Here is a 139,367-nt window from a genome sequence, read left to right on the forward strand (position 1 = left end):
CAAAAGGTATGCTTTTTTAAATAACGTTGCATAATATTACAATTTGCGAGCAAATAGGGAAAAAAAATAAATGATTTTTTTTTTCTAGAAAAGAAATTGTTCTGTTTTCTATATGCTTTTTGCTTTTAATTGTCTTTTGCCTAAAGGGTCACTATATTTTCATATATGAAAAAAGGGACAATATTTTTAAGTGCTTTTTTTTTTTTTCTTTCTTATAGTAATATTTTTAAGTCCTCGCTATTCATTATCTTTTGGTACATTTCGCATTTGCAATTGTTTGGTTTTATTTGATTTTTTTCATTCCAATATATCATGCTTTTGTTTACAACATTTATAAGTTTTTCTATTTTCATTCAAACATGAATATTTATAATTCGCATGGCATTTTCTAGTGTTGTTGATTATTTTTGCAAATTTGTGGAGGTGATTACCATTGGATAAACTTTGACAAACTCTGATGTATAACACAATCGTACTCGGTAGGTTTAGCATATGCTTGGAAGAGAGAGAAATTAGTTTTTTTTTTTTTTTTTTTTTTTTTTTGGTATACAAGAGAGAAATTACGATGAATGCATTTTTTTGGCTTTGAAAATGAAGGACTTGAACTTAAATTCTCTATCCCAAGGGACATGTTTGATAAATTGTTAATTGTCATTTAAACTCAAATCTAAATCGGATATAAAAATCTTTAGAATTCTTTTTTCCGGTAATAAGAAAATCCCTATAATTCGTAAATGAGCATATCCCTGATTTAATATAGCAGATTTTTCAGATCAAAAAAAAAATATAAATAAAAAAAGGGATTATCTAACTACAGGAAAATCACCTATTCAATAATTTAAATCCCACGTAAGCATCACAAGTAGAATATTACTTTTTAATATTTTTTAATTTATCATTGATAAAGATTATTTCATTTGAAATTCCCCATGATCATTACCAATCAAATTCAACATAGAAGTATTCGCATATACATTTCTATTAATTCCAAAATTTACCTTGTATAATCGAGGTTATAGTTGAACTGAGCTGATAAATGCTATATTTTTTTATATTTTCATATATATGTTTGATTATGTGATAAAATGGTAATATTGATAATTATAAATAAAATAAAATAAAAAACATTGGATCTCAATATTAAAAAAAAAAAAATCATAAAATATTCACCTTGGTATAAATATGAAAATAAATGAAATATCAAGTTTGTGCACTTTCTAATCAGAGTGCCATGTATAAAGTCCGTAGCAATTCCACATTGGTTCTTCGTAAAAACAAATTTCAAAACTTAATTTTTTAAAGTGCTAACTAAGTATCAATGTTTTAATGTCTATTTGATGATATTGCAGTTGTAGATCTTTTTCAGTAACAAAATAGAAAATAGAAAATCTTGAGGTTTGTAATATTCCAGAATGTGATTTACTCCATGAACTAAATTACTTCACTTAATTAGTACACCCAGTGAATATTTGCATGAATGCTTCTCAATATATATATATATATATATATATTGCATGAATACGCTAAATACTACAAACATTTAAGACAACAGATACAAATGTATATCTATTAACAAAAAAGAACAAAAAATGTATATCAGTGACACTTACACTCTTTGAAGTTTTTTGGATTTTATGCTTTTGTTTCAGAAGGTATGTAAAAGTGAAAGTTATTTCCAAAAAAAAAAAATATATATATATATATATATATATTCCAAGTAAAAGTTATATATGAGAAAAATTATATACACTTTCAAAGTTCAATAAAAATTCATTAATACCTTTAAAGTTTAAAAAATTATTATTTACCCCTATAATGTTAAGATACTTATCATTTATGATCCTAAAAGTTAGATTTTGATCAAACTAATGCAGGAAAAGCTTATTTTACCGTTATGTATCAACAAAAATATTACATATTATCATCTCTTTTACATTATAACAGTGTAAATTTTTAAAAAAATCATTTACATAATAGTAAACAATGTAATTAAAAAATTCTACATAAATTACAAGTTTTAACTTTTATTATATAAAAATATCATAAAATAAAGTGTTGATATTTATTTTAAAATTAAGGATAAAGCAACATTTTTATAAATGAATTTACTCATAAATCAACTCCAAATATAGTAAATGATGATTTTTTCAAATTTTGGGAACGTAATAATGATTTTTTAAATAATAAAAGTATCAATGAATTTTCATTAACCAATTTTTTTTTTTATGAGGGATGACATTGAGCAGAGAAAGCCACAGAGGAGTGCCCTATCTTCGTCCGTTTCCCCACTTCGTTTGAAACGGAGTTGGGTAGATAGGGATTCCTATCTATAATATTTATAAACCATAATATGATTAATATCATAAAAATATAAATAAATATATATATATATATATATATTTAAATAAAAGAAAAAGAATTATATATTTAAATAAATATGCATATGTATATATATATATGTATAGATAAACAATGTAGGATCTCTGTCCCCGAATGGAGGCAAGCTTCCTTGCCTTGATTCCGATCTTGTTCTTTGTTTAATTGAAAATTCCTAATTTCATTAGGGTAGATTTCTGCAAAAATCGAATTATGCGGATTATATTGTCATTCCTATTTTATATATATGTACACATAAAAAAACAACTTAATGAAATGAGATCATGTTATCTTTTCTTTGGTTTTTCGTTAAGATTATTGTGATGTGATTTGTAGTATAATATTTCATCGAATGGAAAGGCAGTTAAAAATCTATTACTATTTTCATTTTCAATCATACTATAAATAGAATAGAAAGAAAAACGGAAAAGCCAAAGATAGAAAGGCTTGGAAAGATTGTAGATAAAGAAACAACACCTCTTCTTCTTCTTCTTTTTTTTTTTCTGTTTTTTTTTCTTCTCTAGTGGAGAAAACTCAATATTGCTTTTCTTGTTTTCTTCCTTTTCACCATAGGAATGGGACAGGATAAAAATAAATTGCAATATAAACTAAATATTTTATTGACTCAACAAACTAATCCCCTTTCTTAGAACTGCTTGAAAGCTAGAAGAAAAAAAAAAAAATGAACAAGGAGTTAATGGGGTGCCATTGTAGTACTGGTCTATAGCTTTCAAATGTTCCAAGTTAGATCGTTCAATTCTTGAAACATATGAGCGAAGAAGAAAAGTTGTTCAAGATGCGTCCTTAATATGAAGTCATCACCATCTATTTATAGCGCTTTGCATGAGAAAATTGTGATACTGTCATGTGTCTAGGTTTTTTAAAAACCTAGCTCGTAGCTTTTTCCTCCACAGCTTATTGAGGTGAAATATATGATTAAGAGAGAAAAGGTTCAATTAGACTGCACCAATGTGCATATGTATGATCGGACTACATTGTGCATTCAGAACTTTCTCATAGAATGATTATGTATATCTTAGATTCCATTTAGAGTATCGTTAAAGCTAAGTTTTGTTAGCTTATGATGATGGTGTCCGATTCTTTTTGCAACATTCCTTTGTTGGGAATTCTTTTATGAAATTTTCAGCTTGTCGTTCGGACAATTTTATGGGTTTTACAAATAATGGTTCATATTGGATTTCATATGATTTACGACAACAAATAATCAAATGTTCCATATTTTTCCTATTCCCAAATGTTTGAAGCATAATTTCTTATACGAAAAAAAAGCACCCATACAACGCTATCGACGAAAAACGTTTACGTATTAATGAATTTATGGCGGGATAACAATAATAATAATAATGTGATTTATTTTTTATTTTTTATTTTTTATTTTTTAGTGAAGAATAATGTGAAAATTTAAATGTATAAAAAGGTGAGCAAACAAAATGTTAAAAAATAATAAAAAAAAAAACTCCCGCCAAATTGTAATCCCTGATTCCCTCCTCACCGACAACTGGTTACTGCCGGTAACCACAAAAGCCCATTTTCACACTCACGCATTTATTTAAACCCCCAATTTTCACAAAAGCAAATTCCACGCAATCCAAAATTTTTCCCTCTTTTTTTTTTCTTTCATCTCTGTCTTTGTTGCTTCAACCCCTTGTAGCTTCCGCTTTCGACCTTTTATCGGTTCCCGGTATCTGGTGTCTCTCACCCCCCCGAAATCCGGTCTAGGGTTTGCTTTTTCTTTCCTTTTTTTTTTTTTTCGATCGTCGATGAGGGATATCCAATCTAGGGTTAAGATTGGTTTATTCGTGGTGCCAAAAGATTACTATTCCGTTACGTCTCCGAGATTATGAGTGCCGTAAACATAACAAACGTCGCCGTTTTGGATAACCCGGCTGCGTTTCTAAACCCTTTCCAGTTCGAAATATCCTACGAGTGCTTGACTCCGCTTAAAGATGGTAAAATCTCTCATAAAACCTCTCAAGCTCCCAAACCCACTTTTTTATTTATTCATTTTTATTTTTATTATATGTCATTTAAATGTGGAGATGTATATTTAGATTTATTGCAACATGCTTGATTTGTCTCAACGGCGTCGTATATTTAATGGGGTTTTGGCGTTCAAGCAGTCTAGGCTCCAAATTTGACTGTATTTCAGTGGATTAAGTGAACATAAATTGAAAATTTTAGGCTAATTTGTAATTAATTACGTCAAAATTTTAATTATTTTTGTGTTGCTTACTTGTTACTATAATATATCCTTAATGATATTTAGAAATATATTGTTGGGCCGAGTTCTTTAGAACATCAATACAAATGTATGACTAAAATTTGAGTCTCCTAGTCTTGTTTAATTAATTAAGAAACAGAGTAAATGGGTATTAATATATATATATATATATATGGGAAAGAAAGGGAAAAAAAAGTTTGCTTTTTGTTGCGCTTCAGACTTTATAGGCATATTGACATTGATTATCTTCTCTAATTTTGTTCCAAAAGTGCTTGAAATCAATAAATAACGAACGGTTTCAAAATTAATGGTTCCTGCAAGATTTTAGGCCTTTTTTTTTTGGAGGGTATTTTTTTTTTTTTTTCCTGCAACATTTATGTTATGTTTTTGGTTTGGTAAAGAGGAGTTGATAGATATTTAACACACTGTGACCATATTAACAGACAGTTGTACTTTTGATGCCAATTTTGGGCATTAGAATGGTTTAGTATGTTTTGATATCTTTTAGATAACTGAATCTATCAATGGTTAGATGTGGAAGCTTATCTTCATTTTACTGTGTTATCTTCTGGCCGTTGGGAGTGTATTTATGTATAAGAATTAATTTTGATCCAATAAGTTTCCTAGACATAGATGGTGGCACCTACACATTGTATGTGTACGTTTGCTTGTTGGCGTACACATGGTTGGAACCTTGAGTGGGTATTGTTTTGTTGGTTTCTACAGTGGACACGTATGTTATTGCTGGGTTTCATATTGTTCTAATCAGTTTAACTACAGAAACTATTGTTGTATGATTTTTATAGCTTGTTATTAAAGCTACTTTGGATGAATATAGATGAAACATTGTGCAATTGGTGAAGAATTTGGATACTGGAATTTCATGTGACAGCTGCAATGGAACCACTTTTAAGATAGTTTTTCTAAATTCCAATTGCTATTTCTGTTGCTTACTTAGTCATGTCATTTCATCTTTAAGTAGTTTGAAGCTGTGCTTACCCGGCAAGTGTGGATTACTTCTAGAGTAGTGAGGCACGCTTATTTAGCTGGGGGAACTAGGAAATGAGAATATATCAAAGGAGCTACTACTGTTAATCACCTTACCAGAAGCACATTAAGATTGTTGAATTGGATATGTTTTGAGTTAAAATCTGGAAAGCATGTAGAATCTTAGTTAGTCATGTTATAATAGAAGGCTCATCTGTGCAAGTCTAAGTCCATGCAGAGTTAAAGAGATCCAGAATATGAAACATGATAAACGTTTACTATGATAGTATAGCTGAAGAATCAAGGATTTAAGGAAAATCACTGTTGGCCATGTGATGATTTAATGTGTTCTATGTAACCTGAAAACCAGGAATTCACTTGCTTATATTTGTACATCTGCCCAAGAGCACATCAAATTTGGACTGAGATGAAATAACTATCTGGATGAAGCAGTCTAATTTATTGTCTGGAGTAATTGATTGTTTGATTCCACTTTGAATTTTGTTCATCTGTAATTTTCTTGTTTGTTTTTTTTGTAATCTCTTCATTCAATCTGTTTACTCGAATACAGCTGCATTAATGACTTTGACTTGATATGATCTTCAAACAATTACAGACTTGGAGTGGAAACTTATTTATGTGGGTTCTGCTGAGGATGAGACTTATGACCAACTCCTAGAAAGTGTGCTTGTTGGTCCTGTCAATGTTGGCAACTATAGGTTTGTACTTCAGGTAATTCTTTTAATCTTATACTTAGTCTGTAGTTGGATTTTGAACGCCCCTTGCATGTGAAATGTAGACCGAGTTATTTCTTTCTTAACTCTTGGCAGGCAGACCCACCAGACCCATCAAAAATCCGTGAGGAGGATATCATCGGTGTCACAGTGCTGCTATTGACATGTTCTTATCTGGGACAGGAATTTATTAGAGTGGGATACTATGTGAACAATGATTATGATGATGAACAGCTGAGAGAGGAACCTCCCCCGAAGGTGTTGATTGATAGGGTCCAAAGGAACATTTTAGCTGACAAACCAAGAGTCACCAAGTTTCCAATCAATTTTCATCCTGAGAACAATGAACAAGGGGAGCAGGCACCCTCTTCACCTGATCGTGCCACTGAAATCAATGCTAATGGAGAAGAACCACCTGCTGTACCTGTATAATCTTCATGAGAAATGCTATGTTGAGATTAAAGTGGCTGTGTAACAGAATCCAAATTTCTGTCAGTTTTGGCATGCAGATCATTCAGGTGACTTTGTTTTTTTGGATGTCAAATATCCCTATTCTTGGAAGAATGGCTTGTCGTCCAATATAGAGCTTCAAATGGGATTTTGCTGTGCCATCAATGTTCCCAATTGTTTAAAGAATTTTGGATGTCCCATATGATTGTTTCCAATTTAAAGTTGTTTTTAGGCACATTTTTAAAGACTTGTCAGTGTATCAGTCTTGTTGGAATTTTGAGTTGGTTGCAGGCAGTCGGGGTTTCCACAAGATTTTGGATGGGAAGTGAGTGCAATTATAACATGTGAGAGGCCAATACATGTGTTTGTTTATTATTTTATGAAAATAATTGCAAAATCAAATTGAAATTTTCAAGAACATTCTTTAGAAAAGTAGAGCTGTTATAAGTTGGAGTTACGAAAAATTATTTGAAAACTAATTCGTTGAACACCCCTTATTTTTATAAAACTATTTTGCACACCCTTTGTTTTTATAAAATGGAAAGTTTTAAAAATGGATTTTTTATTTTATTTTTGTTATCAACTAACAAAAGCCAAGCTCATGCGTTAGAAAAAAATAGATTTGAGCAAAAGAACATTATACCATAACGAAACAATAAACAAAACATATTTTATTACAAAGTATTAACTCAAAGTATCTGGTAGTATAAAAGGATGGACATCCTAAAGTTTAGTGACAGCCATGTATGGCTTTAATGCCGAACCTAACCACAGTCTTCCATCATGTTCCTCAATTTCACTAACCGAACTAAGCTCGGTACCACCATGGCCGTCCAGCACCTCCACCTCCTTTCCTTCCCCATCAACTTTGATCCCAACTGGATCTAACTTCTCTATGGGAGTATGAAACAAATCTCTACCAGTGTTCATCGCGATCCAAAATTCTCCGTCAGTGTTTCTTTTGATGTTATCAGGGGATCTTTCTAGCTGTGCAAAAAGTTCAGAGGTATGGACTTTGTGTCCTATAAGCCAAAACTTTAGGATTCGGTAGGTGGTAGATTCAGCTACTAGGAGGAATGAGTTGTCTTTACTAAGAGCTACGCCATTTGCAAAGGCCAAGCCTCTCAGCAACACAGTCACTCTCTTTGTTTGTGGATCATATTGCATTAATCTTCCGGTGTGTTCTCTTGAATTGGTTGACCCTATATATGCCCTATTAGAAAAAGAAAGAGGCAAAAAAGGTTAGACAAGTTTAAATATAATGTTTTAGAGGAATTTATGCAAACTGAGAAACATAAACATGAACATAATGCATGTAAAATACCTTCTTTGGAAGATCATGCTGGTGTCTGTAAAGTAAACCATTCCTGTTCGGCTATCGATGTCCAAACCATTTGTGAAGCGAAAAGGAATGCCTTCAGCAGAAGTTGCAAGTTGTTGGGCCACACCACCATTGGGCCCTACCTTTTGGAGCCCAAAGTAAGCATCAGCAATGTAGAGCTCGCAAGTTATTGGGTTGAATTTGAGACCCAACGGCCTTCCACATATGGGTTCCAAGTTTGGGTTGGTTGAACCGTCACATAAAAACCTCGGCCTGAAAAAAGTTTAAAATTCAATTTAGAATTTTATTTGCTAGTTAGACACATTCAAAATAAAAGATATACTAGGTCACAACGAAAAATAATAATAATAATAATAATAAAAATAAAAAACTAATACTTCTGTATGAAAGATTTCATGTCTTAATATAAATACACACCCACAAGCATCCAATATATTACATATATATATATATATATATGATTTTCTTTTTTTAGGTCATGTTAGTACACAATCACACAAACACATGTATTGTGAAATATCATATGTTACGTATATATTGTTATATGAAACTCTTACCTGTATGGTGAGGCAACGGCGAACTCAGTCCAACCCAAATGTGAACCTTGCCATTTGAGAATTCTACCATCTGAAACCCCAGTGTACGGTCCTTCTCCACGACAATCGAAGGCTATGCTTTCTGGGCCAACTACCTTCGGAAGCTCAAGTAATTCAGGCTGGTTTTGATCAACAGAGCATAGAACGAAAGTTGGAACTACAAATAATGATAAAATCACCAACAAGAACAGAGATGGACGAAATAGAAATAAAGGCTTCATCTTGACGTCTTCTTGCTTGCAGCGCAAGTAAGTCATGCAGACATATATTGTAGCTATTAAGCTGTAGTATTTATAAAGCCTCTGATATCTATATACATATATATATATATATATATATATATTTATTTATTTATTTTTTTGGGTGAATCTCTGATATGTATATCTATATATATAGAGAAGGTTATCCTAATATCAATTGGATTAGGTATTACATATCTAATACGATTTGGATTATATCGTACATTAGTTTTTTACTAACCCCCAAAAAAAAGAAAAAAAAAAAGAAGGTTTATTGTTATTGGCTCTCTCTATATATATTTTAATTTTTTTAAAGAAGAATCCGGATCTTAGTACAATTGTGTGGCACTGCCGTTTGAATAGTTTGTTATTTGGAATGGAGTCTATGTTACTACCCTTATAATGTTCCGTTTTGCCTGGCTGGCGTTTTTGCTGCTTGTCTTTTGGTTTATAAACTTTTTCTTCATAAAGAAAAAAAAAAGAAGAAGAAAAAACCCTTATATTGTGTAATAAAAATAAAAATAAATAATGTTACCTTTATAAGATATTTAGAATACAATAATAACGGAATACATAATATGGTATTTAAAAGATACTGATCAATCGTTGACATACAATGATCTCTTCTCATCTGTATGGTGTTGTACTTTATATCTAAAAATGATGAATTGTTTTGCAAGTAAATGGGAATATAAGAGTCTGTTTGGCCATTAGGTTTTAAAACAGTTTTTTGTTCTATAAAATAGAAAATTGTTTTAAAAAATCACTGGCCAAATACCCTCTTTTTTAAAAAACAAATGAAAAGAATTTATTTTTTTATTATTTTTAAAATAATGTTTTGAAAACTGAAAATATAAAACATGGCCAAACAGGGCCAAGCTTTTATGCTGTCTTGAGCCCCTTTTATGCTGTCTTGAGCATCCCAGTCTTGTGACATTTTTTAAGGCAAAATAAAAAGTAAAATTTTGATTTTTAAAGTAATTGAAAGCTAGAACTTTTTTTTTTTTAAAAGTGTAGTAAAAGTAAAAAAAAAAAAATTTGCAAAATAACTTATCTGCAATTAAACCAAAAATTAATTAATTATGATATAAATATTTTTTATTATTAACTAATTGTATTAAATTACACTTGTAGAGAAATATTATATTAAAAAAACTATTATTTAAGTATATATTGTTAAACTATTATATTATGTTGTATAAAATGTTATATTATATTCCCTCCGAAGCCAAGAGTGGTGAGGGAGCTTCAGGTGTTCATCAATTTCGTGAGTGTAGGAAAATTGGTGGGTACTAAGAGCCCAGTGGAGGCGAAGGGTAGCTGGAAGTACATTGGGGATAAAGAGCGGCTGCTGATAACCGTAGCTGATGGGAAGGTAGGAGAAGGTTTTAGAGAAAATTAGATTATCGATCAATGTAATTGTATTCTGTATGTTGAAATTATTAGTGAAAGCAATTAATTTGTCATAACTAGTTGTATTCCAAATTTTAAAATAACAATTTTGGTCTTAGACTCCCAAGTACTTGGTTATTCAATATGGATTCTATTTGAGGACAACAAAAGCAAATGGTAAAATATCATAGACAAGAATACATCTTTTAACTCCGAAACCGTTTGTTATACATTTTGAACTCTTTTTCCCTTTAACTCTTAGTTTGCGAGCAAGAAAGGCAAGAAAACAGGATATTTGATGGAAGAGCTTCAGTAGATGATTGATTTACTTCACAGATAACTCTTCAAAGAAAGGCCAATGAAAATCACGGTAACCTAATCTTGTTAGATTAGGCTTGTATAAAAGGGGATAACTCTTCAAGATTTGCAGATAATGTTTCCTTTGACATCAACTCATTAGATATAGGCTTGTTTCGTCCCCATACTGTCCCAACATTTTAATGAATTTTTTTTTTTTGTATCAATGTGCTACTATATTTAACTTGACACACAATAAAAAGTGTAACAGGATATGACATGTATGGGACGTACTTTGAGCTTACATTCCCGTCATTGTGTTCTATTTTTGTCTTGGCAAATTTCATTGCTACTTGATCATTATTTAGGGGATTGTTAGCTTCCCATTCCCATCGGTTAAATTTGGTTAATACTCTTGAAGCTAAATTAAACTTCAACAATGCTTTTCATCCTCAAACGGACTGGCAATTGGAAAGGTCGATTTAGATTTTGTAGGACATGTTGAGATCTTGCATTCCATAATTCAGAGGGAAGTGGAAAGAGCATTTACTGTTGGTAGAATTCGTCTATAATAACAATTATCAATCGAGTATTGGGATATCTTTGTACGATACATTGTATGGAAAATATTGCAGGACCCGCTATGTTGGAATGATATGGGTGAAGTAAAGCCTATTAAATTTGAAAATTTGGTTATGACCTAGTTCCTCTATGAAGTCTCGTGTCATATATTGGATCTAAGAAATTTTATAATCTCGTAATGTTCCTATAGCAAAAACATCTTTGAGAATGTATATTTATATTAACTAAGACCATTTAGCTAATAAAGGAAAGTAGAAGCTGAAAGTGAAATATTTACTTCGAATATATGGAAACCTAAGTGATTGCAAAAAACTATCGATCCACTTCATAGATTGACGACCTAATCCTGAGGTTTGTACTACCATTTCTTTACCGAAGCCTTCTTTGTCCACATAGTTAACTAGTTTTTAGTTTCTCAAATCTTCTCAATATTGTCTCAACTTATTGTTCTCCTATATGTGAAGTTAGTTAATCATGTTCTTATATCATAAAGAAATATAACTATTGTGACATAAATAAAGTAGCATTAGGGAGATGTCAATAATATTTACTGGCAAATTATAAAGTATAACAAGTACTTGCACTATGAATATTGAATCTAAACTGTTAGACCTACACAACAAATTTAGCTGTGAAAATATGTAAATCACTTGTGAAATCATCAAAATCAAATTGTCAAAATTTTATACTTGGTTTCAAATAAGAAGGTCATTCAAAAGTGTTGTTAACATTTAAAATATGTTTGTTGCCATAGGATAAATTTGATACTCAAATGTTTGAACTTAAAAGTTAATGTGAATTTCAAATCCATGTGAAGAAAATAAATAAACCGGACAACAATATACTATTTTTCTCACCTTAAGATCAACAATGATATTTTTCTCATTTTCAGATTGCATGGTTCTAGGAAGTCATCAAAGAACAAGCAAACTTTGAGCTTCAACATTTTTAGTTTATGATTGTTGAAGCCAATAGTCAACATTAAATACATTCTTTAGTCGATCCATGAAATCTACCCCATCTTCATTACTAATGTTATTGTTGCCGTCGTAAACAATTAGTGGGCTGTTGCCTAGTTTAGTCAATTAAAGTACATCTACAAGTTTTTTAACAACCTTATGACCACATAAAAGTATAAGTATTAAATATAAACTAAGATTATACCTCTTAATCGAAAAGAAAAGTTAGCTCTTGAAAGTTGGAGGTATGTGAATATGGTCAACTCAACAATAGAGGAAGTGGAAGATTCTAAAAATTCTTCAAAAACTTCTACAATTAGATGATCAACATATAATATATCCATTTGCGTAAAAACGTAGGTATCAAATTAACAAATCTTATGACACATACATATATAAAATTTATATTGCATTCAAAATTATACCATATTTCTAGTAACTCTTAAAGAGATGATACTTTTCCATTTTACTCTCTATGTTATGCATTAAAACTTAGTTTATAAGTTATTTATTCATTTAAATCGAGGATTATAGATATTGATAGACAAACTAGATTTAACATAGTATTTTTTCTGCTATGCTATTGTTTAGATTCTTACTTTTGCATTTCACTCTAAAGATTGGTGCTCGATAAAAGATAAATTGGGGGAGGTTTTATGCTCTTGTTTAGTTTTTTACTTTTGCATTTCACTACTAACTAAGTTTTCATAGATGGTTGGATTTTGTTTATGTTTTCTATTACAAAATATGGCGTGATTTGCAATGGGCATTTTTCGGACCTCAAGCTCTTATTAACATCTCTACTTCATAAAGATGGGTTATAAGAGACTTATATCATGATTCTTCATCACATGTCCTTTCAATACGCTCTCTTTTGTTTGCCTCTATGCAGGGAAGGCTCTGAATCAGAGCTTGCTGCGATTTAACTAGTTATTCACATCGATGCCATAACATACTCGACAAAGTATGATGGAGTTGTCAGTGTTTTAGATGCTATAGAAGCTATTGACACTCTAAAAAAGGTTTTAAGCTTTCCTAATTGATGTTTATTTTGTGTTTGATCTCCAGCTTTAGGAATTACACATGTATATTCTTTGAACTACTATGAACATTTCTTGGATCATTGGTATTTTTTATTTTGACTGCTATAACACTCTTAAAAAAAATAACACTCTTAAAAAAAATTGGAAATACGTGTCCTTTCAACATGCTCTCTTTTGTTTACCTCTATGCAGGGAAGGCTCTAAACCAGAGCTTGATGCGGTTGAACCAAGTTCTCACATTGATGCCATAACATGCTCTGTGAAGTATGATGGAGTTGTCAGTGTTTTAGGTGCTATAGAAGCTATTGACACTCTAAAAAAGGTTTGAAGCTTTCCTAACTGATGTTTATTTTGTATTTGATCTCAAGCTTTAGGATTACATATGCATATCTTTCGAACTAATATGAAAATTTCTTGGATCATTGGTATTTTTTATTTTGACTGCTATAACACCCTAACAAAATTTGAAACTTTCCTCACTGACGTTTATCTGTGTTTGATCTCAAACTTTAGGAATTACAAATGTAACTCTTTCTCAATAATGTGAACATTCCTGAATCATTGGCATTTTCTATTTTAATTGCTATAGAAGCTATTAACACTAAAAATGTTTGAAACTATCCCGATCAATGTTTATTATGCTTGATCTCAAACTTTAAGAATTAAAAATGTAATTGTATTCGAGTATTTTGAACTTTCGTGGATTATTGGCAATTTAAATTTTGACACTAGAAAATTTTATCCCTAAACAACAAATTCAAAAATGGCATGGCTATACATAGTGATGGAGATCACATAGAATTATAATTACTAAGATTTTATGATTTTTAGGATTATTACGTTATTTGATATTTAGGGTTTTAATATTATTATGCTTATTACGTTTTTATTATTATTATTATTTTAGTTTTCTTAAGTTTTTAGTTATTATTTGGTTTCTTTATTTAACTAGATTTCTTATTATTTTAATATTCTAATGTTATTAGTTGGTTTTGTTATAAATAGGAATTTTTGTAATTCTTTTAGTGAAGTTGATTAATAAGATAAGTTATTTTCTGAGAGTTATTTATCTAGTTTTGTGTGATGCAAAACAAACTTAGGTGTGATGCCTAGGGATTTTAAGAGTGATTCTTAAAATTGTTCTAGTGTGATACTAGAATATATTTTTTAATTTTCATTCTTTTTTCCTTCCTCACCTGTTCTACATCACATAGTTTTCAATGTCAGTTTTTCTATCACGTTTGAATTTAAAAACAAAAGCTCTTATTCAACTCAAAAGAACTTACACACGTTGGAACTAGCTGCCTAGGAAGGTTAGAACCATTATCTAATTTCATCACTCATCACTTAGTAGATTGATTATTTTGTACTTTAAATTCTTGCATAACTACTTCAAAAATTCAATGCACACATAGCATTTGCTATTCTCCACTAAAAATTGGTTTTAGTTCAATACAATAATGTCAATGTAAATGAGCACAAAGAATTTCAAAAAGTCCTATGTTAAATCTACTTTGTCTACTAATATATTTATTTCTCGATTTGAATGAAAAAATAACTTACAAACTAAGTTTTAATGCAGAACACAAAAAGTAAAATAGAAAAGCATAATATCTTTAAGGGTTACAAAAAATATGGTAAATTTTGAATGCAATATAATTTTAATATATGCATATGTTATAAGATCTGTTAATTTGATACTTACCTTTTTATTCGAATGAATATATTAAATGTTGATAGTCTAATTGTGAAGGTTTCAAAAGAATTTTAGAATATCCCATTTGCTCTATTCTTGAGTTGACCACATCCACACACTTCCAATTCTTGGGATCTAACTTCTCACTTCAATTAAAAGGTATAATCTTAGTTTATATTTAATACTTTTATGTGATCATAAGATTTTTGCAAACTTGTAGATGTAAGTATTTCACTTTCAGTTCCTTGAAGTGAAGCTTATTAATAGTTCCTTGCAATCACTTAGGTTGCCACACAGAGAGTAAGTATTTCACTTTCAGCTTCAACTTTCCTTTAAGAAATAAAGTATTTTACCTTTATTAGCTAAATGGAGTAAGTTGCTATAAATATACATTCTCAAATATGCTTTTGCTACAGGAAGATTACAAAATTATAAAATTTATCAGATCTAGTATATGACATAAGACTTCAAAAAGGAATTGATTAGCAAAGTTCATAGAGGATGGGAATGAGAAGCTAACAATCCCCTAAATAGCAATGAAGTTTGCCAAGACAAAAACCAGAACACAAAACAACTGGAATGTAAGTGCAAAGTATCTCCCACACATGTCATATCCTATTACATACAACAATTGACATTTTATGTCTCTCAGACTGAAATTAATAGAACATTGATAGAAAAAAAAAATCAAAATGTTGGGATAGTTTAGGAACGGTACAAACCTATATCTAATAGTTTAGTTGATGCCAAAGCAAGGCCAAAGAGAACATTATCTCCATGGCTCCCTAATGCTTCAGTGAGGAAGATAGAATAATATTAGATTAGGATAGGAAAAGTTCCAGAACATGATGATATAACCAAAACTGTAAATTTTAAAAAATGTTACAATAGTGGATTTCAAACTAGGAACCAAATGAAGTTTAATATATATATATATATATAAGAATTTTTTTAACAATTGAATGTAATCTTAGAAGGGACAGATGTAAACGTTATTATTAGATATAGCTAAAATTGTTTATGCATTTATACATGAAATTTACCTCTTTTTCTAGATCCTTTCAAGACCATTGGGGAACCTCTGTAGGTTTTCTTTTTCCAGATCCCTTTTAAGACCATCGTGAAACTTTCTATAAGCTGAGGAACAAAGATAAGGTCAAAAAGGGGGAAAAAAAAATGACCAAACACAAATAGCTAGGAGAACTAAAAGCAATGGCTTAATTTGTTTTTTTGTTTTTTTTTTTTCTATATATCTAGAAATATATACAAACATATATATATATATATATATATATATAGAGGATATTCTATGGTGCGGATCGTCCGCATGCGGACGGCACCAAAAGCCGATGCTTTTTGAAAAAAAAAAGTGTTAGTTTTACTGTGTACGCTATGTATGTTAAGCCGACGTTTTTTTCCAAAAAATGTTGACTTTTGATGCGGTCCGCATGTGGATGGTTCGTATCGTAAAACTACTATATATATATATGAATGTGTATATTTACTATATATATATATATATATATGAATGTGTATATATAAATATATAGCTATAGACATTCATATTCTATTGAAAGTTTATTTACAAGTAATAAATCGTCCACTATAAAAGCAAAAAAGAAAATAAAAATAAAAAATCCTTCAAAAAAGCATATCAACAATTCATTAACATTAAAATAGAACAAAACAATTATTTTCTTTCAAACTAAAGAACATGAAATCCGCCATAAACACAATTTAAAATTTTAATTTTTAAACAAAACAAAAAACAAAAAAAATAATAATATAGAAAATACATAAAGCTATTAATAAAGATTAAGGGGTGTATTTAATTTAGAGTTTGATGGATTTAAAATGAATTATAGATTTTAAAGAATTTGATAAATTATTATGGAATTCCATAAATTTTATAAAGAATTTACAAGAATCTAATGAAAGCTTTGAGATAAAAGCTAAATTTTGTATTGATAGTTTTCTCCACAATTTAACTTTTAAAATTCTTTTAAATCCATTAAAATTTAATATTTTTAAAAATATTTTAAAAGTAATAATTTTTTGAATATTTATAAATTTTAAAAGAATTTTATAAAAGACCAAACTAAATATATCTGGATTTTAATAGACTTTTATAAAATTCATTAAAATTTGAATTAAATATCATTAAACTTGTATAGACTCTTTTAAAATCTAAATTGAATATTTTTAAACTTTTAAAATTTTTCAAATTCTAAATTGAATATATCCTTAAAACTTTACTTTTGATTCTGAAAAAAAAAAAAAAAAATCGAGAGAGGAAGGAAAGAAAGTCAGATCTTAGAGAAAGATCGAAGAATATAAAAAATAAGTGATTTAATAAAATTGGACGAACCTGAATACAATTTCAATTTCATCAACAACAAAGTTATCGATCGGCAGAGGCATCAAATCTCTAGGATTTTCTCTTTCCTTTTTTTATTTTTTATTTTTTTTGGATTTGGTGTTCATAATCTCTTTCTGAGTTTCGAACTGAACTGAAGGGAGATAGGCACGGCACACGGCATTGGTATTTCAGATTAACTAAGCCACGTGTGATAGTGTGATTGGTTACTTTTCTTTTACGTAAAATTACTTAAAATACCCACCCCTTCCAAACATCAAGCAACTCTCCATTTAGACAGAAAGTCTTCAGTTGGTGAAATCGCCGAATGATGAACTGACATCTGTGAGCATCTCTCTATTGTACGAACAGAAAACAAAAGACAAAAAAATAAAAAAAAATGACAACGATAAAAAATTCTTTTATTTAAATTTTATCTAAATTTCTTTATATGTTTAAAATTCTAAGGATTCGGTATAGACCTCCTTCTCCTCTGTTTTACTTTCTTTTATTTAAATTTGAATCATGTAATGGACAAACAATATAGAGACGGGAATAAATGGAACTGCATCGATTTGGTTTTTTACCTTTAACCAGTATGATTTAGTTTGAACAATTTTCAATCCTAATTAAATTGAAGAAAATCTATATAAATAATTTTTTTAACTATTTTTATTATTTTAGTTAAATATTTTAATTTGTTAAAATTAAATATTAAAATTATAAAGCTATATTGAGTACAAATTATTAAATATATATATATATATATATATAGAGAGATTCTATGGTCAAGACCGACCGGATGAAAGTTTCATACGGACCAGGAGTAAAATTGATGCAAAATCGGCTTTTTTAAAAAAGCTGACGTTTTTTTTTTTGTGTAGCGTTTGCTTTTCTCCTAAAAAAAATTGATATTTTTTTTTTGTAGCATCTGCTTTTCGCAAATCCGTATATAACTTCGTCCGGATGGTCATGAATGTAGAAGGACTGTGTATATATATATATATATGTTTTTTAAGGCCCATAAAATTGGGCAATGAGCTCAAGCACAAACCAAATATTGTATTCTGGTGTAATTCTATTGTTCTAGTGATCCTAATCCTCATCCCGACGTCGTTCACATATTTTGGTGGTGTTCAGGTGATTCCAATCTTAGGGTCTTCATCTAAAACGAAGATCTGGATTAATTCAACATTTTACGATATGAACTAGTGTAGATTTAATTTGTAAAATATTCAAAGAAATACAAAATATCAAAAAAAAAAAAAAACTATTAACAAACAATTTTTAATCATAAAAAAAGTATAATTGTTTTTATTTTTTATTTTTTATCTTATTTTTTAAATAGAGAATGTGTTAGCAAATGACACCCTTAGCCCACCAATTAATTTATTAGTCAGCTTGTATTGTGAACGTCAAATGGTCTTGTCCAACTTTATAAATCATAAATAATAAACCAAATTTAAAATTGGATAATTTTTATGGTTAACCCTGTAAATATTTTATCATACAATTATATCCAAGTTAACTATATCCATCACTGCTCAAATGAATGTTACTTTCAGTTTTTCCTCAATCCTGATCACAGTTCGTCAACCATCTTAGCACTATACAAAACCAGGAGCACTTGGAGCAGCTGGAAGGTTTATTTCCAAAGCAAATAGGCATATGAAAGTGTCCATAATCATAACTCAAAATTTATATTGTTAATCTTCACAATTTTCCATTTTGGTGCATATGCAGAACTCAAGTTTCACCTAGGCCAGGAAACCGAGAAGTAGCTCGAGTAGCCATTGCTGCTTTGATGTTTCTCACAATTTCAGAAGCAATTTTGGTAGGCTCTTACTCCATATGCAGGAAGATATGCTTTCGGTTTCATTTTAAGTCACCACCTTGGCTCCTCTGGTTTCTCTAGCTGTCATATTTGACAGCTTACATGGGGTTCCTTTATGGTTCATTCTTTCTCCAAAATCTCTTCTTGAGGAACTTCAGGGCCTAGTGAATTTAGGTTTCGGTTTGATTTAAGAGTAAAGGGTCTTATGGATTGGAATCCAAGCTAGGCGTTTGTGCTCTGTCATAACCAGTTGTAGTGTTGTACAGACTAGGAGAAGAAGGTTCTCCCTAAACTATTTCGACTCTTTTAACAGGTTTGTTTTAGGAGCGTTGGTTAGGACTTTCATTAAGAAACTTGGCTCCCAAATCTCAAAATAACCATTTCGGTCTACAAAACTTGGTTATTAAAAATGGATCCTAATCGAGGACAAGGTAGCAGTACCAAAAGCAAATGGTAAAAAAATTATGGACAAGAATACATCTAGGAACTTCGGAACCTGATTGTTATATATGTTGAACTCCTTTGAATTTTGCTACCTCATACTAGAAGTATTTCAGCAGATATTAAACACCAGATCGTTTGCTTTACTCTTTGTATGATTACAAACATAAGGGAAAATTGACCTTATGATGAAGAACTCACAAAGGCAAAGTTTAATCATTACAAAACATTTCCAAGTCCTTATATCAGGTAAACTTACGGAGTATGGTAGGCGCAACCTTGTCCACTGTACTTCAATTTCACTACTTTCAATACATTAATAAATGGACAGGATATGATTAGTAATCCCAAATATCACATCGGCAACAAAAAAAGACAAACGATAACCAGTATGGACATGATATAATCTCAAAGATCACATCATAAACAAAAATAGAGCAAATATAACCTACGTATCACATGTAATCTGCATCGTGAATGAGTCAACAAACTTGTAAATCCTCTTGCTTGCAGACTTGTAAATCCTTTTGTTCACATACTTGTAAATCCTCTTGCTTGCAGACTTGTAGATCCTCCTGTTCACATATTCGTAAATCCTCCAGAGATTTAACAATGTCTTTCATGCTTGGCCGACACTCCATCTCAAGGTCAATACAGCGCATCCCGAGTTCTGTTATTGCAATACCATCATCAGCATGACAACCAGAGTCTTTCACAAGACTTGGATGCACAAGAGAACATTTAGGCTTGTACTCCTTCCTTGCCCATTCATGTGCAATAAAATCCATCATAAAATCATCATAAATGTCGGTAACTTGTTTAGATATTAACCCCAGAAGTATGTTACCATACGAGAAGACATCATGGTAGATTAATGATTGATCATCTGTCAAGTACCACATAATGTTTTAGCGATATAACAATATTACATGAGCCAATTATACAAAATTATTGGATACCAACTAATGTGTAGAATATTACTTGTTCAAAAATAAAAGTGTCAGCAGCCCAGCATGTAAAGGTTAGTAAATGGGACCCTAAGAAAGTCAATGACATCCTGCCACACTAGTTGTTGAAATTCAAAAGCTTTAGCGAACAGATTAATGTCCACAGTATTATTAGAGAAAAAGAGATTTTTATAGTCAAAAAAATCCAGATATCCATTTTCCAAAGTACTGATGTTATGGCATTAGGGCAAAAACGATTAATAGGAATTCACAGTAAAAACAACCAATGAAAACCAAAACTTAAGAAAACTGGCACAATTTAAACAAAACTGTAAAGTAACATTACAGCATACCTACTGCTTCAGGCTTTATATCCTCATAGCCAAGACAAAACCCAAGAACTCTGTTCCCATAAGTAATTTTACCAAGAACTCCCCCACTCATTTGACAGAAGTCAAATATTTTTGGGCTGTAATTCTAAATACAAAAGAAAAATATATATGTATATACAGCGAAAATAAAGGGGGATATGAAAGATGAGAAGTGCAATAAACTAACACATAAGGAAGTCTACATTATCCAACCTTATCAACTATTATATGAGCTGGAATAAGGTTGCGAACAAAATAAGGCTTTTCTGCACCATGTAAACATTGAAGCGCACGAGCAAGCTCCAGGGCTACTTTAATCCTTTGAGGCCATGAAAAATCATCTAGACATACAAATAGAAGCAACTCAAGGAACTTTATTAGAAATTAATGTACACAATTTCTGATTGAAAATTAAAACGTTAGTAAACCCACTGCAAGATTTAAGGAAGTCAGTAACTTTAAAATGAAAACAAGCCTAGGCTCAACAAGATTGAATATTTAACATATAAGAAATAATTCACCAATTATAATCATATTACTGCCAACATTCCATTTGAAGTTTCAACCATATGCTTTACTTTTTAGCTGAATTACGCAAACAAGAAAGCCAATTATGGATGGAAGTTCATTCCAACCACAAAATCTTAACATATTTATATGTATTCTTCATGTATGGATTTACCCTAATCCATCACCTTGTCCATAATCCATAACCCATATTCCCTGCCTCCTAACAGGGGAACACTACCCCACCGCCCATCCTGAGCTTATAGCACTCCATTTCTTCAACAAAACCCATGCTTCCAGTCCCACTCTAAAGGACAACAGAGCTTGTTTGCTGTACCAAAAAACCCCCACAGCAGTCTCTGCTTCAAATAACCATGAGACATCATTGAGGTGCAAGCGTCTAGAAACCCCTGACCCGTTCTTCACAATCTCTCTCCCTCAAAATCAATGGGCATTATCAAGCCCAATAATCACTCTTTCTTCACATCATACCTTATACAAGATACTAAAGTGGGAATCCTCCTTAACACATTTCTTCGTTTTCTCTTTTATTTTCATCCTTTTCCTTAATGGTGCTTGTCATGAATTATAAGCAAATGGGGATAAAAATATAAAAATCCCTGGTTCTAACTACTTCTGGGTGTAAAAAAGGAAGGGGGATGAAGAGGGCACGAAAGCAAAGAATGCTGTCACTCTTCTTTTCTTTCTTTCTACTCTTTATTTTATATTTTATTTTTTTACACATATATACATCTATTTTTGTTTATTAACTGTTCGCTACCACATAGTGGCATGGCATTCATAATAATGATGATGACAATGATGATAACTAAGTATACATGCTCATAATTCTTCTCAAACCAAACCAGTTCCAATATATAGATTCACAATTCCTGAATTTCTTTAAAAATTCAAGCACTGAAGGAGTCAAGTTTAGAAAAGAATACAGCAATATGACATGGCACCGTACCTTTTTTAATCAAGTTATGGACTGTATCCAGTGGTTCGAAGTTATATACAGTGCCTTGTATATGAAATTCTTAGCAAAATCCAATCAACTTCAAAAAATTTGGATGCCCTCTCACACTCGGATGTGTAAGAAACAGTTTTTCTTCCTGACATATATATAAATATTTAAATCACGTATTGAATATTATGGGGGGAACTGAGTTAATGACCAGAAAGTCATGAAGTCAAAGGAATGTGCAAAACTTTTTAAATTTAAAAAAAAAAAAAAAAAGAGTAAAAAATGAAGACACATCAACAGCTTCTTCACAGCTAATACATCTCGGCGTCCTATAACAATTTTCCCAAATCTTCACCATCACTTGCCGAGGTTTCATTCGATCCCAGTTTTCAACAATTGTTCCACGGCAAACTTTGCCAAATTGAGTTATTCCAATGAAATTCTTTTGGCTGAAATTATCAGTAATAGCACTTAACTCTTCTGCTGACACCATACCTGGCTCAGAATATCCCGCTGCATCAATCCAATCAAAAAACAAAGAAGAAAGTATATCCGTTATCTTAATCATGCAAAAAAAAGAAAAAGAAAAAAAAAAACACATAATTTCAACTCAATTACAAGTTAGATACAATTCAAAAAAGGGGTTATTGATTATGAAATACCTATACCAAAACGTGGAACCCTTAGAAACGAAACAACACCAGGGAAGCCAATGCGGTGAAGAATAGGGTTGGTTCGAAATTGTTTGGGTAACTTCCTAGAATATCTTCTTTCTACGGGATCGAAATCAAATTCTTCCGCTATATTTTTGAAAAAATCCGGACCATACTCGGGAAGTTTTACATTTACCTTCCAATCAGCTGCTATTACCATTGACGGTTCTTTATCCTGACAGTACTTGGCCTTCGCTTCCCTTGACCCCATAACCCAAACTCTTCCACAACCCATCACAATCCCTTTTTCTTTTACTTTTCAATTTCTGTCTCTTGGCTGAAACCCTTTACAGAAGAAGACCCCCCGCGGAGTTGTTATGCGGAATATTTGTTCTCCCCAAAAACCAACCAAAAATAATAATAATAAAAAATAAAAAATAAAAACTTAATTTTGACCCTTCTTTTCAAAAGTCAAATAAAATAAATAAATTGTTTAGGCCCAATAATCGATAACAATTTTTGAAAAAGGAAACTATTTTTATTTAGAGCTTTTGTTTTATCATAATCAGATTTAACACTTTACATATTTTAAAAATTATAATTTACTTCTATTTAATTTTTTATATTTATTAAAAAATATTATTTATTAAATAATGATTATTAAAATTTATTGTTAAATAATAATTTAAATTAAAAATATATTTTAAAAAATTTAATATATAAATTGATAAAATTAAATATATCAATTAAAAATTTACCTTATAATTATCACCATCATTAATAATAAATAACACTCCAAAAAATTAAAAATAAGTATTTTATTTTAAGTGATATAACAACGCCTATATTCTCTCCTACTTAGGATATTTACAGCCCAAAAATATCTGACTTTAACATTGGCAGTTCTAGTGTAAGACCCGGGGGCAAGTGCCCCTTCAATATATTTTTTCTTTTATGAAAACATATACATATTTACAATTTTGTAAGGATAATAGGTACTGGCCCTCTCATAAAATTAAATAGTGTACGTTTTGTTTTCTTTTTAGAAATATGTATTATTTTCTTTATATTTATAAAATATTTTTTAAAAATTACTTTTTTCCTTGTAAACTACTTTTTGATAAGAAATAATTGAAATTAATTTATATCATTATTCATCCTAAGTTTTTCTATCTTTTCTAATAATTATTGGTTTCTATGTGATTAGAACCTCTTCTTTATCATTAAAAAAACCCCATTTTTTTATTAATTCATTTTTTTTTTCTCCTTAAACTTTTTCTTTGAAGATAACGGTTCTTGTATGTTTAAAAAAAAAGTCCATTTCAATGTTACTCCAAATTATAGCAAATAAACTGTAATTTAAAATTTAAAATTCATTTAGATGAAAATTTTTCTTTCATAATTATTAAGCTAATGCAACAACTTACAGTAACATTGCTTTAAATAATATCTTTCATTGTACAATGGTGCTTCCTCTAAATTAATTTTTTGGACCTGCCACTATAGTCAAATAGTCAAATGAATGGGGGAATTCTTGGTAACATTACTAAGGAATAAAGAAAACCTGGGTTTTGTTATGGCCATGAGGATAGAAAGCCTGAAGCAGTAGGTACGCTATAATGTTGCTTTGCAATTTTGTCTAAATTGTGCCAGTTCCCTTGTTGTTTTTACTGTGTATTGCTATTCACAAAATCGGTAATATTGGCATTTAGCATAGAAACAAACTCTCCCCTTTCTTTCCTCTCGAGTAGGAATGGCAATCAGGGTAGATTTTCAAAGATTTAAATAAATCCAATCCGATTTGATAATGATCTGCCCTAATTAAAATTTGATTCGGCTATTTTATAAAGCAGGTTTTATCTGACTCGACACAGGAGGTTTTTTGGTTTGAACCAACTTGACCTAGTATATTTTTTCAAAAAATTCAAATTTCATTACATTTTTCCCCCAAAATAAAATAAAAAAAAAAAGGTAGCCGAACCTAAAAATAGTCATAACATTAAAAAATCCAAAACTCATTTAGATTGTCTCATACCCGACATGATTAGGTTTGGCTTTGAGGTAGAGACCCAATCCAATTCTATTGTCATTCCTACTTTCGAACCTCTCTTTTATACCTTGTCACACCGTCGCCATTAGCTTGCTTATACTCGCTCTCTCTATTTCATTTGAAGTTGGGACCCATGGCATTCTCTCTGCTCTTTATATATATATATATATATATATATATATATAGAGAAAAACTATGGTACGGTCCATCCGTATATGGATCCATATCAAAGTCAATGCTTTTTTAAAAAAAATATCGGTTTTACTGTGTACAGCTTGTGTACACAAATACAGCAAAACCAATACTTTTTTTTAAAAGCATCGGTTTTGGTACGGATCCGCATGCGAACGGACCGCATCGTAATCTTATCCTATAAATATATATATATATATATATTATAATATTTATTACAAATAAAAAAGTCTCTTAGTAATACTATAAATAGACTTCAAATCCATAACTTGCAACATGCAGCACCACAACATAAGAATTTTGAGACAAAAATGGAGCTCAAATTATAATTCCTAATTCTACATATGTGATGCTTTGATTGTTTGTTTGTGTTTTTTTTTTTTTTTTTTTTTTTTTTTTCCTCCACTAAGTTATCACCTCTAGTGTAACATCCCATTTCGAAAAAATGCATGAAATTTTGATCGAATTTGATCACTTAGATTGTTTGTGGATCTTAAATTTAGTTTTTTTTATATGGTCAATACTTTGATTTGATCAGTATACTATTGTATAAAGTACATTAATATGAGTTTATAGACTGGTTGCATGCCAATTTCTAAATTGCAAATGAAAAATTATGATTTTAAAAAATTTTAAATATTAATATAATATTAGTATGCAAACTAGTCCTGAATTTTTGTTTATATGTATATGAGGAACAGCATCTTCATTTAAACAATTGTAAAAATATCCAAAAAGTTCCCAAAAGCGACCGACTTGTGAAATCACCATTGTATGGCTATTTTTCGGGCAAAATTGATCTGCATGTGCCTGACTACCAACGAGGCCACCTCCAGGCAACCAAGGTGGCCAAATCTTCGACCAAATCATCGATCGACATGTTGGAATCGATTGTTTGAAGCTAGCAGCATTCGTTTGGTGTTTTCTAACCCATAGGCCATTTTAGGCGACCCATACATCTTTCCCCAATTCTTGGACCCTCTAAATCGATTCTTATACTTCGTTTGTCAAAATTTTTCACGATTAAGAGATCTATCAACATGAAATTTTGCCAAGTTTCACAATGAATTTTTCGACCACTGATGACATTTTTAAACCAAGGTAAACTTAGATTTGTGTTACCCGTTTCACAAAGTTTTACAATGCTTTAAAATTTGTAGATTTTTTATTTAATTTTTCCATTTTCGGTCGTCAATCACCCACTTTGGTAAAGGAATGTTTGTTCGATGTCTTGAAATTGTAATCTTCCTATTAATGATTCTAACGGTTTTTACAAGATACATATTATCTTTGGATCAAATAAGCTTTTAAAAAGAGTTAAAAGAGGATAAAGGGAAAAAAAAAATGATATCTATCAGAATTGCCACAATTGCCATTATCAGTGGAACCTAAATCGGATGAGATTGACGATTCAACAAATAAAAGTTCATTTTCTTTTTCAAATTAGTTTTCATAAAAAAAAAAGTTAAAACATGTAAAGAAAACACTATCTACGAACTCACTTATGTACCAATCATTAATAGGCTTATTTTAAGGGTTCATATTCTTATTTAGGATTTTACAATGCTATTTGTCACCATTGATGACATACTAATGAGATCTATGTTTATATGTGTCAATTACTAACAAGCTTACTTATTTTAATGGTTCACATTCTCATATAGGATTTTAGTTTTTAAAAGTCAAACTGAAAATACGTCCAACTACTAATTGAAATATAAATATGGTTAAGTCATCAATAATCACAAGTACCAATACTCAGAAGGATAATATATAAAATACAATTATAAAGCGCAATTAGCATCCAATATAGGAGAATATTCTATCACCATTTTTCTGTTCTCATTTTCATCGAATCAATAAGCAATTATTATTATTATTTTTTACGTTTTTTCACTTGAAGAGAAAGGGGGAAAAAAAGAGACCAAAAAAAAAAAAAAAGTTTTCCGATATACTAAAAAAGAAAAAAAAAAAAAAAAAAAAAAGAAGAAGATATTGTAAAAATAATTGCATAAAAAATGGCATAATTTTCCCTTACATATTTATGACATCAGTTTAGTACTTAAGAAAATACAGCATACGAATGCCAAAAAAATTAACCCGAAACCCCTTTGCCGATAAAATTTTGTAAAGGGTTTAAAATTTCTGCTAACACTCCCTTTACCGAGGAACAGAGAGAGAATTGTTCCACATTTTACCGGAGAAGAGGGAGGCGAGTAGGAAAAACTGGCTTGGATCTTACAATTTCTTCCCTTGGCCTAAATCTCGGGTAAAATGATTTGATAGATGCTAATTGCGAGAAATTCTATGCTACTGTTTGTGTTCTTACTATTGCATTTCACGGCTGTTAAATAAATTTGGTAATGAAAGTTATATATAAAATTGTCATTCATCCTCCATAGATGATGATTGGGTGAATTGCTATGCTCATGTTTAGATTTTTGCTTTTTTGCATTTCAATCTATAGACTGGTGCTCAATAAATGATGAATTGGGAGAAATGCTATGCTGTTGTTTGGATTCTTACTTCTTGTTTGGATTCTTACTTTTACATTGCACTCTATAGACTGGTGCTCGATAAATGATAGATAAATGTGAATCTAAATGAGCACAAAGAATTTCAAAAACTCCTATGTTAGGTCTAGTTTGTCTACCATGTCTTTATTCCTTGATTCAAATGAAGAAATAACTAACAAACAAAGTTTTAATGCAGCACACAGAGTAAAGTGGGAGAGCATCAGCTCTTCTAAGAGTTACCAAAAATATGGTATAATTTTGAGTGCAATATAATTTTTATATATGCATGTGTTAATTTATTAATTTGATATTTACCTTTTTACTCAAATGACTACATGGGTTGATAGTCTAATTGTGGACGTTTCAGAAGAATTTTTAGAATCTCCCACTTCCTCTATTCTTGATTTGACCACATTCACACATCTCCAACTCTCAGGAGTTAACTTCTCTCTTCGCTTAACAGGTATAATCCTAATTTATTTTTAATACTTTTATGTGGTCATAAGCTTGTTAGAAACTTTCAAATGTACTCTAATTTTCTAAACTAATAATTAGGCAACAACCCACTAACTGTTCACTACGGCAACAATAACATTAGTAATGAAAATGGAGTAGATTTCATGGGTCAACTAAAGAATGTATTTGACATTGACTATTGGCTTCAACAATCACAAGCTTAAGATGTTGAAGCCCTAAGTTTCAACTGGCTTCCTAGAGCCATCCAGTCTGAAAATGAGGAAAATATCATTGTTGATCCTAAGGTGACAAAAATAACATTCTACTGTTCAGTTTATTTATTTTCTTCACATGGACTTGAAATTCACATTAGCTTCAAATGTTTGTGGATCAGGTTTATCCTATGGCAACAAACATATTCCAAATGTTAACAACATTTTTGAATGACCAACCCTTCCTATTTGGAACCAGGTATAAAATTTTGAAAATTTGATTATGATGATTTCACAAGTGATTTCCATATTCTCGCAGCTAAATTTGTTGTTTGTTGTGCAGGCCTAGTAGCTTAGATTCAATATTCATAGGGCAAGCACTTGTTATACTTTATGACTTGCCGGTAAATATTATTGACATGTCCTCTATATTGCTTTATTTATACAGCAATAGATATATTTCTTGCTCATTTAAGTACATGATGATTTCACATACAGGAGAACAGTAGGTTGAAGACAACACTGAAAACATTTGAGAAGCTAGTTAACTACGCGTAGAAAGAAGGCTTAGGCAATGAAATAGTGGTACAAACCTTAGGATCTGGTCGTCGATCTCTAAAGTGGATTGATAGTTCTTTGCAATCACTTATGTTGCAACCTACACAAAGTAAGTATTTCACTTTTGCAATCACTTATGTTGCAACCTACACAAAGTAAGTATTTCACTTTCAGCTTCTACTTTCCTTTAAGAAATAAATTATTTTACCTTTATTAGCTAAATGGAATGAGTTGCTATAAATATACACTCTCAAAAATGTTTTTGCTATAGGAGCATTACGAGATTATAAAATTTATCAGATCCAGTATCTGACACGAGACTTCAGAGAGGAACTAAGTCATGGTTTGTTTGGCAAAGTTTACAGAGGATGGGAATGGGAAGCTGACAATCCCCTGAATAATGGTCAAGTAGCAGTGAAGTTTGCAAAGAATAAAAAAAGAACAGTAGAAGATTGGAATGTAAGTACAAAGTACCTCCCATACATGTCATATCCTATTACATACATGAATTGACTTTTTATTTGTGTCTCAGATTGAAGTTAAATATGGCAGCACATTGATACAAGAAAATTTCATCAAAATGTTAGGACAGTATGGGGACAAAACAAGCCTATATCTAATAAGTGAATTGATGCCAAAGGGAACATTATCTGCAAATCTTGAAGGTATTTCAGTTTGTAACTACACATAAATGTCATAGAAACTCAGTAGAGCCACCTTTTTCCATGTACATTTAGACCATCACATTTGAAACTGTCAAATTAACAATTTATTTTAATTTTAACAGATCTTAATTGGTCCAACACCTTAAAAGTAGCCAAAGGGATATGCAAAGCAGTAGAATACATGCATGACAAAGATCCACCCCTCGTCAATCCAGACTTGAAACACAATAATATTCGTTTGGACAATGTAAGTAAAATGACCCAGTGTGAGTAATTTAATCATAATAATGTTGCTCATTGCATTTTTATGTAAGTTAATGTTTATTGCTAATTCTTTATTGTTAGGATTTTAACACAAAAGTCATTGACTTTGGTTCAATTCGAGAAGAACACAAGAAATCTGTGGGTACACCATATGTCACTGACCCAACAATATTTAGAGGAGGTAAACAACTCCAAAAAAGGGGAAGAGGACAAAAATAAGTCCACTTGGAAACCGAATAAAATTCCAACAATTAAAATACAATTTTATTACATTTCATCTTATCTTGAGACTAACACTATTTTGGTACAGCTGATGCAACAAGGGAAACGGACATGCACAATGTTGGACTAATTCTACTACAACTTCTAACTAAACAGCATCAGCCAATTAAAACATTTAAAACCATGACAGAGGTTCAAGAAAATATTGCAAAAGGAAATATTACTGCCCCACAAGAATTGGTAAATGAAGGGTGCACAGAGGACATCATACAATGGATGTCAAACATTTCCTTGAATTGTGTTCATGAAGACCTAGCAGCTCGACCCACCATAAAACAAGTAATCAGATTGTTCGAGGACAAAGGATTATGGCATTGACATGGTATGTCACTTGTAAAGAGTTGCCTTTTTTGAAATTAACAAATCCATTCCCTTTTTACGTGAGAGCATGAACCTATGTTTCATTTGTATTCTTTTTTTTTTTAACCCCCCAAAAAAATAAAAATAAAGTTTGAAGGAGAAAAGGGAAATGCAAAACACTGAGCGAAAGAATGTTAAATAGCTATTTCCAAGTATGAATTTAGAGATGAAACCTAGAGGTTCAATAATCCTTAATAAGATAGTGAAAGGTTTTTGTGGCTTCTACTAAGTTGGAAACTCTTAGGTCAACATCATTTATGAAGATCTATGGTTTTGGAATAAACTATTTTATAAGAAAGAGTATGCTGCATGGTGAACATGTTTTGTAGGAAAATTAGAGTTGGGGTGGCTAGTAAGAGAAGGGTCATCAAGCATGTTATGAGGACAGAACACCCAAGTATTTTACTTTACAGGAAGCTAAAATGTCTTTAGCATTTTCAGAAATGAATGTAAGCTTAAAGGTCTCACAAATGAGATCAAAACTACTTAGAGAAGTGACATTCTCTAGAAATATTAATGCATTTTCAATTTAGTTTATATGTCAAAGTATTTGTATACCAAGACATGACATTTACCTCTTTTCCAGGCTCCTTGCAAGACAGATGTGAAATGCTCTTATAGTTGAGAAACTGATGCGGTAGCTTGTGTGGAACAAAGGAGCAGAGTATGCTGGAGAAGATCACACTAGCTGTCATGTAGAGAAGAAGAGATTGTCATTTAACCAAGTGAACATTGTTCAGCTTTCTTTTAAATATTAAGTAGGACAGCATCATTTTTGTTTGGACTGAATTAGTTGAAATTGTCAGAATTAGTTACTTAATATGATGCGCTTTATTATTTTCCTAAGCAGTATTGAGCTATGTCTTCTCCAAAGAGAAGCTCAATTTCAGACAGAAATGTACTTCTTTGTAAAGCTTTTGAAGCCTGGATTTCTACTCAACATAGTGATTATCGAGATAATCAGGATCATCTTCTGATTATTCTAGTATTAGTTTTCTTCATCTCAGGACTTAATGACCAAACACAAAACAATGGGCAAAGGAGATTCAAAGCAATCGGTCTATTTCTTTTTTCATAGCAACTCCATATAATTTTTGCATCCTATCATAAAAAACAGAGCATAGTTTTTCAGAAGTTCATGAAGATGCAATAAACCATTCATTTCTGTTTTCTTTCAAAATGAGTCAAATGGAAGTATAGTTTAGAGTAAAGAAAAGATTAGCAAGTAATGGTATTATGTTCAATAACCAACTTTTGAGAGAATAGATAGTGACAACAACTTACTAAATTAAATCATAAAGAAAGTAGAGGAATTCAGTTAAAAATCCAACTTCCAAGAGAAGAGATAGAACATACAATTGTAGTTGCCATTCTTTAGTATCTGTAGCATTCATAACCATCACTCTCTACTCATCATATGTAAAACCCAACACAAATTAACATAAGATATCATTTATTCAAATAACAGGAACGGATCCATGAACCAGTAACTTAACATATGACCTAACAGTGGAACAAGGACAAGAATGCCTTCAAAATAAGACCACTAACATATGGTTGAAATCTATTCTATAATTCATTAAGCACCTTTGTCAGAGGTAAAATGAAGATTAGAATGAATAAGTTCAGAATGAATAAGGTTTCTTATATTCAGGTGCAGATAGCAAGGTCTTAGAAGACAGGCAAGATAAACCAGAATACAAGATAGCAAGTAGTACTTACGGAATGTGAAATAAAATTGTGTTAGTTAGTAGGGATGAACATTTTTGAGAAGATGTATCAGACTCTTCTCATTCCAACTAGAAAAAGCCATTCTACTTTGCCATATCATTGATAAATAGATTGGGAGATTGCATGAAATGCTTTATGGGCCTCCTCATGGTAAACAAGGAAAGATGGAATCCGGTGAAGTCCGAAATAGCTCATCAGTTTAGTGCTCTGATAGCGGTTAAATTGCATTAGACTTCCGTATTGCATGCGAACGAAACAGTTTAAGAAAAATAGGCCATATCTCTGGAGAATTATAAGAGATCAATAATAAAACTCTAGTTCATCTAACATGCTCTAGAATACAATACAAGTTATCTGCCTTGATAGTGGTCCTATTCCTTCTTTATTAAATTTAGATGTTTATGGAAGCAAAATGAAGATTATTAAGATTTACAGTCTAATAGGCAGGAAAGATAGTAATTATTAGAACTCTATTAAAGTTGTAGGCAGTGGCCATTATAATGTTACTCAGAAGATGGAGGAGGAAGATGATGATGTAGACCTTTTCGAAAAGGTGAGGTAGGTAGACCTAATCTCAATATTTTTACCTGGAAGTGTAAAGGTTATAGATGGGAGAAAGTTCGTATCTTGAACAAGGAGAAGAGCCAATATATCAAAGAGGAGCTTAAGTTTCAAACTAACTGGAATCACCAGGCTAACAGTGAAGAGGAAAGGTATATTGAACAATCTGACTGAAAGAGAATGAAGAGGAGACAACTTTGGGGCTTATTCAAACTCCATTAATTAATTTTAAATAATAATAATAGTAATAATAACAACCATCCTAAAAGGTGTCATAAACGATATCGATTAAAAAACAAAAAAGCAGAGAGAAGTAACACAAACAATTTGCAATCATATTAATGCACATTATACTAATAGCAAAAAGTATTTGTGAACGAAGACATCACATTTACCTCTTTTTCTGGTTCCCTTCAATGCAATTGTGAAACTTGCTGCAGGGAGAAAAACAAAGACAAAGGTGAAAAGAGAAAACCCAACAATGACCAAACACAGTATGATAGACAAAGGATATTGAAAGCAGTGGCTCTATTTTGTTTTTCCATATGAACAAGGTAAAATTTTCATATCCTATTACCATTTAAGCAGAAAATATTTCATTAACAAGTAATAAACAATTCAATTTTTGAAAAAGAGAAAAAGATTTTAAACGATGAAGAATATAAAGGAAATTATGTTCAAGATCCAACTTTTAAGAGGAGATAGAAAAGAAAAGTTTAGTAAATAGGAAATCATTAAGAAAATACATTCTGCTCGAGATCCGACCTTTGAGAGGAGATAGAAGGTTTGATTCTAGAGCAACATCAAAGAAGAAAGATAACAGAATTTCCAGAGCCATCTTTACATACAGTTAAAAATCACTCAACAAAATTTCTAACTAAGAGACTAAAGTCTCACATGAAGAAAATTTTGAATATACTAGTAAAAATATATTTTTTTTTGCAATTTTCCTTCATACAAGGAATGCAATTAAGTTGAAGGATTATTAGTATATTTTTTTTATTGCAATTTTCCTTTATATAGGAGTGCAATTAAGTTGAAGGATTTCAGTGCAACAATTTTAAGTTGAAAGGTAAAGGATCAAAATCATAAAAAACCACAAGAGGCAATAATGCTAATAACCCTTTCATCAAAATATGTGAAAGAATCAAATAGTTTGGATCAGTTTTGGGAAAAAGAGGGGGGGGGGGGGGGGGGGGGGGGGCCGCGGGCAGCACGCAGAAAGAAGTTACTTGAGCCATCTTGCTCCACCAAACAGTTCCTAAAACATATTGGAGGAGGCAATTCTAACGTGTGCCAACCTTAGTAATAGGCTGCCATCATGGGTCGTTGATTTCCATGGACCATAAGATGTCCTCACCCAATTCTTTTCTAGCTTTCATGCAGATTAACAGTGTTCCCTAAAGCCTTGGGTTTTCTCTTTTCACATAAACAAAAGAACCTACATGTGTTTTCATTGGATATTCTTCCAACAAAAAGGGCTACAAGTGTTATCATACACCTTCAAAAAATATTTAAATGCTACGCATGTACCATTTGTCGAGCAATAGTCCCACTAAACTGACCTTATTGAGAGGAATAACAAGAGGATAAGGAAGAGTCTTCTTCAATTTTTTGCAAGTGTCCTTGTATGCCCACAACATTATATCGGTACATCTCAACTTCCTCACATCGGAGTAACAGATAGTGGTGGTGTTCAACCTACAGAGGAGAATCAGGAGCCGGGCAACATTTTCCATTCAATTTTACGATTATTGTTATCTTCTCAGTTTCATTATTCCAAGGCTCCCTAATGCTTCAAGGTTCCAGAACATGATGATAAAGCAAAAAGTATTTACATTTACAATAGCAAATTTCAAACTAAGAAGCAAATGAAGTTTAACATATATATATATATATATATATGAATTTTTTTTAACACTTGGATGTAGGACAGGTGTAACCCTTATTATTAGGTATACCTAATATTGTTTATGCACCTAATACATGAAATCTACCTCTTTTTCCAGATCACAGATCCCTTCAAGACCATTGGGACCTCGCCGTAAGTTGCTTTTTCCAGATCCCTTTAAAACCATCGTGAAACTCTCTGTAAGTTGAGGAACAAAGATAAGATCAAAAAGAAAAAAAAAAGAAAAAAAAGACCAAACACGAAGGAGAACTGAATGCAATGGCTTTATTCTGCATATCCAGAAATATATACAAACATATATATATATATATATTACATATATACAATAAATAAAACTTTCGAGAGAGGACGGAACGAAAGTTAGATCGTAGAGAGAGATCCAAATAAATGATTTAATAAATCTGGACGAACCTGAATACAATTTCACAATTTTATCAATACCAAGGTATCGATTGGCAGCCATATCAAATCTCTAGGGTTTTCTGGTTCTCAGCTATTTATGTGATTGCTTACTATTCTTTACGTAAAATTACTTATAAACCCCCATAACATTAAGCCACTCCACTTGGATAGAAAGTCTTCATTGATGCAACTGCCCAATGGTACATTTGTTGAAGTGAGCCTTTCTTTATTATACGAACAAAAAAAAAAAAAAAAATGGAAAATGAAAACTGTAAAAAAAAACTCTTTTATTTAAATTTTATCTAAATTTCTTTTATGTTTAAAATTTTAAATGCTTTGTCAAAAATTATTATTTGTTTCCGGATTTGGTAGCGACCTCCTTCCCTGCTGTTTTACTTTCTTTTATTTAAATTTGAATCCTGTAACGGACAAACAATATAGAGATGGACATAAATGGAACTGTATCGATTTGTTTTTTGACCTTTAATCAGTATGGTTTGGTTTGAACAATTTTCAATCCTAATTAAATTGAAGAAAACCTATATATATATATATATACATATAATTTTTCAACTATTTTTATTATATTAGTTAAACATTCTAATTTTTTAAAATTAAATAATTAAAATTATAAAACAATATTAAGTACAAATTATTGAAAATATATACATATATATACATATGTTTTTAGGCCCCAAAAAATTGGAAAAAAACCGTATGCGTCCTCGATAGAAAGAGACGCGGGAGAATTAGAAAATTTTCCTATGTGGTTTCTCCCCGTATAGTATTTTCTCCCGTAAAGTGTCAATGAAAACATACGCGGAGAATTAGAGATTTTATGTTTGTTGACTTTCAGCGCAAAGTACTGCTAGTGATGGTTAAATCTGGATTCCAGACTAAATAAATTCTGAGTCACAGTTTAGTTTGGAATCAGAATTTAACCACCACCACACCACCAGTTTGGAATCAGGATTTAACCACCACTCCTGATTCCACCACCACACCACCAGTTTGGAATCAGGATTTAACCACCACTCCTGATTCCAAACTAAACTGTGACTCAGAATTTATTTAGTCTGGAATCCAGATTTAACTATCACTAGCAGTACTTTGCGCTGAAAGTCAACAAACATAAAATCTCTAATTCTCCGGTGAGCTGAGCCAATATATATACATAATATTTTTCCATTTCCACAGCAACCCAATCAACAGTTTATAAAGTAGCGAAAGAGTTCAGCGAATCTGATTAATCCATTACCTCTATGTCCAACAAGATTTTTGGGATTTTGATGGCCACTTTGCTAGCTTTGCTGCAATTGATGTACGGAGGAAAGAATGTCTCACCATTTGATACGCATTATACCACCATGGTATTATTTTTTGTTTCTCTGTTTGTCTATATCATTGCAGCAACCGCAGATATAGAATTATCTCAATCTCAAGATCAAAGTAACACTGGAATCATGTCTAAAACTAAGCTCTTTTCTGGGTATTTTGCGTTGAATATGCTCGTACTTATCCTCTTTCCCACTTTTGGCTGGATCATCTTGGCCTTGTGTACTGCTTACTTTGCGAAGGTGATTTACAAATCATTATATGATTTGCTAAAACAATTGTCATTTCGTGAAGTTATTCAAGTCTTCCTGACATGGGCAAGGGGAATGTATGGCCATAATCATCCCGGTCCGAACGGAGAAGACAATAATCGGCCTCCTGTCTAGTCTGGCCTCGTTGAAGTTAGATATGAAATGTAATAAAACTATAGTTCTTTTAGGTTTTTTCGTTTTATCTTTGCTGTTGAGTATAATGGGCCTTCTATCTATGTACACGTGTGAACTAGTTCTTATATTGGATGAGCAGTTGGATGAAATACTATGAAGAAAAATTCAAATTGTGTTATTTTTGTTTAATTGATTATCTATTAAAAAGTAGCAGCAAATAAATGAATTGTTAATATCTATATATATAATATTTTTTTGTTAAATGAATTCGTTCATATTTGCTAAAAGTAGGATTCCATATATATATATATATATATATATAATATATGAGTGGTTCTAGGATAGGGACCGACCGCATGCCTTCTGTGAGGACTAAAAAACATGTCAAAATTTTATATCCGTTGGATTGTCTACCATGGACACGGACGGCTGAGATTGAATTGCAAAAAAATCCCCAAAATTACTTTTCGTTTCGCTCACACAGACCCGTTCCAAAATTTCTAAATCCTCTTCTCCTCCCAACCTACCTTCCTTCCTCTTCTCCTTTTTGTGCTTGAGTTGCAGCTGCAAGTGAGAAACCCTAACCCTAGGTAGCTGAAAGTGACGGCCGGTCATGGTCTGAGATCTAGAAACTGCGATCTGTTTTTGAGGCCGTTCAGGAAGAAGGGTTATATCCCGCTCACCATTTATAGAGGACTCACAAGATTGGGGACTATGTGGATATCAAGGTGAACAGAGCTGTCCACAAGGGTATGCCCCACAAGTTCTACCATGGCCGCACTGGTCGTGTCTGGAACGTCACCAAGCGCGCCATCGACGTCGAGGTCAACAAGCAAGTATATTTCCCATCTGGGTTTTTTTTTGTGTTCTTATGTCATATATTTTTTATTTTATTTTTACTTCCATTCACTGTTATGCTGCGTAATTTATGACAAATAAAACACTTCGCTTGAGAAAATTGGAGAGAGTTGTAAAATTCTTAAAAATTTTCGGCTATGGACACCCTTTTTTTTTTATTAATACTTTCTAACGTTAATGCAGTTGATGCAGTTGCAAACTATGCGAACAAGCTGAAGGACCAAGTGCAGGAGTCAGAGTCTCATTCTGCTATCCTCCAACAGAAGGTTGTCAAAGACTAAACGTTGCTAATTTTCATTAGTTGATAATACTTTGGAAGCTTTTAATTAACCTTTTTTTCTTTTTTCTTCTTTTTTTTTTCCCCTCTTCATTTAGATTAGGGAGCTTGAGAGAAAATTGAAAGATCAGGAAAGAGAGAAAGAATCCTTGCTTCATCAGAAGTAAAAAAAATAATAAAAAAATAATAATAATGTTATTAAATGGAAATAAAAAGAACAAGAGAGAAAAAGTTTGATCTTTTATTGTTATCTATTTTTGATTCCATGGCTTTGTTGCAAAGGTGCTTTGTAGCTCCATCGGCTTCTGGTGGTGCGCCTGCGTCTTTGAGTTTGGGTCATGTTATGAATGGCCAGTACGGTGCGTTTGGTGCTGTGACGCTTGACTACAGGAAGCTCAATTGTTTATATATATATATATATATATTTTTTTTTTTAGATTTCTAAATTTATGAAATTTTAGTTCTGGGTTTGTTGCTAAGAATTTTGTATGAGGGAAAGAAAAATGAAGAACTCAAGGCCTGAATTAAAAACTGTGAGAATTTTTATTTATAGTCTTAGGAGAAATGAGATTAAAAGCTGTGAGAATTTTCATTTATAGTCCACTTGAGTAAAAATTAAATCCAAATTTCATGGTGCAGAGAGTAGAAAATCAATGAACTTTGAGCTGAATTGGTAATAAGAAAACTCTGTGTGAAAGGAATCCAATTATTTGATAGTAATATATATCTGTGAGTTTGTTTGAGTTCATATGGAAAACTGTTTAAATTCCAAAATCATTTTTACAACCGGTGTAATTTATTTTATGGTATTGGTTGCATAAATGTGATAATTTTGGTAATTTTTGAGAGATCATGATCGGTATATCGTCGTTTAACTTTCAGTTGAATACTTTTAGCTACATTTTAACTGGAATATTTCCTCCTGGGTTTGGGAGTTCGGCTGAAATGGTAAAATTTGTAGCAATCAATGCCAGGCCAACCATACTAGTTTATTTCCTGTTCACTTCTCAAACATGTCGAGGACATTAATTGGCAGGTGATTTAACAGGGTTCCAAACTGACTATTGTAGAATATTACATGTGAATATTTCCTTTTTTTCTTTGCTAAAGATATTAAATTACCATTTTTTAGTTATACCCTTAACTTTTTAACAGTTGCATGTTGAATATTTTGAGTTTCCTTTGAATTAATCCCACGCCATCGTTCTCAGTTCACAATATGATATGAAATACTTTTCTGTTGTGCAGGATGCTTGCAGATCCTTCCTTTTTATACAGGCTTCTTTTAGAGCAGGCTACTACAATTGGTTGCTCTGTTTGTTTGGAGTTTAAGAATAGGAAGGATAGGTATGTCTTCCTTTTATGACAAGGGATTGGAATTGTCTGGTTTTTGCATTGAAATGCTGAAGTAATTAATGTTTGCTTTACTATAGGGTAAAGCGAGAATGGGATCTTGCACTTGTTCATATGCTCACTGTTGCAGCATGCGATGCTATTGTTGTTTGGTTGCTTGCTACTTGTCGTTCATATGGGAATGTATTCCAGTTTGATTTGCAAAATACATTGCAGAAGCTCCCAAACAACATATTTGAAAGAAGTTATCCACTGAGGGAATTTGATCTACAAAAGAGAATACACTCTTTCTTCTATAAGGCTGCCGAGTTTTGTATGGCTGGGCTAACTGCTGGAGCAGTGCAAGGTTCTTTATCAAATTATCTAGCCAGTAAGGAGGATGGAAGGTATGAAGCAAAAGAAAACACTGTTTCTTTTGTAAAACTAAATAGTACTGATAGAGTTTATCAATAAGAATGAAGCAACCATTGTAACTTCTCTGAAAGTTTAAATATCAAAGAATTTACCCTGCAAGCTTGAGAAGCATTGGTTTATGAACTTAAGAAAAAAATTATTGAAGAACTATTCTATGATGGATGAAAATATAATAACTTTTTTGTTGTGCTGTGAGTATGATGTTTAGATGCTATGTTTACATATTTCAAATATAACACTCTCTGGGGAATGTCATGAATTGGGAATAGAGTTATGGGTTTAAGAAAAGTTGTTATATGAAAAAAAACATGTTGCCCTAGATAGTTGTTTTCAGTGAAATATTTGACTTACTTACCATAATATATTAAATTGGTCAAACTAATTTTGTTCTCTGCAATTGTTAACTTGTTTGGCAGGTTATCTGTGTCAATACCAAGTACAAGCACTAATGCACTTGGTTATGGTGGCTTTCCTAGGACTTTATGCTAACATGAGATATCAGCTTTTATGTGGATATGACAGAGCAATGTTCAACCACTTTTATGTCATTAGAGTGGCGCTGTTTTTCAGCGTAGCATTGAGGATTTTCTCTATGAAACACTTATTGGCTGCTTATGTTTGCTACATATGTGAGACATTTAAATTGGTTTCCCACATTTTTGGTCTGACTCTGCTATGGGCTTTTTTTGTTTTTATTTTTTTTCCACCTTCGTGATCTTTACTATTTGGTCTTCTAATGATATGTTATTCTTATGGTTTCATCTGAATGATTATGCGTTGGTTGTCCTGATTTTTCCTCATTTCATATTGACTATCTTCACTATCAATATGCTTGCCAGTTTTGTGTGTTTTTTATTTTTATTTTTTTATTTTTAAATATTATTATTTTATTTATAAATTTGAAAAGTGGGTGGGATGGTTATGATTTTACCTGAGCACCGCACTACTGGATTGATCTAGTTTCCATAGCTAGCACCATTGGAATATCAGCAGGGGTATGCCAACTTGGTATTTCTTTTTTGTTTATTTATTTGTTTGTTTATCTGTTTATTTGTTTTACTTTTCTTGTTACAACTAATTGAGCAATTTACTTTTGGTTAGAGGGAGATGGTATTTATTTATTTATTTATATTGGGTTTTGTTTCATATATGGCTGTGTCTGAATTTGACTTGGGGGGTATTTGGCTCTTGATTTAGTGGAGTATATATCTTAAAAGGGTTGTATTCTTTTTAATTATTTTAAATTTTATGATATGTTAGAATTACCAGTACTGGATAGTACTTTGTTTTAGACTTTCAGTGTGTAATTATAATATATTGCTTCAGTGTAAGATGTATTTAAAAATTGTTACTTTAAAAGAAATAAAAATGCATGCAGCGAATTGCAAACAATGTTTAAATTTGTTGACGATGATAATGATATGTTTACCTGGTTTCATCTGATTTTACATTTCTGAACATGGGTGAAACTCCATGTACCTAGTGTCCTGTTGTTGTTACCGTGAAAATTCAGTGGAAATGATGTATGCGAATTCACTGAATTTACTTATGATTATAAGTTTTATCTTGGGATTGATGACTGATTTGGCATATTTGGTACCAACTACCTCGAGTTTGAAAAATAAAGCTCACAAAATTTTGAATGTAATTTGAGGGACACTAATGGTTGATTTTCTTTCTTCTTCTAGCTAGTCACCAATACCAATCTCTTGATGTAAGAAGATATTGCAATGACTTAGTGTAGGTCAGAATTTGGTCAAGCAAAGCCGAGTTAATTGTTATTTCATTTTATAGAACTTAGTAATCATTATTGCTGGACCAACTTAGGTACTGTGACAAAGCAGGATAATTTGAATTTCTCTATTAATAGGCATGAATCCCTTCTTCCACCTTAGAAAGTGCGTTAAAAAGTCATACTACAAAGAAATAGCATATTGAGTTTGATTGTAGGTAAAGATATGGAGCTGTAAATAACTTCATAAGTAGGATAGAGCAAAGTAGCTGCAAGTAATTGATAATAAAAATACTAAAACTTAAACTGAAAAAAGCCTCAATGTGTTTCCAAATATCAATGTTGAATCTTTCTTAAGCATCTGCAGTGCCTTGTATTATGCTGTGTCTCTGAAGTTGTCGCCTTCAATAAGGACCTTTTATGGTGATATCAGATGCATGATGGTCCGAATGGAATATTTCTCTAGATCCTAATGTCGGTGAATGGTCTTACTGGCGATTTTGTCTAGTTTGTCCCAGAAAGACATGCTTTATTTTCTGGATGCATGACTTTTCCCTTAATATGTGACCTTTTTTTCTTACTTTCTTCTGCAAAGGCTTACTGACGTCTCGTGGCACAGGTTGTTATAATGCTTATTGACTTCCCATTAACTGGTATTAGACTTGCTGTGGGCCTATATTTTCTATATTATGTCTGTTATCCCATGCATTATAATTTCTCATATCTATTCCTATTTTGTAGTGTTTCCTCTATAGATTATGCTTGCTCATTTATATATATACATATATATATATATATATGTATGTATCTTCTTCTTTTTTAATTTTTTTTAATTTTTTTTTTATTTTCAGATCTCTCTCATGTTTCCTCTATAGATTTGCTCATTTATATATATATATATATATCTCTTTTTTTTTTTTTTTTTTTTTTTTCAGGTCTCCCTCATGTATTTTCTTTCCTCCATTAGAAGAGATCTAAATTTCACTGATCACACCAGTGACCTTGGATGGAAAGAGTAGGCAAGTCCTTTTTGCTAATTGTAGCTGTAATTTTACTTGTAATGTAAGTTAGTTTGGATAATTATGGTTTTGATTTTGTAATTTTTTTATGCAGATTTCAGAGGGTGCAGCCTATTGTAGTTGACCCAGCTACATACCTATCCAGGAGAAGCCAAATTTTTCATGCTACAGAAAAGCGGAAAACTGCTGATGCTTTTAAAGTTTTCACAGGCACAGTCTCTATCCTCTCTCTCTCATTCTTTATTATACTTTCTATCGAATTGAAGTTGTCTTCTGAGCTTTTTCAAATAATTTGAAAACCATAATATATTGGATGAAATAATTTGAAGACGATTCAAATTGTTTGTAGTGTTTTAATCTGAAGAAAATTCAAATCTGTGTTATTCTTCCTTCCTGTTGATACTTAAAAATATGGTCTAATTACAAGTTCTAAATTATTCGTGCCTTTCTTAATTTATTTTATTTTTTAAAATTTTAAACAGCTATGGCTTCTATTTAATATGTGGCTGGTAAAATATTTTTCTTTCCTGGCCAATAACTCAATAAAATTTTGAGTTAGATTCTCAACAACCCTATGATGGCAAATATCGTAATCAATACATGATAGACAAGTTAAAAGAACTCGTTTATATTCGTTGACACAGCAAAGCTGCCTGGGAATATTTAGAGTACTTCGAAACAATTCCATTCTCTTAGTACAAATTAATATCATACTGGCAGAGACCTTGGTGAAGAAACAGAGATGGTCGGCCATGTTTGGAAGCTCAAAAAGTAGTACAATAAAAACTGCGAGATCCTTTTAGCCATAAAATTAGGATTTTGCATAGATGAAGAGGAGCACTCGACGTATTGAACGGCGGAGATCTGATTGTAGAGTTGATGTTATGCGATGATTAATCTTTTGCCAAAACACAAACAGAGCCTAAAAGAGAGCCTTAGGCTATTGTGTTTGGTTTTGGGGAGAGTGGAAGGTAAATATATATATATATATATATATAAAGGGAAAAGTTTTATCTTTTATTATTATATTGTTATTTCTTCATGGTTGTTAGCTAGAAAAAGTACACTCTTTGACTACTTCTGATTCCATGGCTTTGTTGGGAAGGTGCTCTGTGGCTCCACTGGTTTTTGGTAGTGTGCCTGCATCTTCGAGTTTGGGTCGTGTTATGAAGGTGCGTTTGGTGCGGTGATGCTTGACAAAGGGAAGCTCGATATGTCTCAGAAGCAATTCAAGTCCACCCCTGAGGTTAGTGTTTTTTATTTTTTTTATTCTTCTGTGTAATTTCTAAATTTATGAAATTTTGAAATTTTAATTCTGGGTTCGTTGCTAAGTAAAGAGAAAGGAAAATGAAGAATTCATAATCTGACTAGAGTCTCAGTAGAAGTAAGGTATTTTAGAACTGTGAGAATTTTCATTTAGAGTCCACTCAAGTAAAAATTAAAATCTAATTTTCGTAGTGAAAAGAGTAGAAAAATCAAGAACTTTGAGCTGATTTGGTAATAAGAAAACTCTGTGTGAAAGGCATAATGAAATTTGTTATAGGCCTTGCAGCCACACAAACATGTTGTAGGAGAAGACTTTCCCATAGCATGTTGTGTGATGTAGGAGTTTTCAAACTTCTTCGGAGAACTGGAGTACATACATTTACACCAATGGACCCAGGTAGGGCTGGGGGGGCCAAGTGCCACCCCGCCTCAATTTTTTTTAATTTTTTTGGTTTTGTTTCATGGGTTTGTGGCTGCGTCTGCAATTGGCTTGGGGAGTATTTAGTTCTTGGTTTAGTGGAGAGTATGTATATCTTAAAAGGGTTGTATTCTTTTTATTTATTTTAAATTGTATGATATGTTAGAATTACCTGTACTGGTCAGTACTCGTTTAGATTTTAAGGTAAAATTATAATATACTGCTTCAAATGTAAGGTGTATTTAAAAATTGTTACTTTAAAGGAAATAGAAATTTATGCAGGGACTTGCAAACAATCTTTAGATTTGTCAACAATGATAATGATATTCTTTTGACCTGGTTTCATCTGATTTTTACTTTTCTCAACATGGTCGAAACTCCATATACCAAGTGTCCTGTTATTGTTACCATGGAAATTATGTGGAAATGATTTATTCAAATCTGCTGAATCTACTTATAAGTTTTGGTTTGAATTTGACAGTTCATAGACTAGGGATGATTGATGACTGATCTGGCATATTTGATGCCAACTATCTCGGCCTTGAAAAATAATCCTGTCCTGAACATGGTTGATGAAAAGATCCTCAAGCGTGGGCGTAATCGACCTGTTCCAGGTGCATGGTGCTCTGGCGGGAAAAGCTGGTTCATGGATCCTTGCTCACAATGGGGTGATGTCAATATCATGAAGGCTGGACCTCAAGCAAAGAAGTTTGAAGAGTCCATTACTAACCTCCTTGATGACTGGAATTCACAGTCAAATCAGTGCAAATGAAGATGCTTGACTTCAAGTTAGAACTTCTGAGACTAGGTGCTGTCTTTGCATCGGACTCGTAGATTGGTTTGCGAGGCTGCCATCAGTTTAGATTACATTTTTTGGCTCGTAAAGCGTAATTTTTGAGAGTTGCTCTAGCCACAGGTACTTGAACGAGTGTGTATAACAGGGCAGAGTGGAAGAGGGAATGGAAGTGAATTCACTTTGATTTTGGGTTATATGTAGCAAGGGGGGCAAATATTCAATGTAGAGCCACGAAAGGCCTTTGAATCAATAGAGGGGCTTTCTCTTCGTCTTGTCCATTTGCATGCTCTTGTAGTTTCTACGTGTTTTGGGATTAGGGTCCATCGGTGTTGAATATTTGATTAGTATAACTTCATTCTTTCGGTTCTGATCCCTGGTACCCATCTCATACATAATGAATCTCTCTCTCCCTCCCTCTCTCTCTCTCTCTTATACACAGAAAAGTACACTATGTTATTTTGGTAAAAGTACTCACCGCATTGGTTGTGCATGTTTTAATGTTCACTTGATATTCTTTTAGTAAATCGCCAAATAAAGATAATAAACAAAAGGAAATTAACATGATCTAATTATGATGTGACAAATGTGAGAATATATAATGATTGAAACAATTGATAGAAATTGGAATCCTAAAAGGAAATGATACAAAGTAACAAATTTGAATTGGATAAATGAAAATGTAGTACACGCGGCCAGATAAAAGAGGGTGTACATATCCAATCTAATCCAATTTTTTTTTTTTTTTGGGTAATACCAATCTAATCCAACTTGTTTAGGTTGGTTATATCATAAGTGGTTCAGTTTAGATGATTTCAATAAATAAAAACTAAAGGCAATCCAAACCAAACTTATTAAAATCTAAATAATTAAAAAATACATTTAAAAACTAATTAATGTTGCTTGGTGTTTTTTAATATTTATATTGGTTTGCATTATTTAGTTAAAAAAATTTAGTTGTAATTGATATATTATTTCAACCAATTTAGTTTTATCTTATCCTAAATAAATATTATCATTTTTTAAAAATGTTTAAAGATTTTAATTAAAAGTTTGGCAAGTTTATGCAAGTAAAAAAACTAAAATCCAAAGTTTTAACTAGAGGTAGGTGTTGGTTCAATTCAGCTGTTTTTCGCATTTTCTTTTTTCAAATGAGCTAAATCGAGTTGTGGCAAGAAATAAATCAAACCAAACTGATCATCTTCTGTTTAACTTGATTCGATTTGATTGGATTTATTATTTTATTATTTTTAAATAATTTTTTAATACTTTTTCATTTTTAATGATTTTTCAAAATATTGTTATTATTATTTTTTGATCATTTGTATTTATTATTATTAACGTATTTAATTAAATAATTTAAAAACATAAAAATATTAAAAATATATCAAATTATAATAAAATATTAAAAAATTATATATTATATTAGATTTGGTTAAAAATTTCCCAAATTAAACCATACTCACCTTAGATAAAAAATTGAACCGAACCAAACTAATTCGATTTGGTCAGTTTAATAGGTTTGAATTAGTTTATGTTGACCCCTAGTTTCAACTATCTAATATCTAAAATTCTAAACTCCAAAGTTTACAAACCTAAGTTCAAACATACTTCTTAATTACCCATCCAATTTAACCCAAAGTAAATATTATTGGTTTAGATCGGATTGAATTTAATGTTGAAACTAATTTGGATTGGATTGAAAATCACCAAACTGATTAATAATTGGATTAGTTTGGTTATTATCAAACTAGGTTGGTTTCGAACCAATGAACACCTCTAAGATAAATGATGAGCCTTACTTAAACATAGGACGATGATGTTGCTGATACTTTTGTGACACTAGGAGGTTGAAAAAAAAAATGTCTCTTATAAAATCCATTCTAGGGTTTAAACGTGAACATATTGGTTATTAAATCAAAGGGAAATGTTATAGGTATCAAATTTTTGGTATCCATTAATGTAACAATTTATTAATAGTTAATAAATCAATAATACTCTATAGTCAAAAGGTAAATCCAATAAAAGAATGCCAACTTAATGAATATAAAAAAATTTAGTTAATAAATTTGGTGAGTCTAAAACTACTCTAAATGAAATATTTTTTCACTATTGTGTACCGCATCAAACATTTTTACAAAATTTTTATCTTTATCTCAATAATAACTTTTGGATTCATAGCAATTTCATTTTGAGAGCAAAATAAACAGTATATGGGGTATATTTTCCCATTTGTTTTTTTAAAATTATAATTTATCATCTCATATTTCAATTTATAATTTAAACTTTTGTACCAAAAGCCTTGTAAAAAATTTATAACATTTAAAGGCTATTTTACATTTCAGAGTTGTTAAGTAGTCGTCCAATGCAATATTAGGTTAAATAGAATATGAGAAAGAAGATTGGGTTAAATCGTGCCACATTGTGATTCGTGATATGGCAGTGTATTGGTCTTTCCTGGCCATACAGCACCTAAATGTTGATTTTTAGAACCTGAGTTTTGGACAACTTTTTTCATTTACTTTATTATTGGATAAAAAAAATCTAGTAAAATTGTTTCAAAATGTCATTTTTCATGATTTACAATTCTTAAAATTTTGCAAAGTCTTATATGCATAAGCCAAAAAAGAAGAGGTAAATATTGTTTAGTGACAAGAAGAAATTAAGCCCCGTCATTTTTCAATCATCTGATCCCTCATTGAGTTTGCAATAGCTTATTTTTACACTTAATAAGTGCAAGCAGATATATTTTTAGATTAAAAATTCTATGAAGATGTGGTTTGTGGGTATTTTAACCTACTGAAGTGAGTAGTTTACCACCTGACCCCCCAAAAAGAGAAAAAGTGATCAGGAAATTCCTCCGCAGTTTACTAATTTCAAAATGTTAACACCTCATCTAAGTCAAATGGACTTGATTACAAATTCATTACAAAACCCACAATATATAGCCTGGAAGGGCTTCTTACAATTACGCAACGATCCTAACTCCAAAATGTTAACACCTCATTAGGACATGACTTTTCCATTACAAAACCCATAATATAACTTTAGCATGCCTTTATATATATATATATATATATATATATATATAGAATTCTGAACTTTATTAAAGTCCAAAAATTTAATCCTGACAATTGAATATTTTTATCAATAGTTTAAATTAATTTTTAATTTTAAAACACTCATGTGCCTTTCCACTTTACTTTCATGCTTTTCAACCTTCCAATACGCTTTTCTCTTCTTCTTCCCCATTTTACAAATTAAATATAATATTGTATTTACAAATATCGTCCTTCTCAACTAAAATAAATATTTCAAATCTTCCTTTTCAGACTTATAATTTACAAAAATTTGTTACTGTTATATACCCAAAACCCAAACTCAAAATCAATTGACACATGACACTTATTGACATAAGAAGAGATTTAGACTTTCCCCTTAGAGTGAGATTGAGCGATGGAATATATAATCATCTCTAAAGGGGTTACCATGGTCAATAAGAGGAAACGACATTCCCTCCCAACAAAGAAAAATTAAAAAAAATAAAATATTTATTATAGACAAATGCCAGTTAAAAAAAATACGGTTAAGATCAACTCCAACAGTGATGTGCTTTCCAATTAAGGGACGATGAGACAAGTTGTTTGCTTGGTGCAGCGAACCCATGGTTGGAAGGAATAAAGTGGTTTCTCAAATTAGCTTGGATTGTGTTTCTGGCGATGACCTTGAAATTTCAAATAAAGTAAAGTTGGGTGAAAACTATGTATGTGCAAAGCAAGGAAGATGAAGAATTTTTGTGTTTTTTTTATTTTTTATTTTTATTTTCAATTCCATCCATGACAGTGGCTATGGAGTTTTAACAAGAGAAAGCTACGAAGCAATCGTGTTCATTTCACCTTTTATGTGAGAGGAAGACAAGCGGTGGAGAAAGGTAGTGAGAGAAGGGGAAATAAAAGTCACCTGACATTTTCAAATTCATATTTAATTTTGACTGTAGATGATATATAACGGTTAAAATTAAATTTCTGTATTTTATTAAAATTCAAGAATCTTGTATAAGGGCATCTCTTTCTCTCTCTCTCTCTTTTCATATATATATTCTTTAAGAAAAAAAAGCCATGATTGCTTGTATTTCAATAATTATTCTGAGACTGGTACTTTATCTTAGATGTTCTTCAAAAACAAAATTTTGTAAAATTTAATTAACCTTTTTAGGAATTTTCAATATGTTTAAAAAAATTATCAATTACCCTTTAACCACCATTCTAAAAAAATATTTATAACTTAAGCCTCTAAATAAATTTTGGATTTCATTTGTTGATTAAATTGGTAAGCTACAAAATTTGAATTTTATTTGTTGACTAAATTGATAAACCATTCATACTGATGACAAAATTCGATACATTGATGGTGGAAAAATTATTATAAATTGAATATTTTTCATTAGAAATGGCTTTTTTTAATTTAATTTTGGATTATTTTAAAATTTCAATTATTAATATATCGTCTCTTATTTACCACATCACAATTAGATTATTATCATTTCCTTTTTCCATTTTTTTGTTCATTTTTTTAATCTCATTTTTTTGGGCCATTTACTAAAATATCTAGTGAACATAAAAATATATACAACAACCTTTTTTTTATTTTTGGCTTTGATATACAACAACAAATGCTATGTGAACTTTTCCCTGCAGTGTATTAAGAGTATGAGACAGAGATAGAACCGTGGTTTACGAGATCAGTACCAAAATCATCTTTTCTTGAATTGTCTTGCAAATGCCGCTCCACTTTACGCCATTTGATCCCTAACCAAAATCACACACGTGTTAAAAGATGAGAAGCAGGGGTACTGAGTACTCTATGCCACCCGGAGTGGTTAGCAATTTAAAAATAGTCTAATTGGTTGTGTAGACCCTTAACACCTTTCCTTGTATTTTCTGTCAAACGAGTTTTCTTTTTATTTCCAGTTTTATTTTTATTTTTAATTTTTTTTATTTACATAAGACGATAGCCTAAGGCTCTGTTTTAAGCTCTGTTTTATGTTTTGGCAAAAGACTTACCATCGTGTAACGTGTACAATCAGATGAGATCTCGGCCGTCCAAGACTGGTGCCTCCGGTTCCTGTATGCACAACCCATTCGTGGGTAATAGGATCTGGCAGTTTTTATTGGATTGCTTTTTTCAGCTTCCAAACATGGACGAAATAGAAATAAAGGCTTCATCTTGACGTCTTCTTGCTTGCAGCGCAAGTAAGTCATGCAGACATATATTGTAGCTATTAAGCTGTAGTATTTATAAAGCCTCTGATATCTATATATATATATATATATATATATTTATTTATTTATTTTTTTGGGTGAATCTCTGATATGTATATCTATATGTATAGAGAAGGTTATCCTAATATCAATTGGATTAGGTATTACATATCTAATACGATTTGGATTATATCGTACACTAGTTTTTTTACTAACCCCCAATAAAAAGAAAAAAAAAAAAAAGAAGGTTTATTGTTATTGGCTCTCTCTATATATATTTTAATTTTTTTAAAGAAGAATCCGGATCTTAGTACAATTGTGTGGCACTGCCGTTTGAATAGTTTGTTATTTGGAATGGAGTCTATGTTACTACCCTTATAATGTTCCGTTTTGTCTGGCTGGCCTTTTTGCTGCTTGTCTTTTGGTTTATAAACTTTTTCTTCATAAAAAAAAAAAAGAAGAAAAAAACCCTTATATTGTGTAATAAAAATAAAAATAAATAATGTTACCTTTATAAGATATTTAGAATACAATAATAACGGAATACATAATATGGTATTTAAAAGATACTGATCAAATCTTGACATACAATGATCTCTTCTCATCTGTATGGTGTTGTACTTGATATCTAAAAATGATGAATTGTTTTGCAAGTAAATGGGAATATAAGGGTCTGTTTGGCTATTAGGTTTTAAAACAGTTTTCTGTTCTATAAAATAAAAAATTATTTCCAAAACAAAAGATTATCTGTTTGACCATCAGTTTTCAAAAATAGTTTTAGAAAATAAATTAAAAAAATAATAATTTAGAAATGATGTTTTCTGTTTTCTAGTTTTGAAAACTGTTTTAAAAAATCACTGGCCAAATACCCTGTTTTTTAAAAAACAAATAAAAACAATTTATTTTTTTATTTAAAATAATGTTTTGAAAACTGAAAATATAAAACATGGCCAAACAGGGCCAAGCTTTTATGCTGTCTTGAGCCCCCTTTATGCTGTCTTGAGCATCCTAGTCTTGTGACATTTTTTAAGGCAAAATAAAAAGTAAAATTTTGATTTTTAAAGTAATTGAAAGCTAGAACTTTTTTTTTTTTAAAAGTGTAGTAAAAGTAAAAAAAAAAAAAATTTGCAAAATAACTTATCTGCAATTAAACCAAAAATTAATTAATTATGATATAAATATTTTTTATTATTAACTAATTGTATTAAATTACAATTGTAGAGAAATATTATATTAAAAAAACTATTATTTAAGTATATATTGTTAAACTATTATATTATGTTGTATAAAATGTTATATTATATTCCCTCCGAAGCCGAGAGTGGTGAGGGAGCTTGAGGTGTTCATCAATTTCGTGAGTGTAGGAAAATTGGTGGGTACTAAGAGCCCAATGGAGGCGAAGGGTAGCTGGAAGTACTTTGGGGATAAAGAGCGGCTGCTGATAACCGTAGCTGATGGGAAGGTAGGAGAAGGTTTTAGAGAAAATTAGATTATCGATTAATCTAATTGTATTTTGTATGTTGAAATTATTAGTGAAAGCAATTAATTTGTCATAACTAGTTGTATTCCAAATTTTAAAATAACAATTTTGGTCTTAGACTCCCAAGTACTTGGTTATTCAATATGGATTCTATTTGAGGACAACAAAAGCAAATGGTAAAATATCATAGACAAGAATACATCTTTTAACTCCGAAACCGTTTGTATACATTTTGAACTCTTTTTCCCTTTAACTCTTAGTTTGCGAGCAAGAAAGGCAAGAAAACAGGATATTTGATGGAAAAGCTTTAGCAGATAATTGATTTACTTCACAGATAACTCTTCAAAGAAAGGCCAATGAAAATCACGGTAACCTAATCTTGTTAGATTAGGCTTGTATAAAAGGGGATAACTCTTCAAGATTTGCAGATAACTTTTCCTTTGACATCAACTCATTAGATATAGGCTTGTTTTGTCCCCATACTGTCCCAACATTTTAATGAATTTTTTTTTTTGGTATCAATGTGCTACTATATTTAACTTGACACACAATAAAAAGTGTAACAGGATATGACATGTATGGGAGGTACTTTGAGCTTACATTCCCATCATTGTGTTCTATTTTTGTCTTGGCAAATTTCATTGCTACTTGATCATTATTTAGGGCATTGTTAGCTTCCCATTCCCATCGGTTAAATTTGGTTAATACTCTTGAAGCTAAATTAAACTTCGACAATGCTTTTCATCCTCAAACGGACTGGCAATTGGAAAGGTCGATTTAGATTTTGTAGGACATGTTGAGATCTTGCATTCCATAATTCAGAGGGAAGTGGAAAGAGCATTTACTGTTGGTAGAATTCGTCTATAATAACAATTATCAATCGAGTATTGGGATATCTTTGTACGATACATTGTATGGAAAATATTGCAGGACCTGCTATGTTGGAATGATATGGGTGAAGTAAAGCCTATTAAATTTGAAAATTTGGTTATGACCTAGTTCCTCTATGAAGTCTCATGTCATATATTGGATCTGAGAATTTTATAATCTCGTAATGTTCCTATAGCAAAAACATCTTTGAGAATGTATATTTATATTAACTAAGACCATTTAGCTAATAAAGGAAAGTAGAAGCTGAAAGTGAAATATTTACTTTGAATATATGGAAACCTAAGTGATTGCAAAAAACTATCGATCCACTTCATAGATTGACGACCTAATCCTGAGGTTTGTACTACCATTTCCTTACCGAAGCCTCCTTTGTCCACATAGTTAACTAGTTTTTAGTTTCTCAAATGTTCTCAATATTGTCTCAACTTATTGTTCTCCTATATGTGAAGTTAGTTAATCATGTTCTTATATCATTAAGAAATATAACTATTGTGACATAAATAAAGTAGCATTAGGGAGATGTCAATAATATTTACTGGCAAGTTATAAAGTATAACAAGTACTTGCACTATGAATACTGAATCTAAACTGTTAGACCTACACAACAAATTTAGCTGTGCAAATATGTAAATCACTTGTGAAATCATCATAATCAAATTGTCAAAATTTTATACTTGGTTTCAAATAAGAAGGTCATTCAAAAGTGATGTTAACATTTAAAATATGTTTGTTGCCATAGGATAAATTTGATACTCAAATGTTTGAACTTAAAAGTTAATGTGAATTTCAAATCCATGTGAAGAAAATAAATAAAACGGACAACAATATACTATTTTTCTCACCTTAAGATCAACAATGATATTTTTCTCATTTTCAGATTGCATGGTTCTAGGAAGTCATCAAAGAACAAGCAAACTTTGAGCTTCAACATTTTTAGTTTATGATTGTTGAAGCCAATAGTCAACATTAAATACATTCTTTAGTCGACCCATGAAATCTACCCCATCTTCATTACTAATGTTATTGTTGCCGTAGTAAACAATTAGTGGGCCGTTGCCTAGTTTAGTCAATTAAAGTACATCTACAAGTTTTTTAACAACCTTATGACCACATAAAAGTATAAGTATTAAATATAAACTAAGATTATACCTCTTAATCGAAAAGAAAAGTTAGCTCTTGAAAGTTGGAGGTATGTGAATATGGTCAACTCAACAATAAAGGAAGTGGAAGATTCTAAAAATTCTTCTAAAACTTCTACAATTACATGATCAACATATAATATATCCATTTACGTAAAAACGTAGGTATCAAATTAACAAATCTTATGACACATACATATATAAAATTTATATTGCATTCAAAATTATACCATATTTCTAGTAACTCTTAAAAAGATGATACTTTTCCATTTTACTCTCTATGTTATGCATTAAAACTTAGTTTATAAGTTATTTATTCATTTAAATCGAGGATTAAAGATATTGATAGACAAACTAGATTTAACATAGTATTTTTTCTGCTATGCTATTGTTTAGATTCTTACTTTTGCATTTCACTCTAAAGACTGGTGCTCGATAAAAGATAAATTGGGGGAGGTTTTATGCTCTTGTTTAGTTTTTTACTTTTGCATTTCACTACTAACTAAGTTTTCATAGATGGTTGGATTTTGTTTATGTTTTCTATTTCAAAATATGGCGTGATTTGCAATGGGCATTTTTAGGACCTTAAGCTCTTATTAACATCTCTGCTTCATAAAGATAGGTTATAAGAGACTTATATCATGATTCTTCATCACATGTCCTTTCAATACGCTCTCTTTTGTTTGCCTCTATGCAGGGAAGGCTCTGAATCAGAGCTTGCTGCGATTCAACTAGTTATTCACATCGATGCCATAACATACACCACAAAGTATGATGGAGTTGTTAGTGTCTTAGATGCTATAGAAGCTATTGACACTCTAAAAAAGGTTTGAAGCTTTCCTAATTGATGTTTATTTTGTGTTTGATCTCAAGCTTTAGGAATTACATATGTATATTCTTTGAACTGCTATGAACATTTCTTGGATCATTGGTATTTTTTATTTTGACTGCTATAACACTCTTAAAAAAAATAACACTCTTAAAAAAAATTGGAAATGCGTGTCCTTTCAACATGCTCTCTTTTGTTTACCTCTATGCAGTGAAGGCTCTAAACCAGAGCTTGATGCGGTTGAACCAAGTTCTCACATTGATGCCATAACATGCTCTGTGAAGTATGATGGAGTTGTCAGTGTTTTAGGTGCTATAGAAGCTATTGACACTCTAAAAAAGGTTTGAAGCTTTCCTAACTGATGTTTATTTTGTATTTGATCCCAAGCTTTAGGATTACATATGCATATCTTTCGAACTAATATGAAAATTTGTTGGATCATTGGCATTTTTTATTTTGACTGCTATAACACCCTAACAAAATTGGAAACTTTCCTCACTGACGTTTATCTGTGTTTGATCTCAAACTTTAGGAATTACAAATGTAACTTTTTCTCAATAATGTGAACATTCCTGAATCATTGGCATTTTCTATTTTGACTGCTATAGAAGCTATTAACACTAAAAATGTTTGAAACTATCCTGATGAATGTTTATTGTGCTTGATCTCAAACTTTAAGAATTAAAAATGTAATTGTATTCGAGTATTTTGAACTTTCGTGGATTATTGGCAATTTAAATTATGACACTAGAAAATTTTATCCCTAAACAACAAATTCAAAAATGGCATGGCTATACATAGTGATGGAGATCACATAGAATTATAATTACTAAGATTTTATGATTTTTAGGATTATTACGTTATTTGATATTTAGGGTTTTAATATTATTATGTTTATTACGTTTTTTTTATTATTATTATTTTAGTTTTCTTAAGTTTTTAGTTATTATTTGGTTTCTTTATTTAACTAGATTTCTTATTATTTTAATATTCTAATGTTATTGGTTGGTATTATTATAAATAGGAATTTTTGTAATTCTTTTAGTGAAGTTGATTAATAAGATAAGTTATTTTCTGAGAGTTATTTATCTAGTTTTGTGTGATGCAAAACAAACTTAGGTGTGATGCCTAGGGATTTTAAGAGTGATTCTTAAAATTGTTCTAGTGTGATACTAGAATATATTTTTTAATTTTCATTCTTCTTTCCTTCCTCACCTGTTTAACATCACATAGTTTTCAATGTCAGTTTTTCTATCACGTTTGAATTTAAAAATAAAAGGTCTTATTCAATTCAAAAGAACCTACATGCGTTGGAACTAGCTGCCTAGGAAGGTTAGAACCATTATCTAATTTCATCACTCATCACTTAGTAGATTGATTATTTTGTACTTTAAATTCTTGCATAACTACTTCAAAAATTCAATGCACACATAGCATTTGCTATTCTCCACTAAAAATTGGTTTTAGTTCAATACAATAATGTCAATGTAAACGAGCACAAAGAATTTCAAAAAGTCCTATGTTAAATCTACTTTATCTACTAATATCTTTATTTCTCGATTTGAATGAAAAAATAACTTACAAACTAAGTTTTAATGCAAAACACAAAAAGTAAAATAGAAAAGCATAATATCTTTAAGGGTTACAAAAAATATGGTAAATTTTGAATGCAATATAATTTTAATATATGCATATGTTATAAGATCTGTTAATTTGATACTTACCTTTTTATTCGAATGAATATATTAAAGGTTGATAGTCTAATTGTGAAGGTTTCAAAAGAATTTTAGAATATCCCATTTGCTCTATTCTTGAGTTGACCACATCCACACACTTCCAATTCTTGGGATCTAACTTCTCACTTCAATTAAAAGGTATAATCTTAGTTTATATTTAATACTTTTATGTGATCATAAGATTTTTGCAAACTTGTAGATGTACTCTAATTTTTAAAACTAATAATTAGGCAACAACCCACTAATTGTTCACTATGGCAACAATAACACTAGTAATGAAGATGAAGTAGATGTCATGGGTCAACTGAATAATGTATTTGACATTAACTATTGGCTTCAACGATCAAAAGCCCTAAGTTTGCTTGTCCTTAACTGGCTTCTTAGAGTGATGCAATTTGAAAATAAGGAAAATATCATTGTTGATCTTAAGATGAGAAAAATAACATAGTTCAATTTTTTTATTTTTTTTATGTGGACTTGAAATTCGTATCAACTTCAAGTTCAAATGTTGAAGGATCAAGTTTATCCTATGGCAACAAATATATTTCAAATGTTAACAACATTTTTGAATGATCAGCCTTTCTTATTTGGAACCAGATATAAAATTTTGACAATTTAATTATAATGATTTCACAAATGATTTTCAATTCTCATAGTTAAATTTGTTGTATAGGCTAGCAGCTTAAATTTAATATTCATTGGACAAACACTTGTAATACTTTATGATTTGCCAATATATATAATTAACATCTCCCTAATACTAATCTATTTATAAAGCAATAGATATATTTCTTACTCATATAACTACAGGATTAACTAACTTTACATGCAAAAGAACAGTAAGTTAAAGACAACACTAAAAACATTTGAGAAGCTCTTTAACTATATGAAGAAAGAAAGCTTCGGTAGTGAAATAGTAATACAAACCTCAGGATCAGATCGTCGATCTTTGAAGCTTATTAATAGTTCCTTGCAATCACTTAGGTTGCCACACATAGAGTAAGTATTTCACTTTCAGCTTCAATTTTCCTTTAAGAAATAAAGTATTTTACCTTTATTAGCTAAATGGAGTAAGTTGCTATAAATATACATTCTCAAATATGCTTTTGCTACAGGAAGATTACAAAATTATAAAATTTGTCAGATCTAGTATATGACATAAGACTTCAAGAAGGAATTGATTAGCAAAGTTCACAGAGGATGGGAATGAGAAGCTAACAATCCCCTAAATAGCAATGAAGTTTGCCAAGACAAAAACCAGAACACAAAACAACTGGAATGTAAGTGTAAAGTATCTCCCACACATATCATATCCTACTACATACAACAATTGACATTTTATGTCTCTCAGACTGAAATTAATAGAACATTGATAGAAAAAAAAAAAATCAAAATGTTGGGATAGTTTGGGAACGATACAAACCTATATCTAATAGTTTAGTTGATGCCAAAGCAAGGCCAAAGAGAACATTATCTCCATGGCTCCCTAATGCTTTAGTGAGGAAGATAGAATTATATTAGATTAGGATAGGAAAGGTTCCAGAACATGATGATATAACCAAAACTGTAAATTTTAAAAAATGTTACAATAGTGGATTTCAAACTAGGAACCAAATGAAGTTTAATATATATATATATATATATATATAAGAATTTTTTTAACAATTGAATGTAATCTTAGAAGGGACAGATGTAAAAGTTATTATTAGATATAGCTAAAATTGTTTATGCATTTATACATGAAATTTACCTCTTTTTCTAGATCCTTTCAAGACCATTGGGGAACCTCTGTAGGTTTTCTTTTTCCAGATCCCTTTTAAGACCATCGTGAAACTTTCTGTAAGCTGAGGAACAAAGATAAGGTCAAAAAGGGGAAAAAAAATGACCAAACACAAATAGCTAGGAGAACTGAAAGCAATGGCTTAATTTGTTTTTTTTTTTTGTTTTTTCTATATATCTAGAAATATATACAAACATATATATATATATATATATATATAGAGGATATTCTATGGTGCGGATCGTCCGCATGCGGACCGCACCAAAAGCCGATGCTTTTTTGAAAAAAAAAAAATGTTAGTTCTACTGTGTACGCTATGTATGTTAAGCCGACGTTTTTTTCCAAAAAATGTTGACTTTTGATGCGGTCCGCATGTGGATGGTTCGTATCGTAAAACTACTATATATATATATATATGAATGTGTATATATAAATATATAGCTATAGACATTCATATTCTATTGAAAGTTTATTTACAAGTAATAAATCGTCCACTATAAAAGCAAAAGAGAAAATAAAAATAAAAAATCCTTCAAAAAAGCATATCAACAATTCATTAACATTAAAATAGAACAAAACAATTATTTTCTTTCAAACTAAAGAACTTGAAATCCGCATAAACACAATTTAAAATTTTAATTTTTAAACAAAACAAAAAACAAAAAAAAATAATATAGAAAATACATAAAGCTATTAATAAAGATTAAGGGGTGTATTTAATTTAGAGTTTGATGGATTTAGAATGAATTATAGATTTTAAAGAATTTGATGAATTATTATGGAATTCCATAAATTCTATAAAGAATTTACAAGAATCTAATGAAAGCTTTGAGATAAAAGCTAAATTTTGTATTGATAGTTTTCTCCACAATTTAATTTTTAAAATTCTTTTAAATCCATTAAAATTTAATATTTTTAAAAATATTTTAAAAGTAATAATTTTTTGAATATTTATAAATTTTAAAAGAATTTTATAAAAGACCAAACTAAATATATCTGGATTTTAATAGATTTTTATAAAATTCATTAAAATCTGAATTAAATATCATTAAACTTGTATAGACTCTTTTAAAATCTAAATTGAATATATTTAAACTTTTAAAAATTTTCAAATTCTAAATTGAATATATTCTTAAAACTTTACTTTTGATTCTTAAAAAAAAAAAAAAAAAAAAAATTCGAGAGAGGAAGGAAAGAAAGTCAGATCTTAGAGAAAGATCGAAGAATATAAAAAATAAGTGATTTAATAAAATTGGACGAACCTGAATACAATTTCAATTTCATCAACAACAAAGTTATCGATCGGCAGAGGCATCAAATCTCTAGGATTTTCTCTTTCCTTTTTTTTTTATTTTTTTATTTTTTTTGGATTTGGTGTTCATAATCTCTTTCTGAGTTTCGAACTGAACTGAAGGGAGATAGGCACGGCACACGGCATTGGTATTTCAGATTAAGCCACGTGTGATAGTGTGATTGGTTACTTTTCTTTTACGTAAAATTACTTAAAATACCCACCCCTTCCAAACATCAAGCAACTCTCCATTTAGACAGAAAGTCTTCAGTTGGTGAAATCGCCCAATGATAAACTGACATCTGTGAGCATCTCTCTATTGTACGAACAGAAAACAAAAGACAAAAAAATAAAAAAAATGACAACGATAAAAAACTCTTTTATTTAAATTTTATCTAAATTTCTTTATACGTTTAAAATTCTAAGGATTCGGTAGAGACCTCCTTCTCCTCTGTTTTACTTTCTTTTATTTAAATTTGAATCCTGTAATGGACAAACAATATAGAGACGGGAATAAATGGAACTGCATCGATTTGGTTTTTTACCTTTAACCAGTATGATTTGGTTTGAACAATTTTCAATCCTAATTAAATTGAAGAAAATCTATATACATAATTTTTTTTTAACTATTTTTATTATTTTAGTTAAATATTTTAATTTGTTAAAATTAAATATTAAAATTATAAAGCAATATTGAGTACAAATTATTGAATATATATATATAGAGAGAGATTCTATGGTCAAGACCGATCGGATGAAAATTTCATACGGAACAGGAGCAAAACTGATGCAAAATCGGCTTTTTTAGAAAAACTGACCTTTTTTTTTTTGTACAGCGTCTGTTTTTCTCCTGAAAAAAAATCGATATATTTTTTTTTTTGTGTAGCATCTGCTTTTCGCAAATACTTATACAACTTCATCTGGATGGTCATGAACGTAGAATGACTGTATATATATATATATATATGTTTTAAGGCCCATAAAATTGGGCAATGAGCTAAAGCACAAACCAAATATTGTATTCTGGTTTAATTCTATTGTTCTAGTGATCCTAATCCTCATCCCTACGTCGTTCACATATTTTGGTGGTGTTCAGGTGATTCCAATCTTAGGGTCTTCATCTAAAACGAAGATCTGGATTAATTCAACATTTTACGATATGAACTAGTGTAGATTTAATTTGTAAAATATTCAAAGAAATACAAAATATAAAAAAAAAAAAAAAACAAAAACTATTAACAAACAATTTTTAATCATAAAAAAAGTATAATTGTTTTTATTTTTTATTTTTTATTTTATTTTTTAAATAGAGAATGTGTTAGCAAATGACACCCTTAGCCCACCAATTAATTTATTAGTCAGCTTGTGTTGTGAACGTCAAATGGTCTTGTCCAACTTTATAAATCATAAATAATAAACCAAATTTAAAATTGGATAATTTTTATGGTTAACCCTGTAAATATTTTATCATACAATTATATCCAAGTTAACTATATCCATCACTGCTCAAATGAATGTTACTTTCAGTTTTTCCTCAGTCCTGATCACAGTTCGTCAACCATCTTAGCACTGTACAAAACCAGGAGCACTTGGAGCAGCTGGAAGGTTTATTTCCAAAGCAAATAGGCATATGAAAGTGTCCATAACCATAACTCAAAATTTATATTGTTAATCTTCACAATTTTCCATTTTGGTGCATATGCAGAACTCAAGTTTCACCTAGGCCAGGAAACCGAGAAGTAGCTCGAGTAGCCATTGCTGCTTTGATGTTTCTCACAATTTCAGAAGCAATTTTGGTAGGCTCTAACTCCATATGCAGGAAGATATGCTTTCGGTTTCATTTTAAGTCACCACCTTGGCTCCTCTGGTTTCTCTAGCTGTCATATTTGACAGCTTACATGGGGTTCCTTTATGGTTCATTCTTTCTCCAACATCTCTTCTTGAGGAACTTCGGGGCCTAGTGAATTTAGGTTTCTGGTTTGATTTAAGAGTAAAGGGTCTTATGGATTGGAATCCAAGCTAGGCGTTTGTGCTCTCTGTCATAACCAGTTGTAGTGTTGTACAGACTAGGAGAAGAAGGTTCTCCCTAAACTATTTCGACTCTTTTAACAGGTTTGTTTTAGGAGCGTTAGTTAGGACTTTCATTAAGAAACTTGGCTCCCAAATCTCAAAATAACCATTTCGGTCTAAAAAACTTGGTTATTAAAAATGGATCCTAATCGAGGACAAGGTAGCAGTACCAAAAGCAAATGGTAAAAAAATTATAGACAAGAATACATCTAGGAACTTCGGAACCTGATTGTTATATATGTTGAACTCCTTTGAATTTTGCTACCTCATACTAGAAGTATTTCAGCAGATATTAAACACCAGATCGTTTGCTTTACTCTTTGTATGATTACAAACATAAGGGAAAATTGACCTTATATGATGAAGGACTCACAAAGGCAAAGTTTAATCATTACAAAACATTTCCAAGTCCTTATATCAGGTAAACTCAAGGAGTATGGTAGGCGCAACCTTGTCCACTGTACTTCAATTTCACTACTTTCAATACATTAATAAATGGACAGGATATGATTAATAATCCCAAATATCACATCGGCAACAAAAAAAGACAAACGATAACCAGTATGGACATGATATAATCTCAAAGATCACATCATAAACAAAAATAGAGCAAATATAACCTACATATCACATGTAATCTGCACCGTGAATGAGTCAACAAACTTGTAAATCCTCTTGCTTGCAGACTTGTAAATCCTTTTGTTCACATACTTGTAAATCCTCTTGCTTGCAGACTTGTAGATCCTCCTGTTCACATATTCGTAAATCCTCCAGAGATTTAACCGTGTCTTTCATGCTTGGCCGACAATCCATCTCAAGGTCAATACAGCGCATCCCGAGTTCTGTTATTGCAATACCATCATCAGCATGAAAACCAGAGTCTTTTACAAGACTTGGATGCACAAGAGAACATTTAGGCTTGTACTCCTTCCGTGCCCATTCATGTGCAATAAAATCCATCATAAAATCATCATAGATGTTGGTAACTTGTTTAGATATTAACCCCAGAAGTATGTTACCATACGAGAAGACATCATGGTAGATTAATGATTGATCATCTGTCAAGTACCACATAATGTTTTAGCGATATAACAATATTACATGAACCAATTATACAAAATTATTGGATACCAACTAATGTGTAGAATATTACTTGTTCAAAAATAAAAGGGTCAGCAGCCCAGCATGTAAAGGTTAGTAAATGGGACCCTAAGAAAGTCAATGACATCCTGCCACACTAGTTGTTGAAATTCAAAAGCTTTAGTGAACAGATTAATGTCGACAGTATTATTAGAGAAAAAGAGAATTTTATAGTCAAAAAAATCCAGATATCCATTTTCCAAAGTACTGATGTTATGGCATTAAGGCAAAAACCATTAATAGGAATTCACAGTAAAAACAACCAATGAAAACCAAAACTTAAGAGAACTGGCACAATTTAAACAAAACTGTAAAGTAACATTACAGCATACCTACTGCTTCAGGCTTTATATCCTCATAGCCAAGACAAAACCCAAGAACTCTTTTCCCATAAGTAATTTTACCAAGAACTCCCCCACTCATTTGACAGAAGTCAAATATTTTTGGGCTGTAATTCTAAATACAAAAGAAAAATATATATGTATATACAGCGAAAATAAAGAGTGATATGAAAGATGCGAAGTGCAATAAACTAACACATAAGGAAGTCTACATTATCCAACCTTATCAACTATTATATGAGCTGGAATAAGGTTGCGAACAAAATAAGGCTTTTCTGCACCATGTAAACATTGAAGCGCACGAGCAAGCTCCAGGGCTACTTTAATCCTTTGAGTCCATGAAAAATCATCTAGACATACAAATAGAAGCAACTCAAGGAACTTTATTAGAAATTAATGTACACAATTTCTGATTGAAAATTAAAACGTTAGTAAACCCACTGCAAGATTTAAGGAAGTCAGTAACTTTAAAATGAAAACAAGAAACTTCCTAGGCTCAACAAGATTGAATATTTAACATATAAGAAATAATTCACCAATTATAATCATATTACTGCCAACATTCCATTTGAAGTTTCAACCATATGCTTTACTTTTTAGCTGAATTACGCAAACAAGAAAGCCAATTATGGATGGAAGTTCATTCCAACCACAAAATCTTAACATATTTATATGTATTCTTCATGTATGGATTTACCCTAATCCATCAACTTGTCCATAATCCATAACCCATATTCCCTGCCTCCTAACAGGGGAACACTACCCCACTGCCCATCCTGAGCTTATAGCACTCCATTTCTTCAACAAAACCCATGCTTCCAGTCCCACTCTAAAGGACAACAGAGCTTGTTTGCTGTACAAAAAAAAACCCCCACAGCATTCTCTGCTTCAAATAACTATGAGACATCATTGAGGTGCAAGCGTCTAGAAACCCCTGACCCGTTCTTCCCAATCTCTCTCCCTCAAAATCAATGGGCATTATCAAGCCCAATAATCACTCTTTCTTCACATCATACCTTATACAAGATACTAAAGTGGGAATCCTCCTTACCACATTTCTTCGTTTTCTCTTTTATTTTCATCCTTTTCCTTAATGGTGCTTGTCATGAATTATACGCAAATGGGGATAAAAATATAAAAATCCCTGGTTCTAACTACTTCTGGGTGTAAAAAAGGAAGGGGGATGAAGAGCGCACGAAAGCAAAGAATGCTGTCACTCTTCTTTTCTTTCTTTCTACTCTTTATTTTATATTTTATTTTTTTACACATATATACATCTATTTTTGTTTATTAACTGTTCGCTACCACATAGTGGCATGGCATTCATAATAATGATGATGACAATGATGATAACTAAGTATACATGCTCATAATTCTTCTCAACCCAAAGCAGTTCCAATATATAGATTCACAATTCCTGAATTTCTTTAAAAATTCAAGCACTGAAGGAGTCAAGTTTAGAAAAGAATACAGCAATATGATATGGCACCGTACCTTTTTTAATCAAGTTATGGACTGTATCCAGTGGTTCGAAGTTATATACAGTGCCTTGTATATGAAATTCTTAGCAAAATCCAATCAACTTCAAAAATTTGGATGCCCTCTCACACTCGGATGTGTAAGAAACAGTTTTTCTTCCTGACATATATATAAATATTTAAATCACGTATTGAATATTATGGGGGGAACTGAGTTAATGACCAGAAAGTCATGAAGTCAAAGGAATGTGCAAAACTTTTTAAATTAAAAAAAAAAAAAAAAAAAGTGAAAAATGAAGACACACATCAACAGCTTCTTCACAGCTAATACATCTCGGCGTCCTATAACAATTTTCCCAAATCTTCACCATCACTTGCCGAGGTTTCATTCGATCCCAGTTTTCAACAATTGTTCCACGGCAAACTTTGCCAAATTGAGTTATTCCAATTAAATTCCTTGGGCTGAAATTATCAGTAATAGCACTCAACTCTTCTGCTGACACTATGACTGGCTCAGAATATCCCACCACATCAATCCAATAAAAAAAAATAAATAAATAAATAAACAGAAGAAACCAAAAGTATATCCGTTATCTTAATCATGCAACACTTATTTCAATTAAACGAATAAAAAAATTGCAATTGAAAAAGAAAGAAAAAAAAAACATAATTTCAACTCAACTACAACTTATATACAATTCTTTTTGAAATTAATAATATCATATTTAAAAAAAAAAAAGGGTTATTGACGATGAAATACGTATATCAAAACGTGGAACCCTTAGAAACGAAACGCCAGGGAAGCCAATGCGGTGAAGAATAGGGTTGGTTCGAAATTGTTTGGGTAATTTCCTAGAATATCTTCTTTCAACGGGATCGAAATCAAATTCTTCCGCTATATTTTTGAAAAAATCCGGACCATACTCTGGAAGTTTTACATTTACCATCCAATCAGCTGCTATTACCATTGACAGTTCTTTATCCTGACAGTACCTGGCCTTCGTTTCCCTTAACCTCATAACCCAAACTCTTCCACAACCCATTTTCCCTTTTTATTTTTTATTTCCTTCTCTTGGCTGAAACCCTTTATAGAACACTCCCTCTGGAGTTGTAATGCGGAATATTTATGCGGAATATTTGTCCTCTCCAAAAAGAAAAATATATATATATATATATATATATATCAAAAACTTAATTTTGACCCTTCTTTTAAAAGTCAACGAAAATAAATAAATTGTTTTGGCCCAATAATTGATAACAAATTTTGAAAAAGAATAATATTTATTTGGAGCCTTTATTTTTAAAAAAATTATTATTGATTTTTATTTAATATTTTACATTTCATGAAAAATATTATTTATTATAATTACTCAATAATCTATAATAAAATTGATATATCAATTACTAATTTAAATGATTATTATAGAAAAAATTATTTTTAAATTTTAATATAAAAATTAATTAAATATTTTAATTAAAATTTATTGTATAATTATTAACATCAATAATAATAAATAACAATAATTTTATTGAAATAAATCTATTTGTTAATATTTTCTAGTTAAAAGTAGAAGAAAAATTAAAAATAAGCATTTTATTTTAAGTGATACACACACACACGGATCTTATTTCTTTCCTACTTAGAATAATTACAGCCCAAAAATATCTGACTTTAGCATAGGCGGTTCTAGTGTAAGCCCAGGGGGCAAGTGCCCCTTTAATATATTTTTTTCTTTTATAAAAACATCTACATATTTACAATTTTGTTAAGATAATAGCTAGTGTCCCTCTCAAAAAATTAAATAGTGTACATTTTGGTTTTTTTTTTTTTTTTTTGAATATGTATTATTTTCTTTATATTTATAAAGTATTTTTTGAAAATTTTTTTTTTCTTATAAGCTACTTTTCAATAGGAAATAAATGAAATTAATTTATACCATTTGGATCTTTGTTGTATTGAGCACAAAATTTATAGAAATAAAATTAATCAAAGGAGTTTATTTCATTATTTGTGGTAAAAGAAAATTCAATTTATTATTATTATTATTTTTTTTATGCAAGAATTAGATTGCATATTAAGATATCTCCAATAAATTAATTCTTTTTTTGAGGGACACCCAATTAAATCATTTAACAGAATAGATATACCACTACATATAAATGAGAAGATCACAAAGATCATAGCGGATCAAATTGTAGCTATAGCTTATGGCCACTCTTATCAACATAAGCGGCTTGTTCATCTTTACAAGGACCAAAACCTCTTATCCATCATACACCTTCACAATTACCAAAATAAAATTAATATAAAATTATGATTTTTTTTTTCTCGAAAAGAAAAACATTAATCAAATTTCCTACATATACATGTAATATGAAGTCTTAATTGTACCGAAAAATCAATCTATTGGCTAAACCATGATGTAACCAACATAAGGTTTTACTGCTGAGCCTATCCACAAATTACCTTTATGTTCTTCAACTTCACTAATTGAATCGAACTTGGTACCACCATTCCCATCCAAGACCTCCAAAACTTTTCCTTCTTCATCAAACTTAGTAGCCACAGGATCGTTTCTCCACCATGGGATTTCATCTTCAAAGTGTAATAATTGTTTACTTTTAAAAATTCCTCTCCCACTGTTTAGTCCTATCCAAAATTCTCCTTTCTTGTTTCTTTTGATGTTATCCGGGGATCTACTCAATTGGGCAAAAACTTCTGAGGTTTGAGCTTTGGGCCCTCTAAGCCAAAACCTTATAATCTTGCTTGTGGTGGATTCAGCTAGAAGGAGGAATGAGTTGTCTTTGCTTAGAGCCACACCATTTGCAAAGGCCAATCCTTTTAGCAAGACATTCACTTTCTTTGTGTTTGGATCGTATTGCATTAATCTTCCGGTTTTGTCACCCGTTAGAATAGACAGCAACCAAACTCTTCATTGTTTTCAACCAACATGATTAATATTAAAAAAAAAAAAAAAAAAAGTCACATAGAGAGATTATTCATCATATATCTACATAATTTTGATATGATGGGCATTACACCCACTTTATAAATATATAACAAACAAATATTTGCTACCTAATTAGGTATAATTCGGATAAATATCCCACATTTTATGCATATATGATATCGTCCATCGTAACATAATTCATACATACACATCACATTATGTGCATGTATATTTGCTTGCATATGAAATTAATAATATTTGCATGTTGCTTAGCAAATTAAAAGGTAAAAAATGACAATACCTTCTTTGGAAACGAAAGCTAGCATCGGTGAAATAAACGACACCGGTTTGAGGGTCGATGTCCAAAGCATTTGTGAGACGAAAAGGAATACCTTGAGCAGAAGTTGCAAGTTGTTTGGCCGCACCACCAGTTGGTCCTACCATTAGGAGACCAAAATATGCATCGGCTATGTAGAGGTTACAGCTTGTGGGGTTGAATTTGAGGCCCAATGGTCTTCCACACTTTGGTTCTATGTCAGGGTTGGTTGAACCATCACATAAATTTCTTTGCCTAGTAATTAATAAGAGAGGGACACGTCGTTCAGTACGGAAAGTGTTGATCCAATTGACTAGGAATTTATTTTCTCTCCTTTTCTTTTATTTTTTTTGGGATATATATATATATATATATAGACTTTTATAATCTTTGTTTACTTTTTTTTTTAATTTTTTTTTATTAGTAACATTCAAACGACCTACACTTTTATTCCATAACAATTTATTGCTAATTTTAAATTTTTGAAAAGTAGAGAGCTGAAAACTAGCTGAGTTCAGTTCTAGATTTAAAAGTAATATTTAAGCTATATTTACAGTAATTAAAAACTGAATTCATATGACTAATTGAATTCAAAAATAAAAATTATTTGATAATTTGTAAAATTGGATACTTCATAAACGCTATTAAAATTGGATACTTCATTTCTGATTTTATCTGTTAAAAATTCAAATTTTAGAATATATGCATGTCGCATGATAATTTAAAGAAAATAAAGAAAATAAAAAACAAGAGATAGGAAGGGAGCGAAAAGACCATAAACGGATGGGAATTGATGAAATGAAATATAGAATAGAAAAAATAGCATGCTTATGACTTTCCTCTTAATTTTAAAAAGAGAATAAAAGAATCGTATTAATTTGCCTATTTTTGAAACTCAAAAACAGAGCTGTTAATGAAACAAACCAAACAAGTACATAGTACTTTGTTTACTAAATTTTTATTTTGTTAAAACATTGAAAATCAAAATAGATTTGAAGTATAAAATTGACTTTCAAACAGTTATGGAAAACAAACATCATGCAGCTATCAACTATTTTTATGAGTTATATATCAAAAAGGAAAACAATAAATGGTACCAAAAACAAATCTCTAAGTAGTAATATGATACACATGAAAAAGAACATAAAATAGAAGAAAATCTTGCCTATTTGGTGAAGTGATAGCAAACTCAGTCCAACCCAAATGTGGTCCTTGCCATTTGAGAATTCTACCATCTGAAACTCCTACGTATGGTCCTTCTCCTTTGCAATCAAAGGCAATGCTTTCTGGCCCAACTACTTTCGGAAGCTGAAGTTGATTGTAATTTTTAAGATATTTTATAGAAGCTTCAGGTTTGTTGGAGAGGCTCAAAGTAGGGGCTATGACGAAGAAGATAAGGAACATGAAGAACATAGGAGAAGAAGAAGATGATGAAAATGGAGGATTATTCATGTCCTTAATTCCCAGCTAAATCATCAAACTGTATGATATATATATATATATATATATAAAATATATTTTTTTCACATGTACGCAGGAGAGTATTTATAGACTTGCGATAAGAATCCAACTACTTTCCTTTATTACTTATTTCTTTCTTTTATTTTTTATTTTTTATTTTTTTAATTTTTTTATCGTTAGGATTATTCGAATGTGAAAATTCATATATAAAAACAATTGTGGAATTTGCCACTAGTCTATTCTACAGGGCGTCCCTTGCTTTTATTACTTGCTACCCTGAGTTTTTGATATTTAATTTTGTAAACAATTTTTTTTTTAAGATAATTAGTAAATAAATTTGTAATAGATAGTATCTTTTTTCTTTTATGAAAAATAATATAGTATTTAATTCACTTATTTGTGGTATATTTTTGGATAAAAATTTCATTTATACTCTTTTAATTTTATTATAATTATATTTATGATTTTTAATTATATAAATTAATTGAAAAATTATAGATGACTTCTAACTATGATTTTTTATAAGTATGAATCTAATTATAATTAAGATAAAACTAAAAAGGTTTAAATGAAAATTTTTTATTTTTATTTTTTGTATGATTTAGTCTATTATTATATAATTTAGGACAATTTTATTCATACTATAAAAATTGCTATATGCATTATAATTCTAACAATGTTTTGATATTGCAATAATACTTATAAATAAAATGTCATAAATAACCTTATATGCTTAAAAAAAATGATTGGATATGTTACATACTTTTCGAAGGTATCGTTTGATTCGCTAATGATTTGAACAACTGACTTTCAACCGAGCCTAACCCTATCTCCTCCAAACTCCTTTCCCTCATAGAAACCTCCATATACACACTCACCACCACCTCCATTGATTTTCTCTGGCACCACTCCAATGATAAAATTAAGCGAGGAACTATCTTCTATTCACAAGGATTTACCAAAAAAAATTTTCTAGTGCATTGGACCAAAACTTGATAATAAATTCATTTTAAAAGACAATTTGTTTTAATATATGTATATATATATATATATATATATATATATAAAAGCATTGATAGCATTATATATGTTATAAATTATAATATAGTCAGTTTATCATAAAACTACAAACAATTATAAAATCATTGGGGATGGGGGGCATGGTGTTGATACGTGTGGTCATACAACTGGTTGAAGCGAAGCACTAGCAGTCGATCATCAAAAACCACATAAGAGAGAGAAAATCAAGAAGATGGACGGACAAGAAGAAGGACAAAACGAAGTACGTGGTGGTGGCGATTGGGGGCGTTAGAATCCTAACCCCAAATAACACCGTGGCTTCATCTAGAAATTAAATTGGGTTTTAAAATTCATCCTTTTAACTTATTAAGGATATTTAAGAAATTATAAATTGTAGTGTATTTAGATTTTATTTTAAATTATTAGAAATGAAATAAATATAAATTATTAATAAATCTAATAAATATATATTTTAATATAAATATATATAGAATGTAATTTATCTAATAATTTTTTTAAAAAAATTAATATTTTATAATATGGATAGAAATATCCATAATTTATTAACGATAATTGGGGATTGTGGGGTTTTCTAGCTGTTGAAACAAATAAATGAGTCATACTGTCAAGAGCCAATCAAGTTGGACTGGAAGTGAGTGTGGACCAACTGATGTGTGTCAGGTACTGCTACCATTGAATTGGATTGGACATGAGTTTGTTTATGTACCTACCTACAATTAAATTGTATCATAATATCATCAAAATACTCAAATTAATATTGGAGATATACTTGATCCATATTTATACTCTTTTTCTAATTTTTTTTTTAAACTTGCTTTACAGTAATTAATGTGAAAGCATTTTTTTAATTTTTGTTTGTCAATCGCTTCTCACAACTTATTTTTCCCCCTTTTTTTTTTTGAGAGAACGTTTTTTGAAAGTACATAGAGTTTCCGATTTTATTATTTTCATTTTTGTGTTATTTTTTTAGTTTTTGGAGAGCTCTATACGTGACCAAAATTTACTTCCCAAATAACGTCGTTTGTCATGCAAGACAATATATAATTAAAAAGGTCTTTTTTTTCTTTTTTTTTTCTTTTTTGGTTTGCATGTCAACTACTCGTATATATGATGTCATACTAGACTTTTGTATTATTTTAAAATTTTGTGAATTGTGATCTAATAAATAATAATTAAGAATTCTGAGTGACCGCGGCCAAGATGGCAAAAGCCATTTTTGCTACAATTTTCCTGCCCCGGTTGGATTCTGGCAGTGGATATAAGTGAAAAAAAAACAAAAAAAAAAATCTATAAATAATATAAAAGTTTATTAATTATTTTTCCGTATACATTTATTTGTTTATCCTATTATTATTATTATTAAGTAAGCTTTTAAACACCAGAGGCACCAGACCCGACAACCTGGTTGGAACTGGGCTGGATCACCGTACATGGAAATGGCTCATCGCCATGCCAACTGCCCCCTAGAGGCATATTATCCATTTGTTAATTTAATTGATCGAAATGATAATTATATGGGGCAATATTAAAGATCAAACTTTATTGCACCGCTATGACTGATCTACTCGACAAATAATTCAGAAATTGACTTGAGAATAATTCTGAAATTGACTTGAGAATAACGTAGATTGAAAGTTCGTGTGCGTATAATTAAGATGAAATAAGTACATATATATATATATATATATACACACTTATAAGTCTAACATTCTAATCCTACCCACCCCCCCCCCCCCCAAAAAAAAAATAAATAAAAAAGGGTCCGACGTTCCAGCAAATATTCGTCGTTATCAATATAGTTGGACGTTGTCAGTCTTCTGACAGATCAGAAAATAAATTTTGTAGAAAAGTCATGTTGTAGCGCATCCAAATATTACACAGTATCTGGCTAAATGTAGATATGTAAACAGTGTTATAATCCGTTTCCAAACGACATTCTAACGCAATAAACACAAAGGATGAAATATATATGAATTAACAATTTAAATCTTAAATTTTAGTTGTACAAATAGTAAATATTAATACTTATCAATTGTCAATGAAATTGAGTTTCTCAATTATTAAAATTGTATATATATATATATTTATATCTATATATATATAGATATGTACATATATGTATTTGCTTATTTTATGAAGCTTCTATCATCCTTAATCACATGTGGATAGACATATAATTTTTTTAATACCTATTTATATATATATATATATATATATTTTAAGTAGAAATAACCACCATCCATATATAAATAGATATAATATGCACATCTTCAAAAAGAAAAAAAAAACAAAACATTATATGCACATTCATAATAGCAAAATTCTATGTTGTAACAAAAAAAAAAAAAAAAGCCAAATTCTATTTAGACACATTATAATATATGATTGGTTGAATTCATATTTCTATATATGGAATATAAAAATTGAAAATAAGGTATAAAATTTCGATATTAGTGGAAATATTGAATTTTCAAAATATAAAAATTTTCATGAAAATATCAGAAAGTATCGAATGTTGATAAAATTTTACAAAAAAAATATAAAAATCTATTTTAAAAAAATAAAAATTCTTATTGAAACTTTAGCATTAATTTATTTAAACAATTAATTATCAAATTAATTATAAATTGTAAAAATATTGAATAGATATTATATTTCTCTTAGTCAATTTAATTTATAGTAAGCAGTAACGATCATAAATAAATTATTATTGATAAAAATATGCCAAAAAAATATATATTTGATAAATTATTTATTAATTAAGATAAAACAATAATTACAATTATATTATAATTCATAAATATCATTTCAATACTCAGAATTTTTAGATAATTGAACATTATTGATATCTTTCTCGTTTTCATTTTGAAATATGAAATATAAAAAATAATTATTATTAAAAAATTTATCTCCTTAATTAATTTTTCATGTAATTATTAATATGTCAACCATAAAGATCTTGTATTAAATACAGTTTTTGATGTTTAGTATAATATATTGTATCATCTTTTTTTATTTTTATTTGCTTAATATTATTAATTTAAATACTATCAATATCAATTCTACATAATATTATATTTCCATGTTATTATTTTTTGCTCTTATATAATCAATTATCAACTTGTAATTATAAGATTTTAATGAATTTATCTTACAAAATGTATAGCAAATATATATATATATATATATATATATATATAAATATATATTTCATCAATAAATAAACTTATTAACATTATTGAATTCAATTCATTTCATTTTATTTATATAATTAAATATTTAAAAAAATTAAAAAATTAAAAAGACTATCACTAAAGTTAATTTAGTAAAATAATTTACTAAACATCAATAGTATTTTTAAATTTTTTATAAAAAAAATTTAAAAATTCATAGATATTTATAAAATTTTTATGAAAATTTTTGAAAATTTACAAGTACATTTCCATATTTTTAATGGATATTATGAATTTTTTAACTAAATTATTAAAAAATTAATGTAGATATTTTAACAAAAATTTTTATAAAAAATTTGACGAAATTTCAAAAATTTTGATAAATATTATTAAAATTATATTCATTTCTATTTAAAATTTAAATTTTATTTTAACTTCTTAAAAAAATAAAAATTTCAAAAAAATTTCTAAATTTTTTGGAATATTTTAAACTTGATAGAAAATTCTAGAGGTATATATACCTGACTAGGCCCGTAACAAATTTTTAGAAATGTATGGAATTTTCACTGTTCACATTAGGACCATATTTTTACTTTTTCCTTTTTCTTTTTTTTTTTTTTTTGGGTAAGTCATTGGGACCCTATCTGAATAAAGTTTTTGTCCTTTCATTTAACACATTAATGGGTTCTGACAAATTGCAAATCTAATAGATGAGTTTCAGATTTTTTTTGATTGAAAATACAGGGGTCTCACATTTTGTTTTGTTTGGCTTTTTTTTTTTTTTTTTTTTTTTTTTTTTTTTTTTTTTTTTGGTGTGGGGGGGTAATGGATGAGTCTCAGATTGGCCATGTATAAAGCCGGGAATTTCATTTTATTCTAGATCTAGTCCTTTTCGGAGACATTTTTGTTTTTATTTATTCTTTTTAACGTTGTTAGCGATTAATTTCCAAATCAAATCTGCAACCAAAAAAAAAAAAAAAAAAAAACGACCAGTGCTAGTTGCTAGTTTTGGAGCATTTTTAGTAGAATATATGTTGATTTTCTGACCATACAAAGGACCTTTTACCACAATATATTAATAAATATCTTTTAAAACAAACCATTTCCAACAGTGTTGTAAGAGAATTCTGTTAATTTAATGTAATAACTAAAAAAAAAAAAAATAAAGACCGTTTTTCAGTCAGAGTATTTATTTCTAAATAGTATGATTCAGAATTTCATTTATTTTTATCAATTTTTTTTACGCCTACTAATCAATGGCTTCTTCTCCGATGTTGCTTACTCGAATTTGTACTTCTTCCTATCAAGCTTTGACAATGTCCAAAGCAAGAAGATCAGAGTCGAAACCCTTTGCCTATGCTGTTCCTTTAACCATATGGACCTTACCTTTGAATTAAACCCAATAAAACAGTATCAGACCCCAAAAAACCCAAGATACTGAGTCAATTTCCTACCCATAAATTGTTTGACGGCATCTTTGAATTGGTCATAACCTAGCTTTTCAAGGTGCCATTGCTAAACAAAAAATAAACCCTATAAAACCGGTTTGATTTCAACTTCTAGGCATCAAAAGATCCAACACTTATGCAATTAGTGTTAGGGTTTTGTAGAGATTTGAAGGGAGAGAGAGAACGAATGAATAAAAAGAGAGGGTAATATTTAGATTCAACTATTTTCCATGCGTTAGGTTCGGCGGAAAGTTCATTTGGTTCGTGCTTGTTGATGTTTTTAATTTTAATTATATACAATTGTTTTAAAAAAATTACACATAATCAATAAGTAATGAATAACACCCATTGAAAAGTCATATTAAATAAACATGAAAGTGCATTTAAGTAAACATTATCTATTATAAAGATATTTGCCATATAAACAGGAAGAGCTTCTAAATCTTTTACTGTTCCAATAAACATATTTATTGGAAGTGCTCTTAAGCTGCTTTGCCTCCTATCTTTTTCTTTTTTTTTGTAATTCTTTTCCTTGCTCTTATCTTTATTCCTCAATCCATGGGCATTTATACATGTTGGTTTTCATTGGAAACTGAGGCAATTCAAGTTCATTACTTATTGTACTTTTTCATGCCCAAAGAGGTGTTTCTTTTGGTAGCAAGAAGGAGAAGTCTTCTCTCTTTCTTTTTTTTTTTTTTTTTCCTTCGTTAAATTGGGGAAGAGGTTTTAAGGCTAGTATGATCGAATCTAAATGTTATCATCTATAATTATTATCATCTATAATCTAAATGTTATCATCTATAATTATTATCATCGATCTTATTTGAACAGCTAAAAAAAAAAATATCATCCAGATTATTATTTTTAATAATTTTATCATTGGATCAAATTTATGAATATGCAAATAAATATATTTAAAAAGTTTTTAACGTATTTAAAAGCATGTATAAAGATTTTGTTTTTCTTAAACTTTTAATCCTTTTTTATTTTTATTTTTATGCACAATGACCGATAACTTCATTATTTATGACATCTAGTAGAAATTAAGCAGTACATGAGCAGATCTTTCAATTACCAGTTCAGAGCCATGAAGCTTTTAAAACATTTCCTAGCTACCTATCCACTCAGATACAAAGTTACATTTATCGTTAACACAAACCAAATTCAATTAGAGAGCCAATGAAGCTTTTAATACATTTCTCTTACCTTTGCTGGTGTATTTGGTTGGGTGGGAAGAAGGTAGTGTATAAAGGTGTGCAACCGAACCCAATAAATGTCATTGAGAAGGCACATGATGATGTGTGGCTTGAATTTATCAGCCAATCCCAAGACCATATCGTCAATTTTCATAATGGAATCAGACTGCAGCTGCAGAGCTTTTAAGACATTTCCTAGCAATCTATCCTCTCAGCTATAAAGTTACATTTATGGTTAACATAAACCAAATTCAATTAGACAGAGACACGATGAAGCTTTCTTCTATCTATTTTAAATATTTTCTATAAGTGGTAGTAGAATTTTACTATTTGAATTTTATTTCATACAAGACAAAATCAGAAATTTTAATATATGAGCTCCAAACAATTGCCACACTCATGTAGTCGAAAAAGATTAGCTAGATTAGCAGAAGACATGGTATTGTAATTTTTCAATTTCATTATATATTGCAAAGTTTAATTTCTAACATTTGTTTGTTATCTTTCCAGAAAGAAAGTAGTCCAGATCCTTCTTTAATTTTGAGAGTGATGTTTAGATTGCAGCAGCACACACCAAGAAAAATGGGGAACCAACCAATGCAACTATTCTTCCAATTTGATATTAGGAAAAAAAAAAAAAAATCAAGAATTGTCCAGATGAGCTTTCAAAATCCTTTCAAGATGATGCCATTTCAAAATTCTCGATCCTGAACGAAATGGTTGTGTAAGAGGAGTTGGCAATTGTGTCAGACCTTCAAGAATTGGAATACTATTACAACAACAAATTTATGGTTCTCATATGGATGAAAAAGTTAGGAACTTAACAAATTAGATAAAAGAGTTGAAGGAAATGGTGCACCTTTAAGTAAAACGTGATCATGTAAGTAATAGATTTATTTTAAAAATAAAATATCCAAAAATATTTTATTCGAGAATATTTTTATTTTATCTCTAGCTTTACAGGGTAGTGGTGTACAAAGTGATGAAATTTCTGATTTGCCAATTCCACCTCTCATTGTTGTATTATATGTTATTATATTGTATATAGCTTCATAATTAAAACTTTTTTCTAACTATAAATATATATATATATATATATACACATAGAGTGGAAACTCAAACAAATTTTCGAATGAAAAGTGCTTGTTCCTTGACTGGATGGGAAATCGGAGATGTAGTTGTGGAAGGTCGAAGGTCTTCAAGTGATCCAAAAGCATTTGTTCATTTTGTCCCAATAGAGCCCAATGCAATTAGGATATGAGTGGATTTTGTGAAAAAATTTCAAACACTTTTGTGAAGACCCACCGTTAATATGACATACATTGAAGATGCCTTAGTTCTACTGTTGCATGGCCTACTAAATATGCATTGTTCGAAAGCACAAATTCATCGCAGTGGTAAGTTAATAGTTATTATATATCTACTTTATTTTTTATTAATCATATATAAATCTACTATATTTTTGATTGATCAATATGTTTATTAAACTAGTTTGTCTTATATGGGTATGTATTTTCTTTCTTTTTTTTTTTCACTTTAATTATTTTGTAAAATAGTTTTTACGTTCAAATAATTATTTTTGTTTGTTTTTTAGAGGCTCCCATCTTCTAAAAAAGTCTGGTAAACTGATCCGTTAATTTATATGGCTTCATAAAATTAAAGTATATGTTATATCTAAGCTTTTTTTTTTTTTTTTTTACACGTATATTTTTGTTTATTAAAAAGTCCTAACCATAAATGCTAATTTATGTTATTTAACTATGGTTAATCTTTTCTTTTGGTATGCTAGTAAGTTATTCTTGTCCGAGCTCAAATATATATCATGTGAGTTGTCGTAGATGGAAACTTAATAGGATGTTTTATGACTCTTTTAAAATTAATATATATTTATATATGTATATATAGCATTTTAATTTACACTTTTATTGTTTGATACTGTAAATCTTCATTATATATTAATAATATTCTTTTGTTATCAGGTTTTCGGACTTCAAAAATTTCCAACAGGACTTTAAGCAATGTAAATATTCAGAATTGCCTTTGTAAATATTTGGAATTATTTCCCTCCAGCAAGACTATAGGCTTATTATCTCCTTTCAACTTATTTAGAATTGCCTACCTAAATATTGGAGTTATTTAACTTTCGTTTTAAATTGTCTACTTTTATTTTTCTTTTGGACAGCGATGAAGCAATGTATGTTAGTTTTGTAAAATTTACTCTTAATGTTAATTTGTTTAATACTTTTGACCATATTAGTTTGGTTTACTGTGATGTTAGTTTGGATTTGGGCATATTGATTGTCGTTCTAATTTGTAGTAACAATTGAGTTTAAAATCTTTTATTATTAAAAAAAAAAAGTGAGTTTAAAATAGTTCTAGACATATAAAAATTTGTATCAAAAAATAATATATATTTATATATATGTATATATTTATTTATATTGCATTAATAAACGCAATGCTAATATTTCATTTACTCATTAAATATCAATTAAAAATACTAGAAAATGATCTTATAACATTGTTCAATAACATCTAAAAAATGTTGTCAAAGAAAATATGAAAATTAATAGCTTTAAATTATAGCATGTAGACAATATTATGCATAAGATTTAATAACAATTCCAACAACATTAAAAAAAAGAAAAAAAAGAAAGCTATGGTGACGATTTATAACATTGCTTGATAAAATCTTAAGAATGTTATAGATAATAATAAATAACGTTTTCTAATAGCAGGTAAAAAATCCTATTAAAAGTTGCCGACTTTCTATGGCATGGCCTAGCATACCATTTAAAGAAATGCTATAACAACTTAAAGATAGCATTTTTTTAACCGTTACAAGTAGACACTTGTTGTAGTCTTGGGAGCTATAACAACAAAATAATTAACTCAGAAAAGATTTTAAAATTAAAATTCCATCTATAACAAAGAATTAATCAAGTTGTAAGGGATGTGAGATCCTCTAGATGCCAATGAAACTTCTATTTATAGAAGAAAATAGTATTTAGTACCTTCTGATATGGGACATATGTAAATTTAATTTTCATATTTTCAATTTATAATACTTGTACAATTCAATGCATCTTTGTCTCCAGACAATGTGGAATCGTTGTCATTTAATCATCTTCAAAATAAAATATTCCAACAAATTAAAATATTAATTTGAAAATAAAATAATATACGGCCCAAACACAAAATTAATCCCATGCAAAGTGGCCCTTGCCACTCTGGCCTAAAGGTTGAATGTCTGGGGATGTTATATGCTTATGTTTGGCCAATGGAGATGGTATGGAGTCAAGTTATTTATTAAGGTGATTTGACGGAGCTGCTGAGCACTGAATCTTTGCATATTATTGGTTCAACATGGACTTTCTCCACTGTTGTTGATGATATTCCGGGTTATCTAGAAAGGCAAATTATATCCCAAGAGAAGCAAACAAAGTTGCTGACTGGGTTACATAACCCTCTAGGGATCAAGTTTTGTTTGGTCGGGATATTAATGAAAAATCATTAGGCTTTTGTTGCTCTAATAGAACAAGACTTGAGACCTTTGTATGGATTTTGTTTTAATAATATTCTCATTTAATTAAAAGAAAAAGAAAAAAAAAACCAAATTAAGCCAAGTAGATTTTAAGACTTTTGTGTTCAAGTCTATGATGCCTCCTCACAAAGGGGTTACAAAGGTTCAGTTTCGTAGTTAAAATGAAAATTTAAAATTTATTTGTTAATGTTTATGTTTTTAATTTAGACATAGTTATTTATAATGACTGAATAAACGTTTATAAAATTAAGCCTTATTATAAACAGTTTGAAAATACCTTTAAATTTAGTTTGTATTTTTTTGTTTTTAGATTTTTACAAAGTTTATAGATAGGTGAGGAGATAAACCATAAATAAATGTTACCAAACAAGTGTAAGTTTCCAGGCATTTATGCTTTTTTCCTACTAAGCAAATCCAAAATAAAAAAGCAAAAAGTTCTGCATTTTAAAGCTCTCATATCATTTTATATAACTCGAGATATACTGATTAATTTTATACATATACGTTTCTGGATTTTTCCATTATCAAAACCCTGCCAAAAACAAACATACTCTGTTTCCCATTCAATGCGACTTTATTTGATTTTATCTGCCAAACACTTTGGTTGGCTGCTAGAAGTGAAGATTGAAGAACTGGGCACTAAGTTCATTGCAAACTTTTCTTTTTAAATTTCTAAATATAATAAAATTTAGAGTTACAAAAAAATTCTATTTGAATGCATATATACAAACAAGTTCGTATCGGGATATGATGATTTTAGTATTAAAGTTTTTGTCGTAAACCATTAGATGATTAAAATGAATTAATGAATGAAATTTAAAAATGCATTTATATATGATTAACCGATTCTTACAGGATTCATTCTTCTCATATTAGATTTTGACATGTTGTTAATTTATATTGTATTATTAATTGGGCCTTATTCTCTTCATATGTATTTGTCATCTCAATTAATAAATAATATTAAAATTTAATTGAATAAGTGGAAATGCTTAACGTTTATCATGTTATTATAAAAGAATTATATTTTCAACAAATCAAAATTTTATATATATATATATATATATAAAAGAAAAGCATAAAATAAAATAAATTGTATTTGCACCTCCATTCTATGATTCTTTTCGAATTTTAGGAAAATATCTGCTGCAGCCTACATGATAAGGAAAATCTTGGAGAGATATGGCCGCCTTAGACCCAGTCAACGTACTGAGAGCAAAGAGATCTAGGCCGTTGAGAGAAACGAAGGTCAGGATGAGGACACGTACGAAATGGAAAAGAAGATAAAAGAACAAAAAAATAATAATAATAAAACAAAGTAAAAGTACCCCAGCGAGTATATCATAACTTTCAGACAACATATTAATGTGGGTATGAAACATATGTTCCTTTAAGAGTTAAAAGTTTTAATTTGCATTTGTGAATAAAAAACTTGAGAGCTTCATGGAAGACGCAGAGAAAATAATAACAACCATGGAAGAGAGATTGCTACTGAGCAAAGAGATCGAGGAAGAAGAAAAAAGAGGAAAGTTACTGTGTTGGGAAAGTTTCTTTGAAGAAGTGAAGAAGGTTGGAACTATAGCAGGGCCTTTGGTGGCAGTGGTATTATCACAGTATCTGTTGCAGGTTATTTCAACGATGATGGTTGGTCATCTTGGAAAGCTCTCTCTCTCTAGCACTTCCATTGCTATATCTCTTGCCGCTGTTACTGGTTTCAGTGTTCTTGTAAGCCTACTCTCTTTTTTTTTTTTTTTTTTTTTTAGCGTTTTCATTTTGATCACGCAAAGCTTTTAAATAGCGATTACAATAATTCATAGCAATTTTTTTTTTTAACTAATTAAACAAAGCTCGATTTATAGAAAATATCACTAAGGTGGTTTTTAGATAGCGATTACTATAATTCATAGCATTTTTTTTAAAAAATAATAATAATAATAAACAAAGCTTGATTTATAGAAAATATCACAACGGTGGTTCCTTTTTTTATTTTTAGTTAAAGTGATATAACAAAATTTAATCTCAATATAAGTTAATTAATTAAAATTAGACTTTATAACTTTGAACCTAATGTTTTATTTACTCAAGTATGGTAATGCTTTTAGAATTGTCAGGTACTGCTTTTAGAATTGTCAAAAGTGAAAAGGATAAAAACAAAAAGCAATAAATAATGTGTTTGACCAAAAATTCCCTGATGGTAAAAGGCACCTTTTTTTTTTTGTTTTTTTTGGGGTAAATGTAAAAGGCACTTCTGTGCTTCTAGACTTGATGCATTAATTAATAACAAAAAAAAAGAAAAGTTGTATTATTTTGAATGAAGTTTATGTCTCTTTTTGTTTTGTTTTCAATATTATCGTGGAGAATATTGATTTGGATTGTGCCAACAGAAAACTTTACCACTAAAAAAACGTTTTACCACTAAAAAGGTATAGGATTCGGTAGAATATTACTGTGGTTAAGATGGATTTTTGCGTAATGGGTACGTGTGGCTGACAACCTTTTCCATGTGGCCCATACAAAAACGTATGATGTAAATTAGGGGTTATTACTTTATAAAGTTTCATAACTAGAGAATGTTAGAAAATGGAACCCGGTAAAAAGTTAATAGTTATTTTATTATTATTATTTTTTTTGGGTCTTTGAGGGTGCTCCCATATGTAATCGGATATGGTCTAATTCTTCTTTGAAGATTATAGAATTAATAGGTATTTTTTTTTCCAATAAAAATTATTCTGATTTGTATCTTTGACCAACGCGAACATGTTACCCCCATAATATTAGGTGTTGTTGTTGCATCTATAATATTATTGTGGCCTCGAGGATCTTGCATTGGCGTTTTTCATTTTTTTTTTTTTAAATTGTTTTCTCTTTTAAACATAATCCTATTTTAATTAGTTCATTAATTTCCTAACTTATTTTATTGTAGTATAATAATAGTAAGATACTAGAAACAATGATTGCAACACATTACACATATATTATTATTTTTATATTTGAACACTAATTGGGTTAATTAATTTTGTCAAAACTGAGAATGAATAATTAAGGAACCAATATATTATGCATATTACACATATTCATATAACACATAATATGACAATTTTCAAAATTCTTCCCCATGTTTTTATTTTTTATTTTTATTTATTCAAACATTCATGTGTTACTACATATTTACAAACATACAAATTTAGAGTATTACAATAAATAAATAAATAAATAAATAAATAAAATAAAACATAATTTATAGATCTTAGTATTAAAATTAATTAGCACCATCTTATAAATTGTTAATAAAAATATAAATCTGTAAATCAAAATTGTATGATTGTTGAAAAACTAACTAAATACTAGCTTAAAATGGTTGAAAATAATACAGCAAGGAATGGCTAGTGCGTTGGAAACACTATGTGGACAAGCTTATGGAGCAGAGGAATATCAGAAACTTGGACTTCAAACCTATACTGCTATATTTTCATTATTCTTGGTCTGTTTTCCCGTATCTTTGTTATGGATTTTCATGGGAAAATTGCTGATTTTGATAGGCCAAGACCCTCTAATTTCTCAAGAAGCTGGAAAATTCATAATCTGGCTTATTCCAGCCCTATTTGCTTATTCAGTTCTTCAACCATTGGTTAGATATTTTCAGACACAGAGTTTGATAAAACCTATGGTCATAAGCTCCTGTGCAACACTCTTTTTCCATATTCCTCTTTGTTGGGTTTTGGTTTTCAAGTCTGGATTTGGTAGCCATGGAGGTGCATTGGCAATTGGTATTTCAAATTGGTTGAATGTGAGTTTGCTTGGATTGTACATGAAGTTTTCTTCTTCCTGTGAAAAAACAAGGATTCCAATTTCTAAAGAATTGTTGCATTTCCAAGCCATTAAGGAGTTTCTACAACTTGCCATTCCTTCTGCATTAATGTTATGGTGATTTAATTTACTTTCACTACACTTAATTTAGTTGTCCTTTGTCGAATTCTATATATTGCAAAAAATATTAAAATACTTATAATAACTTCTCATAAAACAAAATAAAATAAAAAAGACAATGATTTTTCTTTGTAAATCTGTTTTTACTATGAAAATCATTTAGATTTTGTTTCCCATACAATATGTCTTCCAAACTCCAATCATGGTCTTAATGTTATTATTATTATTTAATTTTTAATTTTTAATTTTTAATTTCTTTACTCTTAATTTTGTGATGATTTTTCAGCCTTGAATGGTGGTCATATGAGCTGATTATTCTAATGTCTGGCCTTTTACCAAATCCGGAGCTTGAAACCTCTGTTCTGTCTGTATGGTAAGCCTTTTTCTGTTAATAATTTCCAGATACGTAACAGGAAATTTAAGATCATCTTAAAAATTCATCAAGAGTTTTAAAAAATTAATTGGTTCGTCTTTCAACAGTCTCAATACCATTGCAACACTCTACACAATTCCATTTGGGTTTGCTGCTGCAGCAAGGTATATGTATTCCAACACATTAAAAATATGTACTTATATATATATATATATATATATATGAGAATGCGGTTAAATGTGCTTAAAATATCTGATCTTCGTTCAATTTCTGTGTGATGAATCATGTATTGGTGTTTGTATATATTATAGCACAAGAGTTTCGAACGAATTAGGATCTGGGAACCCCAAAGGTGCTCAAACCGCTACCCGTGCGGCAATATTTCTTGCAGTGGCAGAAACAAGTATAGTGAGCACAATTTTGCTTCTCGCACGGCGAATTTTCGGTTACACATTTAGCAATGAGAAAGAAGTTGTAGATTATGTGACAACAATGGCTCCTCTGGTTTGTGTGTCTGTAATTTTGGACAGCTTACAAGGAGTCCTTTCAGGTTAAATATTAACTCTCTCTCTCTCTCTCTCTCTTCAATTATAAAATATAAAAAAAAAAAAAAAAGAATTTCTATTAACAAAGTAAAAGCATAGTTTTCAAGGTTCTAATAAGGGTTTATGTTATTAATTTCAGGTGTGGCTAGAGGATGTGGATGGCAGGAAATAGGGGCTTATATTAATCTAGGGTCATTTTATCTTTGTGGAATTCCAGTTGCTGCCATTTTGGGTTTCTGGGTTAAGCTTAGAGGAAAAGGCCTTTGGATTGGAATACAACTTGGTGCTTTTTCGCAAACGGTTCTCCTCTATCTTGTAACCTACTTCACCGATTGGGAAAAACAGGTCTGTGTGCATACCCGCTTCATATATATAAATATATATATTATCGTTTCCTCTTCTGGATAATTGAAATTTAACAAAATCCAAATAATATGAATTTCTGTGGAATTATATGCAACTCATTGATGATGACTATATGTAATCCCATGGAAATTCATGTATTCGGACGTGATAATTTTCCTATATACATATATATATATATATATATATATATATATATAATCAGATTAATTACATTTTAGTATTATATATTTTGGTTAGATTGTACATTGAATCTTAAAATTAAAATATTTCTAACAAATTTTCAATTTATAATTTGTTTTACATTGATTCAATTAATAAAAATTTAAAAATTGAAAGCATAGATTAGTTTTCTTAATTTACAAACAAAATGAGAAAAAATGATTAATTGATTATTGAAAAATTAGTTAATTTTCTCAATTTAAAAAAAAAATTATTAATTAATTTGAAAATTGAACTAGTATGAAATAAATTATAAATTGAAGGTGTGATGTGTAATGTTTTTTATTTAAAGATTCAATGTACAATTTGATTATATATATATGTATATATATATATATATATATATATATATATTAAAATGCAATTTATCCTATATAATATTTATATTTATATATATATATATATATAGTCATTTTCCCATAGAAGAATTGCTGCATTAGAGAAAATGAGATGTTTTAACATAGTTTCGGTTTTTCAAAAATTATATTTCACTCGCATGTGGTGAGGCTCTATTTTGTTCGACCGTCAGATTCAAACGGTCCAAAAAAATTGGTACATCACACATACGAAAAAGGAAATTAAAGTATATGAACTATTTTGATTTCCTACAAGTTTTTTCTATATTTAATTATCATGGGTTTTCTTCACCTTTCAGGCAATTAAGGCAACAGAGAGATAGTATATGGGAATATCAATTGTCATCGATCAAGCATATAAATTCAAGTGTGTGAAAAACTAAAACAAGGATCTTGTCTTGAATTTCAAGTTTGGATTAAATCACTTTATATATATATATATATATATATAATGTGTATTGTTTCGTTAGGAACATCGAATAGCAAAGTTTTATGAGCATGTGGTATCTAATTGCATCGTACACTTATAATAAATAGAATGTATAATTAGTTGAAGTAATTAACCAGATAATCAGTATTTTTTTTTTTTTTTTTTGGGTTGTTTTCGTATGGGTTTTGTTACCATATGCTTGGTTAAAAGTCTAAAGCCGAGTTGTGAGCTCATGCATGGATAATCTGATAGTCGTAAATGCACAGACAGGCCTCGCAAGGCACGTGTTCTGTTAGGTATGTTGCTCCCTTAACTTCCATGATTGATCGTTCTTGTATAATTAAATCTTTTAATACAAAGTCGAAATCTTCAATTATTCAGTTTTAAAAATATTAAAAATAAAAAGTTTAATTGAAAAAAAAAAAATAGAACCTCTTATAAATGGGGAATAGTCAAATGTATATAACTCAATTTTTAAAGTTTGTTGATTTAATCAACGATTCTGGATCCTGGTGAATATGACCTTAGGCAAAATCTTTTGAAATTGAACACCCATAAAATAAATAAATAAATAAATAAAAACGTTTACTGATGTATTCACTATGATAATTAATCCAAGGAGTACTACTACTAATTAATTAGTGTACAGCTAATGCTTATGAATGAAGAATACCATATTTCCATAACACTAAAAGATTTCCTTGGACGCTTAGACCTTGCCTGGTCTTGATTTAGCTGATGTAATTATGTGTTTAAGGCTTAAAATCTGGAAAAAATTTTAAAATGCTTTAGGCCTCCAAAAAGGCTTTTAACCAAATTCAATAGCTTCTTAAAAAGAAATAAAAATAAAATTAAAAATTATGCCAAACATGATTTTAAAAATATAGTTACACAATATAAATATTTAAATTTCCATCTGATTGCTTAAAAAGAAAAAAGAAAAAAAAAGAAAAAGAAAATTCCATTTGATCAACCAAAAATTAATGCAACCTCATTGCATTATGTTTCTTAGATTTGGAACAAAATGATAATAATAATTTTACAATTGGAACATTGGTTACTTTAAATGTATTTACATTTTTAAGTAAGGGAAAATTTCATTGACTTAGAAAAGTCTGTCATATAATTGGTTTATTCTAGTACCATTGATATGATTTTGCCTAAAATCTATTGTTGATGCCTATATTAATGGTGTTAAGTGACATTAATCTTTACTACGCGTAGTCACAGTGAACAATTGGTGAAGTCTCAACCTCAAATATTGGATTGCATGAAAATGAAACGAATAGGCCTTGGATGGGCCTTGGATATATGTCTCACTCTCAAAGACCTCAAATACGATGTATTGTCTTCAATCACACATAAGCAAATACAAGAATTTCAGCAAAAAAATAAAAATAAATAAATAAGCAAATACAAGAAAAGTTGGAAGGCCTAACCAGCTAGGTAGCTATATATTCATCATTTTGACTTTATATGACCAAGAATTTGGCATTCTTACATGAAATTTCTGGCTAATTATAATTATTTTTCATAACATGATAATGGTTATGTTTATCATTGTTCTTTTAAAGTTATATTCTCCATCACCTTTTTGTTTAGAGTTTTTTTACGCGTCTGTTTTGCTTTGGATTATTGTATTCTTTTCTTATTCTCCATCACCTTTTCAATAAATTGGATTTTTCTTTTTTGTTTAGGGGCTTTTATTAAGCCTCTGTTTTGCTTATTATTTTATTCTTTTTTTTTATCTATTAAAATTGGTTTTTTTTTTTAGGAAAATTTCTAAATAATTAAGAACTTGGAGCGAAATAATTAATCTTGTAATTCGGCTAAAATTATTGATATTTAATTCTTATCTTTTTTATATCCCCTTTTTTGTTTTTTTTTTTGTTCTTTTTTTAAAAAGGAAAAACTTAAATTTAATTTCCCAATTAAACTTCTTTCTCCAAAAAGTGTTAAAGAAAAAAGGTTATAGATAGTGATTTGTCATTTTTAATACGACATGTCATTAAAGATACACCTGCCATAATTTAATTGGACATTTAGACATCAAATCAAATTTTAAATCTCCAACTGGGGTGTACACAAAATTTTCTCTCAAGTAGAGGTGGAGAAATTGACAAATTCCTAATCAAATTTGTTTATTGTAGTGGCCACTTTTTATATTAACATTTTATGTATCAGATAAATAATTTTTTTTGACAGATATGTATCAAATAAATAATTAAATGATGTAATACACCTACATATATAGGATATATATAAATACTCTCTATCCTCCATTACAGCCTGAATAAGTGTGACCAGAAAGAGTGAGGCGGCGAAGACCCAAGTGAGAGAGAACTCCATGGAAGACACAAAGAAAACTATGGAAGAGAGATTATTACTGAGAAACCAGAGGGAATTAGAAGAGGATGAGAAAATTACATTTATAGAAAGATGGCCAACAAGAGTAATTCTCATTGAAGAAGTAAAAAGGGTGGGAATAATAGCAGGGCCTCTAGTGGCTGTCATGTTTTCTCAGTACTTATTGCAGATTATTTCAACCATGATGGTTGGTCATCTCGGTGAACTCGCTCTCTCTAGCACCTCCATAGCCATCTCTCTCTCCGGTGTTACCGGTTTCAGTGTTCTTGTAAGTACTTTTAACTTTCGCCTACTTTCTTTTTATTTGTTTATTTAAGGAATTCATTTTCTTATATATATATTTTTTATAATTTTAATTGTGTTTTGATACCTTTTCATTGTAGAGCTTAATCTTAAAATTTGTATAATAACTAAATTCATGGATTTGGATTAGATTTAACGTGAATCAAATTAAATTTGGAAGGTTTATCAACAGGGTATATTTTAAAATTGAAAATCTAAAATTTTGTATAATAACTAAATTGATGGATTTGGATTAGATTTAATATGTATCAAATTAAATTTGGAAGGCTCATCAACAGGGTAGATTTTAAAATTGAAGGTCTTGATTACAAATTTTTAAAATTAGAAGCCATAAAAATGCGATTAATTTTTAATTTAATCAAAAATCCATTATATATATATATAGTTACACGTATGTGTATAATCCTTTCGTACGATGAAGCACGTGTATGTATAAGACTATGACGTGGATAGATTACTTCGTAGAATGTGATCCATGTTGTATACTATCTTTTTATCTTTGTGCTGGTAAAATCTCTGTCTACCAATAAACATATATATATATATATATATATATATATATATATATATAAAGAGAGAATGTTTTAATTTTTTAAAGTGAAAAATAAATTGATCAAATTATTTGAAAGTTTTGGATTTGATTTGTGATAATATGTTATATCAAATTCAAAAATTTTAAATAATTGAATTTATTATTATTTAATTTAAAAAGTTAAAAATACTGTCATTGCAACTTTATATAAAGTAGACATATATATATGTGAAAGATTTTATCTAAATTTTCATTAAAAATTTAAAGTTTTTTAAATATTACTTGTTCCCACTTCTAGTTGCATTGTTTTTTTTTTTTTTCTTTTTTTGGCTGCTTGTCGGTTTTTGAGTCGTGAATCTGTAAAAGATCTGAATAATTAAAAATTAATTTTACCAACCAAAAGCACACAGTTTTGAATAAAGTTTGAGGAGTTATGGAATCGGACAATTTGCATAAATGGAAAAAAAAAAAAAAATATATATATATATATATATATGTATATAATATATTGAAGTTGGATGGTTGCTTTTTGTCGTGATATAAAGGTGGACATTAGGACAGTTTATTTATTATTTGTTTATTTGTTTCTGAGAATGACAGTGGGAAAGTTGTTGCAGAGAGGCAAAAATTGTTTTTGTTAGCTTCAACGGATCATAGAAAAATTCATTGAACTTCTCTTTGCTTAATTATTTCTAGACTTGAAATAAAGATATATATAATAAAATGATTTGAAAAAAAAATTAATATTATTACTATAAAATAGCGGTCTACTTCTGAACCAAAGAATATAATTTAAAAAAAAGAAAAAAGAAAAAAAAAAAAAAAAAAACAGTGGACCACTCGTTAAAGTGAGACGTAGTACAATTTAATACAAATTTTTTATTTATTTATTTATTTTTTTGGTAACCTGAATCAGGGAATGAGTTGCGTAACCCGTGATTGGTGTAACGTGGGCAAAACTCAACCATAAGTATACCTTTGTTCGGGTCACGATGAAAGTTAAAAGATGGACTTTTTTTTTTTTTTTGGGGGAATATTAGGTATTTTACATTCTAAATTTCATTTATTTATTTTTTTGAACGTTGAACATTCCTTTTAAATTTTGTTAAATTTTTAATTAAATTGTCATGGAATACGAAACTAAAATAAAAATAAAAGTGTAAAATGTAATTTTATAAAATTTGGTATGTGAAGTGCAAAAATTTCTAAATAAAACAATTAATTAGAATTAAAAAATTATTAAATAATAATATGATTATTTTTTAAATAAATTAGTGAAAAAATTACAAATGTAATTTTTCAAAAATAGAAATAAAATACTTATATATAGTAGATATCTTTAAAAATAAATAAATAAAGATAAAAAAAAGTTGAACATGCATTAAAAAAATATTTTTTTGAAAAAGTAAAAATTTTATAAAAAATTACATAGTTTTTTTGAAAAATAAAAAAAAATCTTATAAGTATCTTTTTCCAAAATAATAAAAATATGAAAAAAAATCCATGTAATAAATAAAATAATATATTTTATAAATAATAATTTTCCATTTTATTTAGATTTTGCAAAATTTTATTTCTGAAAAATTACATTTTCATCCCTTTCAAACTTTATCAATTTATTAAAAAAGTAATAATTTTTTCCAATAACAAAAAGTTTATTGATTTTTCATTAAATTTTTTATTTAGAAATTTTTGCACTTTGCACCTCTAATTATATAGAATTGGATTTTACACCCTCATTTTTGGTCCAATATGAAAAAAGGTGGAAGGTGCAACGTGAAAAAAAAAAAAAAAGAAGTGAAATTTGTGGCGTACAATGTTAGAAAAATAAAAATAAAAAATAGATGCAAAGTGTCAAAATAAATACAATATAGGGTGTATTGGTGGCAATTTTTCATTTTTTTTTTAAAAAAAAAAAGATAATTTTACTATTTTGTCTCAAATTCATATTTGAAAATTAATCAACTATGAAGAAATAAATAAATGAATGGTGTACATATTAAAAAGATAATAAATCAGTGGTGACCTCCACATGCTTCTTTATCTCTTCTGAATTTGAATTTTGTAAGTAATTTGATTATTCTATTAATTTGAATAATATATCTATTCTTACAGCCAAAGTAAGTAACAATAAAAAAATTCGAAGTATCCAACAATCAACTACTCCAACTAGCTAGTTCATACTTCTATTTTTTCTTTTTCTTTTTTGAGAAAACATTAATTACAGGCAGAAAAACAATAGCAATATGAATTTGTCAATTGATGGATTCCTTTTGGTCTTTACTTCCACACAAATTGGATTTTTGTGTGACCACCAAATTATGTCCCTTAGTTGCCTTTGTTTTGACATTGACGTAAGGAAATTGGAAAATGAGAACAAATAATAGTGACTTGTTTAGTCTTGTTTTGACATTGGCGGTTTTGGATTTTATTTTCCTCCTTATCTTATGAATCCCTGTAGCACTTATTTGTTTTATTCCAAGTGAGATGTCTATTTTTTTTTTTTAAAAAAATTTTTTGGTCAGAGGGATCGGTAAAATTTAGTGCTGAAGAATTAAAAAAAAAATATACATCATTGATCACAATATGCAACCAAATACTTATTATATATATTTATATTAATCAGTTACAAACTTCAAATTGTCACTGATAAATTAATTGTGGTGAATATTAGTCATATTTTTTAGGAAATAATTTCTTCTTTTATGACAAGATTGATCTAGAGGGTATGTTATGGATTGACACTTGCTGAATAAGAGGAGGACATATTAGACACCATCATATGTATAGGTCATATTCTATAGCTGGGAATAATTTCCCTTTTTATGATAAGATTTGAACCAGAGGACATGTTAAATTTAATGAATTGTCGGTTGCTGAATAGAGAGGAGGATTAGTAGATTTACCAAAATATCAATCGGTATTTTTGGTTTAGTCCCTTTCATTGGTTAGCTATTTTATACTGACCTTTAAGTTTCAAATTTTAATTCTCTTCCCCACCTACAATGAAATACTGTTTTTTACACTTATACATTCAAACACAATTTGCTCTCTCTCATTTACCCCCCCCCCCCCAAAAAAAAAAAAACCAAACAATATTCTCTCTCTCTTACACATATTTATATATGTATATTTTGGGGAAACCAATATACATGACAGTAAATAATGAATAAATAAATTAATTTAGTTATATATACAAGGATCAAGATCTTCTGTTACATATTTTTGTTGTTTTCATTCATGTTTAACTATCTGTTACATATTTTTGTTGTTTTCATTTATGTTTAACTAGTGATAGAATCTTAATAATCACAATATTTAAAAAAAAATTGTTATTTTTTATTTGCTTAATTTATTTTCTCTGTTTGTTATTTTTTTATTAAGGTTACATTGATTGAACATGAATGAAAACATAAGATTATATATATATATACAGTATACAATAATTAATAAAAATGGAATTCATCTTTATCTTCAATGAATAACTAACTAGATTTTATAATTCTTGAATGGTTTAAAAATTACAGGTAGGAATGGCTAGTGCACTGGAAACTCTGTGTGGGCAAGCTTATGGAGCAGAGGAATATAAGAAACTTGGACTTCAAACTTACACTGCTATTTTTTCTCTGTTTTTGGTCTGTTTTCCTGTAACTTTGATATGGATTAACATGGCAAAGATACTTACTTTCACAGGTCAAGACCCTCTTATTGCTCAAGAAGCTGGCAAATTCACAATTTGGCTTGTTCCTGCTCTCTTTGCCTATGCTCCTCTTCAACCACTTATTAGATACTTTCAGATGCAAAGCCTGATAATTCCAATGCTCATAAGCTCTTGTGCCACTCTTCTTTTCCATATTCCCCTCTGTTGGATCCTGGTTTTCAAGTCAGGATTGAATAGCCATGGAGGTGCATTGGCAATCGGTATTTCGAATTGGTTGAACGTGATTTTGCTCGGATTGTACATGAATTTCTCTTCTGCTTGTGAAAGAACCCGTAGTCCAGTTTCCGTGGAACTCTTCCATGGCGTTGGACAGTTTTTTCGCCTCGCCATCCCTTCTGCATTAATGGTTTGGTAATGTTTCTCTAGTAGTATAAAGTTTGCAGTGGTTTTCTCCAATTTTTTTTTATTTTTTTATTTTTATGATTATTTATTTATTTATATATAATTTTTTGGTTGATGATTTTGTAGCCTTGAATGGTGGTCATTTGAGCTGCTTGTTCTGCTTTCTGGCCTTTTACCAAATCCACAGCTTGAAACCTCCGTTCTTTCTGTATGGTAAGCTTAATGGATGATGTTAAAAATTAATCCAGATTTCATAACCTCTTCAACTTGATCTCTATACAAATAACTAGATGCAAATGTGATAGTTCTTAGTTGTCTTTGAACAGTCTCAATACCATTTCGACTCTCTATACAATTCCATTTGGGCTTGGTGCTGCAGCAAGGTATGCATATGCTCAAACACAGATATATATATATATATATATGTATAATGCGTTTATCCTGTTAAAAAAAGAAAAAAAGAAAGTAATTTTAGCCAATTTGTGTGTTTTTGTTTGTGGTTTTTTATAGCACAAGAGTTTCGAATGAATTAGGAGCTGGAAACCCACAAGCTGCTCGAATTGCTACATGTGCAGTGATGTTTCTTGCAGTGGCAGAAACAAGTATAGTTAGCACAACCCTCTTCTTCACCCGCAGAATTTTCGGCTACACTTTTAGCAACGAAAAGGAAGTCGTGGATTACGTGACCAAAATGGCTCCTCTGGTTTGTCTCAATGTTATTTTCGACAGCTTACAAGGGGTCCTTTCAGGTTAAAAATCTCTCCACACACTTTTTCAATCAAAAATGAATTTTCTATTTCTTTTTAACAAAATAAAGCTTTAGTTTTCAAGGTTCTATTAACTGTTTTATGTTAATAAATTCAGGGGTGGCTAGAGGATGTGGTTGGCAGCATATAGGGGCTTATATCAATCTCAGCGCGTTTTATCTTTGTGGGATACCAGTTGCTGCCATTTTGGGTTTCTGGTATCAGCTTAGAGGAGAGGGTCTCTGGATTGGAATTCAACTTGGTTCTTTTATGCAAACTGTTCTGCTTTCTCTTGTAACTATTAGTACAGACTGGGAGAAACAGGTCTACATATATATTCCATATCTATGCTTTTTTATGTTTTCGACACCCCATCATAGTACTTGTATTTTGATGATGAATTTTCTCGACCTTTCAGGCTAACAAGGCAAGGGAGAGGATAGTAGACAGCAAATGATAAAAGATACATTTGACGTCATCGTCAGATTGAGAAGCAACATTTTGATGAGCATGCATTTTTAACTTTGTTGTAACAAGAAAAAAATATTGCTTACTAGTTTTTCCCCCTTTCTTTGTTTTTTTTTTTTTTTTTTTTTTTTGTTTTTTTTTTTTTTTTTGTTTTTGTTTTTGCTCTGATATGTGTATCCTAGCGGTTTTGTACATGATGAGCAAAACTGTATAACAAAAATGTTTGACAATTTTGCTGAGGCATATAACTCTTCCAATCATCATATTCTGCTTCTTGAATGATAGAAAAATGTTTGATCTTGAAAATGTTTTTGAACAGAACATTGGTTTTTTAAGTCTCTCGCAAACCGCATTAACTTTATAAAACAACAAAATCAATCTGTCACAATTTTTGGCTTTTCACCAGTTCTTTTTTCCCCTCACGAAACAAACAGCAAGAGAGACGTACTGCATTTATATTGCTGCTTTTTACAATGAAATGATATATTAACAATGACAGTATATGATAAAAAAACCAGAAAAGTCTGTCTTATCCTCCAAGCATCCAATAGAGTAGGCAAGTGGTTTCACGTGGTTTTCAATCAATATGCAAAACGTCAAAAAAGACCAATCATGAATACTTCCATATTTCTGTATTAAACTAATAATGGATTATGCAACCGCATGAAACACAGGAAATTGCTTAACCATAGCTTTTTCATTCGCAAAGAGAGAGGTTATGAGTTTTTTGGAAGCGGCAGAGAAAGTGATAACACAGAGGGAAAGCTCCATGGAAGGCAGAGCAGAGAGCTTGGAAAAGGGTTTGTTAAGAAAAGTGGAAGAAGAAGAAGAAGAAGAAGAAGAAGAAGAAGAAAGATGGTTTTCCTGGGATTTGTTTGTTGAAGTTAAAAGATTAGGATACATTGCAGGACCTATGGTGGCTGTGAATTTATCACAGTACTTTCTACAAATCATTTCCGTTATGATGGTTGGTCATTTGGGCAGGCTTTCGCTTTCTGGCACTGCTATTGCAGTCTCTTTCTCTGCTGTTTCTGGCTTCAGTCTTCTAGTAAGTCCCTTTTTTTATTTTTTTAACTAATTTTTATATATTTTCAAAAATCTCATATGGTTAGTATACGGTATGCTTCTAATACAATGCAACATAATATTAAAAAGATAAATAAATTAAAAAAATAAATGAAAAGAAAAGACCTACAATCATACAAATGTTATGCTATTTTACTTGTATATAAAGTGTAAATGGTTGGAAAATAGAACAACACGTCAAAACTGGTTACTTCACTTGTAACCTTTTTCCATATGCAAAGCAGTTTGGAATGTCAAGTGCACTGGAAACGCTATCGGGGCAAGCATATGGAGCTAAGCAATATCGGCAACTAGGAATCCAAATGAACACTGCAATTTTCTCTTTAATCTTGGTCTGTTTTCCTTTGTCTGTCTTGTGGATCTACATGGAAAATTTACTTGTATACATGGGCCAAGACCCTCTAGTTTCACAAAAAGCAGGCAAATTCACAATGTGGCTCATCCCTGCACTCTTTGCTTATGCAACTCTTCAGCCACTCGTTAAGTATTTTCAGACTCAAAGTTTGATTGTTCCATTGCTCGTAAGCTCCTCTGCTTCGCTTTTAACCCATATACCTCTCTGTTGGGTTCTAGTATTCAAGTCTGGATTAGGACATGTTGGAGCAGCTTTAGCCATTGGGATCTCATATTGGTTGAATGTTGTATTACTTGCATTATACATGAGATTTAGCCCTGCTTGTGAAACCACCTGTGTTTCAATTTCTTTGGAGATCTTTCAAGGAATCGGAGAGTTTTTGCGCTTCGCTATTCCTTCCGCTGTAATGATTTGGTAAGCTAAGCTACTGTGTCCTGAATACGTTAAGCAGTAAATTTTGTTTAGTTCTTCAAATAGTATTTTAATTTGTTGCCTTTTTTTTTTTTTTTTTTTTTTGATGTGATAATACTTAGCCTTGAATGGTGGTCATTTGAGCTGCTTACTTTGCTGTCTGGTTTTCTGCCAAATCCGGAGCTTGAAACTTCAGTTCTCTCTGTATGGTATTCTTCTACACTACTTTATCATATACAGGAAGTAATCTTTCGGATCTAAGTGCTTAAAAATATAAATTCAAATACTTTTTACAAAATCCACAGCTGCTTACACTGCTATGTTTATTTGGGTACCATTTCAATGTGCCTTAAGTGATGGCCACTTGAGGTTTTGGTTTTTATTTATTTATTTATTTATTTTCATATTTCAAGAAAATATTATTTTACTAGTTGGTCTACTAATGTCAGATGGCATTGTCCAACTTAATAAAACAGGATAAGATTAACTTTGTAAATTTTAGTTTGCAATATCCATGACATGCTTAAATGAATGCAACTTTCATCTTTTCTGATCACAGTTTGTCAACTCTCTCATCACTTTTCACAATACCAGAAGGACTTGGTGCAGCTGGAAGGTTTGTTTTCTATACAGACATACAAAAAGTTGTCCATAACTCAATATCTATTATAGTTAATCTTCACAATTTTCCGTTTTGGTGTTTTTTTTGCAGCACTCGAGTTTCGAATGAACTAGGCGCAGGAAACCCACGAGCAGCTCGAGTAGCTGTAGCTGCTGTGATGTTTCTAGCAGTTTCAGAAGCAGTTTTGGTAAGCTCAACTCTGTTTGCAGGGAAACATGGTTTTGGCTACATTTTCAGCAATGAGAAAGATGTTGTGGATTATGTGACAGCCCTGGCTCCTCTGGTTTCTCTATCTGTCATACTTAACAGTTTTCATGGGGTCCTTTCAGGTTCCTTTTTTTTCTTTTCTGTTTGATATGCATATTTTCATATTTATACGAATCTTTTGGGGGTTCTAAATTTAATAAATCAAATAGGTATTGCTAGGGGATGTGGATGGCAGGATTTAGGAGCATATGTCAACCTTGGTGCCTTCTATCTTTTTGGAATTCCAATTGCTGCCATTTTGGGTTTCTGGTTTGATTTGAGAGGAAAAGGTCTATGGATTGGAATCCTAGTTGGTTCTTTCTTGCAAGTGTTTATGCTCTCTGTTATAACCAGTTGTACAAACTGGGAGAATAAGGTTGATCCCAAGCTTTTAATCCTTTTTAAGAGTTTTTATTTATTTATTTTTTCAGTCAAGATTTTTCAATTTAACTTGCTTTCCGAATCTTAAAATAGCCATTTTGGTCTCAAAGATTTACTCAAAATGCAATTGATTTGAGAACAAGGTAGGAGTACCAGAAGGCAAGGATAAAAACCATAGAAAATAACAACATATTGAACACTGGAATCCCATTTTTTTATATATATATTTTCAGAAATTTATGCTTTTTTTTTTTTTTTGGTAATAAGAAATTTATGACATGTTCTATCTTGAGAATAATGATTTTTTTTTGGGTGTTTTGGTGCCTAAAATTGCAGGCAACGAAGGCAAGGGAGAGGATGTTTGAGGGAAGACTTGAATAGATAATTGATTATCTGTGGATCATGGAGCAGAGAATTTTGGTGAGCATTTTCTTATTGTACAATGACATACTTCTTCTTCTTCTTTCTTTTATTTTATTTTATTTCTTTTCCTATTGAAAAGAAAAAAAAAAAAAAGAGATAATTTTTCTTTTTTGACAATAGAAGTGGAACCATTGGAACTCTCATTGTCTAAGAAAATAATAGTTTGCATCAATGAATTGTATTCTGCAGGAACTATAATGAAATAATTAATAGCTCATTTCAATCACACTCTCATACATCATATAACTCATGCCGGCATGATTTTGGCACATGGTCTTCAGTTGTATCGGGGCTGTCATTATCTAAACAAACAATGATGTTATGATTGGATTATTTCTTTTTTGTATATATCCTCATCTTATGTGCATTTAAAGGGAAGAAAAGTATCTAAGGTTCTGTTTGGTTATGTTTTTTATTTTTATTTTCAAAATAGAAAATAGAAAGTTGTTTTTCTTGTATAATGAGAACAAGCAGGTTTGGTCGATAATGCTTAAAACAATTTTTAAAACAAAAAAATAAAAAATATGTTTTGCTAAATAATTTTCAATTTTTTTTTTTAACATAAAAGGGTTTTTTTTTTTTAACATACAAAGAACCTAATATATAATATATATGGCTATAATATAAATATATATATATATATATATATATTAAAATATAATATAACATTTATTTTCTATTGAATTTTTTTTTAAAAATTATTTGAAAACTATTTGAAAAAATGAAGACTATTTGAAAACTAAAAATTACAACTGGCACTATTATAAAGGATGTAGATGAAATTATTTTGAAGAGTGTGAATGAAATAACGGGAAATAAAAATGAAGACTATTTGAAAACTAAGGGGAGGCAATGACATTTTTGAAATCTTAGAGATTAAATTAAAATTAATGCAAATCTAAAAAGGTTTATGTGAAATTTTCTTCTATTTTTTTGTTGATTGTATGTATTTCATCAATATTTTTGTTGATGAGATAGAATTGCTAGATGATGCAGTGCGTTTTTTCAAATGGCTTGTTGATTTATCAAGGATATAAAAATGATCATTGTGATTAGCATTAACATGTGTACTTCCAGCCTCCAGTTCCATCTCATCGTTTGTAGGAGGTGGGTCGCTAATATATGTATGACAAGACACTCTAGTGGTAATCGACTTGTTAAATATAATTCCTAATAACTTATAATGCTCACATTCTTTATTTCAACATGAAGTTGCTTAAGGGTGTGCTTCAATGAATAAATAATATATTCATCAATAATAATAATAATAATAATAATAATAGTAGTAGTAGTAAATTGTATATCCTCAAATGATAGTACATATACCCCATATATAGTTTTACCACATTTCTTCTGTAGCATTCATAGTATTAGTTTGGTTCATTATTATTGATCCATTCACATTATAATATATATATATATATATATATATATATATATATATTTATACATATATCGTTTTTTAATTATATGTATTTAATTTTTCATTGATTTATAGTTGGCCTTTTAGAGTTACGTCTTTTTACTTTTTGTATGACCAATAGTTGTTCTACATTATCAGTCAATTATCTTTTCATTAATTAATTTTTAAACCTTATTAATATTATACAATATATGTTATTAATTCTTTGATGTGAGTTTCAAGCAAATAAATTTATGTGTATACATAAATAAAATAACTATTGGGACTTGAGATTTTTTATTAATTAAAAAATTAAATTTTACAAGTCTAGCATAATATTTCCAACTATAAACATCCATAAAATCTCATATTAGCATAATAATAAAACTACTAACTTTTATATGTTACTAACATAGTCAAGCCATATGTTTAGACCTTTTTGATACTGATACACAGAAAAGCTAAAAATAAAAATAAACAATAAAAATAAATAAATACAATGGGAGACAAAGGAAAAATTAAAAAAAAAAAGGGAGATAAAGAAAAAAAAAAGAATATCTTATAAAAAAAATAGAACAACAATGAAAAAAAAAATTGAAAAATTAGAAAAAAACAATCTAATAGAAAATAGAAAACTATATAAAAGAATATATATATATATGATAAAGGAAAAATGGAAAATTAGGAAAATAACAAAATAGAGAGAGAGAGAGAGAGAGAGAGAGAGAGAGAGAGAGAGAGTACTTGATAAGGAAAAAACAGAAAATGAAGAAAAAGAACAAAACAGCAAAATAAATAATTGATATAAAAAATCTTAAAAAAAACTGATAAAAAAATAAGATAAATAAAATAAAAAACTAATAGAAATATAACGAATGAGAAGAAAATGAAAAATAAAAATAATAAAAATAATTGATATAACTCATAAAGAATTGAAAAAAAAAAACTATTTTTTAAGTTGTTTTATTTTATATAAAAAAAAATAAAATAAGATAATAAAAAATTTTAATTTTATATTCTTCAAGATATAATATTCTATCTTTTTCTGTTTATAATTTTCTATATTTTAAAGAATTGAAATAACATTTTTTCTCTACAAATACATATAAAAAAATGATAAAAAAAATAAATTGAAATAATATATATTTTATCATTTTCAAAATAGATAAAAATATTATTTTATTATTTTCTAAATTTTATTTTTTAAAAATTAATAGCCAAATAAATATATTTTTGTTTTGAAAATAATTTGTAAAATAAAAACTGTTTTAAAACGAGTTAATCAAACAGCCTTAATAATCCCGATACGCATACTTAGAGAAAAACATGTGGAACCGAGACAATGTAGGCTCCAGCTAGCACGGCACTCCCAAAGCATCAAAGTTTTGCTCTTAAAGCGGGATCTACATAAGAGGTCCACTCTCAATGTAAAAAGAGAATACCAACTTCTGTAAGTACTAGAAATTTGCTCCTTATTTCCACATCAATCATTTATGCAATCTATTGATTTGCAATACTTAGAATGTATCCTTGGTTACTTGAAACCATGATGGATTCATCGTCTTTTCCAAACCTTTTTTTTTTTTTTTTTTTTTTTTGGGGGTGGAACCAAAGACACTTTGAGTGTCTAATCTAGTAAGGACAAACAAAATTGTGAGGATTTAAAAAGAGAAAAATTTATATGAAATCCTTACACAAATAATTATGGGGTAAAGAGGCATTCGTAATCGAACATCCCATAAGGTTATAAATTGTTCAGTTATTACAACATGATTTATGTCCCTTAACACATATAAAGAAGCAAAGCATTACAAATTTTTTTCTTGATTAAAAAAAGAAGGATGGAACGATGTTGGTCAAACCATTGCTGATCTTTCGACTAATCGCTAATGCCATTGGGTTTGTGACCATGTCAATTTTTTTAGCTAAAGAAAAAAAAAAATTCTTATGAATTGAATATTTTAAAAATGGATTTAATAATAAAAATTAAATATTGTCATAGTTTATCTACCAATATAAATTAAGCTCTCCCAACTATGAACTATCACATGTTTTATAATTTTATTAAAAATAAAAAATAAACAATAAAAACACCCACGATTGGTTTATGTACTATTATTTCTCAAAAAATTTACATTGCAAATTTTGGGAGTCTCAGAAAACAAATTTAATAAATAAGATAAAATCAAGTAAAAAAAAAAAAAAAAAAACCTTCTTGAACTTGCAGTGCTTTTATTAAAGCTTAAATCTCGAAAGGCCTAACAACATGTTGGAGGTGTGCTTTTGCTCGCGTTTCACGTCTTTTCTCGTCAAACATAGCAAGTCAAAAGAAACATATGTACTTTTTTGCCTCCCTCTTGAATTGGTCTTAAATTTTATTGAGAATTGGAATTGGATTTTGATGCGTTTTGTTTGATAGAGTATTATATTCGTGGTCTTTTCGAAAGAAATTAAACAAATAATATTTGGGGCCAACTGAGATTCGTCTGAGATTAGAAACAATTAAACTAAAAATGATAAAGATAATGACAATTCATATTATCTTGTATAGTACATTCCATGAGAATCATGATCATGATGATGCAGGCAAAATTGACTTTGGAGATCTTCATGCTTCGTGGAACACATATATACATGTTGAATCTTTTAAGAGGGTAAAATCACTGTTTCTTTGAATCTAAAGAAGAAACAAAGTTTTGTGTTTCCATGAAAATTGCTTAATATTAGACTCATAATTAAAAAGAATATATGTATTAAAATTATAATTCATATTACAGATCAATAGCTCATAAAAACCGTGTCCAACAACGTATCCCAAGCATATTTTTAATATATTTTCTTATTTGTAAATCTATTAAAAAGGAAAATAAATAATATAAACAAATCAATTAATCCAAACAATAATTCAAACAAATACACTTTTTCATGTGTAAGCTCGTTAAAAAGGAGAAAAAAAAAAACACTAGATTTTACGTACTAACACAAGACCTCTTTGTCATTAAGGCTTTGATACCATTTTAACCTCTATGTCATTAAGGCTTTAATATCATTTTAAATTACCATCAACGCTAATTGGAAGCGAACCCAACAATATATATCAAATTTATTTTCTAATAGTAGTATGATTATTTATATTCTTAGTACTTAAATGAGTAATTGGTGGAGTTAATCTTTGAACAATATCCACAGTTATATTTTAATTCTTAAACTCTGTTTCTATTACATCCTTTAACTTTTTTTAAAAAAATATTTTTATTTACTTTGAACCTGAAATTATTTTTATCTTGTATATACTTTTTAGTATACTTGATACTAGATGCAACGATGGTATTGTCTACTTTTGCAAATTTTTTGTTATAATAAACGTATTCATGTGTGAAAAACTTTAAAAATTAGATTAAAAAATAATTTAAAAATCAAAATGCAACAAAGTGTTAAAAAAAATAAATAAATAAAATTAAAGACTAAACTGTAAATGGATATAGTTAAAAGATTAAACAGTGCTAATTATTCTAAATTTTATAAAGAAAATTTTTAATGAAAAATTTATAAAGAATTTGGGTGCCTGTTGTTTAGGATCCTCAGCCTTCTTCTTTCCCCCTTTTTTTTTTTGTTTTTTTGTTTTTGTTTTTGTTTTTTAGTAAAAAATCTTAAGAGGTAATTAAATTTTCAATTTAAAAAATAAACATACAAAACACAAGCATATTAAAAAAAAAAATCAAGAAGAGGATCTTGATTCATTTATATTACTATCGTGATCGTACTTCATAGAATGCAATTCTCTCTCTCTCGCTCGGCATAAAATGCCGAACACAAACAAGGTTGAAAGCTTATGCTTCCTTTCCTTTTTGATGTGTTTAAATCCATAAAGTCGCTAGTTTAAGTAACATTTTGGTTCACCTCAAGGAAGTATAGTTTTTATTATTTTGAGAATCGCTGAAAAAAAGAAAAAAAAAAAAAAGAAAATAAAAAACAGAGAGGGAAGATCAGAGGCTCCATGGGAGAAGCAGCAGAAAGCATGGAAAAGGGTTTGTTAAACAAAGGAGGAGATGATTTTGTTTGTAAAACAAAGTGGTTTGTGTTTGTTGAAGAAGTTCAGAGGTTGGGATACATAGCAGGACCTATGGTGGCTGTGAATTTGTCTCACTACTTTTTACAAATAATTTCTCTTATGATGGTGGGTCATTTGGGTAGCCTTTTTCTGTCTAGCACATCTATTTCAGTCTCTTTCTGTGCTGTTTCTGGTTTTAGTCTTCTAGTAAGTCCCACTTTTCTTATCTCTCTTTACTTTTTTCATTTTTTCATTTTTTTAGTTGATTTGTAACTTTAGTTAATGTGCTAAGCAGTTTGGAATGGCAAGTGCATTGGAAACTATATCTGGACAAGCATATGGAGCTCAGCAATATAAAAAACTAGGAATTCAAATGAACACTGCAATTTTCTCACTAACCTTAGTGTGTTTTCCTCTGTCTCTCATGTGGTTCTACATAGAAAATATACTCATATTCATGGGCCAAGACCCTCTAATTTCACAAGAAGCTGGTAAATTCACAATGTGGCTCATCCCTGCTCTATTTGCCTATGCAACTCTTCAGCCACTTGTTAAGTATTTTCAGACTCAGAGTTTGATTGTTCCTTTGCTTGTTACCTCATGTTGCTCTATTTTTTCCCATATACCTCTCTGTTGGGTTCTAGTATTCAAGTCTGGATTAGGACATGTTGGAGCAGCTTTATCCATTGGAATCTCATATTGGTTGAATGTTATATTACTTGCATTATACATGAGATTTAGCCCTGCTTGTGCAACCACGCGGGTTCCAATTTCTTTGGAGATCTTTCAAGGAATAGGAGAGTTCTTGAGCTTCGCTATTCCTTCAGCTGTAATGATTTGGTAAGCTTACTGTATTATAAATGTCTTAGGAAGTAATTTTGTTTAATTTTTCAAACATGGTTATATTTGTTTGTTTTGTGACTTTTGTCTATGTATGTGATAATAATTAGCCTTGAATGGTGGTCATTCGAGCTGCTCACTTTGCTGTCTGGTTTTCTGCCAAATCCGGAGCTTGAAACTTCAGTTCTATCTGTATGGTATGGTATTTTCTTCTACACTATTTTTTATCATATACAGCAATTAATCTTTTGCATCTAAGTACTTTTCAAATATAAATTTGAATACTCACAGAAAATGAATGTTACTTAACAACTTTCCTGATCACACAGTTTGTCAATCATCACATCACTCTACACAATACCAGAAGGACTTGGTGCAGCTGGAAGGTTTGTTTCCATGTCACATAGACATATAGAAGCGTCCATAACTAAATATTTACTCACTCAGTCTTCACCATTTTCTTTTCGGGGCGTGTGCAGCACTCGAGTTTCTAACGAACTAGGAGCTGGAAACCCACAAGGGGCACGAATAGCTGTAACTGCTGTGATGTTTCTAACAGTTTCAGAAGCAATTTTGGTAAGCTCAGCTCTGTTTGCAGGGAGACATGTTTTTGGTTACATTTTCAGCAATGAGAAAGATGTTGTGGATTATGTCACTACCTTGGCTCCTCTAGTTTCTCTGTCTGTCATATTTGACAGCTTACATGGGGTCCTTTCAGGTTCATTCTTCTTCCTTCATCCTCTTTTTTAATTTTTTAATTTATTATATATATATATATATATATATAGATTTTCAAAATGAATTTTTGGGGGTCCTAAATTAATTAATCAGAACAGGTATTGCTAGGGGATGTGGATGGCAGGACTGGGGAGCATATGTCAATCTTGGTGCCTACTATCTTTTTGGAATTCCAATTGCTGCTATTTTGGGTTTCTGGTTTGATTTGAGAGGAAAGGGTCTATGGATTGGACTCCAAGCTGGTTCTTTCTTGCAAGCTTTTATGCTGTGTGTCATAACCAGTTGTACAAACTGGGAGAAGAAGGTTGACCCTAAAACTTTTTATAATTTTTAAGATGTTAATTTTGGTATAGTTGGTCAAGATTTTCACTTCAGAAACTTGGCTTCCAAATCTCAAGATAGCCATTTTGGTCACAAATATTTCTATTTTAGGACAATGTAGTGGCACCAAAAGCCCATGGTAAAAATCACATAAGAGAACAACATCTTGAATTCTGAAAACCCCTTTGTAGAAATTTATGGCATATTCTATCTTGGTAATGAAAATTCTATTCTATCTTGCAGGCGAAAATGGCCAGGGAGAGGATATTTGAGGGAAGAACTTCAATAGATAATTTATTGGTTTCTTAGAGAACAATTTAAAGATATGCTATATAAGTTTCTTCCACCACACTCTGGAAGTAATATTGCCTACAAAGACCAGCAGCTTTACCAAAATCAAGCAGATTTTTTGTTCAAGAGTATCATAGGAACATGTAAATTTGAGGAAAAAACTTCAATACATCATATATATATATATATATTGTTCTCTCTTACATAGGATATGGGCCCTATAAGAACTCACAAGGATGATGGTGCACATCCTTATAAGGTCCAGATCCTATATAAAAGAGAGTTGCATACGACCGCAGTACTAAGAATCTCTCAAATTTGCAACCAAAAATGCTTACCATTTTTTTGACATTTTGCTCTAGATTTATTTTGACAAAATGGCAAATTTCCCTTATTTTGAAAAGTGTATTTCAGCAGATGATTAACCACTGGATTATTAGATTTACTCTTGGTATAATTATGAAGGTATAAAGGCAAAATTGACCTTAAATAATGAAGGTTTTGAAATCATAGTGAGTGCTATCATTCAAATTTCAAAAGTACTCTTTTGGAATTTTAATTCCTAATTGATCTTATTATTATTAAAGCATTCATGAATTTGTATGATAATTTGTTCTATAATAATATTATATGCACGAAAATATTGACAAAAAAGATTTACTAAATGACATGTGGTAATATATTACTAATTAAATTATTTATATAATTTAAATGTAAATAAACAGATTTAAAAAATAAAGAAATTAAATATTACCGTTTTATTTAATAAATAATTTTAATGAAAATTTTAATATTATTAGTTATTCTAAATTATTCCATGCAGACATTTATTATTATTTTTTAAATATTATTTTAATTTAAAGCGACACACTCAAACATGTACATATATTATTTGACAAAACAAGAAACAGATCTAAACAACATAATTTCTACACATTATTTTAAAACCTCCCTCATACCCAAAATTCCAACAAAAATTATAATCTCTTTTCAAAATTTAATAATAATAATAAAAATAAATACGGCAATATTACAGAACAAGGATTTTGGTGAAAAAAAGTTAAATTATTAAATTGTATATTATTTGTTTTCAAATATTAAATTGGATATTAAAATACATCCAGTTAATTCTTTTTTCTTGTATACCATCAATTAATTCATTCAACATCATACTATATTTTGAGTTTTGATGATTATAATTTTAATATGTAAAAGAAAAAATAAAAGAAAACAAAGAAAGAAAACATATGCCTACACATAGATGAGAAAATCACCAAAATCCAAAAATCTGATTTGGAGAGTACCCAAAAGTATCTTAGCCATCTCCCATCTACAGAAACCCAAAACCTCGTTTAACATCATCACTTTTCACTCTTTTTCTAAACCCCTAAAGCTCATAGAAGTCCAAGTCCCTGTCTGTCTCAGCTTCAATTCCTTCTGAGAGAGATGGGAAGAGCTGAGAGAGAGGAGCTGAGTCGAAGTCTGAACTCGCACCTCAATACCATCCATGAAACTTTTCAGGTATTTACAAACCCTCTATGTATTATATATATATATTTGTTATGTATATATTTGTAGGTTTTTGATATGGGGTTTGTTTTGTGTGAAATGAAATTAGGTTTTGGATCAAACTCCAGCTTCTACTCTTGAGAAAGTTAGCTGGGAGGAGGTGATACGGATGGGTGACCAAGTTTCCAAACAAGCTACCACTGGTACTATTCCAACTGCCTTTTGTCTTGTTTTTCTTTTATTTCTGTTATATAATCTCTCAATTTCCACTTCCTTTTTCTCCCAATTGATTTTTGGTGAATTGGTTATCTGGGTTTGTGATATATGTATGAATAGTTCTGCCTCAACTTTAAGTTAATGGTTTTAATCTTCTGGTTATAGATGTTGCGATCGCATTCTTTCCTGTGGTGCACGAAGGAAGGACTTTTGTGTTCGACCTCGTATGACTTTAAATTATTTGGCTCAATCAAATGTTGTTGAACGATTAAATTGAATTTCAATGTTTGTTCCTGGGTTGAATTCTCTTTCTCTCTCCCTCTCTACTAATGCATTTGTATATGAAATGTTTCATTTAGGTGCATTAGTATATCTGATGCAAGGTTAACTCTATGCCAGTTGAATGGTCTGGTTGGGAGTTTGTCAGTTGTAATATATTTAGATGTTGAAATTTCCTTTGAGGAAGTAAAGTAGGGCCCTTCAATATTGCTAAATACTAATTGATGTTTACTTGATTTTCCCTTGAGCATTTGTATGAAAGCATATTTAGTTCACCATGATCATTAAGTGTTTTTTCTTTCATATCATAGTATTTTACATATATGTCATGTATGTATGTCTTTTGGTGTTGCATTATAATTTCTTTGTTTTAATGTTTCCTACTTCTATTCGCTATTCTTGTAGTTTAAATTCAAATTGTTTATAACATGTAGGAAAGAATATGGATTCTACCATATTGGGCCGCATTTAGTTGATTAATATTGTGAGTTGTGACTAGTTTCTGGATGCCTAGAATCTGTTCTGATTTCAATACTTTTTGTATTTATGCAGTGGGTAAATTACATTACTGCCACTTCTTTTCTTTAAGCTATGTAGATTATGCCTTTCAATTTCCAGAAATTATGGGGTCCTCTTGAATTTTGTTTTTGTTGCACTGTCTTTGCTTCCATACATTGAACATTTATGCTCAAAGTTTGAAAAATTTATGTTTGGAGAAAGTGAAACTCGATAGGGAGGTCTCTTTGTAGTTTCTAGAAATAGAAAGGCATTTGCAAAGCTTGCAAAATCTGGAGGATGTTATCATGTTAATGTAAGTGGTAGAACTGTCTAGTGCCTTTTGTACACAGATAGAAGATATTTTGACCTGAGTTTTCGTTTTCCTCCTTTTATATTCTTTAACATACGGCAGATTAATTTGCAATACAGTTGCTTAACTTCCTTTTCATGTCTGGTGGCACCCCGGGGTAAAAAATAATAACTATTGCAAGTGATTAACTGTTGCATATGTACATAATGCAGTCGGAATGCTTTGGACTGGAGAGACACTAGAAGTTAAAGCACTTGAGGAGAACATGAAAGCATACTTCAATATGCTACAGGGTTTTCTTCTACTTTCACATGGGAGTACAGTGGGTGCAGGGCCTACTCTGACTTCTTGTGTCCATGCATCGGTGAAGCAAGTTGTTGACTGCACTTTTAAATTGTTCAAGGAATCAGTCTCTTTATATGGTAGTCTCTCTCTCTCTCTCTCTCTCTTTCTCTCTTTCTCTCTCTCTTATGAGTATGCACAAGAGCAGACTTTAACGGTTACCCATGCTTCAAGGAAAGACAATAATATGTGCAATATCATCTGTCACATTCCTATGCATAGCCAAATTTTGTCAATGGCCTGACCAGTAATTTGTACAAAAATTTACTTTTTCCTTCTGTTTATTTTTATTTTTATTTTTTATTTTTATTTTTTATTTTTTATTTTATTTTATATTTTTTTCCCCCTTTAATGCAGATAAACATGCTCTGAAACTAGGCTATGAATCATCTTAGGTTGTTTAGGGATATGCGTTGATAATGGATCGTTCAAATTGGACAACTAATATTTGGATTATATAAATTGATATTGAAGTGAAGCACAGAGTAACAAATGACTATGCTATTTACTTTGTGTTTTCCTATGTTCATGGAAGAGTGCTTCTTCAGCTTTAGGTGTTGTTGTACATCATTTAAATACTAACATACAAACATTGCCATCATAGTGTTATAGGCCCATCCTAAGAATTTATTTATTTTTATTTTTAGTTTGTTAAAACAAATTCAACCTTAGTTATCTTAAATAAATTTACTTTTTATTTTTATTATTATTTTTTTAATCTTAAATAAATTCAACCTCATTTTCTCTATGAATGAATGCTGGTAGGAGCAAGCAATTCAGACAGAAAACTTTCAATCTCACCCTTAGTTGGTGCTGTGTGGGAAGCATGTTCTGCTCTTAAGAAGACACCTGCCACAAATATAACAGCAATAGGAAGAGCAATGACACAGGTTGCAGTTTCCATTAAAGATGTTGTTCGCGAGATGAGAGAGCTCAAGCCCGGTTCCTATGACACAACAGACGAAGTTTCTAACCAGAATTCCACCAAAACAGAAGGTGGTGCCCTAGATGATGATGATGAATCAGGTGGAGATGATCTTGGCAATGACCTCTCGCCTGAAGAGATGAAAGTTGCTCAGTCTGCAATTGTTGTTGTATCTGAGACACTTGTAGTTATAAAGGAACTCATCCGCTCTATAACTAGTTTGCTCAAGCAGGAAAAACCTGCTGACAATGGTGATTTTGTGAATTCATTGGAGAATTTGTTAAAACAATGTCAAGCAATTGGAAGACAGATTGATGAGCTTGGAGCCTGTCTTTATCCCCCACAAGAGATTCATGCATTGAAGACAGCAGTGGATAATATCTCCAGCATTATTAATGATATGCTGGTGGAAGTAGAAAGTATTAAAGGAACTTCAGAAACTTTTCTTCAAGCCTGCAGTGGTTTGAGAGATTCACTGAGACAGTTCAAATCTGAACTGGGTTGCAATTATATGGTAGATCTAGAGGTCGATATGCAGAAAGTTGTTTTGGACAATTAGGGAAGACTTACATTTTTGGCAATGTCAATTTACACATGGGAGATTTACTTCAAATTCCAACAGAAATCGCGGGGGACCTCTTTTTTTTTTTTTTTTTTTTTTCATGTTTTTCTTTCCTTTGAATCTTAATTTTGTTTTCAGTATGGTATATTACTTAATTTTGTTCTCAGTATGGTATAATAGTAAAATGCTGTTATGTACTGAACAAGCAGGGCTGGTAACTGTAAATTTCAGTGGAAATCTCTTCAACAGTTATGGGTACAACCGTACAATCATACATTTAGATATGAGCAAGTCAGCCCCTCATTCCCTCTCTGAATAACATGTTACATGTATATTACATCAATTTGTAAATGTACAGGATTCTTTAAACTCTGAATCTGTAGGGTACTTAGAACAGTCTCATGAATTTGAACAGTAGCACTCATCGCCCAGTTAGCTTTACTACCCAGGCACCACCCAAGTACAGACCAAGGAGAGGTGTTGCCAGAAGCATCTGAGTAAGTGGATCAGTTGATGGTGTAAGCACAGCAGCAACGACAACAGCACCAACCACGACATATCTCCAAATTGACAACATTTGGTCTCCTGAGACCAAACCAACTTGTCCTAATAGGAACTGTATAACTGGAACCTAAAGAAATAAAATGAGTAGTTAATTGTTAGATACAATTTGTGGGAGGTAAACAAATCGATATAACATATTTCAAATTTTCCTTGCTAACAAATCAATTTCATTCATGGATTCAAACAGCAGATTTCACCAGGATTATGTTTGAAAGTAAAGATGAAAATAAAAAGCAAACAGAATATGGGTAAGGGGAAATTCGTTAATTTTCAAGCTCATTGTGGCTTTAGTGTGGATTCCCAAAATCAAATATTCAAGTGAAAATGGCCACCAGACTCAAGCTGCAACCACCCTTCATGCAAAAGCTTAAGATTACTTTGTGAGGGATTTCTAGGTCTTGCAGTACCAGAATGATGAACATACTGGCAACATCTTATTACATGAAACAAACAGAAGCTAGTTTTTGAATAGCAAATAAAAATGAAATTAAAAACCATTCGTGTGTTCCAGTTAGTGGATATAACTTAGGTTCAAGGAGAAAAACAACTAGTAGATAAATTGCCTCACATATTTAAAAAGACCTTGCAGGGGGTAACCTTTACCTGGAAAGACAAGCCTGTGCTGAACATGAGAACAAGTACAAACTCAAAATATTGATCAATGGACCACAGAGATTCTACAGCCCCTTCGGCATAACTAACAAAGAAATTTAATGCTGCCGGTGTCAGAACCAGGTAGGAAAAGGTAATGCCAGCATAGAAAAGTACCGAGGAACCTAGAACAATTGGAGCCAGAAATCTTCTCTCCGCTTTTGTTAATCCTGGAAGAACAAAGGCTATAATCTCATAGAGAATGATAGGGCTTCCTACCAGAAGTCCACAGTATCCAGATACCTGCATGCATCATTAACAGAACTCTACAGTCACCAGCAGTAAATTACTTCACATAATGAGCTCAGATATCCAAATGAGCTGGCTGAAGTTCCAAGTCATAAAGGGAGACTAAGACCAATAAACTATATGCAAAATGCAATGTATTTCCAAATTTGAATGACCGGTTTCCAAAGGACCAAATGACAGTTGATTATTAACCCATACATTAAACACTTCCTGAAAACTGAAGGTTATTAAACATCTGTTGTTATGAATTACACATGAATCCTTCACACTTCAGATGTTAGACTTGAAGTATTTATGTATTATTACTAATATCATGATTACTAGTGGTAAGGAAACAGGAAAAGGATGACTAGAAGCATGGCTTTAGTCCCTTAAATTATACTGATCATTGCCCAATTCTTAGCCAATATAAAACACAGAAATTAAATATATTGGTATTTAACAAATATAACAACAGCCCACGGGTTTAAATGAAGAACAAGAAAAAAACAGAGCAAGAGTGCAAGTTATTCAATTATCCCATTATTATAATAATATGAAACATTGACCATAAAGTTCCTAGGCCATCCAATCATGTCAAGACCAGTTAGCTAACTCGTGTCTTCGCAATAGAACATTACAACTAATAATGATATAAAAAGATTTTATAGAGAGACAGGAGAGGTATGCGACCTTTAAAGTTGTGAAGAAAAACTCGCCAGGAGCTAGCTGCAGGAATCTAACACCCTGTGCTTTAACAGGCGCTTCAAGAACGAATATCAGTTCCTTAGAAAATGCAAAGCATCCCAAGATAGCTGCTCCAACTGCCAAAACTGATACAAAAATTCTCTGGCGCAGCTCTTCAAGATGATCAAAGATACTCATTTCTTTATCATCTGGGAGGAGCTCTTTACTGGGGTATAGAAAATTATAAAGCGCATTTCCTTCATTATTTTGTTCAAAAGTTTCCAATGTTTCTTCTCTGGAGCTATCACCCACATCTATAATGTATGCATCATAAATATGAATTAAAACACTATTTCCTAAAAGCAAGATGATAAATATAAGATAAGAAAAATGCATAGCAAACCGAATTCAGTAAGTTATATGATGCTTGATGCAAATTGAACATGATACACCAATCCCAAACCACTACATGATGATAGAAATAAGACTCATTCTTTTCGTTTCCAATCAAGCAAGCAACCCACAACCTTTAGTTACCCAAAATATATATATATATATATATATATATAAATATACATATATACAAAATAAAAAATAAAGCAAGCAAGCAACCCACAACCTCTAGTTCAACTTCCTTCTTTTCTACATACGCTTGACTCGACATATACTTCACAACCACACCGCATAAACTTTATTTGATGCTACTAAAAGAACCTAACTTGTACCCAAATGACAAATAAATGCATATCAGTCTCGATTTCCAAACATTTCATAAATCAAGAAGACATACACAACAAAACTCGTAAGCAAATTGAAAGGATAGTTTGCTATAATGGAATTGAAAGCATTCCCAAAATGCTGTCAGAACCATGTTTCCGATATTTGCTAAGTTGGGTCTCTAAAATTACCAAAATCAGAGAAGACCCATAAATAGTAATTTTTTATAGAATTTAAGAACAAGCTAAATAGAAGATGAAATCGAGCGCCTGGGTCGTAGTCTTACCAGGCCTATCCTCCAAAGCCGAGCCAATCCCAGACCCTTCACTTGCTAACTCTTGCTGCTTCTCTCTCAAATCGTCAACGGCAAAGCAAACAGCGGTTCGAGAACTCCTCCGGCTCCGAAGCCTCAATCTTGGCCTCCTCGGATTGTGAGCTTGCACGGAATTCAACTGGGTTCTGATGGACCTGAGGCGCTCGAAGCAGCAACAGTTATTGATGTTGAACTGCAAGTGGGAAATGAAAGCACCGCTCGTGCTTCCCATCTCTATCTTCTCTCTTATCCCCCTCTGTGTGTGTGTGTGTTTCTGAGAGTCAAAGTTGGGCTTCTTCTTCTTCTTCTTCTTCTTCTTCTTCGTATTGGGTGTTTTTTCTTGCCGTTTAAGTATGGCCAAAAATCTAAAACGATGAACGACTGGTCATCATTACGTAAATATATGGCTTTGCCTGTTGGCTTTTTGGCTTCTCGCTGCCGATATTTTTTCGGATTTGCAACTTCGCAGGAGCCGGCTCATTTTAGCATAACAAGCGGCAGATTTCTATAGGAGGCCAACGGCGTACGATACGTTGTTGCAATTGGGCTTTTTATCAATCAGTACCACTTAAATGGGTTCGGCCCACGTCATTATAAAATGTAACGATTTTTTTTTATTTTATTATTATTTGAATTAAAATAAGAAAATTCAGATAAAATTATAAAATTTGGTATGAATTTTTTTTTTTGGGGTTTTAATTTGTAATAATATATTTCATTTTTATGCAAGTGTTCTAATTCTATTTTTTTTTTTTTGGGGGAAAAAAATGTTAATAATTTTGAGGTTTATTTGCAAATTATACGTAAAGAAAAAAACACGTGGCTTGTCTCTGAGGAGTCAAAGAAATGCCCTATATAAACCCTCATTTCATTTTTCCCGCCATTTCTTCCGAATCTGTGGAGTGTGTGTGTGTTCTTCGGCCTCTTCTTCTTCAAAAACGAAAGTCCGAAACCTAATAATTGGGTGGGTGGGTCCGAATGGGGCGAGAAAATCCGGCGGCAGAGGAAGCTCTTTGTCTGCTGCGGAGCAGACTTTGCGATCCCAATTTCATCTTCAAACCTTTGTCCGATTCTCCTGACTCTAACTACAGGTTTCACACACTCTCTCTCTTTCTCTCTCTCGCTCTATGTTTGGTTCCCAAGAAAATTTAGTCGGAAAAGTAACGAAAAAAGAAAATCAATTACTGAAAAACCATCCCTAGCTTCGATTCCTTATCATTCCACTCTTTTTGCACACAAGTTCCTACTTTCACTCTTAAAAGCATTGTTTTCCAATGAAATTGATTTTTTTAAATAATATATATATATATATATATATATATTTATATAATTGAAAATTTGCAGCAAATTGAAGTTCATGATATCGAGTTCCATCACTGAGGCCTGTAACAACTCCGTCCTGCTTCTTGGTCCCCGTGGTTCTGGAAAAGTTGCGGTATGTATGTGTAATCGTTCAATTTTGATTTTATCAGGTTTGCACTCAATTTTTCAATCTTATTAATTTATGTTTTAGGTTCTGGAGCTTGTTCTGAGGGACTTACTACTAGAATATCCTGATATGATTTCTGTGGTAAGCTAATATTTGATAATTTTTCCGTTTAATCTTAACTTTTTTTTTTTTTTTTCCTACCATTTCCTTTTGTGTTCCATTTCTGTTGCTCAGAATCTTCCATAATAATGGGGAAATGGATCTTTTTATTTTTTATTTTTTTTCTTTTCTTTTTTGAACTTAAAAAAAAAAAAAAATATTTTTCTTAAATTTGACTAAATTTTTTATGGACACTGTCTTTCAGATAAAACTTAGTGGCCTTTTGCACAGTGAGGACGTTTGCGCTTTCAAGGTATGATATCTCATGCTTTTTTTTCCCCCTCCACTTAATAGTCTATCATGCTTAATTCTCAAACTTTGATGCAATAGAAGTTAAGCTGATATATCAGCAGTGGTTGGACTTTTTATTTTTGACAGTAGTCTCCCTATGGAGGCTGTTTAATATGTTTTTCAATCATTCAGGAAATTGCTAGGCAGCTATGTGTGGAGAATCAATTATTGTTCTCAAAAATGGTAATGCCAATATCTTGCTTGGGATTGTTATAATGCTTTTAGGAATCCCATCTAATAAAATAACATATTCTTGATTTTGATATGAATCTATAGGCGTCATTTGATGATAACTCCCAGTTCATGATAGCCATGTTACGGTGAGTGCAGATTTTGCTTTATATAACTTATCAACAACTGGTGTATTGATTATTGATTAATCTGTATTTCTGGTGGTTAGGGAGTGTGGTTTAGCTCATAAAACAATCGTTTTTGTACTGGACGAATTTGACCTATTTGCTCAGGTAAGATTCCCTCATGCTTTCCCATTCCATTTCCCCATGCTGGAGCTTGAAGGTTGAAATCTTTCTTCATATTATTTTGTTGTTGTTGTTGTTTTTTTTTTTTTTTTTTTTTTTTTTTTTTTTTTTTTTTTCCCTCTTAATCAAACCTCTCAATTGGTGACACAAAGCTTCTCTTCTTTAATTGGAGAGTGAGAACTTGCTATCGATAAGTTTGGGCAAGCAGTACTTGATCAAAGAGAACCAACAGCGAGAAATCCTTGTAGTGTAAAAAGTGCACAACTGTGAGGACAACATTTAGATAGTGGTCATATCTGTTTGATCACTTTTATTGTGGTTATGAATAGTTTCTATAGATAAGAGGTCGAGAAAGAAAAAGACATGGAGAAATCCTTTGGTTGTTAGAGGTATAATATAGGAAGGTTATCGGAAAGCTACAGTTTATCATCTTAATGGAGCTAAAGTCAATGAGGGTTTCATTTGGCTACAATAGAGAAGAGCTGACTGATGCATTTAAGCATTCTACTTTTGGCAATGTGAAATTTTTTGGGGTTGAAAAATGTACTAAATATGGTGATGCGGCATATGTATAATGATTAGGTGTAAATAGTGTATGGCTTACAGGCTAAACATATGTATGGTTTAAAGGAGGGTAATGACTTCAGGGAACTAAGAAAACTATTTTTAGGTTTGGCATTTTTTGTCTTCCTTGCCTAGGCACACCTGGATTTCTGCCAGGAAAACACATGTTAAACCCTATGATAGACCAATTAGATCGATTTGAGAAAATTTGTTATCTGTTAGATTTGCAATTTCTGATTATGATATTAATACTTCCTTTTCTGGTTTTCAGGGAAAACAGCGACTACTTTATAGCTTGCTAGATGCAATGCAGTCAGTAACTTCACAGGCTGTTGTCATTGGTGTGAGTTGCAGACTGGTATGTTGTTTTTGAAGTTTCTTACCTTTGCATTTTTACTATAGTAATGTTACCAACACTAAGTACCTATCATTGTCATCAACAAATTCCTGTAAATGATAAATTATTAGGAAGCAATTTGAATGGTGACCTTTCTTTAAGATTGATCATCAGTTTGTTTCAAGCCAATTTATAATGCAATCAACCAAAACATAAACACCTACCTCTTTTTTCTTGGTGATGCGTGTGAATATATGCAGACTGCATTCACAGAATTATGGTTTTAATTGCTTGTTAGTAGTGAAGAGATTTGAGTACCATGCAGGATGCTGATCAGCTTCTAGAGAAAAGAGTCAGATCTCGTTTTTCACATAGAAAGCTATTGTTTCTTCCTCCATCTAGTGAGGATTTACAGAGGTAACATTCTATTGTCTACCTCAGTATGTTACTGCAGCTTTTGTCCAAAAATTGACAGGTCCAGCCTAAAAAGGCTTTTTTTCCCCACTAATGCCAGATTGATGGAGCATATTTTATCATTGCCAATAGACTCAAGCCTTCCTCAGGACTATGCGGTTGAATTCAATGCAAAGCTGCAAGTATCCTTTTCTTGACTATATCTGTCAATGGGATATAACATAAATATGGTCAATTTGAAAAATGTGCCATTTCATCTTCTAATATGTTTTGGATATCCTTTAGGTTAATTTTTGAAAACCTTTTGAACTGAATGAGAATATTTTTGGAAGTTTGCTGTTTCTTATTGCAATCCTTTATATGAGACTTCTGATGTTTCCATGCACAGGCTTAAATTCTGCCATTTAGCGTGTAAAGCATAATGCCTATGTTAGTGATAAATAACATAATGGAACTATTTAATTCTAATTTTCTAAGGAAACTTACACTCCCTAATAATGGAACTAGTTAACTTAGTACTTCTATATCTTAGATCTGGTCAGATGCTTATGCATTGCCAATTAGCAAAACTAATACCTATCTTTTTTCCCTAAACCATAGAAGATATGTTCTTTCATCTGGTCAAGTCCTTGACATGTTATAGAACGTTTTAGCAGATAAGAGATTTAAAGTAATTATTGATACATATATGAACTCTGATTCAACTGCCAACCATTTACTAGGATTTCTGTAAGTTTCTCTCCTTGTAGTTTTACTTTTATGTATTTTTTTTTAAAAAAATTTTTATCTCCTTTAGTAGTGATCATATTTGATTTCCCCCACTAAACTTACCACTCATAGACTGACATTAGGTTTCGTGCTGTTTCCAATATGAAACTGGAAAATGGATTTTTAACACTGGAGAATTTTGAAGCTGCTCTCTCAAATGTCCAAAGGCAGCCAAAACTGGAATCCCTAAAAGGTTGATATATTAAAAAGCTTATTATGAATTTTCAATAACAATCTTTTCTCTAATTGAATTTAATCGCTTTCAATGCATATTATCTATATTCAAGCAGATTGCTCCATAGTGGAATTATATATTTTGGTATGCATGAAGAGACTGGAGGTTAAGGAGCAGAATTCATACAACTTCAATTCAATGATGAAAGGTAAACCTCTAGCCTGGTGTTTTTTTGTTGTCATTCATAAACTATCAATAACTTACATGTATGTCACATGTGGCAGAGTACAAAAGCATACATGATTCACTACGGACACCCGATTATTACTCACGCAGTGTATGTTTAAGGGTATGCATATCTCTTTGTAAGACTTGCGTTATAAATTAATTTTATGGTACTGTTCTGTTCCATCCCAGATTAATCTCCACAATATTTGGAATCTTCTACAGGCATTTGAACACCTTTTGCAACGAGAATTAATCAGTTTTACAGACAAGAGAGGGCAAAATCAATCTGTTGAGTTTCATCCAGTAAAGCTTTTAGTCTCATTCCATGAATTACATCAGGGGCTGAAATCTTACCGTTCCTGTCCCGTAAGTTACCACCAGAAATATGTGTCTATGGATGTGCCTGCGTACAGTATTGTTTTTATTATAAAGTTTTGAAGGTCAATGTATTGTTTTCATCACAAAGCATAATTGGAATTTTATTAAATTGTTTGGAGCTCTCTGAGATTCACTTCTTTGCAGTTTAATCCTTTTATTCAAAGGTTCTGCGTTCTATTATCATTTGAATTTGATTATATTTCTGGGACTTTTATTTCATGATATCTTTGAATGTGATCCAGACTTCTTATCTTTCTCCTTTTTAAATGTGTTTTGACAGGCCATTCTCCAAAAATTGATGGCTGGTTAGCTGCTTCGTGTGCAGATGATCATAACAGTTGGGGATGTAGATTATGCCATTTGCAGTTATTCTTTCAACACCAATTTGATGCATTTTTTTTTTTTTTTTTCAAATTTAATTTTTTGGTTAATCTTTTTAGAGAGAATTTCTTGTACGCTAGCGTGGCTAAACAATTTTCCCTTCTATGCAAGTTCATCTATCAACATTTCTTTGACTCTCCCCTGTTTTGATTTAATTCCGATTGTTACTTAAATTTAATTTTTTTTTTTTTTTTTTTGGGGACAAACTTTAATATCTATAGTTAAATTTACTTTAATATCATTATTGAAGGACACCCAAATATCAATCTTGTTATTGGTTAATGGTGTAGGAGCTGCAACGTATGCATGGAATGGATGGAGGTGCATCAATCCACGATATTCCTACACCTTTTTTATAATTTTTTACTTGTTATAAAATCATAAATTATTTGAATATAGAATATTAATTAAGTTCCAAATTAGCATGGTCTAGTCAAATACTATATTACTCCAAAAACAAGGATAAAAAGATTTCATTTCAATCCAATATAGTCCAAGATCATCCAAATTATCAAACATGCCCTTAAGATCATCAGGGCTTCAACTATTTGATTAGGATGTTCTTGTTACATTAATTGCATATTATCTATTTACTAAACTCTATTTTACATATCAAAGCATCCTTTTAAATGCCTTGGTTTCACATTCACATTTCTAAAAAATTTAAACTAATATAATTAACGCCCTAATATATTATAATTTTAAAGATCTTCTTGGTTAACTTTTCTTAAAATTTAGTGGATTGTAATTTTAAAATTACAACAAATCAATTTAAACTTTTGTTAGGAACCCTTAAAACAAGTCTAATTTAATTTAGTTCGATACTCAATATGAATGGACTAAAGATTAGAGAATTGATCAATCTCAAAGATCTAATCCATGGTATGAAATTTATTCGGTTCCTAGACAATTAACTGTGCATCAAACAGAAATAAAAATAAATAAATAATAGACAAATTATGTTATTCAAAAAGTTTATTCCTAGCAAAATAAATCGATTTTTTCGTTTCCTTATAAAATAATAATAATAATAAATAAACAATTTTCGGGGACAAAAATTGAAAGAAAAGTGAACAATAAATATATAAATAAATAAATAAATACTAAAATTAGAAAGAAAAAAAAAAAAAAATCCGGTTCAAGTATCCAACATTGCTGGGCTCGGGTTTGCTAGAGGCTGAATCGTCCGTCTCCGCATCTACATTCCTAGCTATACTCTCTTCTATCTGAGGCAACCTTTCTCTGCGTCGAGCCTCCCAAACTCGACCAGAACCATTCCGGCGCCGCCGTCATTAGCCAAACACCAACAAAATATCCACTGCGATTCAATGAGCATTTGAAAGCTGATTTTGTCCCAAATCCGCATGACTAGTCTCTCTACTCAATGACCCTCTGCGTGAGAGCTTCAAAAGCCTTAGCTGCCACTGCCATTTCAACTGCTACTACAATAAAACCTTTCTCTCTCAAGGTACGACTTCTCTTTCCCATCTCTTCTTCTTTCTTCCACAACTGCTCTTCAGCTTCCACCGTAGCCACAACCTCAGAGATCCATTACAGAGACCTTATATTCGATACCATTGAAGAAAAGCCTTGGGCTTTTTGCAACAGTAACTGGGTTTCCCATCAATTTCAAGAAGTTATTCTTGACCCTGACTTGTTTATACGAGTCCTTGGTTCGATTGGGAAAAAACCCAGAATCGCTTTGCGTTTCTTTCGGTGGGTCGAGGGCCAACCGGACTTTAACCGGTCCGAGTTTGCTTTCTGTGCGATTCTTGAAATTCTGGTTAAGAACAATTTGATGCGGCCTGCGTACTGGGTCATGGAGAGGGCGGTCTGCGTAAATATGCATGGGATTGTGGATGTTTTGCTTGATGGGTATGTCTGTGCTGAGGTTTCTGTCAAGCTTCTTGAACTTTTGCTGTGGATATATTCGAAAAAATCAATGATCGAGCAGTGTTTAACGGTTTTCGATAAAATGGTTAGAAACGAGTTGCTTCCAGATGTTAATAACTGCAATAGGATCCTCAAGATACTTAGAGATGGAGATCTTTCAAGTGAAGCTAAAAAAGTTTATACAAGGATGGGTGAGTTAGGAATTAAGCCGACAATTGTTTCGTATAATACGATGTTAGGTTCATTTTGCAAGGAAGGCGAAGTGGAACAGGCGCAAGATCTTTTCTGGGAGATGCAAAAGACAGGGTGTTTACCTAATGATGTTACTTATAATGTGTTGATTAATGGCTTGTCAAAGAAAGGGGAACTCCAACAGGCAAAGGGACTGATTGGTAAAATGTTAAAATCAGGATTGAAAGTTTCTTCATACACATATAACCCTTTAATTTATTGGTATTGCGATAGAGGTTTGCTAGGTGAGGCATTATGCATTGGTGGAGAGATGATAAAAAGAGGAGCTTTGCCTACAGTTTCTACTTACAACACAATTGTATATGGTTTTTGCAAGTTTGGAAAAATGGATGATGCTAGAGAATGGTTTGATGATATGTTAAAGAAGAATTTGATGCCAGATATAGTTACATACAACACTCTTTTAAATGGATACTGCAGGTTGGGAAGACTAAATGAGGCTTTTCTGTTGTTTGATGAGTTGAGATGTAGGAATCTCATATCTACTGTTGTGACCTATAATACTCTTATAGATGGTACGTGCAGATTGGGGGACTTGGAGGCTGCTCGGGAACTCAAGGAGAAAATGATCAATCAAGGGCTTCATCCTGATGTCTTTACGTATACAATTATGGTAAATGGATATTGCAGGTTTGGAGATTTATCAATGGCTAAGGAGTTATTTGATGAGATGTTGCTTGAAGGGATAAAGCCGGACCGCTATTCATACAATGCTCGAATAGTGGGTGAGTTAAAGCTTGGTGACAGATCCACAGCATATAGTTTGAAGGAAGAAATGGTAGCGAGGGGTTTCCCTCCTGATTTGATCACTTACAATATTTTTGTGAGTGGGCTTTCTAAATTGGGCAGTTTGGGAGAAGCATGTGACTTATTGCTGAAAATGGAATATGCTGGTATTTTGCCTGATCACATAACATATACTAGCATCATTAATGCTCACTTGGAAAGTAGAAACCTCTTGAAAGCCAGAGAGTTATTCAAGGAAATGCTAAGGAAAGGATTGTCCCCTTCAGTTGTAACTTATACCGTTTTGATCCATGCACATGCGGGTATGGGGAGACTAAAGCTGGCATTTATGTATTTCTTTGAGATGCAAAAGAAGGGTGTTTCTCCAAATGTGGTCACCTACAATGCTCTGATAAATGGTCTTTGCAAAGCAAGGAGAATAAATGAGGCTTACAGATTTGCTAGCAGGATGGAAGAGAAAAGGATATTTCCAAATAAGTATACATACACCATTTTAATAAATGAGAATTGCAACATGGGCAATTGGCTGGAGGCTATGAGTTTGTATAGGGAAATGGCTGATAAAAAAATTCAGCCTGATTTTTGTACCTATAGTGCTCTTTTAAAACAACTAGGCAAAGACTACAAGCAACATGCAGTTAAATACCTTGAAAGTCTTATCCTAGCCGTTGAAGAAACTGTTGATTCAAAAACTTGATAGGGCTGTTGATTGAATATTGTGTTCCTCAGATAAATTGCAACAGAGAGGCATTCAGGCATTCGCCAAGTCCTGCAAGCTGCTTTGTCCACCACTCGGTAAGTTGTTTAAGATTTCTTCCTTGAATATGTGCCCCAAAAATATTCACTTTATATAATTTTTCCTAAAATATTCCTGGTTTTTCACAGATTGCTCTAAATGCAGCCACTAATGGGTGTGGTGGGCAACCTGAATAGTTTAGTCCAACAGTATTCATCTCATTTTTGGTTACTGCTCTGCGCGTGGGTGCACTTGAATCCATTGGTTGGGTCGTTACTTATTCATAAGAGAAGTCACATTTTGCGGCAAAGATTCAACAACCGGTATAAGATAAATTTGACCTCTGTATCATGTTCCAAGTAGTCTTCTTACTATTATATTTGTTCATTCTTTCACCATTTTTGGAGGAAATAAGAGGGACGAAGAGAAAGAGGGCGTTTGCCCATTTGCCCCATTCATATATTGTATTGAAAGGTAACATTTTTTTTCCCTCCCTTTTTCTATGCAATTGTATAGATTGCTGAGCTAAGAAGTTTTGACATTTTGTGCTTTATTAACACACAAAAAAAAATAAAAAAAAATAAATAAATAAAATAAAGAAGAAGAAATGATATGTGATCCTTGACATCATTTGGTCTTGGCTTCCTATGAAACACCCTTTACTTTGGTTTTACTTTATGGTACATGTAGATTCATTGACCTTGTCATTTTCGTAGTCGTTATTTTGGGTTTTATTTTTTGACCTTGTTTCTCTCATCCTCTGGACTGTTGGACTTTTGGTAGATAAAAACAAGAGGACTGCTAAGTGCTAAGCTCTCTCTCTCTCTCTTTCTCTCTCTCTGTGTATTTCTTTTGACAGTTATTCATATAATAGTTTCATGATCTGAGGTGTGAGCATGAGCTTACTTGATGAAGCTTTGAAGCTAAATTTAGATTGTTCTCACAGCCTAGTGTAATTTTGCACTTAACGATGCTTGTCAAATGCTCAAGTTACGGTTATATTACCCCTTACTGATGAAGTTCCACCCCGCCGCGCGGCTTTATTGCACAACTGTTATGAAACAGAGCTTTGAACTAAAGAAAGTTGCTTTTGAGAATAGATGACCAAGAAGAGGTAAGAGAATAAGTGTGTGAGGAAGGGAGAGAGATGGGAAGTGTTTACTATAGTTTAATGGTAATCATATGTTTAGTTTGTTTTTATAATTTTATTTTTATGCGTAATTTTCTATCCCTTAAGTAATTGTGATATTTATTTCATCATCACCAATGATGATAAATTAAATTTTAAAATTAAGCGTCCAAAAATAAGTGTTTAATCTGGTCATTCCCAAGTGAATGAGGAATAGATAAATAAAACATAAACAATTAAAAACCATAAAGCAAATTTTGAACATTTTCGAAAAAGGGTGATTTGCCTAAATAATTTATTAAAGCATAGAACAATTACAGCATTGAAAAAATCGTATTGAGCTGAAAAGTACACCATTGTATAAATAAAAAATAAAACGAAAGCTACCCAATTTACTTTAAATTGTCTCATTATGTTTCCAGAGATCTCTAATTCCTTGTTTGGATGCCACAAAATTCTGAATGCTTTAGTATTAAGAAGCAAGCTTAATTCCCCAACTTAACCATATATAATCTTTGTCACAAGAAAAAAAAAAAAAAAAATCATATATAATCACAATGCTTTTGTTCTTAAATTTATATGCTTCACATGAAACAAAAAATGGACCTTGCTTTTTGTTAACATAGAGAAACAAACCAAACGTTTTTCGGATTGGCATTTAGAAATAAATTTCCTACAAACATAAGCTATGTAGAATTCAACTTCGTATTCAATACAGCTTTATTGGTATTAGCCAGCAGTTAGGAATTCAATCTAACAAAACAACTCCTCTAGAAAAATCAAAACTAACCTGATTTTCCTTGTTTCTTTTTTGAGATGGTGTATAAAAACTACTGCTTTATAGGTAAACAAGTTTATACATATATATGTATATTGAAAATAGCTTCATCTTTAATATAAAAAATTGGATACGTCATTAATAGCATGTTCTACTTGCATATGTGACTATTGAATTCTATAGTATTATATATAAGAGTTCTGACTGCTAAATACCATTTTTATGAGTATTCAAATAACCGACTAATTTTTTGTTTTGTATTTATATAACTGACTAATTAATTAGGTATCCTTATACTTCAAATGAGATCCTATAACCAAGACAATATTGAATATTTTGCCAAACTAAAGTGTGCCCAACAGAAGGCAATTCTAGAATGAATTTTCTTTGCATTGTTTGGCTTCTTTTTTTTTTTTTTTTTGGGGGGGGGGGGAACTTTCTCATTTTCTTGTTTAAATGTCGAGAGAGAGAGAGAGAGAGAGAGAGAGAGAGAGAGAGAGAGAGAGAGAGAGTGACTCTCATTAGCAGAGTGACTCTCATTAGCAGAGGCACAGAGGCCCAATAAAATAGAGCATAGGGACACTCCAATGCCATGCCAACAGACCCACAAACATTTTTGGGCCCTTGGTTTTTCACACACCACCAAGAAATGCCAAGAGGAAATTATTTATTTATTTATTTTTATCACTTTCCCATTCGATCACTTCTAAGATACCAAAATCTTAAATTTTCAGTACCCAAACTACCATCTTTCAAAAACACATTCGAGGCCATCATTGATATACTCAACTCCATAACAAAGTTCCTCATTTTGTCCCCTAATCTGGTTTAACTTTTTCCTTTAAAAGATCTTCCACACAAGCCATTATAAAAATGTTTCATTGCCCATTTCTCTGTTCCAACCTTTTTCCATTTACGTCAGAAAAATAATGGCTACCTTCTCATATCCAGTTTCATGTCCTATAAGCTGCTCTTCCAATAGGGATAATCATGAGCAAATTATCCAAAAGGTGAATAACATCAAGATTAACGGGACTTATACCAGGTCTAATGCAAGGACTGATTTGGTGAGCCAGAATATTGGAGTGGCAAGCAGTTTCACTTCAGTTGCTTCTGTTGCTGAAAATGGTCATGTTAGCAGTGAGCAAATTCGACAAAATATTCCGACAAAGAAGCAGTTTGCTGATCCTTTCCGACAAGGAATTATCATCGAAGGAGGTGTTGGATACAGACAGACAGTTGTTATAAGGTCCTATGAAGTTGGTGCGGATAAGACTGCAACCTTGGAGAGCATCCTTAATCTTCTTCAGGTAATAAATTAGATCGTCCTAGAACTCAACCATTTCACACACACACACACACACACACAAAAGAAGATGAGAGAAGCCCCAAAAAAGAGGCTTCAAATAACAACAATAGCTGGGAAGATCTCATGTCTTCTTCTATGCAAATAATCATATTCTTATAGGTATTCCTGAGTCTGTATATAGGAAACAGCATTAAACCATGTTTGGATGTCGGGACTCCTCGGTGACGGATTTGGAGCCACGCATGGAATGATTAGGAACAATCTCATTTGGGTTGTGTCAAGAATGCAAGTTCAAATCCATCTATATCCAATCTGGTATGTCTAATCATCACCATGAATATTAGTAATACCAAAAATGGTCTATAAGCCAAGCATCCTTAATGTAATGAACATTGGAAAATCCACCGCTTTTAAAGATTGTATAATAATACATACACATACATACATATAATAATGATACATACACATACATACATATACATGCTGACTCACCTATAGGGCCACCAACAGAGTTTCAAAAAGTTGAAACAGTCCAGTTGAATCATTCTATTAACATGACGCTTAGTATCATATAAGGTTTTATTTATGGCTAGTTAAGAATCAAGGTCTATTTGTGACAAGTTCAGAAGTAGGTTTCTTCCTAGTATGGATGTACTTTAACCAGCAAAGTGCATGTGTGATTATGCAGGGGAGAGGTAGTTGAGATTGATACATGGGTTGGAGCATCAGGGAAGAATGGGATGAGGCGAGATTGGCTAATCCGAGGTCAAGCCACTGGCCATATTTTCGCTCGTGGAACCAGGTATTTCTTTAAACTGTTTTCCCTTTTACTCATCATGTTTGTCTATGTTCTATAAACTATGCTTATACTAGAATATGGAACAGCACCTGGGTGATGATGAACAGGCAAACGAGGCGCCTCTCAAAAATGCCAGAAGAGGTGAGGGCTGAGATTTCACCTTGGTTTATAGAGAAGCAGGCAATCAAAGAAGAAGTCCCTGAGAAAATTGTCAAGTTGGATGATAAGGCAAAATATGTGAATTCCAATCTAAAGGTTAAAATAAAAACTCCACAACCAAACTTAGAAGAGCTCATCAACCATCTAAGCTACTGATGAATAAGCATATATATACTTACTAATTTGAGTCTATAATTTGCAGCCCAAGAGAAGTGATTTGGACATGAATCATCATGTAAACAACGTAAAGTATGTAAAATGGATGCTTGAGGTAAACACAAACTGCAGCATCATTCCTTGCCCTTTTTTATTTTTATTTTTTATTTTTTTTATATCCATTATACATTCTTCTAAGTTTACTGCATCTCTTTTTCACAGACTATACCTGACCATATTTTGGAGTCTCATCAACTGTCAGGTATCATCCTTGAATATAGACGAGAATGTGGGAGTTCAGATACAGTTCAATCCCTTTGCCAACCAGATGAAGATGGAATTCTCAATAATGGAGTAAGTCAAGAAAATGATATTAGTCTTCTGAATGGGTTTTCTTTGGCAAAAGAAATTATTGAAGGTGGAGGACTCTTGGGGTCATTTGAGAAAGGGCCACTAAGATATACACATCTACTACAAACTAAAGCAGAGCCAAAAAGTGAAGAAATTGTTAGAGGAAGGACTACATGGAAGAAAAAGCTTCCTACAGTACCATTTTCTCCCTAACAAAAATCATATTAATTCAGAATTGCTTGGTGTTTTTTTTAATTAAGCTTTTCCTCCGTGAGTTTTCACTGGTACATACTCAACCCAAAATGAGACACCCCCCTGAAATAATCAGGGTAAAGAAGCATGATGTGGGGTTTGCTCTCTCTGTCTAAGGATTCTTCGATATTCTGAATCTGCTTCTTTCAAAGTTGGATGAAGGTTTCAAATAAGCTAAGGTGTCAATTAACGTCAATATTGCTCAGTCCTCAAAAGGGTACCAGAAAGCAACAAAAATCATGTTGTATTGTGTCATATGAGTGGTGAATGATTGTGAGAAAACATAGTTATAGGTTGGGATTCGTATGGAATTACAGGTAAAATCAGTTGTGTAATTATGTTGTACATGCTGAACATCTATTTAATCAGACAGACAACTCGTTGATACTTCCTAAACTGGACAGTGGAGGCTAATTCAAAGTAAGCAACACTTTAAGCTTTAATACATATATAAAAACACCATTATAGAGGAAACTAACAAGCTCTCAATTTGAACATCTCTAGACAAGCAAGAAACTAACAACTGATGATATAAACCATGCTTGTTTAACTACAGATATACACACATTGATTAAGATTGCAGAACAGAAATGATAATAAGATATCAAAGACACTAGCCAAGCTTGTGTTCTGCCCTCAAAAGTTATCCACCTTCTTCAACGGTTTTCGTCTTTTCAAAGCAAATTGCTTGTCTAGTTGCTTATAACCCTTTTGAATATGTAATATGGAAGTGATCTCACCAGCACCTTGATCCTCACCCATCTTTTCCAGAATCATAGCTAAAATGAAAGTGAGTTCGCCACAGTTTTTAGTCATGAGGTCAACAAACATTTCTTCATCAAACAAACGAGCATACTTCCATGTCTGCCTTCTCTGCTTATCATCAGTTGAACCTGCAAAACCCTGTAAAATGGTGTTTATAATCACCAGCCCACGCTGTGTCATTCGGTGATTCAAAGCTTGAGAAAGTTCATCTGGCGTTGCTTTAAGCTTTGTAGCAACTCTTCTAAACAGTTGGTAACCATGCAGTCCAGCAAGTGAAAGATGCTGCTCAAATGCAAATCTAGCAAGCCCTTTGACATGCCCTCTTAACTCATGGAAATGATACAGAAATCTAGCTAATGTATTCCTGAAAATTGGCCATTCGGACAACGCAGTCTGAATGGAATCCAGATTTTCTTTAGTGGGATTCAGTCCCCTAATCAAAAAAGGACGTTTATTGATGTCACAATACTGACTCTTGATGTGCTTCCATCCATTGACAAAGTTGCTGGCGGGTTTTGTTGCAAGTCGAAGCAAACAAGCAGCAACATAAGCTCCAATAGCACAGGTTACAGAATCATCCACAGGCCAATAAATCTTTTCATCTACTCCTCCAGGATTATCCTTCCCTCTTAACGCAGTGTAGTCTATGTCATCTGGGGTTGTGTTTGTAGGAACTTCTGGGAAAACATATTTTCTCTCGGGAAAATAATACAGATTCCATGCCGAAACCATCAAAGCTCCAATGGTTCTATGAGAAACTGTTCCCTGCAACGAAGCCAAGCCTTCTTTGACAACAGGAACCAATTGGACTGGAGTAGTATACCTTCTCAAGATGATCCCTTTTAGATTCAGCAGATGATCATCTGTCCAGTCTAATTGACTCTCAGGCCCACGAAGATGACGAGAACCGACATAAAAAGGGTGTGCTTGCAGAAGATTCTTCATGCTTGGTGTTGAGCTTTGTGAGTTTGATTGTTCTTCCATTGAAGCTAGAGCTGAAGCTGATGATGACATAGTGAGTTAGACTGAGTACAAATACAATACTAGGAAAAGAGAGAGTACCGTGACTTTATAACTAAGCAATGAATCTTGTTTGTGTTTTTTTTTTTTTTGGTTGGGGTAAAGAAAAATAGAAGAGGAAGAGAGAGGGCAAAGAGCAAAGGAAAGAAGAAGGAAAGTAAGTGGAACTACGCAAAGGATGAAAAATGTTAATTACCAAGAAAATAAAAGGCAGAGAAACGCTGTCTCATTCACTCTCACAGTCACTCTGCTTAAAAGCCTATTTACTTTCTTTTCCATTAAGGTTCCCCAAGTTCCAAGCTCCTTCCTTCCCATAACCAATGATGAAGATACAGGGCCCACATGCCCGCTTTCCGTTACAACGTTCACAGAAGTGGGAATTTAGAACATTAGCTCTTTTAATTACTATGTCATTTACACGTTATATATATTATATGTTGTTACTGGCAACAGGAGGTAAACCTTTCAACTCTTTTGTTATTCTTATTTTGATTCTTATTTTGTTTTTCCTGCTGTTTAAAGTTACCTTGCCTTTCTTTTTAGAAAAGGGTTTTTAAAAAATCAATTATAAAAGTGATTTCAAGTAATTCAGTAATTATTTTTAACAGTAAATTGCTACTTAATTTTGGTTTTGAAGAGTGGCTAAGCCGGTGAGAATGTTTCCTTAACAAATATTACTTAATTATCACAGCTCTGTGACAAGCCAATAACTCATGCATTTTTTTATTCCTCTGCTTAATGGGAAAAGATTTTATGTGCTCTAGAATCTGTGATCTTTTTGGCTAAAGAGAATAAGCATTTAGAATTAACAATAGGTGGTAACTATTTACTAGGGATGTCAATTTGCCCCGCCTATCCCGAAAACCGCGGTGCACCGTTCTTAACGGGGCGGTTTTTTCCCGCAAAAACGGGATGACGGGGCGGGCTTGGGATAACTTTCTTAGACCCGAAACGGAGCTGGGCCGGGATCGGGGATTAAAGACCCCGGCCCGTATGTATTTACCTTATTATTATTTTTTTATATATTTTTTTAATATTTTGAAAATTGAAACTTTAAATTTATTCCTTCCTTTTCTCCTAGCCGGCCCTAAACACAAACACATTCCTCTCACACAAACTCACCAGACACCACTCAGCAGTCACACTCCAGTCTCCACTCAACTCCCTTGCCTTAGCTCCACCACCATCTCCCTCAGCTCTCTTATCTCTGCTTAGTCCAGCTCCAGTAGTGCTGCCAACACCATCTCCGATCTCCCTTAGCAGTCAGCTCCAGCAGTGCCGCCACCACCATCTCCGGTCTCCCTCAGCTCTCTCAGCCGATTCTTCTTCACAGCCGCGGCCACCACTAGTGAGCATCACCTCCTCCCTCAGGTTAGTCTTGATTTCCTTTTTTTTTTTTTTTTTTTTTTTTAATGAAATGCTTGAGTCATCTGAATAAGTTCCCCTGGCAGGGATTGCAATGAAGAACACTGGAAACGTAGAGGGATTTAAACTTTCCTTTTTTTATATTATTTGGTTTTTGGATGGTTCTGTATCTATTGTAATATCCAGAAACTTGGATTAGTAATCTTGTTTGTGTAATATCCTATTACATTAATTCAATTGTATGAAAAAAAAAAAAGGGAAACTGTCCCCGCACCACCACCGATTGGGGAATCCCCGTCCCCGCCCCGCTTATAAAGAAACGGGAAAAACTGCGGGGATGGGATGAAAAATCTCCCACGGGGATGGGGACGGGATTTTAAAAACCGATCCCGCCCCACCCCGTTGACATCCCTACTATTTACCCAAAAAAAAAAAAAAGAAAAAAAAAGAAAAAAAAAAAAGAAAAAAAAAAAAACATAGGATGGATGCCTCAAGATTTGGAAGGAATCAAAGAAACTAATGTACCATGATGTCTCTTTCTCATTCAGAAACTAGATGCAATATCCATAAACAAAACGATCAGGAATAAAATGAAGATGGAGTTCTTAACAATGAAGTAGAGTCAGGACAATGAGGATCTGTTCCTAGCAAAATTTATATTAATTCAGAATTGGTAGGTATCTTAGTAATTAAGCTCATCCTTTATGAGTTTTCATTGGTACATCCTCAACCCAACATAAGACACCCTGAAATAATCAGAGTAAAGAAGCATGATTTGGGGCTTACTCTCTCTGTCCTAGGATTCTTTGATATTCTGAATCTGCTTGTTTCATGAAGGTTCTAATAAGCTATGGTGTCAATTAAAGTCCAATATTGCAGAGTCCTAAAAAGGGTACCAGAAAACAACAAAATCCCTGCTGCATTGTGTCATATGTTTGTGGTGAATGATTGTGAGAAAACATAGTTATAGGTTGGGATTCAAATGGAATTACTGGTAAAAGCAGTTGTTGTAATTATGTTGTACATGAAGAACATCTATTTAATCAGACAGACAACTCGTTCATAGTTCATCAATTCATAGACTGAACAATCCAGGCTAAGTCAAAGTAAGCAACACTTTTAGCTCAATACCTATATGCTAACACGACATATAGAGGAAACTAAACAAGCTCTCAATCTGAACGTATCTAAGCAAGAAAACTAAGAACTGGTGATATAAACCATGCTTGTTTAACAAAATATATACAGAGACATATTAATTAAGACTGGAAAACAGAAATAATAATAGAATTTCAAAGCCATTAGCCAAGCTTGCGTTCTGCCCTCGAAAAGTAACCCAACTTCACCGGTTTTCGTCTATTTGAAGCAAATTGCTGGATTATGTCAGAAGCGACCTCATTAAGGAAATCTCTTAAGAATTCACGCCTATGTTGAATATGTAATATGGAGCGATATCACCAACACCTTGGTCCTCATCCATCTCTTTCAGGATCGTAGCTAAAATGAAAGTGAGTTCGCTGCAGTTTCTAGACTGGAGGTCAACAAACATTTCTTCATCAAACAAACGAGCATACTTCCATGTCTGCCTTCTCTGCTTATCATCAGTTGAACGATCAAAATTCAATAAAATTTTCTTCACAACCACCAGCCCACGTCGTGTCATTCGATGATCCAAAGCTAGTGAAAGATCATCTGGTGTTGCATTAAGCTTTGTAGCAACTCTTCTAAACAGATGGTAACTATGCAGTCCAGTAAGTGAAAGATGCTGCTCGAATGCAAATTTAGCATACCCTTTGACATGTCCTCTTAGCTCATTGAAATGATACAGAAATCTAGCTAATGTATTCGTGAACACTGGCCATTCCTGCAATGCATTTCGAATGGAATCAAGATTTTCTTCAATGGGATTTAGGCCCCTAATCAAAAACGGGCGGTTATTGATTTCAGAATACCGACTCTTGATGTGCTTCCATGCATTGACAAAGTTGCTGGCGGATTTCGTTTCAAGTCGAAGCAAACAAGCAGCAACATAAGCTCCAATAGCACAGGTTACAGAATCATCCACAGGCCAATAAATCTTCTCATCTACTCCTCCAAGATTGTTATTCCCTCTTAATGCAGTGTAGTCTATATCATCTGGGGTTGTGTTTGTGGGAATTTCTGGGAAAACGTATTTTCTCTCGGGAAAATAGTACAGGTTCCATGCCGAAACCATTAAAGCTCCAATGGTTCTATGAGAAACTGTTCCCTGCAACGAAAACAAGCCTTCTTTGACAACAGGGGCCAATTGGGATGGAGTAGTATACCTTCTCAAGACGATCCCTTTTAGATTCAGCAGATGATCATCTGTCCAGTCAAATTGATTCTCAGGCCCACGATAATGATAAAAACCAGCATAGCAAGGGTGTGCTTGCAGAAGATTCTTCTTCATGTATGGTGCTGAGCTTTGGGAATTAGATTGTGCTTCCATTGAAGCTGAAGCTGATGATATAGTTACTTAACTGAGTAGAGATACAATACTAGGAATAAGAGATTCCGTTGACTATATCCCTTAGCAATCAATCTTGTATTTCTTTTTGGTACAGATATAATGGAAGAGAAGAGAGAGGGCAGTGAGTAAAGGGAAGAAGAAGGAAAGTGAGTGGAACTATGCAAATGAAAGAAAAAGAAAAAAAATAAAAATAAAAATGTAACATTGCCAAGAAAATAAAAGGCACAGAAAAAGCTGAGTCTCGTTGACTGTCACTGTCACTCTGCTCAAAGTCTACTGTTTTCTTCTCCATTAAGGGGTCTCCAAGTTCCAAACACCTTCCTTCCTATAACCAATAATGAAGATACAAGTCCCCACATGCCGACTTTCCTTTACAGGTTCATTAACTTCCACATTAAATGTGGTGTTACTGGCAGCTAAAAAATCTTGTATGAAACGTTGTATCAGCTGACCTCGTACTTGTACCATCCAAAATTATCTAATGCCAAGTGTTAAAAGTTTAAAGTAATTTAATGATATATATTAAATTTGTCATGTCAATTAAAAATAACAGCTCACTATTTAAAATTGAATTTCATTTTTTTTCAAAATAAAGATATGCATGATAATAAATAAAATTAAGCTGTGAGATGTTATTCTTTCAGCCATCGCCAGCAACCACAATTGGTAGAAGAATGCCGACACTGCTGTGACATCCACGAAAAACCTTCAGGACAACAGATTTCCAACGGTGGCCCTGACGTCTTTCTTTTAGTATATATCTATATATATATATATATATATTGAAAAGGCAAAAAAAAGATGGAAAATCAAGGATATTTCAGTAAATTAAAATTAAATATAAATATTTATTGCAATACATATAAAACGGAAAAATGAAATGGTAAACTTTAAAAATTTGTCATTAAATTAGTTGAGATGGTACCCAGATTAGCTGGTACCACTGTTCCATAGAAGATTTTCTCACCAAAAGCAGGAAGTAAACATAAAGCTTGGTAACTTATAAGGTCTATGGCTAGTTAAGAATCAAGGTCTATTTGTAACAAGTTCTAAAGTAGGTTTCTTCCTGGTATGTATGTACTTGAACCAGTAGAGTGCATGTGAGAATTCTGCAGGGGAAAGGTAGTTAGAGATTGATACATGGTTGGAGCATCTAGGTAGAACGGGATCAGGGCGAGACTAGCTAATCCAAGGTCAAGCCACTGGCCATATTTTCGCACGTGGAACCAGCTATTTCTTGAAACTGTATTCCCTTTTACTGATCATGATTTTCTATGTTCCATCAACTATGCTTATACCAAAATTATGGAACAGCACCGGGGTGATGATGAACAGGCAAACAAGGCGCCTCTTGAAAATGCCAGAAGAGGTTACGGCTGAGATTTTGCCTTGGTTGGTTTATAGAGAAGCAGGTTATCAAAGAAGATGTCCCTGAGAAAGTTGTCAAGGTGGATGATAAGGCAAAGTATAAGAAATCCAATCTAAAGGTAAGCATATATATACTTACTAATTCGAGTCCCTAATTTTGCAGCCCAAGGGAAGTGATTTGAACATGAATCATCATGTAAACATGGATGCTTGAGGAAAACACAAACTGCAGCATCACTCGTTGCCAATCTGTTTATTTATCCATTATACATTCTTCTAAGTTTACTTCATCTCTTTCATACTGTCCCTGACAACAATTTGGAATCTTACTGTCAGGACCCGTCCAGAATTCCTTCCCCGGAACCCTAGACAACCCTGATCCCAGGGAAACCCTACCGAACTCTCCAACGGAAAATCCGGCAGAGCCTCCCCTAAGGGATTTACTTACCACAAACTACCTGCACTGAAAACACACTTCTAAAAATATCCCCTTATTCCTCCCATAATACTACAAATGGATTCCACAAATTGCAGCACTTCAAAATAAATACAGTAATCCAGTGCATAATAAATACAACAAGAATGAAAGAAATATTACAACTGCAATAAAAGAAAAACAGGGTACAGTACGAACTAAAACAGCGAGGAAGATCAAGTCTGCTCCGAGTGAACGCCGACAACCTGGTACCTAGAGGAACGGAATTTAAGAGTGTGAGATGCTAATCATCTCAGTGAGCGACCCTACTACTATACAATATAATACCACGGTAATAGGTATATCAATAATAATTATTTGGAAAATAATAATTTCTCTCAAAACCCTTACAATTCTCTCAGTTGGAAAGGTTCCCCTTTTTAAAACATTGTCACAAAACCCTTATTCATATTCCCCAAAAAACCAAGACATCAAATGAGTATCCGAACAGTAATAAATAAATTTTAATTCCAATACAGCTTTAAAACATTTTATTTTATTTTATTTTTTTAAAACACAGTTCCAAAAATCAGTTGATGCACCCACTATATACCAGTGGCGCCAACAGTACCCAGCGTCCCAAGGTACCGCCAGACAGGAGGTTATAGAAAGAAACCGGTATACGGTCGCGTGGCGTCCCACTGCGCCGCTGCTAACCTGGTGTCCCGGCCAAAGGGGGGTGGCCGCCCTCTCCGATGGCATCCACAGGACACCCTCATAATATCACCTGCGCGCTACTCACACCCACCTGCACGCTAATCATATCCGTGTGCACAATATCCATATCACATATACCATATCACATAATCAGAACACCAGTACGTGCACGGTGCATCTAAAAATCATAAAATCCACCAGTACGTGCACGGTGCATCTAAAAATCATAAAATCCACAATTTAAATTATAAAACAAATTTCACATTTTTCATAAACATAGCGGGCATAATCCATCCGCTTGAACCGGGAATTTTCCCACAATTTCTTTGTAATCAATGCCATAAATTCCATGATTTTCAAATCCACCAACTTTCAAATCCATCAATTCAAATATCCACATTTTCCCAATAGCATAAATAATGCTCAAAATATCATAATCAAATCTCATAATATTTCATGGGCATATTTTATAAAAATTGAAATCACCAACATAACCAAATATTTCCCTTGAAATATTTGAAATTCAAATCGTGCCCAATTTACCATTAAAACCACACCAATTTCAAAATCCTCAAAACCATAAAATAATTCCACACGGCATAAATTTGTAGAATTCACATTTTCTTAAATCCAATAAATTCATAAATAATTCTACAATAAATCCAATAAATATTTGGTACATAGAAATTAAATTCCAAATATTTAATTCACACATAATATATTCATCAATTAAATTCTCCAAAATTAATTTGAAGGTGGATCACTCACCTTGAGCACGCAATTAACCCATGATCCACTACGGGATCAATTCTACGACTCACCGGTACTCCTAGAACAAAATTCACAGATAGTCAAATAAATTAATATTTTATTCGGATAAATAATACCCGGTACCCGGGGGCTTAAACGCAAACGTTAACCAAAATAGTCGAATGATATACCGAATCGAAGCTCGTGGAACGAGGATCACCAATCCGGTCTCCGTCGACCCCAATTCCGCCGGAGGTGGCCGGAATTTGGCCGGAAAGGTTCGGCCGGTGTTCACTTCTCCATATCTCGCAAACCGCTTCGAATTTTTGAGATTGGAGGCCATTTTTGGATTCAGAGGACCCAAAATAGGGGGATAGGAGGCTCAATTGGGAGTGGGCTGGCCGGAAAACACAAGAAAAGAGGAGAGAGAAACTTGGCCGGCCGGCGGCTTCTCCGGCCCGATCGGCGCGCGTCCGGCGGCGGCTGGCCGTGAAACTTGGCGGCCAAGCTCGCGAGGTGGTGGGCTTCCTTGGTGGCTGGCGCGTGAGGGCTATGGGTGGCCGGAATTCAAAAACACGGGAGAGAGAGGGACGGTCGGGAGAGAAGAAAGAAAAGCTGCGTGTGTGTGTGTGTGTATTTCGGGGAAGAAGAAGGAAAAAAGAAAAAAAAGAAAAAGAAAGGATTGGTGTTTTCCCACGTGGGGAAAAGAAAAGAAAAAGAAAAAGAAAAAGAAAAAGAAAAAGGAAAAGAAAAAGAAATAATTAAATAATATTAATAATAATATTATTATTCAAAAATAATAAAATAATTTGATTTTTTTTTTTTTACATGTTGACATGTGGCATTTCACCATGGTGACACATGGCCACCTTCATTGAGTCACACGTGGCACCTCGTTATGCGTGTAAAAATAATATTAAATAATACAGTATTTGAAAAACTTTACAGGTCCATAACTTTCAAACCACATGTCCAAATCGGACGTGCCGCTAGTCTACGGACTCGTATCGATGAGCACTTCACAACCATGCATGAGTTAAAGCTTAACCTTGCATGAATAAAAAGTCAACTCCGGCACCCCTTGGACAGTTTGGACCTCAACTTGTTTTGCTCATAACTTTCAAACCGTAGCTCCGTTTTCGACGTGCTACCAGTCTACAAACTCGTGCCAACGTGTACTTTGTAACGGTACCTCAGTCAACCTAGAATTCCAACAGGATCAAAAAGTCAACTTTTGACCCCTTGGTCAACGGTCAACCTCGATCAACGTGCAAAAATTTCCGACATGGTTCGGGACGGGGTGTTACACTTACTAACTGTCCGGTATCATGCTCGAATATAGATAAGAATGTGGGAGTTCAGATACAGTTCAATCCCTTTGCCAACCAGATGAAGATGGAATTCTTAATAATGGAACAAGTCAGGAAAATGATATCAGTCTCCTCAATGGATTTTCTTTGGCAAAAGAAATTTTTGAAGGAGGAGGACTCTTAGGGTCTTTGAGAAAGGGCCACTAAGACATACATATCTACTACAAACTAATGCAGAGCAGAGCCAAAAATTGAAGAAATTATCAGAGGAAGGACCACATGGAAGAAAAAGCTTCCTACAATACCATTTTCTTCCTAGCAAAACCAATATAATTTCAGAATTGCTAGGTGTTTTAGTAGTTAAGCTTATCCTCCATTAGTTTTCATTGGTACATCCTCAACACAAAATGAGACACCATGAAATAATCAAGTAAAGAATCATGATGTGGGGTTTGCTCTCTCTATCTTAGGATATTCTTCGATATTCTGATCTGCTTCATTCGAATTTGGATTAAGGTTCTAATAAGCTAAGGTGTCAATTAAGGTTCAATATTGCACAGTCCAGAAAACAACAAAAATCAAGTTGTATTGTGTCATATGTGTGTGGTGAATGATTGTGAGAAAACATAGTTTAGGTTGGGACTCATATGGAATTACTGGTAAAAACAGTTGAAGAACATCTATTAAATCAGACAGCGTCTCTTCCATAGACTTGAGGCCAATTAAAGCAAGCAAAACTTTGAAGATCGATAAAAAAGCAACCAACGCATTTAGCTTACAGCTTCCATGGAAAAAATTATAGAGACACACATGCAGAGAAACATCAAAGCATTAAGACAAACTAAATAAGCTCTCAATTACAGTATCTCTACAAGACAAGCAAGAAGAAACCAGCAACTAATGATATAAGCCATGCTTGTTTGACTAAACATATACACGCATTAATTAAGATTGCAAAGTAGAAAATAATAATAAAGTAGCAGATCCATTAGCCGAGATTGTGTTCTGCCCTCAAAATTTACCAACGCTTCTTCCCCGGTTTTCGTCTATTCGAAGAAATTGCTGGATTATGTCAGAAGCAACTTGATTAAGGAAATCTTTTAAGAATTCCCAACTATAACCCTTTTGAATATGTGATATGGCAGTGATATCACCAACACCTTCGTCGTCATACGTCTCTTTCACAATCATAGCTAAAATGAAAATGAGTTCGCTGCAGTTTATGTTCTGGAGATCAAAAAACACTTTTTCATCAAACAAATAAGCATACTTCCATGTCTGCCTTCTCTGCATATCATCTGTTGAACCTTCAAAATTCTGTAGAATTGTGTTTATCATCTCCAGACCACGTCGAGTCATAGGATGATTCAAAGCTTGAGAGAGATCATGGGGTGTCGCATTAAGCTTCTCAGCAACACTTTTAAACAGACTGTAACTATGCAGTCCTTTGCATGAAAGATGCATCTCGAATGCAAATCTAGCATACCACTTGACATTTCCTCTTAACCCATTGAAATGATACAGAAATCTAGCCAATGTGTTCTTGAAGATTGGCCATTCGAGCAATGCAATTTGAATGGAATCCAGATTTTCTTCAATGGGATTCAAGCCCCTAATCAAAAATGGACGATTATTGATATCAGAATACCGACTCTTGATGCGAGGCCATGCATTGACAAAGGTGGAGGTTGATTTCCATAGAAGTCGAAGCAAACAAGCGGCAACATGAGCTCCAATAGCACAGGTTACA

General features: G+C 31.4%; 18 protein-coding genes and 3 long non-coding RNA genes across 33 annotated transcripts; 12 read left to right on the top strand and 9 right to left on the bottom strand.

Annotated features, from left to right (window-relative positions):
• Nucleotides 1–3,851: 3,851 nt before the first annotated feature.
• LOC107429349 (histone chaperone ASF1B) lies at nucleotides 3,852–7,145 on the top strand. The gene is made up of 3 exons (XM_016040024.4): nucleotides 3,852–4,346; nucleotides 6,222–6,337; nucleotides 6,436–7,145. The coding sequence occupies exons 1-3, from the start codon at nucleotides 4,238–4,240 to the stop codon at nucleotides 6,769–6,771; spliced, it is 561 nt and encodes a 186-aa protein (XP_015895510.1). The 5' UTR covers nucleotides 3,852–4,237; the 3' UTR covers nucleotides 6,772–7,145.
• Nucleotides 7,146–7,432: 287 nt separating this feature from the next.
• Nucleotides 7,433–8,964, bottom strand: LOC107403273 (protein STRICTOSIDINE SYNTHASE-LIKE 10). The gene is made up of 3 exons (XM_025068177.3): nucleotides 8,689–8,964; nucleotides 8,114–8,383; nucleotides 7,433–8,002 (listed from the first exon to the last, which is right to left on the bottom strand). Exons 1-3 carry the CDS (start codon nucleotides 8,946–8,948, stop codon nucleotides 7,513–7,515), a joined length of 1,020 nt encoding a protein of 339 aa, XP_024923945.3. The 5' UTR covers nucleotides 8,949–8,964; the 3' UTR covers nucleotides 7,433–7,512.
• A 10,722-nt stretch (nucleotides 8,965–19,686) lies between these two features.
• Nucleotides 19,687–22,421, bottom strand: LOC112493120 (receptor protein kinase-like protein At4g34220). Its single transcript, XM_060813294.1, has 4 exons — nucleotides 22,362–22,421; nucleotides 21,098–21,225; nucleotides 20,867–20,990; nucleotides 19,687–20,452 (listed from the first exon to the last, which is right to left on the bottom strand). Exons 3-4 carry the CDS (start codon nucleotides 20,955–20,957, stop codon nucleotides 20,049–20,051), a joined length of 495 nt encoding a protein of 164 aa, XP_060669277.1. The 5' UTR covers nucleotides 20,958–20,990; nucleotides 21,098–21,225; nucleotides 22,362–22,421; the 3' UTR covers nucleotides 19,687–20,048.
• A 51-nt stretch (nucleotides 22,422–22,472) lies between these two features.
• On the bottom strand, nucleotides 22,473–23,405 carry LOC132799361 (uncharacterized). Its single transcript, XM_060813178.1, has 3 exons — nucleotides 23,021–23,405; nucleotides 22,649–22,871; nucleotides 22,473–22,506 (listed from the first exon to the last, which is right to left on the bottom strand). The coding sequence occupies exons 1-3, from the start codon at nucleotides 23,304–23,306 to the stop codon at nucleotides 22,473–22,475; spliced, it is 543 nt and encodes a 180-aa protein (XP_060669161.1). The 5' UTR covers nucleotides 23,307–23,405.
• Nucleotides 23,406–28,818: 5,413 nt separating this feature from the next.
• Nucleotides 28,819–35,339, bottom strand: LOC107429410 (uncharacterized). 3 transcript variants are annotated; one of them, XR_009635066.1, is made up of 6 exons: nucleotides 35,182–35,339; nucleotides 34,856–34,947; nucleotides 34,424–34,653; nucleotides 33,254–33,292; nucleotides 31,142–31,254; nucleotides 28,819–29,141 (listed from the first exon to the last, which is right to left on the bottom strand). It is a non-coding gene; the product is annotated as an uncharacterized LOC107429410 (long non-coding RNA). The 3 variants fall into 3 exon arrangements; XR_009635065.1 differs by having other exon boundaries at nucleotides 28,819–29,095; nucleotides 35,182–35,338; XR_009635067.1 differs by lacking the exon at nucleotides 28,819–29,141 and adding an exon at nucleotides 29,497–29,748.
• Nucleotides 35,340–37,360: 2,021 nt separating this feature from the next.
• On the top strand, nucleotides 37,361–40,997 carry LOC112489263 (protein RETICULATA-RELATED 1, chloroplastic-like). 2 transcript variants are annotated; one of them, XM_060813335.1, is made up of 6 exons: nucleotides 37,361–37,725; nucleotides 37,944–38,017; nucleotides 38,311–38,387; nucleotides 39,277–39,375; nucleotides 39,462–39,767; nucleotides 40,212–40,997. In XM_060813335.1, the coding sequence occupies exons 1-6, from the start codon at nucleotides 37,665–37,667 to the stop codon at nucleotides 40,282–40,284; spliced, it is 690 nt and encodes a 229-aa protein (XP_060669318.1). In that variant the 5' UTR covers nucleotides 37,361–37,664; the 3' UTR covers nucleotides 40,285–40,997. The 2 variants fall into 2 exon arrangements, with proteins under 2 accessions (XP_060669318.1, XP_060669317.1); XM_060813334.1 differs by having other exon boundaries at nucleotides 37,362–37,725; nucleotides 37,935–38,017.
• A 1,765-nt stretch (nucleotides 40,998–42,762) lies between these two features.
• Nucleotides 42,763–45,398, top strand: LOC132800209 (uncharacterized). The gene is made up of 3 exons (XR_009635085.1): nucleotides 42,763–43,517; nucleotides 43,652–43,792; nucleotides 44,712–45,398. It is a non-coding gene; the product is annotated as an uncharacterized LOC132800209 (long non-coding RNA).
• Nucleotides 45,399–61,942: 16,544 nt separating this feature from the next.
• LOC107429408 (probable serine/threonine-protein kinase PBL11) lies at nucleotides 61,943–65,600 on the bottom strand. Its single transcript, XM_060813179.1, has 6 exons — nucleotides 65,220–65,600; nucleotides 64,761–64,985; nucleotides 64,476–64,529; nucleotides 63,204–63,331; nucleotides 62,973–63,096; nucleotides 61,943–62,558 (listed from the first exon to the last, which is right to left on the bottom strand). Exons 1-6 carry the CDS (start codon nucleotides 65,500–65,502, stop codon nucleotides 62,155–62,157), a joined length of 1,218 nt encoding a protein of 405 aa, XP_060669162.1. The 5' UTR covers nucleotides 65,503–65,600; the 3' UTR covers nucleotides 61,943–62,154.
• A 942-nt stretch (nucleotides 65,601–66,542) lies between these two features.
• Nucleotides 66,543–69,224, bottom strand: LOC107429405 (protein STRICTOSIDINE SYNTHASE-LIKE 10-like). Of its 2 annotated transcripts, XM_016040086.4 has the most exons (4): nucleotides 68,892–69,224; nucleotides 67,712–67,981; nucleotides 66,927–67,390; nucleotides 66,543–66,738 (listed from the first exon to the last, which is right to left on the bottom strand). In XM_016040086.4, the coding sequence occupies exons 1-4, from the start codon at nucleotides 69,176–69,178 to the stop codon at nucleotides 66,731–66,733; spliced, it is 1,029 nt and encodes a 342-aa protein (XP_015895572.2). In that variant the 5' UTR covers nucleotides 69,179–69,224; the 3' UTR covers nucleotides 66,543–66,730. The 2 variants fall into 2 exon arrangements, with proteins under 2 accessions (XP_015895572.2, XP_015895571.2); XM_016040085.4 differs by having other exon boundaries at nucleotides 66,543–67,390.
• Nucleotides 69,225–80,903: 11,679 nt separating this feature from the next.
• LOC107429403 (protein DETOXIFICATION 12-like) lies at nucleotides 80,904–85,934 on the top strand. Its single transcript, XM_016040081.4, has 7 exons — nucleotides 80,904–81,314; nucleotides 82,963–83,513; nucleotides 83,803–83,889; nucleotides 83,997–84,053; nucleotides 84,201–84,439; nucleotides 84,574–84,779; nucleotides 85,675–85,934. The coding sequence occupies exons 1-7, from the start codon at nucleotides 81,033–81,035 to the stop codon at nucleotides 85,696–85,698; spliced, it is 1,446 nt and encodes a 481-aa protein (XP_015895567.3). The 5' UTR covers nucleotides 80,904–81,032; the 3' UTR covers nucleotides 85,699–85,934.
• Nucleotides 85,935–88,051: 2,117 nt separating this feature from the next.
• On the top strand, nucleotides 88,052–94,590 carry LOC107430242 (protein DETOXIFICATION 12-like). Of its 2 annotated transcripts, XM_048462332.2 has the most exons (8): nucleotides 88,301–88,440; nucleotides 89,924–90,047; nucleotides 92,535–93,079; nucleotides 93,197–93,283; nucleotides 93,397–93,453; nucleotides 93,581–93,819; nucleotides 93,935–94,140; nucleotides 94,235–94,590. In XM_048462332.2, exons 3-8 carry the CDS (start codon nucleotides 92,541–92,543, stop codon nucleotides 94,271–94,273), a joined length of 1,167 nt encoding a protein of 388 aa, XP_048318289.1. In that variant the 5' UTR covers nucleotides 88,301–88,440; nucleotides 89,924–90,047; nucleotides 92,535–92,540; the 3' UTR covers nucleotides 94,274–94,590. The 2 variants fall into 2 exon arrangements, with proteins under 2 accessions (XP_048318288.2, XP_048318289.1); XM_048462331.2 differs by lacking the exon at nucleotides 89,924–90,047 and having other exon boundaries at nucleotides 88,052–88,440.
• A 298-nt stretch (nucleotides 94,591–94,888) lies between these two features.
• LOC107429416 (protein DETOXIFICATION 14) lies at nucleotides 94,889–98,214 on the top strand. Its single transcript, XM_016040097.4, has 8 exons — nucleotides 94,889–95,332; nucleotides 95,595–96,139; nucleotides 96,259–96,345; nucleotides 96,696–96,752; nucleotides 96,849–97,087; nucleotides 97,175–97,380; nucleotides 97,722–97,805; nucleotides 97,998–98,214. The coding sequence occupies exons 1-7, from the start codon at nucleotides 95,003–95,005 to the stop codon at nucleotides 97,764–97,766; spliced, it is 1,509 nt and encodes a 502-aa protein (XP_015895583.2). The 5' UTR covers nucleotides 94,889–95,002; the 3' UTR covers nucleotides 97,767–97,805; nucleotides 97,998–98,214.
• A 4,654-nt stretch (nucleotides 98,215–102,868) lies between these two features.
• On the top strand, nucleotides 102,869–105,880 carry LOC107429417 (protein DETOXIFICATION 14-like). The gene is made up of 7 exons (XM_016040098.4): nucleotides 102,869–103,468; nucleotides 103,557–104,101; nucleotides 104,212–104,298; nucleotides 104,431–104,487; nucleotides 104,581–104,819; nucleotides 104,938–105,143; nucleotides 105,404–105,880. Exons 1-7 carry the CDS (start codon nucleotides 103,208–103,210, stop codon nucleotides 105,467–105,469), a joined length of 1,461 nt encoding a protein of 486 aa, XP_015895584.3. The 5' UTR covers nucleotides 102,869–103,207; the 3' UTR covers nucleotides 105,470–105,880.
• Nucleotides 105,881–106,699: 819 nt separating this feature from the next.
• LOC107429399 (uncharacterized) lies at nucleotides 106,700–110,379 on the top strand. Of its 2 annotated transcripts, none has more exons than XM_016040076.4 (4): nucleotides 106,700–106,972; nucleotides 107,070–107,163; nucleotides 108,476–108,685; nucleotides 109,371–110,379. In XM_016040076.4, the coding sequence occupies exons 1-4, from the start codon at nucleotides 106,898–106,900 to the stop codon at nucleotides 110,087–110,089; spliced, it is 1,098 nt and encodes a 365-aa protein (XP_015895562.3). In that variant the 5' UTR covers nucleotides 106,700–106,897; the 3' UTR covers nucleotides 110,090–110,379. The 2 variants fall into 2 exon arrangements, with proteins under 2 accessions (XP_015895562.3, XP_060669396.1); XM_060813413.1 differs by lacking the exon at nucleotides 106,700–106,972 and adding an exon at nucleotides 107,342–107,400.
• Nucleotides 110,305–113,629, bottom strand: LOC107429413 (sec-independent protein translocase protein TATC, chloroplastic). The gene is made up of 4 exons (XM_016040093.4): nucleotides 113,226–113,629; nucleotides 112,229–112,536; nucleotides 111,260–111,550; nucleotides 110,305–110,723 (listed from the first exon to the last, which is right to left on the bottom strand). Exons 1-4 carry the CDS (start codon nucleotides 113,482–113,484, stop codon nucleotides 110,514–110,516), a joined length of 1,068 nt encoding a protein of 355 aa, XP_015895579.1. The 5' UTR covers nucleotides 113,485–113,629; the 3' UTR covers nucleotides 110,305–110,513.
• Nucleotides 113,630–113,735: 106 nt separating this feature from the next.
• Nucleotides 113,736–118,989, top strand: LOC107429407 (origin of replication complex subunit 4). 2 transcript variants are annotated; one of them, XM_048462452.2, is made up of 17 exons: nucleotides 113,736–113,852; nucleotides 114,037–114,343; nucleotides 114,597–114,687; nucleotides 114,766–114,822; nucleotides 115,046–115,093; nucleotides 115,264–115,314; nucleotides 115,408–115,451; nucleotides 115,532–115,595; nucleotides 116,446–116,532; nucleotides 116,837–116,928; nucleotides 117,026–117,107; nucleotides 117,569–117,654; nucleotides 117,777–117,886; nucleotides 117,984–118,076; nucleotides 118,153–118,217; nucleotides 118,319–118,462; nucleotides 118,755–118,989. In XM_048462452.2, exons 2-17 carry the CDS (start codon nucleotides 114,231–114,233, stop codon nucleotides 118,782–118,784), a joined length of 1,257 nt encoding a protein of 418 aa, XP_048318409.2. In that variant the 5' UTR covers nucleotides 113,736–113,852; nucleotides 114,037–114,230; the 3' UTR covers nucleotides 118,785–118,989. The 2 variants fall into 2 exon arrangements, with proteins under 2 accessions (XP_048318409.2, XP_024934341.3); XM_025078573.3 differs by lacking the exons at nucleotides 113,736–113,852; nucleotides 117,569–117,654 and having other exon boundaries at nucleotides 113,890–114,343; nucleotides 117,766–117,886.
• Nucleotides 118,990–119,905: 916 nt separating this feature from the next.
• Nucleotides 119,906–123,686, top strand: LOC107429415 (pentatricopeptide repeat-containing protein At1g22960, mitochondrial). 2 transcript variants are annotated; one of them, XM_048462392.2, is made up of 3 exons: nucleotides 119,906–122,542; nucleotides 122,633–122,806; nucleotides 122,899–123,686. In XM_048462392.2, exon 1 carries the CDS (start codon nucleotides 120,240–120,242, stop codon nucleotides 122,442–122,444), a length of 2,205 nt encoding a protein of 734 aa, XP_048318349.2. In that variant the 5' UTR covers nucleotides 119,906–120,239; the 3' UTR covers nucleotides 122,445–122,542; nucleotides 122,633–122,806; nucleotides 122,899–123,686. The 2 variants fall into 2 exon arrangements, with proteins under 2 accessions (XP_048318349.2, XP_015895581.3); XM_016040095.4 differs by having other exon boundaries at nucleotides 122,633–123,686.
• On the top strand, nucleotides 122,825–127,684 carry LOC107429411 (palmitoyl-acyl carrier protein thioesterase, chloroplastic). 2 transcript variants are annotated; one of them, XM_048462394.2, is made up of 7 exons: nucleotides 122,825–122,957; nucleotides 125,342–125,700; nucleotides 125,881–126,014; nucleotides 126,388–126,501; nucleotides 126,585–126,753; nucleotides 126,860–126,928; nucleotides 127,036–127,684. In XM_048462394.2, the coding sequence occupies exons 1-7, from the start codon at nucleotides 122,834–122,836 to the stop codon at nucleotides 127,375–127,377; spliced, it is 1,311 nt and encodes a 436-aa protein (XP_048318351.2). In that variant the 5' UTR covers nucleotides 122,825–122,833; the 3' UTR covers nucleotides 127,378–127,684. The 2 variants fall into 2 exon arrangements, with proteins under 2 accessions (XP_048318351.2, XP_015895576.3); XM_016040090.4 differs by lacking the exon at nucleotides 122,825–122,957 and having other exon boundaries at nucleotides 124,857–125,700.
• Nucleotides 127,685–127,827: 143 nt separating this feature from the next.
• Nucleotides 127,828–129,464, bottom strand: LOC107429412 (uncharacterized). Its single transcript, XM_048462395.2, has 2 exons — nucleotides 128,157–129,464; nucleotides 127,828–128,103 (listed from the first exon to the last, which is right to left on the bottom strand). The coding sequence occupies exons 1-2, from the start codon at nucleotides 129,193–129,195 to the stop codon at nucleotides 128,060–128,062; spliced, it is 1,083 nt and encodes a 360-aa protein (XP_048318352.2). The 5' UTR covers nucleotides 129,196–129,464; the 3' UTR covers nucleotides 127,828–128,059.
• A 600-nt stretch (nucleotides 129,465–130,064) lies between these two features.
• Nucleotides 130,065–131,281, top strand: LOC125419179 (uncharacterized). Its single transcript, XR_007238184.2, has 2 exons — nucleotides 130,065–130,572; nucleotides 130,653–131,281. It is a non-coding gene; the product is annotated as an uncharacterized LOC125419179 (long non-coding RNA).
• Nucleotides 131,282–131,554: 273 nt separating this feature from the next.
• LOC112493057 (uncharacterized) lies at nucleotides 131,555–136,965 on the bottom strand. 4 transcript variants are annotated; one of them, XM_060813745.1, is made up of 5 exons: nucleotides 136,499–136,965; nucleotides 136,326–136,386; nucleotides 135,060–135,113; nucleotides 134,565–134,732; nucleotides 131,555–134,488 (listed from the first exon to the last, which is right to left on the bottom strand). In XM_060813745.1, exon 5 carries the CDS (start codon nucleotides 133,034–133,036, stop codon nucleotides 131,978–131,980), a length of 1,059 nt encoding a protein of 352 aa, XP_060669728.1. In that variant the 5' UTR covers nucleotides 133,037–134,488; nucleotides 134,565–134,732; nucleotides 135,060–135,113; nucleotides 136,326–136,386; nucleotides 136,499–136,965; the 3' UTR covers nucleotides 131,555–131,977. The 4 variants fall into 4 exon arrangements, with proteins under 4 accessions (XP_060669728.1, XP_060669727.1, XP_060669726.1 ...); XM_060813744.1 differs by having other exon boundaries at nucleotides 135,060–135,655; XM_060813743.1 differs by lacking the exon at nucleotides 135,060–135,113.
• Nucleotides 136,966–139,367: the final 2,402 nt, after the last annotated feature.

Source organism: Ziziphus jujuba, chromosome 12 (assembly GCF_031755915.1).
Source record: "Ziziphus jujuba cultivar Dongzao chromosome 12, ASM3175591v1".
Taxonomy (NCBI): Eukaryota; Viridiplantae; Streptophyta; class Magnoliopsida; order Rosales; family Rhamnaceae; genus Ziziphus; species Ziziphus jujuba.

Coding starts and splice junctions, on each gene's coding strand:
- LOC107429349 (XM_016040024.4), top strand. CDS start 4,238: ATGAGTGCCGTAAACATAACAAACGTCGCCGTTTTGGATAACCCGGCT. Junction 4,347..6,221: donor CTTGACTCCGCTTAAAGATG/GTAAAATCTCTC, acceptor AAACAATTACAG/ACTTGGAGTGGAAACTTATT. Junction 6,338..6,435: donor ACTATAGGTTTGTACTTCAG/GTAATTCTTTTA, acceptor AACTCTTGGCAG/GCAGACCCACCAGACCCATC.
- LOC107403273 (XM_025068177.3), bottom strand. CDS start 8,948: ATGAAGCCTTTATTTCTATTTCGTCCATCTCTGTTCTTGTTGGTGATT. Junction 8,384..8,688: donor GCCGTTGCCTCACCATACAG/GTAAGAGTTTCA, acceptor AACTTTTTTCAG/GCCGAGGTTTTTATGTGACG. Junction 8,003..8,113: donor AGCATGATCTTCCAAAGAAG/GTATTTTACATG, acceptor TTTTTCTAATAG/GGCATATATAGGGTCAACCA.
- LOC112493120 (XM_060813294.1), bottom strand. CDS start 20,957: ATGAGTGGGGGAGTTCTTGGTAAAATTACTTATGGGAACAGAGTTCTT. Junction 20,453..20,866: donor TATAAAGCCTGAAGCAGTAG/GTATGCTGTAAT, acceptor GGTACTTGACAG/ATGATCAATCATTAATCTAC.
- LOC132799361 (XM_060813178.1), bottom strand. CDS start 23,306: ATGGGTTGTGGAAGAGTTTGGGTTATGGGGTCAAGGGAAGCGAAGGCC. Junction 22,872..23,020: donor GGTTCCACGTTTTGGTATAG/GTATTTCATAAT, acceptor GGATTGATGCAG/CGGGATATTCTGAGCCAGGT. Junction 22,507..22,648: donor TGTGAAGAAGCTGTTGATGT/GTCTTCATTTTT, acceptor TATATATGTCAG/GAAGAAAAACTGTTTCTTAC.
- LOC112489263 (XM_060813334.1), top strand. CDS start 37,665: ATGGCCGCACTGGTCGTGTCTGGAACGTCACCAAGCGCGCCATCGACG. Junction 37,726..37,934: donor ATCGACGTCGAGGTCAACAA/GCAAGTATATTT, acceptor ACGTTAATGCAG/TTGATGCAGTTGCAAACTAT. Junction 38,018..38,310: donor CTGCTATCCTCCAACAGAAG/GTTGTCAAAGAC, acceptor TTTGTTGCAAAG/GTGCTTTGTAGCTCCATCGG.
- LOC107429408 (XM_060813179.1), bottom strand. CDS start 65,502: ATGGGTTGTGGAAGAGTTTGGGTTATGAGGTTAAGGGAAACGAAGGCC. Junction 64,986..65,219: donor GGTTCCACGTTTTGATATAC/GTATTTCATCGT, acceptor GGATTGATGTGG/TGGGATATTCTGAGCCAGTC. Junction 63,332..64,475: donor CCATAACTTGATTAAAAAAG/GTACGGTGCCAT, acceptor TTGTATGTCTAG/ATGATTTTTCATGGACTCAA.
- LOC107429405 (XM_016040085.4), bottom strand. CDS start 69,178: ATGAATAATCCTCCATTTTCATCATCTTCTTCTTCTCCTATGTTCTTC. Junction 67,982..68,891: donor GCTATCACTTCACCAAATAG/GCAAGATTTTCT, acceptor ATTAATTACTAG/GCAAAGAAATTTATGTGATG. Junction 67,391..67,711: donor AGCTTTCGTTTCCAAAGAAG/GTATTGTCATTT, acceptor AAAACAATGAAG/AGTTTGGTTGCTGTCTATTC.
- LOC107429403 (XM_016040081.4), top strand. CDS start 81,033: ATGGAAGACGCAGAGAAAATAATAACAACCATGGAAGAGAGATTGCTA. Junction 84,054..84,200: donor GGGTTTGCTGCTGCAGCAAG/GTATATGTATTC, acceptor TATATATTATAG/CACAAGAGTTTCGAACGAAT. Junction 84,440..84,573: donor CTTACAAGGAGTCCTTTCAG/GTTAAATATTAA, acceptor TATTAATTTCAG/GTGTGGCTAGAGGATGTGGA.
- LOC107430242 (XM_048462331.2), top strand. CDS start 88,153: ATGGAAGACACAAAGAAAACTATGGAAGAGAGATTATTACTGAGAAAC. Junction 88,441..92,534: donor TTACCGGTTTCAGTGTTCTT/GTAAGTACTTTT, acceptor TAAAAATTACAG/GTAGGAATGGCTAGTGCACT. Junction 94,141..94,234: donor GTACAGACTGGGAGAAACAG/GTCTACATATAT, acceptor TCGACCTTTCAG/GCTAACAAGGCAAGGGAGAG.
- LOC107429416 (XM_016040097.4), top strand. CDS start 95,003: ATGAGTTTTTTGGAAGCGGCAGAGAAAGTGATAACACAGAGGGAAAGC. Junction 95,333..95,594: donor TTTCTGGCTTCAGTCTTCTA/GTAAGTCCCTTT, acceptor TATGCAAAGCAG/TTTGGAATGTCAAGTGCACT. Junction 96,753..96,848: donor GGACTTGGTGCAGCTGGAAG/GTTTGTTTTCTA, acceptor TTTTTTTTGCAG/CACTCGAGTTTCGAATGAAC.
- LOC107429417 (XM_016040098.4), top strand. CDS start 103,208: ATGGGAGAAGCAGCAGAAAGCATGGAAAAGGGTTTGTTAAACAAAGGA. Junction 104,102..104,211: donor CCTTCAGCTGTAATGATTTG/GTAAGCTTACTG, acceptor GATAATAATTAG/CCTTGAATGGTGGTCATTCG. Junction 104,488..104,580: donor GGACTTGGTGCAGCTGGAAG/GTTTGTTTCCAT, acceptor GGGCGTGTGCAG/CACTCGAGTTTCTAACGAAC.
- LOC107429399 (XM_016040076.4), top strand. CDS start 106,898: ATGGGAAGAGCTGAGAGAGAGGAGCTGAGTCGAAGTCTGAACTCGCAC. Junction 106,973..107,069: donor CCATCCATGAAACTTTTCAG/GTATTTACAAAC, acceptor AAATGAAATTAG/GTTTTGGATCAAACTCCAGC. Junction 108,686..109,370: donor GGAATCAGTCTCTTTATATG/GTAGTCTCTCTC, acceptor GAATGCTGGTAG/GAGCAAGCAATTCAGACAGA.
- LOC107429413 (XM_016040093.4), bottom strand. CDS start 113,484: ATGGGAAGCACGAGCGGTGCTTTCATTTCCCACTTGCAGTTCAACATC. Junction 112,537..113,225: donor GGCTTTGGAGGATAGGCCTG/GTAAGACTACGA, acceptor CATACATTATAG/ATGTGGGTGATAGCTCCAGA. Junction 111,551..112,228: donor TTTTCTTCACAACTTTAAAG/GTCGCATACCTC, acceptor TGATGCATGCAG/GTATCTGGATACTGTGGACT.
- LOC107429407 (XM_048462452.2), top strand. CDS start 114,231: ATGGGGCGAGAAAATCCGGCGGCAGAGGAAGCTCTTTGTCTGCTGCGG. Junction 114,823..115,045: donor ATCCTGATATGATTTCTGTG/GTAAGCTAATAT, acceptor ACTGTCTTTCAG/ATAAAACTTAGTGGCCTTTT. Junction 115,094..115,263: donor AGGACGTTTGCGCTTTCAAG/GTATGATATCTC, acceptor TCAATCATTCAG/GAAATTGCTAGGCAGCTATG.
- LOC107429415 (XM_016040095.4), top strand. CDS start 120,240: ATGACCCTCTGCGTGAGAGCTTCAAAAGCCTTAGCTGCCACTGCCATT.
- LOC107429411 (XM_048462394.2), top strand. CDS start 122,834: ATGTTCCAAGTAGTCTTCTTACTATTATATTTGTTCATTCTTTCACCA. Junction 125,701..125,880: donor GCATCCTTAATCTTCTTCAG/GTAATAAATTAG, acceptor GTCTGTATATAG/GAAACAGCATTAAACCATGT. Junction 126,754..126,859: donor ATGTGAATTCCAATCTAAAG/GTTAAAATAAAA, acceptor TATAATTTGCAG/CCCAAGAGAAGTGATTTGGA.
- LOC107429412 (XM_048462395.2), bottom strand. CDS start 129,195: ATGTCATCATCAGCTTCAGCTCTAGCTTCAATGGAAGAACAATCAAAC. Junction 128,104..128,156: donor GGGTGAGGATCAAGGTGCTG/GTGAGATCACTT, acceptor CAACTAGACAAG/CAATTTGCTTTGAAAAGACG.
- LOC112493057 (XM_060813743.1), bottom strand. CDS start 133,036: ATGGAAGCACAATCTAATTCCCAAAGCTCAGCACCATACATGAAGAAG.